Source organism: Acomys minous, assembly GCF_964271855.1.
Source record: "Acomys minous genome assembly, chromosome: 10".
NCBI lineage: Eukaryota > Metazoa > Chordata > Mammalia > Rodentia > Muridae > Acomys > Acomys minous.
The window spans coordinates 18,323,291-18,449,018 of NC_140491.1; the positions used below are offsets into that span (position 1 = coordinate 18,323,291).

The 125,728-nt window shown below is 40.1% G+C and overlaps 1 protein-coding gene across 1 annotated transcript; it reads left to right on the forward strand.

Annotated features, from left to right (window-relative positions):
- The first annotated feature begins 26,845 nt into the window (after window positions 1–26,845).
- Window positions 26,846–121,484, forward strand: PPARGC1A (PPARG coactivator 1 alpha). Its single transcript, XM_084797618.1, is given in 14 exon segments — window positions 26,846–26,924; window positions 26,927–27,075; window positions 31,271–31,450; window positions 80,724–80,918; window positions 83,590–83,712; window positions 84,575–84,782; window positions 88,776–88,821; window positions 88,932–89,005; window positions 102,351–103,269; window positions 103,788–103,892; window positions 104,077–104,197; window positions 112,147–112,268; window positions 112,613–112,764; window positions 117,410–121,484. Coding segments are annotated over 14 exon segments (2,562 nt in total). The 5' UTR covers window positions 26,846–26,860; the 3' UTR covers window positions 117,514–121,484.
- Window positions 121,485–125,728: the final 4,244 nt, after the last annotated feature.

Sequence of the window (125,728 nt, forward strand, 5' to 3'; positions counted from 1 at the left end):
AGGACAGAGAAGTAGGGTCAGCATGGGATAAATGGGACAGGAATAGCAGATATTAGACACTTCATCCACTCACCCCACAATTTCTTCTTGACAGCTTATTCTCCAAGTTCAGTATTTTTCTCGGAGTCAGTTTCTCACTGTCTATATCTCATACTCTTACACACACACACACACACACACACACACACACACACACACACACACACACGCTTTCTGTTAGCCATTATGAAATAAGCAAAGCATCCAGGAGACGATGAAATTATTTGCTACTAACCTCCGTAGTGGAATGATGGAGTCCTAGCTTAATATCAGGAGATAAAAGTAATAAACTATCTTTGATATTCATAAGTAATATTTGTCATGGTGACCCACTCTTAAGAAGCCTGAGATATTTATGGATAGTCTACTTTGCATTTCAATTATTTTTTTTGTCATGTTGGACTTCCCCAAATCCAGCACTTACTGCAGTGCCTGAGAGATATTGGTCATGCAGTAAATATTTGTTGAATGTGTGAAACTCACAGAGAAGTTAATTGTAGCCTTGAAAAGGTGAAAGGCCAGAGTTTTATATGCCGAATCCGTCCAGCTCATGCTGGGACATGAGCCAGGGAATAATATATCTGCAATAGATTTCCATGCATAAACTCCCTTCTTCTGTAAAATTGGTATCAGCAGGGTCTTCCGGTTCCTGCCATGCGTGTTTGCTGTAAGTTGTAGCATTAATTAATAGAGAAAATTTATTGTTAAAAATACTAGCCCATCTAACTGACTTATTTCCATGTGTTTCCATATCCCACTCAGCTCTCCTCTACCTCGAATAGTATGGCAGGATTTATTTACAGGGAAGAGATTGGTACTTTTTACTTCAGTTGTTAATCAACGACATTGTAAAATACACGTGATCTGGGGGTTGGGTCTTATATTTCAACTTCTTCTGCACAAAAGAATGTTTCTTAAGTGTCTTCGCTTCTGTAGAATTTTATTGAAGTGAACGAGGTGTCCTTCCCAGTCTCAAGGGTCCCTAGCTGTAGAGGGACTGTGGAACTGATCAATACAGTTACCAAGCCTGCCATTTACAGCATGCGTCTCTTCCCTAGGACTAACTCAGTGAGCCCTTGTCGGCAGCATCTTTGATTTTTTTTTTTTTAATATCTTCAATTTGGGGTCAGCAAAACCACATTTTATCTCTCATCCATTCCAGTTTTAAAATGGCTACTTGAAGTTCATTGTCAAAAATGAACTCTAAGGCCATAATAGATTCGATGGGAAAGGGCAGCAGTTGGTGAGCGATGACAGTCTGTGAGCAAAGGTTGGTGAGGTAGCCTGGGCAAAGCAAAAAAAATACCATCTTTGCATCAAGAAATAGCTCCTGGAAATCGTTCTCAGTACCTTCTTCTCATTCTGATTCAGAAGTTTATAGGTTTTTGAACTCAGATGCAGACCGCTATGTGTCATGTTTTTAAAATGATGCTGTGAATATACTGAGACGAGTGCATCTCATCCGGGGGCCATTACTGAAATAGTAGAAGAGGTCACGTCTTGAAAGGTCAAGACTTTAACAACATCATCTAGATGTTTACCCTAGAAGTGTGGGCAATGACAACTAACATTTGCATATGACTTTGTAGTTGAAAAAGCGCTTTCACAAACTGGAAGCAACCCAGCTGTGTATGAATGGCGTGCTGGCTAAGTAAATCAAGGCATTTCATACAACAGGAAACTAGCGGCCGTTCTGTAGAATGCTTGCCAGCCTTGACTTGTCAATAGAACCCTCACAGTAAGTTTGAAAGGAAACAGGTGGAATAGTACTGCATCATGTGTGTCCAACTATTCAGAGATGACATTCTTACAAAAGCACACATTCATATGTTTGTGGCATAGAAAGAATTCTGTAAGTTATAAAAAAAATAATATCCGTAGTTCATAACATCTCATCTTTGGAGTACAGAGGGGTTTTTATTTTCTTATGTCTGTATTTCTGAATTTTATAAAACCCCCTTGGCGAGTATATTCTATTTACATAAAAAGCAAACAAAATGATAAAGCCGACAATGGAAAACTTCAGTTTCTTTTATTTCCTTAAGGTCACCTCATACTTAACACTAACCTGTGGAGAGTGATACTTCATGTTTCACAGATGACGGACCAGGAGTTCAGATTAACTGGTAACCGTTTTCCTCACACACAGTCAGTGCTCTAGATGATTGGCACATGAAGTTCATTTAATTTTCACAGCATACTTTGACGGAGGTACTAACATTATCCACAGTCTCAGATGGAAGTTCAAAGCACAGAGAGAGGCTATGTCAAATTTCAGAGGGTCACAAAGCTTCTAAGTGGCAGAGGTAGGACTTTAAGGTGGCTCTCGCATAACGGACTCCAGCATTTGTAAGCTTCATCTCCATTATGGTGCTTGATGGAAGGAGGAAGTGGTAACTTTGGATTTTGGGGTTTCTATCTGTTACTCACTGTACAGCGCACCTCCCTTTTATTTTATGACCAGCATGGCTGTTGGGTGATAATCTCCTCACTCCAGTGTAACCTCACAGCCTACGGTAACTTTTTGAAATAAGACGCCATGATATATTTCTTATGGAATTCCAATTGGGAATTGAATCTTTCTCCCATCTCCTCCCCTGCCTACACTTTCACTCTTTTGCTTCCTCAACTCTTGCCTCCTCTTTCCTCTTTTCCTCCTCTTTCCTTCCCTCCCCCCTCTCCCTACTCTGGCTCCTTCTTTATTTCTCACTTAGTATTTTTTTAAAGCAACTATTCTAGGACCTTTTAATAAAGGAAGAAACAGAAGTATAGAACTGTGTCCCTTTTAACTTTGTGTTTCAGAGGAATAAAAAGGAAATGACCAAAAGATACACCTGTGGATGCTGCTAAGAAAATATGGAAGGAGCACAGAGAGATGCCAATGCCCAGGCACCAAGAATAGGGATGGTATGAATTTAGGAGCACAGGAAGTTTCTACTTCTTTCTGTTGTAGCCAACAGAAAGGTATTTACTTAACCCAACACATTTTAGTTTTCATTTAAATTTCTGTGAAACTCAAAACTATACACAGAAGTTGGTTATAAAGTTCCAATGCATTCTGGGTATGTACAACATTTAATATTTTGTCATTTTAAGCAGATTGATCTGTTTTTTGGTGTGTGTGTGTGTGTGTGCTTATTTTTTTGTTTCTCATATTTAAGTTTATATGAAACACCAACTTCCACTTTTATAGACAGTCACAATACATTATTTTCCTCTTTTGTGTGTGGTACAGGTCATGACATCCAAGGCCACATATATGCTAGGCAAGTGCTCTACCACTGAGCTATATCCCCGGGCCTATAATGTTGCTTATTTTGATGGTGCTGAGGATTGAACCTGAGGCCTTCCCATGCTGTACAAGTGTTCTACCACTGACTTCTTTCCATAGTACATAAGGGTACCATCTCTAGACAATCTAAAAACAAATGGAATTTATGTAAAGTAGAAAATAAAGAAGGCACCCTATTCTCCTTCAATCCCAAGGATTCTCATTTTTTTTCACTCACATTGTCTCTTCTCCCTTTTTACTGATGCTTTAGGACATGATTGACTTATCCACATCCGCAGGTTAACACACAAGTGCCCTTTCTTAATATTCACTCCCAGGAAGGCTTAGATTTGGCTTTGTAAAATTGAAATGCTTTTTTCCCCCTTCAAGATACTAACATATTGGGCTTTGGTGTGGTTGTTCAGTCAGTAATGTGTTTTCCATGCAAGTAGGAATATCTAAATTGCATCTCTAGCATCCTTGTAAAAATGTTCTATAATGCTAGTCATGAAGAGACAGATTCAGGAAGATATCTGGAGCTTACTGGTCAACCGGTCAACATCAATCTCCAGATCCCAGTGGAGACCCTTTCTCACAACCTATAGTAGACAGTGTCCTGAACAATAGTGCCCAAGGCTGACTTTTGGCTTCCACGATATGCACACATATCCCAGATACATGTAAAGAAGCACACATATTTATACATACCTGCAGCCAAAGATTTTTTTTTATGATAGTACATTTGTTCTTTAGTTACCTTGACCTTTTGAAGAACTGTGGAACTTTCTAGGACTTGCATGATACTTGGCAGGAGTCATGAATCTTAATAGATGTTGTAGTTTTCCAGAGTAATTAAAACTACAGTTATTTATAAGGCTTCATTTAGAAATTGCTGCAATATGTACTTGCTGCTAATTGATGGCAAATACGTACGATCTATCAATAATGTAGGATGTTTTTGCCCACATCTCCTGTTGTAGAGCTAAAATTGTTTTCTTTAGCAATGAGAAGTCTAGAAGCAGTGTCTCAGACTACAACAGTGGCTGGGGTATAAAGGAAGACAATGTTGGCTGACATTCTGGTAGCTCAGAATGGATTCAGCCAAACTGAGCAACAGTTAACATCATCATTTGAGTACACACAAAGGACAGATTCCAGATTTTAAAAATAATTCTGAAGGTATCTTCTATTTTAACAACGCCGATGCCTGGCTATTCGCCTTATACCAGGTTTAAAGAAGGCACTCCAAACTCAGTCCAGTTGGTTGTATTCGAAATTATATTCTCAAGATTTTGTGAAGTCTGGGACATGACTTATCTGTATACAGGGCCAGGCTTTTGTAAGATTATGAGGGTCAGACAGTCCAAAATTTTGAGTGGTTGTCAATCTGTTTGCCTCCCCCTCTAGATTTAAGGACAGGCATCAATTTCTGCTTCACCAGGTGCCAAACAGGTTGTTTTGTAGACAGTTGGACCTTGGTGAGTGTTTGAATGGTAAATACCCGAGTTTATATCTATATGGTGGTCTTAGAGGAAAAGGTATGAAAATGCCAACCCAATTCTTTAGTGAACAAGAAGAACCAGTAAACAAATATGCAGAGCTTAGGAAAATACCTGGCATAATAACAAAGCAATGCTCAGAGCTAACCAGTATTCGTAGTCCACAATGTATTTTATTTTTTGATTATTTCCAGAACAGAACATAGTAGTTGGCCAGTGTTGAGCTTTGTAATGACTTCCATTAAGAAATGAATGCTACATGAGTAAAGCTTTCTTTGCTAGAAGAAGTGAGGCATCTATTTCCTGGTCCTTACCAGAATTCGTTGCCTGGCTTAGCTCCAGTATATTCTACTGATATGATTGTGTATAGCCTTATTCACCTGCCCACATACTAACCTGCAAGTGCTCCAGAGGTGAGAATTTAATCCACACTCTCACAACAAGGAGGGCAGTTCAATCTGAGGAGGGTGTAGGGTGTAAGATGCCCATCAATGGAATGGACAGATGGACAGATGCACGTCTTTTCTGCATGCCTTATGTTACTACCTTAGGAGAGAAACACTGAGGTTTGGGAAATAGGCTCTAGGAAAGCCTGTCTCTCCTCTTTTCATAGCTAGAAAACTGTATTCCTTCCAACACTTGTTCACTTACCACTGCTTTTATGATATAAGAACCTAGCGGTGGCTAACTCAATGCTCTTGTCTTTATGGAGTGTGCACTCTAAACACCTTCATCAGGCTACATTTCATTCATGTTTCTGAAATCTTCTTTTGGAAAAAAAATTAAATTACATTAATAATTCGTTTCCTGAGGTTGTCGGCATTTCACCAGTTAATCTACTGAGGACAGGGTCTCCATGATGTTTGCCTCCTGTTCACACTCAGTATTGTGGGGTGTAGGTGGCGTAGGTTTGTTGGGGCTGGGAAGACTACAGTGTATGTATGTACAATAGCCAGGTTGGAAAAAAATCTGTTGGGGGTTTCACAGGCCAGCTCATGCTAGAAACTCAAAGGATGTCTGTCTCACAAGCCCCTTTCTCAGGGAAATGTCAGTTTTGCTCACAGGAGCCTCAGATGACTGGAGGCATTCTCACAACTGGTTGTAAATACTAATTCAATCTGTAGAATGCCTTCACAGCAGCATCTAAGCTAGTTTAATCAAACAAGGCACCATGGGCTTAGAGATACTGATGTATTAGATTAACTACCAGTGGTACCAGCTCTTGGTCTACATAGGAACTCTTCATAAAGCCCTAAGAAGTAGACACGATGACTCCTACTTCAGATGCAAGGAAACTGTCACGTAGAGAACCTATCCCATGTGGTGGCAACAGAGGTCAACATCAGAAGTCAGGGCTGGAGTTCTGCGCTATCAGGATGCACAGGCAGGATGCAGAAGCTCCTTTTGAAAATAAGGTCTTCTTACCTCAAACTCTTCTTTGCTTGATCTTTTCGTTTCATTTTGTTTTGTTTTGTTTTGGTTTTTTCAAGACAGGGTTTCTCTGTGTAGCCTTGGCTGTCCTGGACTCGCTTTGTATACCAGGCTGGCCTTGAACTCACAGTGATCCGCCTGCCTCTGCCTCCCGAGTGCTGGGATTAAAGGTGTGCGCCACGACACCTGGCGACTTGATCTTTTCTAATAGACTTTTTTAAATTTAAAATTTGGTTTATTGTGTCTAGAGAGATGGCTTAGTGGTTGAGAGAAAGTGCTGGTTTTTTGCAGAGGATGGGGTTCAGTTCCCAGCACCCATACAGCAGCTATCAACCATCTGCATCCCCACTTCTAGGTTTCAAACGCCCTCTTCTGGCCTCCATGAGTACTGCATGCAACTAGTGCAGGCAAAACACTTAGACACATAAAATAAAAATAGCCAATCTTTGTGAAAGTCTCTAATAATGAGTGTCTCTCTAAAAATTTTCCAAATTAATTTAGTGAATTTTTATGATTGAACATTTCTCTCCAATTTTTATAATTATTCAGTTTTTAACTGGCCATGTTTGCCTGTAACAGGCAAATCCAGAGTTGCTCTCAGGACCACACTTCCTTACAACAGGCACTATTCTTCTTTTCTCTAGACATGGTAGCCAAATCTGTGATCTCAGCCTGGCCTACAGAGTGTGGCTCTATTTCCTCCACACCAAATAATATGAATACCTACTTCTTAGTTTTAGCCATGAGAAGATGTTCTGTTAAATGTGTTGTATAACTTTGTGCCCATAGTTAAAGATTTGTATTGGACATATGATGAAGAATTAAGAACACAGATATCATATTAAAAGTTCTCACCACATTAGTGAAATTGGGTTCATATTTAAAGCCACAATGTAATACACTCTTAGATATGTATTTTTAGTGAAATTCACATGCATTGCTGTAAATATTCTAGCCCTCAATCAATGCAGTTTTCTTCATCTAATTGATATGTTATTAAGCAGTTTATAAATATGTGTGAATATTTTGATCATAATTTGATACATTTATTGTTTTTTATGTATGATGGTTCATTTTGATTCATCAATAATTAAAGCAGAGAGTCTTGGGACTTCTGGCTCGTTATGATCACCCGATAACCAGGAGAAGGTGGCATAATTTAATAATGTCATGGCTATGTTTGTATAGCATGTTCATCATCTTAGGATTCTGGGTCAAACTGAAGCTCGTTTCTAGATTTCTATCTCCATAATATCCTAAATGCCTCATGGGCTAGACTGCATTTTGTTTAGACTTATAAATAAGATTACTAGACGATATCAATATCTGGGTCATTCAAACATGCAAAGTAGTTGATTTCACCGAGTATGCTAATATTTAGAATCATTTCACAGTAGGAGAACGAGGAAGAATTTGTTCTGATAATAGCATCTCACCGTCCAGCTCCTCTAGGCAGCCTGGGTTTCTCAAATGTTTGCATTCCTCTCCCTGTAGCTTTCTGACTCCTCTGTGCTTCCAGAATCAAAGATTCTATTGTTCCTGTTAAGACTGTGGGTTCCCTGAGACTAGGAACTAGGTCTTGCTCAACTGTTAGCTTGAGTGCTTCCCAGAAGTTTGGGCAGTAAAAAATCCAGGCCTTCAACAGGTGGTAGAGGGAGGTAGTCATTGGAGGTTGAGTGCCTGGCAGAGACATACACTGTGCAATGAGGCCACCCAGGACTTTCAGCATCTGTCTCCACCCGACAAAAAGTGACAACAGCAGGTTTCCTCTCATTCAGCACTATCTACAAAGGCTTTAGAACAGCAGTGGAGCCATGATGGACATTATGAGTTAGGTTAGACACAGATATGCATTTCTGTTTCAAATGGCTCTCTGTTCCGTATCTCTGCTTGTCTGGTGATTTTCTTACATTTTCTGGGTTAAAGAGTGATTTCCACAGTGAGATCATATTAGTGCTTATAACCACCCCCTGGTTGAAAATCAAAACTTCTCTTCTCTCTCTCTCTCTCTCTCTCTCTCTCTCTCTCTCTCTCTCTCTCTCTCTCTCTCTCTCTCTCTCTCTCTCTCCCTTCCCTCCCTCCCTCCCCTTCCCCTCCCCTCCCCATTCCCTCTTCTATTTCTTTGTACTTCTCTTAACAGCAACCCCCAACCTTGTACAAGTCGTCATTTGTCATCAGGACACTTGATTTTTCAGCCCCCTTAGTATTGAGGAGAAGTAACATTTACTAAATATCTGCCCGGTGCCAATGCAGTGTCTGTTCCATTGCATACTCATGTGGACACTGGTGTCTTCTCCATTTAAGTGCCTCAAGCCATGCAGAGCTAGGGAGCATCACAGCCTAGTTCTGCCTGACATCAGAGGGAAAGCTGTCTTCTCTGCTGCCCTATTATCTGTCCTTCCTCTGTTGGGTCCTTCTGAGGGTCCCAGCATGCTCTGTTTCTATCAGCTCACTGATAGCCATGCCATTTTCTAGGCAACCATGCCTCTTACAACCCCCTTTTTCCCCTGGGTCTTTAGACCTTGTAGGAAAGGATGCATGAATGGATGGCTCAGGCTGTGGCAAGCCACTGCTGTTTTCCTTTACTTGTTTGTTGGTATCCACATGGGATTACTCAATAGCACACTAATCCAGTGATTGGGCATCAGCATTTTCGCTTTGAAATACTACTTGTTCTACTTGATCTTTTTAAGTAACCACTGATACAGCTGTTATCAGTGTATCAGGGAGATAACATCCCTGAACATCTGTACCTATGCACGGTTTAGGAATGAGGCTACTTTATATTTTGAATTACACATGGTTCAGGTATCTATAAATATCTTTGTGGTGCTGGATATCTTTATGAGATTAATTAAATCTATTTTCAAGCCTTTAGCTGATCCCCACCCTTGCTCCTGCATCACACTGACCATTGTTGTATTCACGTGTGGGCATTCTGGACGACTGAGTGTCCAGCTCTAAGACTATAAGAGCTTTCAAAAAGACACTCATAAAATCTTACACAAGCTTGGCACCTGGCATGGTGCTCGGCCATCTTTTGAAGCCTATCACCAAGTTAGCTTGGAATTGTGTCCTAAGCATTTGCAGGTAAGTACAGTGCCACATATGTGGCTACACAGAAGAAATTTGGTTTTTTTTGTTTTGTTTTGTTTTGTTTTGTTTTTTTGGTGTGTGTGTGTGTGTGTGTGTGTGTGTGTGTGTGTGTGTGTGTGTTTGCTATTGCAGTGGAGTCTTTTATTAAGAATGTTTGCCTTAATTGTAATTTTTTAGGGCCAATTTCATCTACCCTTACAGGTGAGGTAACCCAAAGAGTTCATATTTACAGGCTAAGAATTCCCATTCTCTAAGCCTGAAAAAAAAAAACAAACAGTTTTTTGAGTGTCAACATCACACCCATACATTAAAAAAACAAAACAAAACAAAACAAAAAAAACCACTTTACTTCTGACTTCTTGCCAAGCTACCCTCAAAACTCAAGTGTACCAAAACTATTCTATGAAGTTAGTTTCAAGGTTTGTAAGGTATTTTTGAACCACTATGGGTTTGATGCTTTGATGTGCGTCCCATTCTCAATATATCTATCTCACTCACTGTATAGATGCAAATATTCTAGAATATGAAAACAATGTTCTGAATGCCGGAATTCTTCTTGACTTCCAGCACTCCAGATAAGAGCGTTAGAACCTGTAGTAGGCAGAGGTCATGGGAGGGAGAAGGAAGTTCCTTCTGCCGCCTTTGACACGTCTAAAGTTACAGTCTGAGGCTATAAATAACGACAGCAGACATGGATTGAAGAGACAGATTCCTTGTGGCTGCTTTTCCAAGCAGGATGGTATTTACCTTTCTTTCCCCGACCCCCTTCCTAATGCTGGCCTGGAACTCACAGCAATCCATCTGCCTCTGCCTCCAGAGTGCTGAGATTAAAGGTATGCTCCACCACACCTGCAGTTCCCCATATTTTAAAGACTAACATGAAGGATTTTGGGTAGCCCTAAATTTTGTGAAATTCCCGAATTTGATTTCATTTCCAAACAGAGATGAAATATATATATATATATATTGGAAGTTGATTCTGTTATTGATGGTGACAGGCAGCAGCGATGTCTGATTGTTAAGGCCTTTTCTAGATTATGGAAGGGATTGAAGGCACTTCACTGAACAGGCTTGCAGGAGAGCGTATTCGTAGCATGAAAAACATCTTTGAGATGGTTTGCCATGTCGTTTAGATGTGTGTATTAGTCTGTCCAACATTTGGAGTCACCACCCATGAAAGGAGTCTCCATTTCATCAAAGGACATTATTCCAGTATCTTTCCTTTTGGGAGTACACTTCAATGGGCTGGATCAAACGCCCCTCAGTTCACAGAAGAGGTTGATCTGTAAAGAAAGGTGCATTCCTTTAAACGGTTTTCAAGATCAAACTTGTAGACACTTGCAGTAAGACTTCCTTTAATCAAAGCAGGGTGCCATGTCCAGGCTATGTTCTTTGAATTCTGCATTTACCCAATTTCCCTGGCATTTTGGGTTCGTGTGTGCGATGACTTTACTTCCTTCCTCGACCCAAAGCTGTGGATTCTTTTGGATTCGTGAGGCGTTTTTAGATACCTAACTTATACAACTGTTGGGCAGAAGCAAAAATGTTCTTTTTCTGCATAGCCTGCTCAAAAGAGCAAGGCAGAGCGAAGCAACGCTTGGCGAGAGAATCAGGCCTTCCCCATCCCATTTGTTTATTCTCAGGGAAATTTCTTACATTTATTAAAACTTCAGTGGGCTTATCCCCCGAGTCAGCAAAACAAGAGTGCTCACTTCTATTGCTAGTGCAAGGATCAAATAAAAAAAAATCCACCCAACTGCTCAGCATAGTATTTGGTACACACTTCCCCCAAAAAGCCAAACATTGTTTCTTTGTTACTATTAAATTTACTGTAGTGCAAAGATGGGAACCATGAACAAGGCAAAGAAACGAAGATGACTCGGTTGTTGGAGCGCCGTAGGATGCGTTCAGAGAAGCCGGGGGACCTTGCCTCATTTTCCATTCCTTAGACTTATTACAGCTGTAGGCTACCATGGAAACAGGTAGGATTAAGGTGGCATTATTGCATACAGCATTCAATGAGCACCTCTGGGAAGAAAAGCCAAGGCAGCTACATTCCACAAGTAGTTTTTAGATGAAACAGTTATTTGGGGGGCGGGGGGTGGGGGAGAAGAGTGGATCGTAACTTCTGAATTTCTTGTCTCCTGGATTTAGTTGACTTCACTGAAACTTAGGACCAGAAGTATTGTTTCTCTGTGATTGCTGCATTTGTGGGCCGTTCCTTAAGGTTGTCAATAGTTTATAGCCAGACTTTCCAAATGGGAAGCTACTCTTTACATGCCAGGGAGCGTGGCTTTCTGAAATAGATTCTGCAGCAGAAAAGAACTCCGAGTGGTTTCTGAGAAGGGCTGACCTCCTTTCCTGCCACTTACTGTGAATTAAAGCTGCAAGGGAGAACTAGTTTGGGCATGTGGCATAGCACTTAGCGCTGCCGCTGCCAGGCAGCAAGATTTGTGTTTCTAGGGAGATACAACAATAAGGAGAATGCTTTAAGAGGCAGCGCGCTGTCAGAGTGTAAAAGTATCTATGCTGAGAAAGGGAAATAAAAGCTGAATTAAGTAATTTTATACACACGTTACAGGGTACCCTTGTGTTAGTAATTCCTAAATTTAAAAGCAAATACTTGTGACCACAAAGGGCTTAGTACATCTCAGCTGATCTAAGCTTGCGGACTCAAACTGGCTGTGATTGGTACTGACCTGAGCCCTGCATGTGATTTTAAGATGCCCTGACTCCTGTCTGCTATTTTGTTGGCTTGTATTAATAACAGGGAACAAATGGTGACTTTGTCAAACAGAGGCTGGGGCGGCTACTTGACAAAGTATTCTGAATAAAGACAGGAGGAAAGTTCCGCGTCTAACAAGTAGGGTAGTTGAACAGAGCTCTCCCCAGCCTCTTTAAACACCCCAATCAACCTCTTTGCAAATGTTCCCTGTTTTTCTGGATGCCCTAGGATTGAACTGGATGAAGTCTCACCACAGGATAGGAGTCACAGGGAGAGCGCACCAAGGAAAAATTACAGTACTGCTATATTTACCTAGTGCCTCTGCACTAGGGTTTTATTTTCCACAGTTGGAAAGGGAACCACCTGTCTCAACTGCTGATGTCAGAGAGCTCCCTCGAGACTCGGTGCTGTTGGAAAGCACATGATACTGTACATATTTGCTCTTACGTCCATATCTGGCTGAGGTCGGGTTTCAATTTTTTTTTGTATCCTATTGTGGAATTCATTGAGTAGTGACTCCCAGGTGCCCTCCCACGTCACTGTGCTCGCGTGAGTTAAAAAGTAGCCGGTGCAAGGCTCTGCTCTGAGTCCTCTCTTCACTGGCCGTAGGAGTGTTTGCACTGCAGCAGAGTGAGTGACATGGATGGTGGGGTTGTCATCCATGGATTCGCTTTTGAAAGTGAGTAACAGGAGGCATTCTCTCCTCACCTTAAAGGCATTATGCTGTTTGTATGTAGGGATTTGCCCTATTTCTAATGATGAGGATGATTTTTAAAAGTGATACCAGATCAGAAGATTTTATGTGCATGTTATTATTGTTGCTGTTGCTATTTTGCAGCAAGAGGATACGATCCTAAAGCATCGTGCATGGTAGTCAAGTACTTTCCAGCAGGCTATAGCCCCAGCCCATGTGTGTTTATTACTGAGGATGCAAAGACAGATTAAAATGCAGTACAGTGTTCTTCGCATGAGTATGAAGAAATTGTTGCAGAGCAAATGAAATCTGTTAAGACAGAAAGACTGAATATTATCAATGTGGATTCAAGGCAATATAATGCATTTTTGTTTTGTTTGGCTTTAGGGTTTGTTTGTTTGTTTGTTTAGACATGTTTAACTCAGCACTTCAGCTATTTGTGGCTGGAAAGAATTAGATCTTTTAAATATCACTCCTTCAAGAGACGTGAAGGCCACTATATTGCATGACTCCGGGGGGTACCATTCATGTCAAGCCAGAGCATCACACTGAAGCTCTCCTGCCGACTGTATGTACAGTCTCAGGAAATAGGATGCCATCCTCATTACTCAAACATTGCATAAATAGAGAATTGCTACCCACAATTGCAGAAGGCCTGCCATTAGTGAAGTAGTTCATTACTTTAATAGCGCCATGAATCTGAATTTGAATATCTTTACCAACTTGCAAATTATACAGCTATTATACAAAAGAGGTAGGAAAAAGTCTGATGGTATGAATTCCATTCTTGGGCCACGTCGGATCAATGTCTTAGGGACCAGTCCCAGGCTTCTTAATTCCCAGACTTTCTATGATGTATAATTTCAATTAAATTTATGTCTGAAATGATGCTTGGCATCTTATGCTCAAGTCCTAAAAATAGAGTAAATAGGATAGACCACGACCCCTCTGTTCATCTCATCTTTCCTCTAGTGTAGAATTTTCCCCTGAACCATTAAAAGTGTTATAATACATGATTGATATTAATTAGTTTTCTGTAAAGTACTGCACTCCTTAACATGAACTCAACTAGAAATAAGTATAGTTCCATGAATTAAGGCTTTATTAGTTGAGAAGAATTGGGTGAAGGCATCTATGTGAAATCCTAAGTACAGACATCAAGTTGAGTTAATGCCAGCACTGCTCACAGATTAATTTGACTACTGAGTAAGAAAGAGTGGACCACAGCATAACTCTGTTTACTGAATCATGTTTGGCATCAAAAACTAAAGCTATATTATGGATGTAGCAACAGGTTTCTTTTCCTCTTGGAAGAAAAGGGCTAGGAGCATCTTACAAATAAAGAGAATGATAGACAGCCTGTGAAAACGCAAAAGCTGTCTTCTGGAGAGCATTGTATGTTGTGTATATCCTGCACTGTGTGTGCTTTGTGAGCTTTGGCCATGTTCTGCAACCAGTCAGAGTTTTATAATATTTCTACAGACCTAATTTCAGGATACTGGGTAAAACTTTCACATTTGCATCTCATTATTATGTATGTATTTTGAAAAAAAAGGTGTGGACCAGTGCTGAAAAGATTTATAGGCTTGCCCCAGGGATAGTGTTGAAGGGATTCCTAATGGTTTGGTGGAAGGATAGATTATGCAGCATTTGATACAGGCCTATTCCAGCACTGAGCAGTGTTAAACTCTCCCTAGCCTGATGGGTGTGGCGCCCCCTAGAGTTGTGCGGTGATGCTGTGGTCCTTGTCATCTGTTCCTTTTGATTCCTCAATTGCCTGTTCCCATAATTCACTGATTTTATTTTTCATCTTTGATATAACCAGAACACGAAAGAAAGGATTTGCATTCTTCAAGAGGACTATTATGTGCATCACACATGTAGTTTAGATGTTTCTAGTAACTGCCTTTCAGGGTAAATTTAATTTTAATAAGATCTTTTATTTAACACAGTACATACAAAATATTTTATCAAAATTTAATATGTAAATTATTGGTGAGATAGTTCACATTCCATTTTTCATAATGAGTTCAAAATCATAGGCACATTTTACAGAATATCTCAGTTTTGAAAACCTAAGCTCACAACCTGGAAAACAAAGTACAATAAGATACCTCTTGTGTCACTTTATCAATTTCAAAAGTAATTGGATGATTAACCAGAGATTTTCCACCTGTACGAATGCTGAGACAGTCAGGTTGATAATCTACTGGGGGTAAAATTGACTTTCCATTGCATTGTTTTACTGCCCTGGCTTTGGTTTCCTTCTTGCCTTCTGTATGTGTTTCACCTGCCATTGTTTAAACCATGCTTCAAGGTTCTTGAGGCTCCCAAACTGTCAGACTCATGGTGCCTTGTCAGTTTGTATGCAACATATGGTTCTTTCTTACTATAAAACTTCTTGAAAGACTTTGGACTCAAATAATTTTGTGGCCTGCTTGCTGATTGGAAACAAACGTTCTCTTCAGAGGCAAAGCCAGGTTAGGTTTCCAAATCAAATATTTTAGTGCTTCTACCTTTTGTTAAAAATAAAAAGTACTAGAGCTGTTTTTTTTTTTTTGATTGCTTGCTTTGTCTGCTTTGTTGTTGTTGTTGCTTTGCTTTGTTTTCTTTTTCTTTAGTTGAGCAAAGAACTCAATAGGCACTGGGCATGCCTATCAATTGTGGTGACTGAGCTATTCAGAGAAAGTCAGTTAAAGACAAGATATGAACAGCAGCTTGGGTTGGGTTGATCTGCAGCTTTGTGCATTCCTCCCTCCCTCCCTCCTTCCCTCCCTCCCTCCCTCCCTCCCTCAATCCGTTCTTTCTTTTTTTATTCTATATTTCATTTAGATGAGGAAATAAGGCACACATAAAACTACTTTTTCTTGATATTAAAATGATTTGTAGGTACTCGGTTGTAAATAGCAGGTATATTTATTGACTACATTCATATGCCAGTCACAGGACTAATAGATACCTCATTTAACCCTGGTGCCAACCATGTCAAGAAGGTATCTTCATTGACATTTTGAGGATGATGCTAGTAGTTCATTTGAGACTTCACAGATCTACACAGTATGACTCTCTGGGCCATTTCTCTGGAGAAGATCATAGTTTCAAACCAACTCAGATGTCACCCTTTAACAATAGATTATGAACCAAAAATAAACATACTAAAATATTTGATTTGAAAAATTCTTCTTTTTGTCAGTTAATAAGTAGGTCAAACAAACAACCCCAAGACATTAGTCTCTTTGGTTCCATTTTCTTGATTTCTCTCTTACTCATATTTTTCTGAGTGGTTTAATGACCTAAGATGGTAAGTTGAAATTTGAAATTTTTTATTAATAGAAAGTAAAGAAACTTTAAACATGATGGTATATAAATATTACTAGCTTCTCTCCTCCATGTATTTAAATCTTTTTGCTGAACTGTAATGTCACCAATGAAAGTCAACTCTTTATTTTATTTTATTTTTATTAATTTATTCAGATTGTTATCCCCTTGCTTGTCTCCTCCTGTTCCTCCCTTGCTCCCTCTTTCACCCTATTCCCCTTCCCTAGGTCTGTGACAGAAGGAGACCTCCTCCCCCACCATAAGGTCACAGCCTATCAAGTCTCATCTTGGTAGCCTGTCTATTCTTTCTCTGAGTGTCACCAGGCCTCCCCACCATGAGGAAGTGGTTAAATATGGGGCACCAGAGTTTATGTCACAGTCAGTCCTCACTCTCCACAAAACTGTAGAGAATGACTTGTCCATCGGCTAGATCTGAGTAAGGGTTCAATATTTACTGCATGTATTGTCCTTGGTTGGTGCAGTAGTTTGAGCAGACCCTCCTGGGTCCAGATCCATCTGTTATGATGATCTTCTCATAGGTTTCTAGGACTTTCTGGATCCATCTGTTTTCCCATTCTCCCATAGTTCTCTCACCTAGAGTCCCAATAGGAGGTCCCTGCATCTATCCCAATCTCCTGCTAAGTGAAGACTTTCATGGGACATCCTTTTTGGGCTAGTGTCCAATGATAAGTGAGTATATACCATGTGAGTCTTTCTGAGCTGGGTTAACTCACTCAAAAGTTAACTCTTATCAAAAAGGCTTGAGATAAATTCATTTCCCCTGATAAGCAACACCCATGTACCCATAAGTGATAGAAAAGAGACCATGTTGAGTTCCCCCAGTGCATTCTTGCTATGTGACCACCCCTTCTAGCTGCCACCAAGTGCGGCCAGTCCTTCCCTCCAGCTGCATGGATTAGTTGCCCATTTTGATGTCTTATTGAAATGGAATAATGGGGATTGTTGTGTTGTGTGTGTTTGGTGCCTTTGCTTCATATTATGTTCATGGAGAAGAAATATTTTCAGGCATGTAAAGTTTATTCATTTATAATGTTTTCAAAAATTTGAGCCTTAATAATCATAACATTCAATGTAGAAGGAAAATGTTTATTTACCATTAATTATTATTTTAAAAAGCATAGTGGGATTTATTAGGCTTAAAGGTAACATAATAGCTGAGGTGTGGTTCTTTTGTTTGTTTGTTTGTTTGAGACAGGGTTTCTCTGTGTAGCCTTGGCTGTCCTGTACTCACTTTGTAAACCAGGCTGGCCTCGAACTCACAGCGATCTGCCTGCCTCTGCTTCCCAAGTGCTCGGATTAAAGGCGTGTGCCACCACACCTGGCTTGAGGTGTGGTTCTTAAGAGGTTTCCATTCATGACACATCCCCAAAAACCCCTGGGAAAGCTCATGGATTTTACATGTGATGTGGCCGGGGGTGACAGGATAAAAGAAACAAAGGGCATACAGGCTGAAAACACACACAGTGGAGCCCCAGGCTGGACTTTCTGCTTGGTGCTTTGTGAGGCTGTGGGAAAGGTTAGGTGTGTCCTATTTTTAGGTGCTCTGCATGGAAACAAGTCTATGAATATGGAGGATAGAAAGCTCTGTCTGGGGAGTAGAGACTTTTCTTGTAAGAGGAGAGGTAAAGAAGCAACCCATCTGGCTAGCTACTCCCACAAAGCACGACCTGGAGACTTTACTAAAATGAGCCCCTTCTTCGGCTGATTCGCAGACACTGAACTTAAGCATCCCTAAGCTGCTTGTTTCACTCTTTTGTTTCGTTGGTTGCAGCCAAATATGGCATCAGATGTGCTATGCTAGGGCAAAGCTGGTGCCGTACCGAGGCCCTGTCCTAACTGAGGTTTGTCACTTGCCTGTTCCCTTTCCTGCCTCCTGTCACCAGCACGCCCACGCCACAGTTTTTGGTCTAGATTTCAAACTGTTTATAGCTAATCATTCAACCTGAAGGGAGCCTTTCAGATGGGTGATGACTGACGATACTGAAGTATAACTCATATACCCCTGGCTAGGAAGAACTGACTGTACAAGGAACATACCTAAACAAGAAAACCGTAGCCCCTAGGATCTCTCATCTATCCACCATGCTCTATGGCTCCAATGTAATACATAGTCTAATACATTTATCCTAATATACTGGCATATGTCCTTCTTTTCTTCCTTTGCACTGTACAACAGTCTCTCCTGATCCTCTCCCCAAAAATTCACATGGAAAATTTCTTTTATTCAGTTCAACAAGATCTTTATTGAAAAGCATGGCCATGATATTAACAGACAAGAGGGTTACTTAAAATTCTGATCAAACGCTATAGAACTCACTTATTTTTACAAAATCTTGACCTTAACGATTCAATCTTCTTTCAGTAACGCTGCTTACTTATCTTTTAAAAACCAAGTCACATGTTGGTAAGTTATGTCCTATCTCTATGCAGATGTAAGTAAACAGCCACTACCGTACCTGTTGTGTGGTTTTTAGACTTACTGTGCAAACACTGGCTCTGTTTTACGTGTGACTTGATGTCATGTGGTTTCCAGTGTGATAGGTATCGGTTCTCTTGAGTTCTTTTCCTAGAGCAGTTGGTAATTACATACTCATAAGAAGGAAAGTAATGAAGCTGTGCTTTCTTCCACACACTGGTAGGGAATTTGCCTATTATCACTGACCCCAGGGCTTGTGACTTAAGATATTTGGGTTCACCTTGTGCAAAGGTTTTCCTGATTTGCTTACATCTGTCAAGGTAGTCACACCATTAAGAAGCTATGGCTTCTTAGTTTTATAGCTCTCTATTTCTAAAACTGGCATGGTAGTGGCTGTTTACTTACATCTGCATAGAGATACGATATAACATACCAACATGTGACGTGGTTTTTAAAAGAGAAGAAAGCAGTGTTACTGAAAGAAGATTGAATCCTAAGGTCAAGATCTGACAGAGAATGGTCTTAGACATAATTGAATCTATCTCTTTTGAAAGATAAAGAGACTGAGGCCCAACATTAGTAAATGAACTACCCACACTCAGATTGCTGGCTAGTGACAAAACCAAGTGAGACCTGAGGCTCCTTTCTCCGTCCACTTTGGGCGGTGTCAAGAACCACAAAGTGGCCTTATTTAGCAGATTGACTTGAGCCCCTAGGAATCACCTGAACCCTCCCAGCCTTGGGTTTCATCTTGCTAGGCTTCTTCTCACGTTCCTTAGGGTCAAAATAATCACCAGCCACATGGAGGAAGAGGAATGTCCAGGAATATTAGCTTGAATTGATCCATAGAAGGTGAATGTGACACTTGTAAGTTCCATCTCCAAAATGGGGCCGTGTCACATGATCCTTTATGTAGGCAGCTCCCCATTTGGAGACTCGTTATTTCAGAAAGGTCGCTTTGCAAGTCACTGGTTTGAAATGGGAACTGGGTTTTCGCCATCAAGGCAATTCCAGGTGTCTTTGGTAGAAGCCCCTTCTGAAGCAAGTGTTGGTCAACTCTTCCTAAGTGTATCCCACCCGACTCCCTAATCAATAGACTCCTCCCCTGAGAAATGTTCTTAGTCTTTAAATCAGGTAAGGCTTGACACCCTATCCTCTCTTTTTCTCTCTTGATTTACACTCCTGAACTGTATGCCAAAAGGGAAGGAAAACCAGGAATAACAAACAGATGCCTTATGTAAGAGACTGAAATGTTAGCCCTCCTAAGGAGGGTTGTATTTGTCAAAGAGTGTGTGCCTAATATGATAAACTTTTCAGTAATAAAATAAAGGGAAGATGTGGCGATGTCTGAGGCAAACTTGATCTACCTCTGGCCTCTAAAATTCAAGTTTTAGAAGGTTTCTGAGAGGCCACAAAGCGACTCCTCTCAGCGTTTGGCCAGACTTCAGAACCTGTGGGAGGGAGGGTGGGGGCAGTTTGCTAGACCTTGTAACAGTGGCTTTCTCTTAAATAGATGAGGAATATTTGACGGTGGCACTGGATGGCAGGGGCTGTTTCTGCTGATTCTATCTCAAGAGTATTAAGAAGCCATGGCCCTAGTTTTATATCTCTCTATTTCTAAAAAACAAGAATAGTTAGTTCTCTTCTGAAAATATATGATACTTTAAAACATGGAAATTATAGATACACACTAATGAAAATTAATATATGTTTCTAGTGTCCTCCGCACTATAATCATCATGTCTATTCTCCACCATTCCTCTTTCTTCCTGCCATCATGCCTTTGTGTGTGTGTGTGTGTACATTTCTAACTAGAGTTTTTATGTTTATTATTACTTCAAATATAACCAGAAACTTCAATATATTCAAAACAAGTTCCAATTATGCCACTGACTGTATTTTATAGGATTATCACGGTAGCATTGATGGCATGTGTATAAACACTGCTTTATAATTTGTTAACTAGACCACCCAAGGTTGGGCATTTACATTGCATTCAAGTTTTCAACAATACTAATGATATAGCATCATTTATTTTCACATTGAAAATCTTTGTATGCAATCTTCTATTATTTCTTTGGATAATTGTAGAACTCAACTTTCTGGGACTATGGGGATATCCATTAAGAATATTTTTGAGCTATTTTACCTATTTGCTTCCTGGAAAAAAAATGTATCAATTTGTAGCCCTATCAATTGTATCTATGTCTTTAAATGTAAAAAGTGTAAAAAGGAAATTTTTAGTTGTAAAAAGTGAAGGTCTATTCCAGATCTGCCATTCTTTACTAAGGAGATTTCTTTAACATTTACTTGCTAATATCAAGTAAGATTTCATATGTTGTATGAAATTTAGCTCAGACCTTCAAGCCTATTAGTATGCTAGTTAGGATCAGAATTTGTTTATTTGCCTCCACATTTCAGAGATATATATTTCAGCTTGCTGGAGTAAAATATAAACATCAAGATACTGAAAAAATAAGAATATAGACAAAGACAAATGCCCCCTAAATCTTCTAGGTTCTCTGATGTGATCCAGAAAATAAAAAAAGTACTTTTTCTTCTTTCCTCTTCATATATATATTTTTTGGGGGGAGCTATTTGTAAAGTACAGTTTTCTCCCATACAGTCAAGAGGGGTTAAGTGAGAAGTGCAAGAGTCAACTCCAGAACTAAGAACAGGAACACAGCTTGATTTTTTTTTCTGTTAAACAATTTGTATACCAAAGTTTCTTCAGTCCTCGCCAAACACAGGTAGTAAGTTAAAATATCATTTTTTACTAAATTAAATATCATAATTTGGGGGCACAGTAACACTTTAAGTTTTAATACATTCCACATTTTAAACTATGTAATTGCCTTATTTTTTTTTTATTCCAGAGTATAATACTGCTAAATAAGCTGTTAAACATTTCTTATCTAAGTGATCATTTGAACACTATAGAATAATTCACCTGGAATAATTAAAATCACTGAAAATATCTGTAACTTCATAAATATATCTGATTTAACCATGGGATAATATCATATTTTAATCAGTGCTTTATTATCTCTTATTTGTGTTCCTAGTAAGGACAATTCCTGCTTAATGCTTAGATTAGTCCAATACTAAACTACCAGTCAGATGAGTTTTCATGTTATTTTTGATTGTTATATAAACAAAAATGCCAGAAGCACATTTTGAGGTCTAAGTTAAAGTTGAGTCTGACTGCGTTCCATAGGGCTCTGCAGAAGGTTCTATTGTTGACGAGATCTTTTTTTGCTCAACATGTTGATCAAATCTTGCTTATTGAAAAAAGAAAACAACCTTAAATGCTGCCAGGAATTTGAAGGTGTCCACCCACTCTTCTCCATTTGTTTTACAGAAGAATCTTTGCTCCCCTAAGACACCACTATCACAGTTGCGATAAGATCAGATTGAGTTCAAGAGCATTTACAAGTAGAGACCTCTGTTACTTCTGAGCCTGCTTGCAACCCTGGAGCCTTGGACAGACCGAGCTTCAAACTAGAGTCCCAAAGTATATGCTCAGAAAGTGATGTGGGGTTGTCAGGATCAAGGGCCCTCTAGGAATTAAAGGCAAACAATTGAATGCCTTTTAGCAATGATTAACTCTACAAATTTTAGTGATTCCTGAGAGGTCCCTGCTCAGTCTGGAAGAACGCTCCAGGCAGGTTGAAGTCCTGGGGAGCTTGCTTTTCCTTTGTACATGTCTTTCCAGGGGTGGCCTCAAGGGTCTTTGCAAGACCTTTGATTAGGGGATGGATACTGTAATTCTTCTGAGAAGGGATTTCCAAGATCTGCCTGTCCTTTCTGGCTGGTGTACCTTTCTCACCTGTAAATTGGACACATAGCTTCTTTTGAGAGGACATTCTGAGGACTACATTGAATGGCATGTCCAATAGGATATGCTGACCTTACTGCCTCACTCACAAGAGCTTGACTGCCCATAATTTCCCCCTCTCTACCTTTTCTCTTTAAAGAAGTTGGCCTCCACTTTACTTTCTTATATATTATTGCAAACTTTTAAGAGTAAGTGGACAAAGAAATTATGCTGCTGGTCTTCATTTCTGAGATTCTTTCTCTGTTCACAGTATAACACTAACATTGAAACTCCTGGTCTTGCTATTGTCTGTGGTGTTTGGGTTTGAATATTTTGGCTTGTGTGATTGTTGTTACTTTTTTTTTTTTTTTAAAGAAATAGGCTATTCTATAAAATAAAGAGAGTATGAAGAACACAAAGAGCCTATACATTGGGACATGAGTGGTGTAGGAAACACAACATGTCATTAAATATACTTGATAGAAAATTGAATTCTCTTTCCCCTTCTCCCAGGATCTGTATCTTCTCCTCTTTCCACCCCTTCATATTATCAACTTAAAGGCTAGGTTTTACTGCCTTCAGAAATGGTGGGATTTTGGAAAACAAATATAAACAGAACTGCTGAAATAAGGGATTCTTTGGATCTGGAATCTACGCTGTGTAGATACACAGCACTATGAGCAGCCACCAAGTGTTAATAAGTACCTCTGTCTATTGTTTAGAGAAAAGGTGGGATGATTTGGAGGTGACTTGTGATTGGCAGCCTAAGGACATGGACCCTGAACAGGGCATGTTTTACAGAATATAAAATAATTTTTAATAAAGTGAGGGTGATATATATATATATATATATATCTTCTTCCTTAAGACTTAGCCTCCTCCCCAGATTGTAAGCTCCTTTGTGTTACTCCTTCATGATATATGTCTTTTTTTTTTTTTGGAAGCCCTTGCAATGTGTGGGAGTACATACTGTATGGTTTCCATAGACGTTTTTGTTTATTGAGAGCAAACATTTGGAGATCTTGAATGCAAAGTTGGGGAAAGAGTGAGAGGCAGGCTACAGAGAGAGCAACAGTAGTCAAGGCAGAGAGAGAATTAAATATAGAAACTGCCTAGGGAGCCAGAAAAACCTAAGGTTGGTGAGCAACTAACAATTTAAATTCTCTTGAGGATAGAAAAAAAACTGGACAGAAGAGGACTTGTATTCAGAAGAGTTAATTAGCCAAATGATAAGACTTCTAAAATATCCTTCTCAATAGAGTTGTAATCTTGAGGCCCGAGGAACTAACAGAAGGTGTTCTGCTTGCTCTACAAATCAGCTTAAAATCGACTTATTAGCAGTAGAAATGCAAGAGCAAGAGTGTGGTGTGTTTGTGTTTTTCAGTCCTGTGATGTCTTTACCCTCACATAGTCTTGTTATGAAGGTAGAAAACAGAGTAGCTGTTTTCAAGAGACCTTGACCTTCATGGATATGATGATTTGATTATTTTTTTTAAAGGTAGAATTAGATGGCAAAAAAAAAAAGAAAGAAAGAAAGAAAGAAAAGAAAGAAAGGAAGAAGAAAAGCAAACAGCCACAACTCATTGTGGGCAAGTTAAAGTATCAGACCAACAACACAGAATGATCTAGTGCAGAAAACATGGCTAAAAAGTGTGAATGGGATTTTTAAAAAAAGTATGATGGATGCCTGACAAACGACAAAGAAAAACCAAAGTATCAGTTACCATCAGGATGCCGGTATGGTTTGATAATAATTAATAAACATCGACTCCATACAGCTAAGTGGCCAATATTATTTCACAGTTGACCACCGTGAAGAGGGTAGAGCCAACGACCTTTGTTCTGAATTTTAATAGTTTACCGAAGTTTTACATTAAGTAAAAATCTAATTGGTAAGAAAATTAGTGTTTCTTTGTGGGAGTACAGAGTAACGCTAGTAATTGCATGTAGAAAGTGTTCCCAAGGTTGTCTTTATTTTTTTCCTTTTTTTTTTTTGAATTAGAAAATGAAATCTACAATACTTTTCTGCTGTCTGGAAGAAGATAGTTGTAGTAGTGAAGTGCATTCACCTCATTTAGAATGTCAAAGCTGTTGGCCAACGTTTTCTGTTCACTGCTGACAAACTGTCTGTTTCATCTCATTATTTTTTAGCAGCTAGTTGTGGACATCAGAGCAAACAGACCCCCTTATATAGGGTAGGGTCTGAAGTAAGCAGCAGGCTGGAGGGCTTTTGTTTGTTCTGTACTTCTTTCTTTCACTTTCCTGTTTGAGCAACTGACTATATAAACTTATAGAAGTCAGCACTGTTTTTCTTCTAAGGAGATAGGAAATAAGGAACACATTAAATTAACCTCAGTGGAATAGGAACGTAAATGAACGGTGCTTTATAAATTATATTTAGATGCATGGGGGCTTTTTTTTCCCCTTCTAAATTGCTGTCAAGCAAAGGAAATGAGCTGATTTTGGGAAGTCTGGGGTTTGTGGTGTTATGAAAATGTATCTGTTTTCAGAGATACCCCCTTGTATTTCTCACTGTGTCAGGAAGGGTTAAGTCTGAATGCCCAAGTGCTATGGAAAGTGTTTTTCTTCTGTTTCTAGTGCTGGGACTTTGTTATGTATTCAGAATGGAATGTCATAGTAGAAACAGTCACACCTGCATTAGCCCTTGTTGTCTCAAGGTACGGTTAAAAAAAAATACTAGTAAGCAAAGCTTGAGAGCTGTGTATCTCTGCTGAGAGCATTTCAATGTTTTTCCTTCACTGCCTGGACATTCTTGATTTCAAAAACAAACTGTACAACCCAGGGCACTAGGGTTGGAATCCAATGTTTATTCAAAAAGGCACCCTGAGGCAGCAAAGAAGAAAATGCTACATGTAAGAAAAAAAAAAAAAAAAGGAGGGGGAGGGGGCCAGCTGAGTAGCTAAGCTGTTTTAGGCATGGCAGCAGGGACTGTATTTACTAACATTTGTTTTCTGGGAGCCTATGAGAACAGTGGAAAGAATCGCGAGGATATAACCTAAGAGGATAGGGTTTTGTGCCTTGCTCTCCTTATACGGAGCAAAGCAAAGCAAACTGCAGTAACAGTTTTGGAGCCTACATTCCCTACTGCCAAGGAGACAGCTGATTTGGGGTGGAGGAGTTTGTTTAGACCTAAACAAATGAGGCCGTTTTGTTGACCAAACAAGAAAAAAAAAGTGAGGGGGGGGAGGAAATTCGCTGCTTCTAAACCCTCCCCCAATAGGAAAGAAAGAAAGAAAGAAAAAAAAAAGAATCTCATAAAAACGTATAATGGGAGAAGCTTTTACTGTAGTTCCAGGCTGAGTCTGGGTCCCCTGGGCAACCACTCCTTAAAGACACTCGTTTTAGGCAAGAATGTAGTAGGAACTTTGCTACTTGCTTGTTTTGCATGAAAAAAAAAAGATTGCAGGAGATTTGAATTATTATATGACCAGGGCTCCGGTTTAGAGTTGGTGGCATTCAAAACTGGCGTTAGTCACAGTGTGATGCTTGAAGCCTCCCAAAGACCAAGTGTTTCCTTTCTTTCTTCAATTTTTTTTTCCTCCCTAAGCGTTACTTCACTGAGGCAGAGGGCTGCCTCAGAGTGACGTCAGGAGTTTGAGCAGCAAGCTGCACAGGAGAAGGGAGGCTGGGTGAGTGACAGCCCAGCCTACTTTTTAATAGCTTTGTCATGTGACTGGGGACTGTAGTAAGACAGGTGCCCTCAGTTCACTCTCAGTAAGGGGCTGGTTGCCTGCATGAGTGTGTGCTGTGTGTCAGAGTGGATTGGAGTTGAAAAAGCTTGACTGGCGTCATTCAGGAGCTGGATGGCTTGGGACATGTGCAGCCAAGACTCTGTATGGAGTGACATAGAGGTGAGCTGGGGCTGGGCATTGCAAGACCGGAGCTTCCCTCAGATGCAATGATTCCTGGAGGGGGATGGGCTAGGGTACAGGAGGGGGGACAGAAAGTAGCGCTGCGGGAGCTTTTGGAGGGGGAATCTCAATCTTATCTTAACTCCAATAAGTTTGCTATTTTAAGGCGGCTCGGAGATGCCTTGAGCAAATCAAAGCTTAGCTGCTGTCATCAGTAGCTGTAGCAGTTAGAAACTCTTTCCATGTGCCGTTGGCTCTGTTTCTACTCATATGCAATATTTATGCTCTAAGATATTGATATGAATCAGGAGCTGAAGTCTTTCCAGTGTTCAGTGGCCTGCTTGGAAAAATGCCATTTCTATTTATAAGAAAATGAAGATAAACATTAAAATGGATGTGTTCAAAGAGAGTCCGTTTTGACTCTGCTCGGGATTTTTATTTTCCGCCTTCCTCTCTCTGTTCATTAAACAGAGAACTTACTAGATCCTAAATAATCCTGCTGGGGCTGAGTTAGATTGCTTTTCCCACAGAACCCAAAACGACAGTGCTGTTTCCTTTAAAACACTTGTGTGTCTGAAAGGGTTGGCTAGCGAGTTAAAAAAAAAAATCCCAGCCTTAAGAGAGCAAGGCTTTCTGTTTGCTTCAGCGGGCGAGAAACCGAATGGTTAAATCTCTCTGTACCACGGAGAGCTGCCTGAAGCTGGCGGAGAATAGAGTTTATGCAGCCCGTGTGTGGAGCTGCTCACTGCTTGTGTAAAAATAGACCGCAATACATCAATTCCACAGTCTCTGCTGGCTACAATTCATACAGGGGAGGAAAAAACACAAGCAGTTTCCTCGTACTCTCTGGAGTCTAGCTGGGGACAGAGGACCTCGGTGTGTTTGCAGTCAGTACAATGGAATGTTCTCGGAAAGTTTGGGCAAGTTGGAAAACAAGTGAAACTTTTGTGGACTCTGGTGAGATGGACCCGAATTGAATTGCTCGGAGGATCGGAGCTGCTAACTAACAATGGTGCTTCCTCCCGGTAGCGGGGGCACGTAGGGTAAGGGGGAGGGTCAAGTGCCACACGTGATTTGATTAAATAAGATGTCCGTGTGGTGCAGCGATACACATCTAAAGTGAAAATGATTTGGCGAGGCCGCCTGCGAATGCATTTTTCCTATCTAGCCAGGCGTGCCCTGGATTCTTAACTCTTTGCTGGGTTTGCAGATGTTGGCTCCGTTTGCCTTCCCCAGGCTTTGGCAGATCGGATTTGCGAATTATAATTATTCTTATCTTCTTGTGATTTCTTGGCAAGGTGGAATAGATATGGGTAATTTATGTGTCCTGTGGCTATTGGAAGTCAGAGTTCTAAGTGGCTTCAAAGTCCTAATTGTTGGAGTAGCCAGAGTAACCCTTGGGTGGTTGTCTGGCTGCCACCGGAGGTCTCCTCGATCCACTTTCATTTTTGCGTTTGTAGCGTCCCTGATGCCGCTCACAGATCGAAGAGCTGATCTAAAGGAGATGGGGGAAGATTTGCCTTAATAGTCAAAATTCCTGCAGTTGTTTGCGAATAAGCTTCCCAGCCATTTACAACCACGGCTTTAAGTTTGTTTGCTGTTTGTTTTTCTTGAGGAGGAGGGAATTAGGGCTCCTTGTGCAGGCTTCTATTGAGTCTTGGGTCAGCTTTAACTGGCCAGGCACTGCTGCTTAGTAGTAGAGAGTCAGCTGCTTGAAACCCGTGCCTTCGAGGCCGTGGCTCTGGGAATCACCCCTGCCTGTCGAAATATTACAAGCAGCAGGTAGCGTGGGCAGCTTTCATTTTTTGAATCATTAATGTGTGCTGTCATCTTAAAACCTATTATGCCCTTTCTCACACAATGACGGGACGGTGCATTGGTTAATACAAGCCCCAAATCACTAGGGCTACCCAGAGTCCCTGGTGTTTCACAGCTTAATGGAGGTGATGTACAATCTGGTTACTAAGATTGATAGACCCTTCACATGACACACTTCACCCAGACTGTCATTCTTTACTGCCCCTCTCTCCAACCCTCCTCCCCTCTCAACTGTTTTTTTTATCAGAAGTTAAGATTCTTTATATTATTAATATAATTAATCCTGCCGAGTCCACTCACTCTGTCTTCTCTCTCTCTTTAAAATTTACTATCAGTGGCACCAAAAACCTCTGAAAGGTTAATGGAGAATTATACTTAATTATAATGAATCATTATCATCCATGCAGTTAAGCTAATTTATTGTCTGCTCCTTAACTAAGGGAAAAGCCTGTTGGGGTGAAATAACGTACAATAATTAGCCTTTTGTGTTTAGTGACTGCTTTAGCCTTTTAAATCTTATTGTAAAACTAAGACTATGCTTGTGAAATTGCTGTCAAAGTTGCAAAGTGGCAGGAGAATATCTGGGTAATTGTGGCAAGGCACACCTGTTACAGATGCATAGGGGAACCATCAATATCAGCATGTTAGGATAGTTTTTGGACTCGGCCTGCTAAGTCTGGCATTGTCTGAGTCCAAATAGGAATTAATAACAGAGGCGATTGCTTCTATGAATGAGTTTTAGATAAGTAGGATAACGCCACACTCAGAAGCATTGATTTGATCAGGATGTCAACACACAGACACTATTTTGAGTTGTAGTATAAGAGTAAGCATGGAGAGAGAGAGAGAGAGAGAGAGAGAGAGAGAGAGAGAGAGAGAGAGAGAGAAGAGAAAGAAACAGAGAGAGAGAGAAGGAGAGAAAGAAACAGAGAGAGAGGCAAAAGAGAGAGAAGAGAAAGAGAGAAGCAAAAGAGAAAGAGAGAGGAGAGAGAAGAGAGAGAGAGAGAGAGAGAGAGAGGCAAAAAGAGAACACTAAAGCAAATTGATCTTAATTGTTCAATAGTTGTCAAAAGTTATATTCAGATACATGTTTTTTTCTCTTGGAAGATAAAGATTCTTTAAACTAGTCTTGCTTAGAGAGGATGGGTATAGAGAGATGGCAAGATGCTGCCTCCCAGCCATTCACCATTTCCAAGCGTGACTTCTGAGCTCCAGAACAGGAGAAGCAGCCGTGGGTAGATCAGACTGTCTCCTGCCTTAGTTTTCAGTCAGGTGCTCTCTTTGGTGGTGGTGCTTTGTGTTTTTAAAGGAACCTTCTACCCAGGACACCTTGTGTGTTGTTTGACACTGTTGACAAAGTTCTCCCCTTGTCTCGGTGCTGGTGATGTTCAGGAAGAGTTAATAAAAAGGGGCTGTGCTCTGGGAATCCAGAGTGTGGGTAAGACAGGAGCACCCACAACAAAACACTAACTGACTGCATCCGGACAAGACCTACTGCTTGTACCCAGACTTCCACTTCCACACCTCACAAGGTCTTCTGACTGATAACTTCAGTTGGGGTGACTCAATCAATACAAAGGAAAGGCCAACAAGATGAGAAAGGAGGTGCTTTGGTAGAGACTGCAGCTCTTTCTTGGCTGGGCAGGTGCCTGCTTTTGAGGACCTCCTGGGGCCTGGTCTCCTTCTAGACAAACTGCAGTGATAAACAGACGCAATTGCCCCTCTCCTTACCCTGTACCCATTCCTCAGCATGTGGCTTCAGGTCACACTAATGCATATGACCTGTGTAGTACAGCCTGCCAGGGATGACAGGGGCGCCCCGGAAATAAAATCTGCATAAAACTCACTTTGTTCAGACTCTGCATGTCAAGGAAGTTTGTCAGCTTTATGCCCCACTGCTGCCTGAATGCGCAGAAAGGAAAGGCTTCTCTGCCAGCCTTGGGAAGTAAAGGAATGAGGGCTCTGTTCTCCGCGCGGGAGTGCCTTAATCCAGGCAGCTGGCTGGTTAAAGGAAGGAGTCCTGGTGACTCTACTGTCATCAAAGCCCCACAGTAAAGAAAGTCGGGGTTCTTAAGAGCATACAGATTTAGCTCAACAGCTAAGCAGCCAGTTGAATTGCAGGAGACCATCTTATTGATGCAGGGTTCTAATATCCTCAGAAGGCAACAGGTCAGGGGATAGAAAGACCATCTAAACCCTAGAAAGACATTTATACACACACACACACACACACACACACACACGGCTATATATATGTACGCATGTATAAATGTTTAAATATGTCTATACCTGAACACATATATGTTTATATGTGTGTTTATATATACAAACCTTTTTCTAGGATATACATATACATATATCCTTCCAGGTAAGTATTTACACATTTCAATATGTTTAAACCATTTTATACCTCTATACAATATAATCATTTTTAAATTCACCATAACTGTGGTTTGAAATACTTCAATAAAACACAATATAGTTTGGGGTTTTTTTTTCCCTTTTAGGTGACAGTTGATTCCAACGACAGCATGCACACACACCTCACAAAATATTCTTAGTGAAAGCTCTAAAGGTCACATAGAAAACTAATATGAATTTTGTTCTTTAACTCAAGGAACTTGCATTTGACCTGTTAAGGATGAAGTCATGGAACTCATAAAAAGTCAAGTGAGAGTAAACGATTTAAATAACAATTCATGAGAGCCATAGATGAGTCAGAGGACTTGCATCATTAGTTGCTAAATGAATGCTGTGGATTATAATACTTAAAGGGACTGGGGAGGCAGTTTTCCTAGTCTGATTCTTGAGTTTTCTTGTCTCAGTGAGCAGTTGCTCATAGAGATGTCCCTTACAGCTGATGGTGATCCCAAGGTACAAATCCACTTGCAAACTTCTCTTAGTCAGATCCTGAAACCACTCATGTGCATAGTTAGCTCTAAGAGGGTTAAAACTCACTGAGTGTTAACTACCCTGGAGGTAGGAATGAATCCTGTTGGGAGGCCTTCATGGAAACACTGTACTTAGCTTGGATCTGGGTTTAGAATTTGGATAGAAGAAATTAAACAAAATACTCCATTGGGAGCCAAGGGAAAGAAGAAGGGAAGGTGTTTCCCCCTGGTGATTAAAGCCCTAGAGGCCGGCTTTGGTGCTGTCATTGAATTAACCAGACTTAATTCCTATCACATGCCACTGCTGTTTTCAGGAATTCCTGCCGTTAATAACCGTGTGTTTTCCTTGCTGCCTCCCGCAGTGTGCTGCTCTGGTTGGTGAGGACCAGCCTCTTTGCCCAGATCTTCCTGAACTTGACCTTTCTGAACTTGATGTAAATGACTTGGACACAGACAGCTTTCTGGGTGGACTGAAGTGGTGCAGCGACCAATCAGAAATCATATCCAACCAGTACAACAATGAGCCTGCGAACATATTTGAGGTAAGCATCTCCTCTGGAGACTTTCACTTCTCCCTGACCTTGGGTTGGGCCACACCCATGTGGTGCTGGGCCCCAGCATACAAGGGCCATTACGTTGTTGCCAATAGGAAACTTGTCATCACAGCTAGAGAGCTTCTGTTATGGGGAAGAAAAAAAACCCCGACGTTTGGAAAACAGCTTTTTAGAATGAAAGAGCTAAGGACCACAGAGTATGCTAAACTGTGTTGAAATAGAAGGGGTTATGAAAGCTTTGGGGACAAGGAAGGAAAAAAATGTGTAAAGCTGTTTATTCCCTTATGTTCCCACAGAAAGGGACCTAGCAGCAAATGGTGCCTGATTTGAATTAATACAGAAGAAAGCATTTCTGTTCTCTAAGGGGTTAATGTCTGTCGCTGCTTGTTTTACCTTGTCGGTGAACAGTTTTGATTATTGCTATTATATTATTGCTTCATACCCCTAATTTTCTCACATGACGGAAAATTTCTAAACTCAAAAAAAATCTAGTATGTACTTATAAATTAGTCAAAATTCATTTACCTTTCAGTAGTGAGAATTACTTCCCAGGCTCTAGATGCCTATTATGAGTCTACCCTATAATAAAGAATGTTAATCTACTCCTATTAAAGTGTTACTCAGAGAAATGAGGTTCACTTTCACAAGATCGGGACTCATTTACTTGAAAATAAGTCATTTCTTATAGTGATAAGCATTCAGAGAGTACTGTGACAAGTGAATTGGGTGCAAATTGCCATATCAGCTCATTTTTGGCATCAAAATCAACATTAACACCACCATCATCTAACGGTTTCTGAGGCCCTCTGTGCCAGGCTACACACAAAACTTCTGTTAGCCACTAGTCAGCGCATTACTGAACTATCTTCCCACTTCCTTCATTAAAATCTCTGTGCTTCAAGAAAGAATTTCCAAAAATAGGAATTCAAAATTTCTACTACACAGTATATAGGTGGCACTGAATAAATAAGTGATTGTTTAATGAGTACATGATGAAAATGATAATGCTGATAAGAAATAATTAGTGAAAACAGTAGCTACCATTTTGGAACACTCTTGCTTTCTGAAGGTCATCACACACACCCATTTTGTTTTCATATATTATTTGATGTATATATATATATATATATATATATATATACATATGGAATATATATGTACACACACATATATGTGTATGTATGTGTATATGACTATTTTACACGTGCAGGCACTCAGTTTCAAAGAAAGTGAAGTGATTTCACCAAAATCATACAGTTGACAAATAAAGACCTAACATTGAATTTCTAAATTTATCTGACTTCAAAGTCTATATCATTGATAAAAATAGAGAGACAGTGATTCTTGGGTGACAGCCATCCTTTACAAAGATGTATCAAGCTGCTTCTTTGCTCAATATATTTAAAAATAGAACAGAATGTCTCCTTTCTGTGTTGGCCTGTGTGGAGGCACTGGGTAGTTGTGAGCTGAGTGTTTGTCAGTTCTCTGGATAGCTAAGGTTCTGTGGCATGCCTGGAACATTACACAGGCTTTAAGAGAAGGCTTCAGGTCTGGGAGTTAGGGCTAGGGAGTGAGCAAGGTAGAGGAGACAACAAAGGTTTGTGGTCGGTTCTACTTTCCCAGGCTTCTCTGCTGGGTCTGAGAAAGTTCACATGAGGACGTGGCTGGTTAGAACTGGTAAATTGAACATTCCTCATCCAGTACACTTGTCAGGTTACAGGCCCATTCTAAGTCACGCAGCATTAAATAAACAGTTCTTTTAAAACACATCCATCTCTATAGACCTCTTATCTAATGATCAGCTATGGCTACTCCATACTGGGTGAACGCCACACAGTTTGCAGATGTTGGTTCTGGGATTACTGAAAAGTGGGGGGTGGGGGGGGTGGGGAGGTCATGTGGTAATCATTACCTCCCAGGAAGGCTGGTTTCAGAACTTTCCCCATGACCTTATGTCCCCATATTTCACATTGTAGAATCATTGTGGGGGTACTTCTCAGTTATAGCTTCAGGAGTTTTGGCTCAGCAGCCAGTCAGTTATCTATATATAGATGCTTAATCTATGCTATGCCACTCTTTTTGTTTCCCTGTATAACTTTCTACACTGATAGAATTGTTTTCAGTGCTCTAAAACACATGGTTCATTTAATTTGATCACTCATTAGGCCATTTTAAACCAATGATTCTCAACCAGAGACAATTTTGCACCCCTGGGGGACACTTGACAGTGTCTGGAGGTATGTTTGAGTGGTAAGAGTAGGTAAGAAGGTGACACCGCTGGTATTTTGTAGGGAGAGACAAGGAATGAACATTACAATGTGTGGAGCAACCCATTGCAAAAAGGAGCTGTTTGATTAAAAATGAGTGGTTCTGAGCCTGAGAAGCCCTAGTTTTTATTTATTTATTCATTTATTATTATTATTGCTGTTGTTGTTACTGTTATTATTATTATTATTATTATTATTATTATTATTATTATTATTATTATTATTGCTGAAGTGGGATGTATGTAGTACAGGGTTGGATATGTGACGAATGAGACTGCATATACATTTATAGACATGCTTGGGCCTCAGGATTCCTGGGTCGGGTATTCTCTTGGCAACAGATGACAAGAGTGATTGTTTTGACAAAAGCTCATAGCAGTCCTCTCTGATGTCACAGGATCTGTTTTTCTTTGTTTAGGCAAAAGGTAAGGTCATATGTGGCAACAGTGTCACCACTGGTAACAACGTCATTAGCCCTTTCACAGTGTGTTGGCTCCCTCACTCTTTGCCCTCTAGTGTTAAACTCACACACATCTCTCCCAAGATAGGAAGCAAAAGTGAGCATCAGTGAAAGTCTAAAATCGAGTCATTCTATACTCAGGGACACAGTCTTTGCCTGGCCACAGGCTTGTGTGCCCTCTGCTAACATAGCTTCTCACAGGAGCTGTTTCCCAGGGCCACCCATTCCCATGGACTTTCCTCCCACACTCCCCTTTTCCTGATCCTCAAAGCCCTGCCTCATCACATTTGAGAAGGCCTTGGCCTTGAGCAAGCCAAACAGTCACGGCTTTGCCCGCGCTGATCTGTCAATTATAAGTATTCTTATGTACTTCTGCCTCCCAGGATAAAATAAGCTATTGAGGAGTTAATCATTTTTCCCTGACTCAAGTTGCACATTGATGACATTGCTGGAAACTGGCCATGGCGTTCTGAATCATAATCAGAACAGAGAGTGAGATTTAGGCTGGCATGAGGGTAAAGCAGAGCCATCATGTGATGCTGAGTGTTTGGGTACAGAGTATCTGCTTCCTCCAGTCTCTAGCACACATGTAAATCTTTATTTTTTATTTTTAATATATTTTATTAATTTATTCATATTACATCTCAATTCTTATCCCATCCCTTGTATCCTCCCATTCCCCCCTCCCTCCCATTTTCCCCTTACTCCCTTCTCCTATGACTGTGACTAAGGGGGACCTCTTCCCCCTGTATATGCTCATAGGGTATCAAGTCTTTTCTCAGTAGCCTGCTATCCTTCCTCTGAGTGCCACCAGGCCTCCCCATCCAGGAGACGTGGTCAAATAAGGGGCACCAGAGTTCGTGTGAAAGTCAGACCCCACCCTCCACTCAACTGTGAAGAATGACCTGTCCATTGAGTAGATCTGGGTAGGGGTTCAAAGTGTACTGCATGTATTGTCCTTGGCTGGTGCCACAGCTTGAGCGGGACCCCTGGGCCCAGATCTGCCCATCATAATGTTTTTCTTGTAGGTTTCTAGGACCCTCTGGATCCTTCTATTTCCCCATTCTCCCATGCTTCTTTCACCTAGAGTCCCAATAGGATGTCCTCCCCTCTGTCCCACTTTCCTGATAAGTGAAGACATTCATGGGGTAAATCTTAAGTTTAGTTTTTACTCAATGTCACAGACATAGAATAAGGAATGGTAACAAAAGACAGGAGTGGACAGGCTGGGGAGATGGCTTAGTAGATAAAGTGCTAGCTGCACAAATGTGAGAACACGAGTGTGGATCCTCAGCACCTTATCCGAAGGCAGGCATGCAGTACTTGCCTAGAGCAGTGCTTGGGAGGCAGAGAGACGAGGGTCCCTGTGGCCAGTCAATCTAGCCAACTGGTCAGCTCCAGGTTTGGTGAGAGATCTTGGGACAAAACTGAGATAGAAAGTGATTAAGGACAATGCCTTATATCACGACATCCTAGTGCCATATTGGCTTCCATATTAGTGTGCAAGGGCACTTGCACACACACACACACACACACACACACACACACACACACACACACTATACATAAATACCCTATAAAAACTTACAGTTTCTACACACAAAGTCATGCAATTCAATCTCACTATTTACAAAAGTAAAAATTCTAAGTGTGACAAAGCTGAGCCAGCGTACAGTAGGTTGAGTCATTCACTGGACACAATTTAACCTGTGCTTGTGATACCTATACTTTTATGTGTAAATGAAGGTGACTATAATTCGCAACCCACTGTGAGGAACAGGGTATGGAACCTACAAGGACAGCCTCCAGTGCCTGATCCATGTGTAAGGAAAACAGGATGCTGTCTCTGAACAAACTGGTAGCAAGATTTATGTTTTAGAATATTGCAACATGACTTCCTTTCCCAGTTGCCTTTGTGCATTGTTTGGTGAGGAATAAAGGAGTGCTTTTACACACAGGATTGTATAAAGATGGGTGGCACAGGGTTCATTTAAATAGCACCAGGCCTTTCTAGGTCACTGTGAGCCACCTTGTCTGTGCTTTTTTTTTTTTTTTTAATTTTAACACCTGCTTGAATGCCTTCATGATAAGAGTGAATGGACATCTTTCATTCATTCCTCTAGGACTTCTGAATGTAGCTACTTGGGATTCCTTAGAACGCTGGTATGTTGGAATGCAGTTAATTGTCTGGAGGTCATTTCTTACAAAGTGTATAGAGGATAGCCTATGCTAATGGAAGAGGACGAACCAGTTTTAGCAGGCGTGCATGTTTGGTGATGACTGCAACTCACAGTGAGGTTTGAGGTTCTGAACTTGTGTAGGTGAAGGGTGAGCAGCGGGTCCTTGTTGTCTGTGTGGGAGGTGTTCTCCTGGGTGTTGCCTAGGAAGTTGGTGATGGAAGCTCTCAAAACTCTTGATCATCCTTGTAGGAGTATAGGTGGCTTTATTTTTTTTTCCTGTGGCTTTATTTCTTCGGGTGTGTGGTTAGAATATTGAAAATTCTAGCATCATAATATATAATGGGTATATATAATAAACACTTTAAAGACAGTTAAAATAACCAATCTTGGCCAACTCTGCAGACCCATAACATTACGAAGGGATCTGCTGCTTGTCTTCCCTGAAGCTTCCCCAGCTTAGAACAAAGTTAAGTTAGCACCTACACAGCTCCAAATGAGATCAGTCTTCGTTTCCCAAGGAACTTTAAATCTAGTTTGGTATGCCAAATGTAGAATTGTAAAAACAGTCAGCTAACAAAGCAAGACTATATGTGCATTTATGTGTGCAAGTGTATGCATACTTTCATATAATAACAAATGGAAAATAATTCAGAACTGTACAGCCAAGTATATACATATGTCTACATAATAGGATTGTCTAGCACATATAGGCATATATATATATGTATATATATATAATATATGTGATATATACATTGCCAACTAGCAAACATTACATGATCATGTTTACAAATGCACGAGTATGTGTGTATTTCTAGCTAAGGAAACAAACAGTAGGGCAGATTCACCAAGTCTGGTGAGAGAATGAAAGAAAGGTTTTCAGAGAGGAGGCCTGGAGGTGAAGAATTTGGTTCACTCAATGGTAAATATAGACTCATGGGAAGATGTGGTGTGGGCTTAGATGTAAAGCAGTTACACTGCTATGGCAAGGCCACTTCGTATTGGGAAGCATTCGTGAGTTTGTGGGACAGACTCCCACAGGAGGCCAATGCGATGAGATGGTACCAAGAGAGGTCATGCTGAAAGATCTAAAGTAGAGGCAAATAGGAAGTAGGGAAAGCCAGAAAGTATGTCTGTAGTGCTAGGGCAGGTGAGGGAAGAGTGATCCAGGGAAAGACTCAAAGAACCTTGAAGGAAAATTCCATCAGCCCTGATAATACAAGTTATATAGAGAGGGAGGCGAGGAGTAAAGTTGACTCAAATACATTCCAAAGGGAATCAGGTCTTCATGGCTACTTTTCCTGGTCACATGACTGCTCAGTGTTGCAAACTGAAGTACTTCCTTCAGCTTGTAAACCATTTTACAAACAGTGTTTCATCTCTCTATGGCCTCAAGCATAATATATATGTATATATATATATATATATATATATATATATATATATATATATTGGAATCCACAAATTTACATGATGTCTGCTTTTCCTCTTTTGTCTTCTTGGAAGACATTTTGCAGCCTCCCATAGTAATGAGTTCCTGCCTCTGATGCTGCCAGTGGCTAGGAAGACTATTCTGTGAATGGCAGACCTTTTGGAATTTTAACAAAACAGGCAAGAAAATAAAGTGTGTTAAGAAAAAAAACCTACACTTATTTAATCATCAAAAGAATAAATTCTCCTTTGTTGTGCAGAGAAAGTGAATTCATTTTCAATAATCCCTTTTTAAAGATTTCTAGGATTCCCAATTTGCAATCAATAAATGTTTGCCATTTAAATTAAATTTACAGCCCACAACCAGATTTTTTGCCACACTTGGTAATGACACTTTCTGAGAGCATAGACTTCAAGTAAGAAAATAATAGCCATTTAAGTGGGTAGATAATTGGCTGTAACATAAGAACACTGAAGAATGTTGAAGCTCAGGGAGACTTATGGAGTATTTTAAAAATTTATGTTGTACTTATCTTTGCATTTGTAGTCTACCACAAAAATCCAAATTCTGAGCATAAATCAGTTAGATGTTCATCTTGGAGAACTCACAAATCAGAAACCAACAATGTGATCCAGTCTGTGTGCTGTTGCTGTTGCATTTGCAGCTACTATCATCAGCTTATCATGCAGAGAGACCAACTGGGGTTGTGCTTGTGTGTGCCTGCGTGTGTGTGTGTGCGTGTGTGTGTGTGTGTGTGTGTGTGTGTGTGTGTGTGTGTGTGTGTGCCAATTTATGCACCTTAGGTAAACACTATTTTAGACTTCTTGGCTTGATAACATCTGGCTTATCTTGGGAACATCTGGTTTATCACCCCATTTTCTCCTTACCATTATGCTGACCACTGGAAAAATATGGCTTAGGAGTTCTGCCCCACAGGGCTGTGTCTTTTGGCATCCACCCTTGCTAATAAATAGCAAGTCACAGGATGCAGTTGCGTGGCCAGGGGTCACTAGCACGTACTTCCTCAGTCGTGGGTCTTGTTAATGGAAGTGGTAGTTACCAGGGATGAGGCTGGCTTCTCTTCATCATGGGAGCTGATCCAGTGGCTACCCTTTGTACTGTGGAAATCGAGAATCTATATGTTTAATTAGGCACACTGATTTTTTTTAAATTTACTCATTGTCTTTGGCAGAGCTTGAGATTGAATGCAGGGTTTCCTGCACACAAGGCAGAGCATACACTCTGCCCACTGGGCTCCACTCCCCAGCGTTCACTTGAGAGTGCCGTGGTTATTTTGTGATTTGAGGAGGGGTTAGAAGACATTTCATGTCAGACACTCTATGTGCCTTAGAAAGTAGGTGAGGCATTTGTTTGTCTTAGTGGTTTCTGGTTTCCCAGAATCTCAAGTGAGCTATTAAAAAAGAAATGTACCTTTGCTTGGATGTGTTTAGAGATTTTTTAAAAAGAAAGAAAGAAAGAAAGAAAGAGAGAGAGAGAGAGAGAGAGAGAGAGAGAGAGAGAGAGAGAGAGAGAGAGAGACCCAGTTTCCCAGGAAGAAAATCCTAAGTTGAATCCGGAAAGGAACAACTAGCTGACTCTTTGGTTACTTCAAAGCTCTCCGTCTAGGATAAAGCAAACAGTATTCTGGGTTCTGCATTGGGCAAACAGTCCTTGTGTACAGCACCTGGGTGTCGTGCGGTAACCTCATACATAGGCTGTGTTTATTTGTCCATGGATGTCTAGCTACATGTGCTGTCATAGAAGTACAGCCCAGCAGATGGCTCACCTCAGAATGAGAGGAGCCCACAATGCTGATACAAAGATGAACATTATCACATTGTTAGACCCAAATTGTTCCTGCACAGTCCCTTGTCCCAGGCTTCACATTTTTTAAACAAGGTTAATTTGTCCCTATAATTACGTGCCTATTCTTTTAGCAATGAAAACTTTTATTGTGGGTTTAATAAAATGAATTGCCCGTGATATGAAACAATTCTGGAAGGCTCGGTATTTTATCTTCTTCCTTAACCTCCCAAGCCTCCTTTTTAAGATTGTGCCCTGTGAAGTTCAGAGGGAAGGCAAAACAGTAGCCCTCATTTTGCTGTCAAAGATGCTGACTTATAAGTAGCCAGGATAAACACAAGGGAAAAACTGAGCAAAAGCCACTATGAGATATACAGGGCTTACTCTAGGCAAGGGCACAGTTTTTCAAAGCATGAAACCTTATGTCCTGAAATGATGTTAGGCGCTCCTTCCATGCCTCTTCTTTTCCCAAATGTTAGAGGAATCACACAGTTTTGTGTCCTAAAGCTTAGCGTTGTGTGCACCTGCCCTTCTCCATTGCTACTGCAAATTATTCATTCAAGGTTCATGACCAGATGGATTAATGAGTTACCAGATCTTGGGGAAAATATCTTGGCCTGCCTTTCATACACAGCTTTCTCTTTTCCTCTCCCTTGAGTCTTGTGATTGGTGTTATCGCTTCCGCAACCTGAACTTCTGTAGAATTTCTCTCAGAGATCTCTTAAGTGCCTCCTCCACTTCCCTGTTGCTTCTCAGCTTCTGTTCAGGGGCAGCTGTTCAAAGAGGCATAGTAGAGACAAGTGGTTAAGGCAGGGATGGGGCAGGAGGTTCAGTGACCAAATCTTTGGTACCCAATGACCTTCCTGATGCCAAGTGTGCATACTTGGTTTCCTCTCCCCTGCTCCGCCTTGGGGATGAGTTCTGTTGGGTTCCTTGCTCAGTGTATATAGCTGGAACTCTGAACTTCGCAGGAAACCCTTCGAGCTATTTGAAAAGTGCTGGTGCTTGGTGAATACTAAATTACAAGTAGGAAATAGTCTACAATACCAGTTACACTTCATTTTTATTCTTGACACAGACACCTAAATCAGAGAACAGTAACATTTCAGAGATTATGCAAGCAGTTTGGGTATGTTCCAACACCATAATAGGATCAGAATTTTAAGGCCTTTTGTATTATTACCAATAGTCGCTTAGTTTCTACTGCAGTGTACTTTGTAGGGAATTACAGCTTTTACTAAAAAGATTAAAATGCTATTATGCAAATGATTGCAGTATGTTATTATGTTTACAAATTAACATCCATGGCTCAACACACAAATTAACTAACTATTCTATCTGTGTTATTAAGGATTTAATAAAGTAACTGTTAATAAAAATGGGTAGCCTGGAACACTTAACCAGAAACAATTGTGATTTAACACCACACACCACAACCGGAGCCTGGTGTTTAATGTTCTAGGTGATATGATAGTAAAATCAAGTTGAGCAAAGGCTTTAGAAAGAGCACCATTGTGTGCATGGTGGAAATGTTTGCTTGAGATGTTTATGAGCAAAACCAAAATAGCTTCAGGCGCCAATATACAGTGGGCAGCATATCAATACATCTTGGTAAAGCACACAAAACATCTTCTATTAAAATGTATCACATTGAAATGATAATTGCCCTCTGTTCCATGTCTGATATGTTCCACACTCCCAGAGAATACTTACATTATTCTAAAATGGAGCTCAGAGCCCATTTTGCTTTGGCGACTGGGACTTAGCTGCCGACTATCACCATCCCCGTGTGATAAAGGAGGAAAAGGCTAGCTTCGGACTAAGATGGCTTTACAAACAGGCTGCAAATTGCTATTCCTAGCTGTTCATGAGAGATCATAAAAGCCAGCAGATAAGAGCCGCCAAGGTCCCTGAGAAATGAATGTGTGTGATTATGTTATCTCTCACTTCGGATTTACTAGATGGACCGACAGCACCTTCACTTTAGCCCCACAGGAACTGTAGGGAGGAGTACAGATTTTGGAGAGTAAACTTTGTTGGGATGGGTTTAAATAACTAAAACAATATCAGTTGTTGTTTGTATGACATGTCCTTCTACAATTCAACACCAAATGCAATGGATTGTATGTAATGAAAATTTATATTAAAAAATGACTCTAAAATACCTTGTTTTGAAGAAACATGGCTCAAGAGACTCAGGACTCTAGTGTCAGGATCCCCTGGTAGGGCTCATAAAAAGAGAATGGGGAATCACAAGAGACAGAAGGAATTATTCAATTCACATTTTAACTATTTTGAATTTATTTCCTCACTCATTAAAGACGAGGGTGACGTCAGAGTCTACAAACAATTACCTGCTCGGGTTTAACTGCTGAGATTACTAACCCGACCTTCTGAGGTGCAAGAGCTAAGTGTACTTGGGGGATGTACAGGCAGGGAAGCCATCACAAAGTTGGCCACGGTTTGTGTAATTTATTTTGTTCCAAATAGCACCTCCGTTGTTGTTGTTGGGAAACTACTTATGCAAATTTTTGATATCTAGCTTTAGCAAGGTGCCTGGCTCCTTCATTTCCTTCCACATTTGGATAAATTGTGTTGTTCTTCACTATTCCAAATTTGTCCTTGTGGAAGTGAGCACTTGCAAATTGCTTGAAGCTTCCTAAGAGAAAGAAAGCAAGGAGAAGAAGAGAGGGAAAGAAAGAAAAAAAAAACCCCTGTCTTAAAACAGTTGACAGCTTATGATTTGATGGTGTGTGGCCTTGCCCTGTTCCCAGGCACCTGATCAAGAAAGAAAGTAGTACAATCCTGTTATGCAGGCATTCTGGAAATCTTGCCAACATTCACCTGACATGACCAGGGTTTAAAGTCCTTGAGGTAACTTTATGAAACAGGATGGGCTACTCTGCTTTTGGATATGGGTGCCTACAGACTCGCATTCTCTTATTTTATAAAGATGAGACTGGGCCAGGGGTGTCGGTGGGGGGTGGAGGGGTGTTGGGCTCCTTGCCACTGAAGGGTGGTAAAATAATTAGTCCAGGAGACAAATGTCTTAGACCATGTTTAAACAGAGCTTTAAGGACACAGTGTTCCCAACACTCACATATCTAAATACAAACGGTGTCAGCTGTTATACTGACTGAAGCATAACAGCCTGCTTCCACATAGGTCATCGTCAATCCATTTTGGTCACAGTCACACTGCACATCTGTTTCTGCGAGCTACAGCTTCTTAAGGTGGCATTTGGACTTCATAAGAGCACAAACAAGCGAGCTATAAATTGCCACTGCTGGAGTTATTTTGAATAAGTGTATACTGTTTCATATTTATAATGGTGAGGCTTCATAATAGTCGCACTGAATATATAACAGCCATCAGTCCAACAAGCATGAAATTGTATGTTGTCAACTTGTCACATAAATAGAGTCGTATTCTGGCTTTTGATAATGTTGAACTAACATTATTTCCCCCCAGAATTGTTGAGAGGGTCACAGTAAAAATTAAAATTAAAATTAAAAAAAAGAAAAGAAGCAAAAGCGGTGGTGCTTCCTTTGGGTAGCTATTGTAAGACTGAAATTCTTACTGCTACCTGCCTGGTTCTTCCTCTTTCCCTCCTAAGAAGCTATCTTTCCTTGAGGGAATGCTAATTGGTTAATTGGATGGGTTTTCTCTGTCAGCCAGTGAGCCTATTTCTGCCCAGGCCTTAGAGGGTCTTGCTGGGTTGCGCATATGTGAGTAGCCATTTCAGGTTGTGGTTCTCCTTTAAAAGAAGATTTTGAAAAATTCTATTCTTGGGTGAAAAATCAGTGCTAATTGTTACAAAAAAAATCCTCCAACTCTATGCTGTCAAGCTTCCTCCTTCCCTTTGCACCCCAGTTAACTCTTAATTCATTATCAGAGCGGTAGGAAATAGCCACAGGAAGACACTTTATTCAAACTCTTCTGAGTCAGAAAATATATAGAGAAAGGCAGAAAAGAAATGATTGTACCAAACTTGCAACTTGCAGAAAGGGAAAGAGAAAGATAGAGAGAGAGAGAGACAGACAGACAGACAGACAGACAGACAGACAGACAGACAGACAGAGACACAGAGAGAGACAGAGAGAGACACAGAGAGAGAGACAGAGAGAGACAGAGACAGAGACAGAGACACAGAGACAGAGACAGAGACACAGAGAGAAACAGAGAGAGACAGAGAGACAGAGAGGAATGAAATGTACTTGCTGGCAGCGAGGGAGCAACTCAGAGACCCGTTTCTACAGTGGTTAAAATTTCTGCACCAGAGGCCTGAGGAGAAAGCAGCGAGAGAGTCTTTTTCTGCTTCTGAGAAATTCTTAGATGTGTTCAATTCTCCCCCATCTTTCTTCAAATGGCCCGAAGACAAGAAAGCATTGCAGCCCATGTCTGCAATCATTTTGACTTAGCCGGTTAAGTTGCTAACTTGAAGACCTCAGGACACTGTCTTGCCTTAAATCAAACACTATGCAGATATTACCGAGGCTCACGGCTAACCCTGCTCTCTTCAGCCGGGGTCGCCTGTGAGATGGATGGTCGCATCTTCCAGTAGGAGAAACGATTTGCTGGTCAAAGCTCTTTGTCTCATTTTTGCATTTCTTTGTGCTTTTGGGTTTAAAAGTTCATCCATTCTTTTACTGATTTATATGTCCACTCGCCAGAAAAATAATTATTGTCGTAGAGTAGCATGTTTAGCTGCTTGTCAATTTCTAGGAACACAACAGCTTAGAGGAGACATGTTCCCTGACTCCAGGAAGCTCATGGTTGGTGATGAACACAGGCCTCTAATGCTGAGGGGGGCAAGCCCTGTGATAAAGGCAACCCAGCAGGGGTGTCCTTCACCTCATTACATTGTTCCAGTTATATTGTTTATATTAAATTTAATATATATTATATATAAATTCTGCTCCCCTCTTTCAAAAGTACCTCCACCTTGAAGAGTTTGTTGTTTTTCTGGGAACTGCTATCCCCAGCTACAGGACCTTTCTGTTTTCATCTAGGGGCCCAGAGATTAGAATCTAAAATTTGGAGACTTGAGATAGGCTACAGGAAACTCATTGAGTAAAATGAGAGCTCGCTCATTGGGCTTACTGAGGGAAACCCAAAAAAAGTCAGTCTAAAGGAAGACAGAGAGCTGTTACACCAGTGTGCACATCTGACATGACCCAAATGGTGTCTCTCTGGCAGTGCGTGTTGGGGCTTTCATGGACCAGAACCGTTTTGTACCATTTTAGGCTTGGTGACCTTTCTCTCTGAGAATGATATTTCAGTCCAATTGGAAAGGCTAACGTGCTTCTGGCTGGTAAGAAACACCCTGTATGTGTGGCATTGCTCTCTCTGAGCAAACTGTCTCTGATCCCCTGTCTCTAACTGGTATTCCATTGCCTCCTTTGGTAGTTCAACCCAGGGACTGTCCTGTCCCCTTTGGAGAGGCACTACAGAAAGAATGTCCTTCAGTCCCTCTGCTCTTCTCTCTGGAGGAAGAAAACATCATGTCTCTAACAACTTTATTCAATTAGATCCCATTCAGATTTCTATAATTCTCCGACCTCAATCTCTTCTCCCTGGTCCCCTTTGAGAAGGCTCCTTCTCCTGTTGAACAGCTCCTTCCTAGGTGGGGGAAACCCTCTATTATAGGAATGCCCTTGATTTTTCCATGGCCTCCTTGCCTAAGGATATTAGCGTCCCTGGGTGTCATCTCATCTGCTCAGATGTGAACTTGGAGCCTCTGTATTCCAGACATAGTTCTCCTCGGTGTCCAAGGAACCCAAGCCAGCTCAGATTCTCATGTCAGGATCCTCTTGTGTCTTGCCAGCCAATGCTTAGCAGGGACACCCTGCTCTCCTCTGAGCTGTATGTCTCCACCTAGCTCTCTCTCTCTCTCTCTCTCTCTCTCTCTCTCTCTCTCTCTCTCTCTCTCTCTCTCTCTCTCTCTCTGTGTGTGTGTGTGTGTGTGTCAGTGCTGTCTAATGGTAGGCTCACTTTTTAATTCCTATTGGAAGAGAACCTGGCAAATGCCTGGGACACAGAACACGGTGATTCTCCAGAAGATAAGTGGCTTCTTTTTCCTGCTGGTTCCCAATTCCAGGGCCCTGCCTGCCACAGATTTGAGAGTTCCATTAGGTCACAATGCTACTGTCTAGCCCCTTTAATTGTATCACCCTCAACCCCAGTTATGTGGCTGTGCCCATCCTAGAGGAATCTGTGTCAGTGTCTCCTAGGATACATCTACCCTGGACTGCTAGGCAATATTTGTTCAAACTGACAAATTTTGACAAAGACATCCTGTCCACACAGTGCTGAAGAATTTTCTGTGTTTAGATGTATTTGGAGGTGACTAAATGGTGCCTGGTCTTGGCAGATAACCAAGCCTGTGACTGCATATAGCATGTGCCCTGCCCTGTTTAATTTGTCTTTGAATGGCAAATGCGTTTCTTCTCTGACTCAGCACAAGTGATGATCCCTTCTACCAGGACTGTGTGACCTCCCAGCTGCTTTAGGGTGTAGAAGAACTAAATATTAGTCTTATGTTGTACCTCTAGTGCCTGGCTCATTGGGATTCCTGGCTGCATAGCCTATGGCAGAAAGAGAGGTTGTGTTTTATATAGAAGATGCATGTCTAACTCAATCACAGTGGCTATTTTTATCATTTGCACTAGAAGAGCTCATTTCTCTGCCCATTATTAACTTAATGTGATTAATTGTCTGAAACAGAACTGAGAAACACACACTATTTTGTAGAGTTGTCTTTGAGAAGCCAAACTAGATTCAGATAAATTTTCTCATATTTAACACATTTTTATTCCCCGATAAGCTTCTCCGGTCCTCACTCTACACTTGCTTTCTTCTGTTGAATGTGCAGTCCAAATGAGTCTTAATTCCTCTTTGTTCTGAGCACATGAGACACGGGGATAGCAACGGTGTTAAAAAAACCAGGAGGTGATGGAGACAAGGCTATCATAATGAGATTTTTTAAAAAGGCTGACCAAAAGATGAAACTAAACATTACAAAACTCAACACCGAGAACAAAATTATCTGGGGGCCACTTACTGTCCCGGAAATGATGGCAACCATCATTTTGTCATTTTGCAAGAGCAAATGGTGCTACAAAACTCAGTTCTCATAATGTTTAGCATGGATGGAATATGTAACTTATTTTTGAAAACCTCCAGACATGTGCAGGTGCATATGTATCCACTCCTTAGTAAGTAACTTAATGTGAAAAAAAAAAGTTTGTTGTTTATACACGTCAAGTTCTTTGATTCACCACACTAGGGCCTATTGTGTTAATTCTGGCTCATTCTTTGAAACTTTGCATGACTATTCTTCTTCTTCTTATTCATTTGTTGGGATACTCCTCAATTTAATAAACACATCTTCTTAGATTTTCAACAATAATGACCCCTCTGGTGATTTTATTTGTTAATTATAAAACTCTTTGGATACAGACAAGCTTGCCTTTGTTGAATGCAAATACAACTCAGCCTATTTACTGCTCTGATATTCCTCACATGAGAATGAAATAACCTCTTTCACTGCTTCGATCTTTATACAGACCCCAACAACCCACAGCCGCACTATGAGCACATGTCACCCACATAGTTCTGCCTAGAGCATATTCAGTTAAAATATCAGCACTGACAACAACCCCTCTCTTTTCATCCCCCCCTACCCCCCACCCCCGTTTTGCTTGGAGACTCCTGTAAGTAAATCACTGGACTTAGGGCTTGCAAGGCAATTATTAAAACTCTCTACTTGGCTTTGGGCAAAGGATTCCAGTTAATGTATAAGACAAAGTTCCTTAAGTCTAATTTGCACTTAGAGACCCAGGGACTCTCCTCCAGCTGCGTCTTCATCTAGATTTTTCAGATTAGTTCCCATACCCTGTACCTAAAAGTGAAAAGCCTGGGTTTCCCCTGTGTGGACCCTCGGCCTTGGTTAGGCCATGACCCCCTCATTAATATTCAGACTTTGGCAATATCAAAGAGTGCTGCCTTCGCTACCACTGTAAGTGGCCCTGCCCCTCACCCCCTATCCCCGGCCCCTTCTCGAGCTTATTCTTTATAGAGAGGCATTTGTGTCGTTCTTCATGTCCCTTTCAGGAGCCATTCTTCCCCTTGTCCAATTTTTCCCTTTCTCTTTATGGCTGTCATAATGGCCCCTAATGCCGTCAGGCAGCCACGACCCTGTCCATCACTCACCTGCAAGCTATTCTTAAGCTAGTAGATGGTCCCTGAGTGACCAGATTAATTGTGCCAATGCTAGCCCTTTCCACCCGACCTTTTTGTCTAGTGGCATAAAAGCTGATTCCAGGCTGTGTGGGAGGCAGGCTGCCCTGCCATCCCTGTGCTCTCCCGAGGAACCACTCAGTGGTGAGGGCAGCTTCAATGCAAATGAACTGTAGAAGCAGGGGTGGAGGAAGGTGTGCCTTTGCAGGCTGCCGGAAGTCATATCAGCTCTTCACCAAGGGGCCGCTGGAAGTAAGTCTTCGGGAGGGAGGATCTCAGAGTTTTCTGTGGCCACCATTGCCATAAACGGTTCTGCAACAATGTGCTATTTTAAAGATGAGCTGTTTGGTCTCTTTTTAGCTAGAGGCTTTACCGGGCACAGGACGAACTCTTCATCCCCCAAATTTAGGAAGGTATTTGTGGCCCTCTTTGGCATACAGTGAGTTGTCACGCAGGCAAAAACAATGTCTTTTTCTTTTTCTATAGTTTTTTGTTTGTTTGTTGTTTACGACACAGTCGTCCAGCTCTGTCCTTCCATGTCTCAATATATCGTGTGTCCCGTGAAAGAAAGCTGGCTCTCTGTTTGCTTCATCGCCTCCTCAGTACCCAGGACAATGTCATGCACATTAGGACAGTCTCCAGTGCTTCTTAACGGATGGCTTTACAGTGCTTCTGGTGAATTCAGAAAGGGAGAGGGAATAAAATGACCTTCCCAGGCATTCTGACCAATCAGGCTAAAAATAAGACATGTCAAAGATCTGAGAACATGCTCTCCAAGAGATGGTTTATACACAGAGCCAACAGTGACAGCGGCGTGCTGTATGCCTGCCAACATGGCTGGGAACTTGCCTTCTACCTCATTGAGCAGATTTGTTGTTCAGATTAAGATATGAGGGAGACTTTACTGCTGGTGAGGAGATAGGCAGCTGGGTTGGGCCACGTGTGTGTACACAATGCACGGCTAAGAGAACGTGGCATTCACTTTTCACCCTTATAGCCCAAGAGCAAGCTGGGGAGGATTTTCCACATTGAGTGAAGTGCTGAAGATCTGGTACTGTTCTAGGCTTGAAGATCACCTGGGTACCTCTGTCTGTGAGTAAGAAACTAGCTAACAATTGCCTGGGTTCATAAAAATAAAGGTCTGCGGTGGTATTCCGACACACCATTCCCAGCACTGTTTTCCTCTCTCCAGGTCTCTTTTGACTGTCTGAGCAGCTGCAAGCTTCAATATTGTGCAAACAGCTTTTCATTGTTCTTGCTTTGTTGTCAACGACCACAGTGAAAAAAAAAAAAGACTTTGCTTCTTGTGTATAAGTGATTACAAGACCACATAGTTCACCGTGCCATATGGACTCTGGGAATAATCAAGCCCAGGACTTAATAAGGAAACCTGGAGTGGAGGAGGATGGCTAGTTCTCAAGGGCTATGGGTTCCGGACAGATGGGAATGGTCCTGTCCTTGTTTTCCTTTGTGAGCTGTGATGGAGTCCAGGATGCAGAAGGGACAAAGGCAGATCCCTGGCTTTTCCTGGTTTCTCCTGTGAAGCTGCCTTGTGATCACCTTGGTTGTTTTTGTAAAGACCGTGATGAACCTTCTGTAGATGTTCTGTGTGCAAATTGAGGACATAGAGGTGACTTACGTGTTGTTGTGCAACCTGTCCCTATTTTGGATGTCCTAGTGCTGGCTTGAGCTCCATCGTTCGTCAATGGATAGAGTTATCAGCCATTTAAGGAGCATCTGGCGTGCAGGAGGCCCCCTGCTCATTCCACTGCAATGCACTGTGTACGAGAGACATAGGATACAGGGACTCCCCTCAGGCATTGCTTGTCTACTGAGCACAGTCCTGACTTGAAAGACAGAAGATGAATCCTGCAGCCAAAGGAGAAATGAGCACCAAGGAAACTTTAGCAAAGACTGCAAACGTCTGTTGAGAGGGAACGAGCAGAAAATTGGTTTCTGGTGTATCATACATTTACTCCTGAGATGTGAACCAATCAGAGGAAACGCACATTTTTACTTGCCTATAAATTACATTTCCAGAAAGTAGAGAAGGAAGTGGGTAAATGTTGCAGTTGTGATTTTTTTTTTTTGAGACAGGGTATCCTGTAGGCCAACCTGGCCTTGAATTCACTATGTAGCCTAGGATGGCCCTGCACTTAGGATTCTCTTGCCTCTAGCTCCCAAACACTGGGATTTCCAGGCAAATGTTACCCACAGTGCTGAGGATCAACTCTAAGGTTTTGTGCATGTTAAACAAGATCTCTATGGGCTGAACTACAGCCCCAGCCCCACACAGTAGGTTTTTAATGGCATATTTTAATGAATTTACCGTCTAACTAGCTCTGTCTACTCTGTGGCTGTGCTTGGCAACCCAACAGCTCATTAGATTGTAACAAAAGCAGTCTAGCTAAATAAGAAGGGTTCCTTCGTCAAACACCCTTGGGCGATATCTCTGAGAGCAAATGTGACAAATAGAATCAGAAATGAATTAAATAGTCAGCTACAGCAAGCCAAACTAAGAAGAAGGGGGAAAAAAGCCCTGAAATGACCAAAAATGGAAACATATTACAGTTATCTGCATACACCGTACAGAGCAAGTTTGGTCATATTTAAGATAATTCTCTAGTGCCTGCTATTTTTAGCCCGAGGGTAATCTCCCTTAAGAGCCTCTCCAAGCTGCATCTCTTTAACCTGGCCCAACAAACTAAGCCAATAAGCTGTCTGCTTTGCCTCGTCCATCCAGGAGGAAGAGCAATGGCTAAAACAAACCATTTACAGGGAGAACGCTTGGCCTATCTTGTATTAATGGCTTCCTTCATATAGATTTTTAAAATATCCCCCTATTGAGTGTTGCCTGTCAGGGACCAAAATGTCAAGCTTTGCTGTTTGGAAATTGTAGACTCACAGCTATGAAAAGAGGATTTTATAGGCCCAATCTAATGGAAATAAACATTACCCCATTACCTTCAGTAGAAGCAAATCTTTACAGTTCAAGCTATCATTATTAATGGCTATGAGGAGAAAGAAATGTTTCCAGGGATTTTTTATTTATTTATTTAATTTCTTTTTATATTTTAGGCAAAAGAAAGACTGGCGAGCTGTACCAAAGCAAATGAAAGTTTTCTTAAAGCTTTCTCCTCAGTGACTTTGCAGTATGTAATTTAAAGGCAGAGAGCAGTTTAAAACAATAGACTGGCTGTTCCTGGTATCTCTTTCTTACATATTCTAGAGCTTTTTGTGAGACTCTTGCTCTGCTAGCTCTTGTCTGTCTGTCTGTCTGTCTGTCTCTACATAGTGTATTCCAACAACGTCATCACCTCTTAGCATTCACTAATTTTATCACTGAGAGGGAAGGTGGTGCTTGTCCACATATGTGCATGGGTATAGATGCAGGTCATCTGGACAGAAGCCCGTCTGTGGGTCACAGCACTGCACAACATGTTAGCTTCTGCTCAGTTAATCAGAAACAGTGGTTCCGATTATTCAAGTTCCAGATTCATCCCAGGTTGCCTAGTCTACCCGAGTTGGAAGACTGCAGTAGCTACTTCAGCATGAAGCTGAGCTCAGCTACAGATGCTAAGCACGAGGCATCGGTTCCCAGATGCTTTCTGAGCTCATGCACTGTACAGCACCTTAGGTAGGTGTAGTGGGAAAGGCATATTTATAACCCAGGGCCTCAGTCTTCCAGGGGGTCATGTTTCACAGCTGCAAAACTGATGTGCCTTTGCCCATAGAACACTAGTCAAGGAGACTGAGGACACTTAGAGAAATGTCCCCGTGTCCGAGACACCATACCTGCGTTTTCCAAGGCTCTTCCAGAGTACAACACTACCTGAAATAACAGTCTTCTCATAAACGTGTTATGGGGACTTAGTAAGGGCCAGGCACTACCCTTGGTTATGCATACTTTCTGTCTTCCCACAGATTAGGAATTTAGAAGTTAGTATTTAACCAGGGCCCATTCCTGCTTCCCGCTGCTTTTCTACACTGGCAGTGAGGTGAGATTGCCATTTCTTTCTCGTAACATCTAGGAGCACTGGTTAGCCACATGGCTGTCTCCAAGGGGATGCTTGCCTTAGCAAGGTGATCTTTTGACTGTTAACTGATCAGCTGGGACCTGGGATCTTCTGACAGTCAGGGTCCTGCAGGGCAGGCTGACACGAGATGTTTGGTGGTGCTTTGCTGGCCCTGCCTGATCTTTAGTCCCCTCTGAGTCTGGCTGTTAATCTTTAGCACAGGGCTGACACTGCAGCACAGGGCAGACAAGGTTGCCTAACTTCTTGTTTGTGTGTTCCTAGGGATCAGAAGCCAGAGTGTTGTTTCCCCTAAATCTCAAGCCTTCGATCTCTATTGCTCTCTCACTCTCGCACTGTTGTCTTCCTACCTCCTTCATATTCTATTCAAAGTCCGCTGCTGAAGACTTTCTTTCTGCTCTCTGATGAATGTTCACAATCTTTATCTCTTTGAACCTTCTCTAGCTGGTAGTAAACTTATCATGCCTGTCCCTGCCCCTGCACCCCCACTGCTTACTCAGCCCTGTTCCCTGCTTCTCTTAAACAGATAATATCCTATGCATCTATTCCTTGACTACGAATCCAAAGGCTGTACTTTGCAGCTCCTGCTATGATCCTTGAACTTGGCCAAAAACTATAGTACATAAAAAAGAATGATCTGAGATTCAAGTATTTCTTTCCCTGGAACATGAGAAGTATGCCAGATTTACATATACGACACAACCAACAGCTATAGCTACACGGTAGATTATTGCTTGCTGGCGCTTTGTCCTAGGCCTCATATGGAATGTATAAATATATCAGCTAGCGCCTTCATTCAGGGCTTGTCAGAAGCTAATCATTGCATAAAGAAGCCCGGAGCCATTGGTAATGAATTAGCAGACTACTCTGATCCTTAGAGGTGGGAGGAGATCCTTTAAACTTGTGTGGAAAGAAAGGAAAGCAGCTATGCAGGGGACACATAGACCTTCTCTATTGGAAGGGTTTGCATTGGTAGAGTGAGTGGAAGGTAGGTATTTCAGGCATCAAGTTTCATTGCAGTATTCCTTTACTACAGATTTAGCACCTTCTGTGTGCAATGATATAAATTATGTGCTGGAATTAAATAGTGATAGGCAAATGGCAGGAAAGCTATGGTGAAGGAAGCTCTGAGACGAGCAGGAGATGGAACTAACCTAGTTAGGGGGAAGGGACGGTAGCTACAATGAAATGGAAATTTTGAATTGTTGAAAGTTGCTATCAGGTCATATTGAGTCTTGTATGTTTTTTTTTCAAGTGGGGAAACTGGGGTCCAAGAATGTTAAGTTGCTTGTAGCATGAAGTCATCATAGCTTCTCACAGACCATACAGAAGATAATTTGGGAGGCAAGTGGCTGAGAGGGGGTGAGCCGTATCCAGTTAGGAAGCTTGAGTCATATGGTTGGAATTAGGAGGGTGATGGGGACACGGAAAGGATGGATGTTGCAGATGTTGGGAAAAAAACCTCTTGATGGAGATGCTTATTACAGAAGGTGGGAGGTTTGATGTTGGAGCCCAACAGGAGTTAAATTGACAGGAGTTAAACAGGGTGAGTGATTTGAGGAACTACTGATTCATTAAGAAGAAGATGAGAATTATGTGCTGAAGGGAAGTGTATGGAAGTGCAAAGAAGAAGGATCCAGAACACAGCCTGAGTATATTATCAGGTGTATACTCTGGTGGCTGTTGGAAGTAACGCTCACAAAATGTGGGGCAGTCGTGGAAGGCTGCATGAAGAAGCTTGTCCTCAAGGAAATATCATTTGGTAGATATGGTGTCAAGAGATATAGGGGTTTTTCCTTTGTCCTGTGTACCGGAGATGTTGCACTTTTGCTTTGAGGTCCACAACTGATTGATCAGATTTCTTTTAACCAAAGTAGAAGTTTGATGTCTGTGCATGTGAGTGTGTGAGTGTGTGTGGGGGGGGGCAGGCACAGGGAAGAAGTGGGTATGTGTTTCTGCACATCAGGTGCTTAGGCTGTACAGAGTCAAACAATGTTCTAATGCAAAAAGAAAACTTTTGTTCTGTCAAATTGCTTGCTAAAAATACTACTCTTGGTTACTTCTCATAATCACCATGAATGTATAGGAAGTATTTGCTTATTTTACAGTTTGGAAATTGAGACTGAGTAAGAGACTTGTCCAGGGTCAAGTCTCAGAGCAGATACCAGACTAGATACGCATTTCTGAACTACAACTACAAAACTTAGATTTTCAACCGTTCCCCATGCCACTTCCTAATTAGCACTTCTACCTGCAGGTAATGGGTTTTTCTCATCCTCTTTACTCCCAACCTCTTTCAAGCTTTCCAAATACCTAAGATTATTTCTGCCTCCTTATTTTCAGTCCTAATTTTAAAAACACAGGAAACTCTGAAGTTCAGGAATTGCTCCCTGCTTAATTCTACCTCTCCCTGAAGAGCCGGTGTAGTCATGGCTCCTTCATATTAGTGTGTAACAGAAGGAGCTGTATGAGAGCCTATCCTTCTCCACCCCGCAGCAGATGAGCAGGCATGTCCTACAGCTCAAAGAGCCATGGCTGCTTCTATCTGCATAAGAACACATATCTTCTCTTCATGAGTTACCACCCCCATGAGCCTGGGAGGCTTAGTTCTTCATCCCTAATGTGGCATGTGTTAACTGACTGACTAAGATCCTTGTTGTTACATCTCATGAAAAGGAAGGCAATTATGAAGTACTAAGAATGTGTCCTAAACTTGGCTCTAAGTTCATTCAATGGACCCTTGGAAACATCTTTGTAAGGTATATTCAGGCAAATTGTCTGTAAGTTCTCCTGAAAGGTAAGAGGAGTGGGAACTACAATTCCCCCTCATACGATTCTCTTATTTTCATTAAGTGATGGTGGCCATCCAAAATACCCAAACACAAAGCCACAGCCAGTTTTTCTCTTGCCTCACTCCCATATCAAACGTTCCTACCTTTTAAATACAATTCAAAATACAAATGTTCCTCCAAGTAAACAATTTATTTTAAATTCACTTATATCTGTTCATTTTCCTTTCTTTAGTAAGCACCAAATCATTTTGTACTAGTGACTACATATTTTTTCTTAATATTTTGGCTTCTTTAAGGATGTGAAGGTGGGCAATTGTTTCTTTTCATCTTTATCTTACATGAAACGTTTGCAATTGATACATGCCATAATAGGTAGTGTCGTTTATCAACTAAATTATAAGCAGAGAGGAATTTTTTAAAAAAATTCTTTTAGTTCCTGTGTTCTCCTAGCTCTCTGGATTTCTGATTCAAAATTATGTAGATAAACAGAACTAAGTAGCTAGCTGGTGAATAAATGAATGAACAAATGACATTTAACTTATGATTTTCTAAACCATTCTGGAAGTGTTTTTAGGGAACTTGGAAAATTACTTGAGTAATTGGATCTGTTGAATAGCTGCCGGGCTGGGTCTGGTGACTGCATCAAAATCTGCAGATAGGTCAGTAATTCTGCTTCAACTTGTTCATTCTCTGTTTCAAATAGGGTAGGTTCCTTCCTAGGCCTTGCTGTGTAAGATAAGGTGGCACCCATTCTGCATTTCTGGTTGTGTTGACAAAACAGTGTCTTATTGCTGTCTAAACACTTGAGCACTCACAACTACTCCCATTGCTGCACCCAAGAAAGGGTTGTTGTGTGTCTTTGCACTTCTGGTTTGGACAGCAAATTATTGATCCAGGTGTTATGGTAACATATGTACTGCTAGTTGGATAAAGACAAATACCTGAGAATGCAACTGGTATTTCCTGACATGATTGTTTTTTCTTGGGAGCTCAGTCATCCTAAGAGGTTTTGTAGAAAAGTTCACTAGGTGCACATTGTAAACTGGGTTATAGAAGAGGAAAAACTAATGTTGTCTAATTCCTCACCCCTGTCTACATCCATCTTTTCACCTTTACTGTTTTATTGTTTTCTTGACTTGTTAGATTTTTTCCTTTGTTTCCCATTCTTTCCTTTTAAATGCTTTCTAAGGTGATTTTTGAAAGGTTATGAGCAAGCACTACAGTTGCCTACAATCCTTTTGCTCTTGGGTGTAATGGTCCTTCTTCTGATGTCCCCAAATGTCTTTTTGGACATTATTTCTGTTGCACATGTTTAAGCTGTACAACATGATATACTGGTAAGCATATTCATGATGAAATGATTTCTACCGTCCAGCAAGGTACCGTAACAATCACTTCACATACTTTTCCCTTTTGCTGTAAGAACCTCTAAATTCTGTTTTTAGGGAAATGTCAGAATACATCACAATGTTGTTAACTTCAGTTCTAGTGTAGGACATTACACCTTATTATCCTACACAATTGCAAGTTTGTAACCTTTGACATGCTTTTCCTTTCTTCCACCTCCTCTAGTCTTCCTAATACTCTCTTGGTTGTTTAACAAAAGTTATTTGTCAGGTCCCCATTTTTCTTGAATTTTCTGTGGTATTTGAATATTACTCACTGGCCATGTTGTAGTGAAAATCTGTCTTTTCTGGTATTTAATATAAATAATTGAGTTTTGTGACTGTTCTTTATAATCTAGCACTTTTTTTCTTGAATGAGCATCCTTTTTCTTTTTCTTTTTTTCTTTCTGCTAGACTATACTGAAGGTACCTTTCTTACACATTTAGTATTCAGGTGGACTAGGGCTAACTGGGCAAGCCAAAGACTATGTTTGAAATGGCTCCCTGGGGCCTCAGTGTCTGATTGTATTGGCACCACTGGCCTAAGAATCTTGTCTTGGCTTGACTTTACACTGGCATTGTAAACAATGACTTCTTTCCTTAATTAACAGAGACAATCCAAGGAAGAATGGTCTGTGAGATGATGCTCAAGTGGTCTTTTTTCTTTCTTCTCTTTTTATTAATTTATTCTTGTTACATCTCCATGGTTATCCCATCCCTTGTATCCTCCCGTTCAAGTGGTCTTTGACTATCATTCCTTAGGGAGTCTGTAAAGTTGATAATTCATCTTGACCAGTGTACTAGAGTGTCCTAATATAAAAAATAATTATAATTAGCACTTTAACTTATATTTATAAGTAAGTTCTCTTGCATGATATAAACTTCAATTTGTATGGTATCTTAATTTATGTTAGTATTTAATCTATCTTGTACAACACAAGCTATATAGTTGTATACCTTAATTTAGCTTTATAAATCATTTCATAGAGACAACCCATGCAAATTCCACATACTCTTTCTGTTTCTTTAATGAAACTAAACTACAAGGCAAATGTTTTGCTGTGGAACCAAGTCTCAGTTAAGAGCCCTGCCAGTCTATAAAGTAAGAATAACAAAGATGAGCATTGACCTTAAACTGACTTCCTGAACATTAAACAGATTCCAAGTTTCAAGAAATTAATACCGTGTTGCAGTATTTTATATGTGCCGAGACTTCTTTTACTGACACAGTATTTTATGTGCGCAAAAGCCACAGAGTGACCATGTCTCCATTTCCAAGGATTTACCCAGAATTCTCAAGACTTTTGAGGTCACCAGACATCTCTTTATTTTTTATACTCCTCAACTTTGAAGCACTATTGTACGATGGCAAGGGAAAGAAGAGATGTACAGTCAGAAAAACTGCTTTTCTTATCCTGGGTCTATCATTTGTTTCAAGTGAGACCATGAATTCATTTCTTCCTTTCAAACTGTAAGTAGGAAGAAATAAAGTTATTTATTCATTCAGTGAACATTTACAAACCAAGGTGTCACATGTGAGAGTCTAGGGACATTGTAGTAAATGAGTAGAATTTCCAGCCTTCCTTGAGCTTCTTGTCTAGTTGATTCGGCTAAGTTGAGTGAGAGGCTATATTAAGGGCACTTCTCCGGGCCTGAACCTAAGAACATACAATAAAATGCTATTGACAGAATGCATACAAGGTCCATGAACACTTGGAGGTAATGGCAATGACCACTCATACATGAATACATCAACAAGGAAAGCCAAATATTATTAACAAATTCTTTGGAAATTATTAATAATTAGTCACAATAAAGAGGGCTTATAATTTATAGCTCTTCAGTTGCAAACAAAATCACCACTACCACCACCACCACCACCACCATCATCATCATCATCATCATCATCATCATCACCACCAGCTCCAGCATCCTCACACAGAAGGGCATCTGTAGTGGACAGAATTGATGAGAAAGTGTTGAGTTGGGCTTGGCAACTTTATTATCTGGAACACATAGTTCTGATCAGATTCCTATTTCAGTAGGTTTGGCCTGGGTTTGGGACAGCCCCTGGGAAGAGAGTAGAAAGTAGAGTAAAGGACTTGACCATTGGCTCCCTGTGTGAGTCCAGGGCAATCTTATTACATAAAAGGAAATAGTAGCATACTTACATATGAATTAGTTGATTTTAGATGGCCATCTAAAATGGGTGGGAGATTGTAAAAGCAGGAAATGCTTGCCATTAGGGAAAGAACAGGGGTTCTTGTTCCCAGGGAAACAGCAGGAATTCTACCACCAAGTGGTTGTCCTCTGAAATTCCACAAATTAAATGTGTGCATGTTTAAGTTATTTTCTTTGCCTTTAAACGTGCTTCTTACTTACTTATTTATTGGCATATGCATGTGTGTACAGACATATGGACCTCAAACAGGTTTTGTATAACTTTATTTCTCATATTCCTTGTCACAGATAAGTGCTCCTTCCCTGTTTCTTGTGGTCTCTGAAGCTTCTCGGCATTCGATGCTTATAGCTTCTTTTATGGTCGTAACAGCTTTAAGAGTACAGCACGTATGTGGTGAGCACTGTTTTGAGCTCAGTATTGTGCTAACTTGGGAAGTAGGCAGGGATCTTTGGTATCATCTGCTGTTACTGAGAAATCAGCTGTGATTCTGCCTAGAAACTTTAGCCACGATTTTATTTGTTTGTTTTCTTAATTTGTTTGTGGGTAGCCATGGTGTATTTTGAGGTCACAGGACAACTTGAAGGAGTCAGTTCTCTCCTTTTCCTCTGTGGGTTTTGGAGGTTGAACTCCAGTCATCAGGGTTGGTGGTAAGAACCCCTACCTGCTGACCCAGCCCACTGGCCCTTTTGAAAATTTATTTAAGTTTTCTAATAATATATGTAGAAATAGCATTAGGAAAATGCCTAGTTTGATATTTGTTCTTAACATTTAGTCAATAAATGGCTATTAGCAAGAATATCCAATAGACTGGATTTCTTGGATAGCTCTATAAAACCAAAAATGTCCTTGGGAACAAAGTGCATGAAAATTCTGGGGACGATTCAATCAAGGGAGAAAGCATCCAACTACTTGTCCCTAGCCTCTGAAAGTGCCCTTTAATGAGAGTGGGGGCTTCTGCTTGCTGGCTCTCCAGTATGGGTCTATTGCATGCTTGTATCCAAGACAAATTCCAGTGCTCTGTCTTATATCATTCAATCTCACACACAGCACAGTTCCTAGAATATAGAAATGACTTAAAAATATTGTTTGGAGAAATAGCCTAACTGGGAAACTTTACACAGAAATGAGTAAGCTGTTTGCTTGAGTAACAAGGATCATTGTTTAAAAAAAAATCCTAGAATGGGTATAGTGTCTATTTAATCTTTGCCATAAAATGTCACCTTTGGAGGAATGAAAGACAATCAAATGTTACTCCTTGAGTGACTTGAAGCTCTGAGCTTCACTTTTATGTGGCCAACAAAGGTCAGCAAGCAAAGATATTTTGTACATAAAAGTACACTTCAGAGTCAGAGATGTTTGCAGTGACTAATGGGTCTTGGTAAGCAGAAACCAGGAAGCTGTGGTCTACATGACAGAAAATATCAACACAGAGAACTTTGCTGAGAATGTTGGCTACAGACATTTAACATTTGGCATTTTCAACAACTGCCGTTTGATTTGCTTTATGTTTGTGATGGCACATTCTGGAAACACAGCAAGCTCTGATGTTTCTAGTGCCAGCTCTGCGAGTTTGATATGGAGATATAAATGTTTTGTCTCATATTATAACTGTGGTAACACATTCCTATGTACCACATTTTATTTTGGTTCAGGGTAGGAGGGCCTGGTTTTCATAAATGTCAACTGGTTTCCATAATATAACATGAGTGTAATTATTCATTTATTTTATGTCTGGGAAGTGAATACTAAACCTGGTGACCAGATATTTTCTCCCTGTATAGCACACTGATTTATTCTGATGTAAGGCCTCTTTTACATTACTCTGATACACTGAATTTTATTATCAACCTGTATTCCCTTTCTATACTACTAGTATTCCCTGGTACCCTGAGGTAGCCAGTCTGCTGTGCCTGTGTGTCCTATAGCCTCTGCCCAAGATCTCTGTTCATAGTCTTTTCTTCCTATTTAACTGGGTAGGAGAATCTGTGCTGTGACATTCCTTCCACTCCCACATCCATTATTTAACTGACTATATTAACACAGTACATGCTTACTAGATCTATACTGAAAAATACAAAATAAGAAATTAAATAACCTGAAATTATTCGTGGAGTATGTTAGGCAAAGCATATAGCATTGAATGTTTCAGGAAGCCCCACACTGTCTACCTCCTTGGCTTGTGCTGAATGGAACTTCTTGTTAACTCCTCTGTCCTCGTTCATTGAAAACGTGGTTTTTGAACATCAGTCCTGTTTCTGGTTAATAAGGTTTTCAGAACTAAAGATTAGACTTTTAAAAATATAGCTAATATTTGACATATTTGCCATTAGTGATAAAATGTAGATTTGCAAGACAATCTGGGTTTAGAATGATCTGGATGGACAGGTGATTTACAGGGATGGATAAAATGTTGCAGCCTGGTTTCTGTTGAAAAAGACCTTTCTGTCCTCCCCTTCCCAGCTTTTCCTTCATATCTGCTCATCCATCCATCTGAGGGTCATTCATTCTTGGCTTGCACCATCTTATTAGATGCCTGGGATACAAAGATAAATGGCACATGCTCCCCAGGAAATGCACATTGATAAACATTTTTTTTAGAAGTTTAATCTATCTGCCTTTGAGTGAAACATTTCAGAACAATGTTTATCATCATGTAAAATTTCACCTTGCCAAGGCAAGGCCAGGCTCGTTTATAGACTTTGAATTTCTTTTTCTCAAGCTAGGTTCCTATGCTAAACCCGTAGAGCTGTTTGCTTATGAGGCCTCCTGGTCTGGCTAAACACAGCAGCACATCTGAAACGTGTACAGAGTCCACTGATCAACTAGATCCCTAATGAGACTTATTTGAAGTATAGTGTTGCTAACTGATGCTGCTTCCTTGCCCCCTCTTCAACCCCCACCCCCACCCCCGATCAGTGGAAAAAGCAGGATGGCCTCTTTTGTCCAGATGGGCGGAGAATTCTGTTCTGAACAAGTTGTTGAAAAGATTTCCATGACCAAAATAACATAACTATTCTAAAAGTCCTGTGACCTGATAAGAAATTCCTCGCCTGGATTCTTGGCAACATTATTTAAAACTCAAAATGATTCTCCTCAGAACACACACTCCATATCTGAGTGACTTATCTGCCACTTGTCATGTACACATGGCTTGGTGGAGTTAGTTATATTTTTTACTATTCCTGTCTCACTCGCTTGACTAGATTATAAGGCCTTTGAGGATAATAAAATGAACAGTGATGATGGTGAAAATTTATGGACGGCCTGTACATGTCTGCCAGCGTTCTGAGCATTTAACATGTTTTAATTCAGTCAGTCCTTGCATCAAGGCACGTGTTAGCTATTTAATCATTGTCTTAACTATGGGTGGGGGATAGAATACCAGAGGAGTCTAGTAGTTCCCAAAGGTGCCATCCCTTGGTGATAGAGCCTCGTGCCCAGCAATCTGACTGCCGTTCCCAAAGCCCTCGGCAATCAGTGCCTAACTCTGCTAGAGGTCTTACACAGTAACCCACAGGCTGAATTGTACCTGGAGGATGCTCCAAAAATACTAAACCGTTGATTTGTAAAGTCATTTTCTAAATGCTTTTGTAATTTTATCAAGTCTTTCACTGCCCTTCTGGGTAGGACATGGAAGGCAGTTGTCTGAGTATCTCAGTGAGAATGTAAATAATGAGGGAAGGCATTTCAGGCACAAAGAAGACGTTCATGTGGGATTCCTCCTTACCATAACCATCAACCATCAACCTTTTCCTGAGGCTAAGGGTTTCTTAGAAACACATATGCAAACCTGTTAAATCCTAAATGTGAGATTAATCGAATGTATTTTCTGTTCTATGAAATATGCCTCATTTATCTGAAGCAACATTATAAATATAACTGAATATTTCTTTCACCTGTTTAATAAATAATAATCCAAAGGCTTACTGTAGTGGTGTCTAATAGAGTATATGCAATACAATGACTATGATTTAAATACTTCATTTTTTTGCTTAATTATATTTACTTTTCATAATTGTGCACACACATATACATATACCCACACACACTCACCCCCACACAAATTTGATCATATTTTCCCCCATTGTCTTTTCTCAGCCTCTTCTTCCTTCCAAGTTCTCCATCTTCTTTATAAAGCCTTGAATAAAATTACAGTTTCTTGCTTGACCATAAATGGATGTTACTTACATTAACAGGGACAACTCGCCTGACGCTACATTCTGAAGAATATGGCTCTTCTTCCCCCCCAAAAGTATTAACAGCTTGACTCCCAATGGAGGATGAGGTCCCTGCTCTATATTGATAATTTATCAATGGGCCCATTCTTGTGCAGCTCCTATATGCACCCTTTTAAAACAGACCCCGATGCTAAACATGCTACAGACTTTTGTCGTAGGTCATAGAGTAATCCCAGGGGAGCTGTACTGGCAGCCCCTTCCTGTTGTGAGATCTTAGTGTATCAGCCATGCCATGTCTAGAAGACAGCACTTCACGGCTCTCCCTCTCAGCTTCTGCCTCCTGCGTTTTTTTTTCTTACTCCCACTTCTGTGATGGTTTTTGAGTTTTGGGTAAAAGTAGACATCACACAAGAAGTATAAAACCTGTCATGGTGTATCAAACCACTTTCCAGAATGAAGCTGGTAATCTTCACCAATATTTCATGAGACAGAAGAACTCAAGGAGGTAAACACATACAGCTTCTATGAGGAAAGAAAAATGGGCAAAAGTATTTGACACGAGATAGGCCAAAATAAAGAGATATGAAAGTGGGAAATAATTGGCAAAGAGAAATCAGAGTGGCTCCATACCGGGCATATAGGTGGGGTTTTGGATAATATTGTTGATGGATAAGTGGACACGAGGATGGCCACAGAAATCAGTGTCAGGCCTGTAAGGGTGGAGAGTGGCCACATAGAAGTATCTCCTTTCTGATGTGGTCCTCAACTCCCGTTTTCTGATCCATTTCTAAAATGTAAAACCTTCAGATGAAAATTTAAATCCAGCAAGTGTTATCAACTAATCAAGTAATGTTTAAAAAAGCCCATTGTGAACAAAACCCTTTTAGCTAAGTAGAAGCTGTGACTGGGCTTACTGTGAAGAGAAACCTTCATTTTGGAACATGAACTGGCATGAATTAAAAGGCGTAAACATCTACGTTTTCACTCAGACTGGGGTAGCATGCCTCCACAAGACAGGAGGGACAAGGGGCCTCGAGAGGGGATTCAGGTGTAATCCAACTCGTTTTTGTTTTCTGTTCTGTAAGATACGGGAAAGTAATAGAAGTATGTGCTGACTTGAGGAAAGAAAGTAGAGAACAATTGAAGAACATTATATACCTGAGTGAAAATCTCATAATGAGAGCCCAGAAAGATGGCTCGGTAGACTAAGATACTTGCTGACAAGCTGGATGAGCTGAATTCCATCTCAAACTCAAACTCATTTTAGAAGAAGGGAACTGACTCCCTCAAGTTGTTACCTGAGCTCCACAGGTATGCCATGCAAGCAAAAATATTGTACACACACACACACACACACACACACACACACACACATACACATATATACATACATACATACACACACACACACACACACACACACACACACACACACACACTCTGACTAACTAACGAACTAATAAACTAATGAAATGTAATTTAGAAAATTAAAATCTTATAGTAAAACCATTTTGGTACAAGTAATGTCTATAGTGACATGTTTTATTTTTTTAATTTTTAAAATATATTTTATTAATTTATTCATATTACATCTAAATTGTTAGCCCATCCCTTGTATCCTCCCATTCCTCCCTCCCTCCCATTTCCCCCTTACTCCCTTCCCCTATGATTGTGACTGAGGGGGACCTCCTCCCCCTGTATATGCTCATAGCGTATCAAATCTCTTCTTGGTAGCCTGCTATCCTTCCTCTGAGTGACACCAGGCCACCCCATCCAGGGGACGTGGTCAAATATGGGGTGCCAGAGTTCATGTGAAAGTCAGACTCCACTCTCTACTCAATTGGTGAGCAGCATGGACCGTGTTTAATAGCTACATGTTTTAAAGACTAGAACTTAACCACCAACAGAGAACGACCCTCGCTGCTCTGGTACTCTATCCTAATTGTATGACACATACACAGTAAGTAGCTAGTGGTGACCTGGAAGCTGTCACAGGCCCAGAATGTCTTCACTCCTCATAGCCTGTGTCCGAATCTGCATTTTCCTGTCTTTAGGTGTTTTGTGTAAACATCAATGCTTGAGAAGCACCAGTTTCAGTGTGCTTCATGTTTTCGTCTCCAGCAGCCTCAGTAGACAATGCTGATAGCAACAGTTAGGTTAGACAGTTTCCAAAGAGCCTTCAGCATCATCTGTCAAACCAAGGCACAGCAGCAACATAAAGGTTTACTCTCACTCAAGCTGAGCAGGGCAGTTAATATGGTAATGGTGACATATTTAGCAATGTATCCAGAGTGATAACTTCTGTACAAGAACCCAATGAGCTAAGTATGAGCAATGCACAGGCAAGACATTCATTTGGTAATGAGTAAATTGCCTTATATAGTCAGTAAATTGTTAAATCCTGGACAGCTGATAATATCATTTGCTTTCTCGTGGTTTTTTTTTTTTTCTCTCAATATTGTGCTGAGCTTCTAGTATAAATTGAATAGAGTGACCTTTTGGTACTCTGTGAAATTGACTGCATTCCCTAAGATTCTTTGGTTTCAATTACCATAAATTTTTTGATATTGGGTCCACAGCCATTGTGTGGGTTCCAGCATAGCGCTCTCATGTCACTGTTTCTGATGACACTGTCTGCAGCAGTACACCATGTTACTAATGGGTATATGACCATGGGCATTTCTGTTCCCAATCAGGGCTTCATGTCAAGTATAGGAACTATGTGTAAATTACCCAAAGCAAATCGAATCACGAAGTTGATTGCAGAATGTTGAGTGATTTGGGACCCAATGATGGAAACTGTGTTCTAGGTTGCTGGATCTTGAGCTTGTGAGATGGATAAGTCAATTAGTTGCTCCTCAGTTTATTAGCAACTTAATTGTCAGAATGTAATGAAACTTCTGAACTGCAACAACTCATTAGAAGCAATGAAACATGTGACTTTTCTTTTTCTAGAATATTCAGTGAGCTGTTTTTTTCCCCAAAGACATCTTGAAAATAAAATGAACAATTAAGTATATATATTTTTTTATCTTCGAAGCAGGCAGAGATTTAAATTCCTCCCCTGGAAGAATGATCTGAAAAGGTTAAGTTCATTCACGAAAATGAGGCTGGTTCCAATTCTCACTCTGTTGTGTGCTTGTTTTGTCACCTGTGTTGATGGCATAGTCTCTTCGAGCCTCTGTCCCATTAGGACAACAGCACAATTGTGATTATCAAAGTGATTATTGAGTAGATAGAGGGCAGTAACACTGTGTACTAGGTAACAGTCGACTAATCATATGTCACATGCTCTTTGTCTCTATCTTGAAATAACTTAGACTTTATTTTTGAAGATTAAGGTATTATTAATAAGCACGGTAGACCATGTATGATCTGTCATACTTATAAGGGGGGTTGTATCTTGATGGTATATATGGGCTGTTTCTGCAAGTCAGGAGTTTACCCTCAAGTTCCTTGTAAATGGTGATTGTTGCTACTTGACCTCCATGGCAGTTTACTCCGATGAACTGCACCAGAAGCTCAAAGCTGAATCTGGGTACTCCTTTTATACCTTATTATCACTATTGTTACCAAAGAAAAATCTTGATAACATTAAGAATAAAATGCATGCGGTTAAAATGTCCCGAGTGGTGATTAAAACTTTAATTGTATTTTAAAGGTGGGAATTATTTCCCCACATCCACAGCTCCAAAGAACAGCAGACTATGGGAAGAGTACTTCATTGCCAACTAAAAGGCAGAATAGTATTGGGTACCATTATATTCTCCTAGTTTCCCCTTCTAATTTTCATTTTTCTTTTCCACCATACTATCATTACTTAGCCTATTTCACCTTAATTAAACGAATAAATTCATTAGCTTGTGAATTAATGAGTAAGCTAGGTGGATACTGTTTGTTGTAAAGCTGGGGATTCTGCTTTCCAAGTCTACTTTTGCAGTACTACTTGCTTGAGATACCTGCTTTCCAAAGAGCATTTCCTCAGCCCAGTGCACAAAAGAGAAAAGAAAAGGATAAGGACAGATAAAGCACGGTATTTGCCTCAGGAGAGCTTTGATGCATACTGTGGCTCTTTTATTTGGACTGAGACATAATATCTACACATATTTAAGAGTTAAGTATGACAGTATGCTGTGCCTATACAATAGACCTTTTGTTAGAGAATTTAAATAACATATCTACCATATTTATTGAAGAATATTTCCCCTGGTCATATACTTAAATATGACAAATTAGTTTATATCATCCTCTATCATGCTCAAAAACAACTTTCCACATATATATTTTTTTTCTGTTAAATTTCCTATGAATCATTGGTTCCTGCTTTGTTTGAAAGATGATACTTTTACCTGAGGTGGGGTGTTCTGAACTGAAGGCAATGTCTGTGGGCTTTTTATGTGCTGCTTTCAGAAACACTGGTAAAGAGTAGGTAGTGGTTCATCTTGGGTAATAGATTAAGTCCTTATGCTACATAGCTTCCTGTGGTTTCTTTAGAATGTTTGTTCTTGGTTGATGATGTAACATTTTGAAAACTCTTCTGAGTAGGAACTATTTCTATGGGGGTCTGTGGCACGCTATGTGCACGGCATCGCATACTGTTACTAAGCGACTGTCTTCAGTTGACAGTGCCGAGCTCAGTGGCCCCAAATGACTTCCCAAATGGCACAGCCTCTACGTGATAAAATTAGAACTTAATCTCCTTCTTCTAAGGCAAAAATCCCATAAGATTCCCAATCCATGTCTTGTAATTATTCACAGTGGACGTAATATTGATGAGATGAGCAGTGAAACGAGAGGCTCTGGGTTAATGTTTGGAGAGTATTGAATGCTCTTTCAGGGACACATTGAGCAGCAATTGATGCTTTAGTGGCATCTAACTATTTTGCTATCAGTTGCTAAAGCCTGATGTTTTCACACAGTGCCTGGAGGTGAAAGGATCCACTCCAGGGCCAGCCAACTCTAGCTGATAGCATCAGATCTTTGAGCCCTGAGTGAACAGATTACAGCTGCTGGCTGGCACTATCCCAACGATATTGGGAAGTTTGTCTATCCCTATTGCCACCAGCTGGGCCACTGAGGAGTCAGAGCTGTTTAGACGCAGGCGCTGTGGGGATTCTGCTGCTACTGGGCCTTTGCTAGACTCTCATACACATTATATTACTGTTTTTATGCTGGCTGTTACTTTCCACTTGCTGTCGCAATGGTTTATGAGCAAGAAATAAATTCAATCGAACTGTAAGTATAATCCAAATTCAGTAAATATTTTGAGTGATTTAATCTGAAACACATTTGTAGTTGTAAAACAACTTCTCTTACAGAGTCCCACGGGTGTTCTTTTATCTTTATACACAGGCTTAAGTAGGCTGTCTGATCTCTGGGACCTGATTTTCTTTTTTAAACACACCATTTAATTTGACATTAGCTATAGGTCTTGGTTGATGGGTGTCCCTATCCTACACCAGGGATCCACTTAAGGGGGTTGCAAGTCTTGAAATAAGATTGGGACAGGTAACTGAGCTCTACTAATCCAGGCTCCAGGATCGGTTGTAGTATCTGTATTCATTGGACATGATTCTGGGCATACTGAAGCAGTACAGGTGGGCATCATCCATTGGCAAGCTTTGTTTGCTTGAGCTCGTGATGGAAACCCTCATTTTCCTCTTTCCTCAAAGGCTCTCCCACTTAGTCTTTTATAGGAGTGATTCTCAGTCCTGGCTTCCATTAGAATCCCACCTGGGAAGCTTGAAAAAAAATACTAACTCCCATTTGCAAAGGTACTGATTTAATTGCTCTGGAGTAAAGGCTAAAGCGTAAATATTTTTAAAGTGCATATGTGGTTCTATTGAATAGCCAGGATTGAGAATTACTGCTCTCCAGCTACCTTTCATTTCATATAAAAGATAGTAGCAAACTGTTCTGTGAGTCAAGTTCCTGTAGAACCAATTATATTTTCAACTTTAAGTGCTTCTAAGTTATCTCAGTGTGAAGTCTTTCTTAAGAAAACTATTCATGCTCTGCTTTTATAATTAAATCTGATTTTTAAATATGTTTGGCTTTTTTTTAACCACAAGTAGTGTTCATATTGCCATAGCCATTCTTTTATTCTTCACAGTTGTTTATCATGTTTATAGCAATTTATGTTGTCAGTCACCAGTCTCCTTTCTTGTTCAAAATAAGCTCTCTGAGGGAAAGGATTTTATGTATTTGGTTCATTGCTATGTTTCCAGTATCAAGAGTGCCTGGTATACAGTGAAGTCTCAATCAGTAATTATTAATGTTGTGCTCAGCCATTTTGATGTGCAAATCATAATACCGAATTCTAGCATGCATATTATCTATTGGTAAACACAGACTTAGATGAATAACTTGGAGATTATTGTCCACTATTTCTTTGGAAGCCAATATATTGCGATTCTCCAGCTATGATATTTTAAATAATGTTGAGTCTTAAGGAAGGAAAATAGCATTATGAGAAAGAGATACTTCTTTGGTGTTACTTTCTTTTATTTTTTATGGGAAGTAACAGGGTCCAGTGACAAAAGTAACGATCACACCAGCGTGTATCAGAACAAATGCAGACTTGGGCCAGTTGAGAGTCGATTTTGAGGATGTTTGTTTAACACTTTGAAAGTCTTTCTTCCCGCTTCCTAGGTAATACTAGTATTGGGCAACTTGGCTCAGCATACTCACTCTCTGTTGCTTGCATGTTGCTAATTCCTGGTATTATGGAATTGACTAACGGATAAATGGTTAAATGACACAGTTTCTCCTTTTGTTGCTTGGTAGCCTTTAAATTCGGATCCAGATCAGCCTGGTCCATTCTTGGTATTTCCCATGCTGCCACTGGGGAGTGTTCTTTCTAAGGCCCTGATATACAACTCACTTTTAAAAAGTGTCATGGATGTTATAGGCCACCTCGAATAAAGCATGCCTCATGCTACCTCACTATGTATGCTCCCTGCATATGCATATAAATCACCAATAGCCACCAAGGAGCCTGCATTTAGAACTAACTCAGTGAAAAGTGTTTAAAGATTCTTCATGAAAGGTGCACTCAGTGCGGCATTAAAAAGAAGCTCAATATCTAAATCCTCAGAGATTGCAAACTTATTCAGAAGCTTTGGAAAGCAAACCCCATGTAGAGTTGTTAGATGTGAAATCATTGAGAAAATGAAGCTCTCATATTGTATTTATTTGGCAACTATTTATCGACAGCCCACTCCTCTGTGCAGAGCACTTTAGAGGGATAGGAAAGTTGCTCAAGGAGTCTCAGAGCCAATCTCGGCTCTAATGGGTTCTGCTCTCTTGGGGAAGGGCCAGGGACAGCACAGAGGATTACCAGGAAGCACACTTTGATTTCCTTTACCCTAGATGGCCCCACAGAGGACAGGCTTGCCTCTGAATAGCTTGCAGCTACCCTGAGACAATTTTCACTCATTCTGTGCTATTGCTGGGATAGCACAGTAATCAGATCATTTGACACCGTCTGCTTCTTAGCGTGCCCAACCTGAAATGCCACATAGATCCAGGTGCCGGCGATGTGCAGCTGCATAATCTCACACATATCTCGTGGTGCTAAGTCTTTGTGAACAAGTAACATTGACCTTTTTGATGATGCTGTCTAAGCATTTCTTTTAGGCAGAAAATGTACCATCATATATAGAATAAAGATTGCTTACATCGTCACTCCAAAAAAGTACTGTCTCTGTCCTTGATTCATAGAGTCTGCTAATTTGCCACAATAAAGCGTTGTAAGTTATTTCCAGCCACTTCTTATCTGAAGATCTGGTGCTGATGTCCGGACTAATTAGGGCTCATGGGTGATGGTTGGTTACAGTTTTTGACTACTGAAATGCAAACTTTATAAACTTAATTTCTTATTCACTGAAGTTCTCATCTTAGGGTTTATAAATTTATCACTGCACTTTGCTTCTATTGTTCTCTCTCTCTCTCTTCTCTCCCTCCCTCCCTCCTTCTTTCTCTTTCTCTTACTCCCTGTCTCTTTCTCTTTTCTCACTCTTATGCAGCAGACTTAGATCAATTGGGAATTGATCTTGAAAAAGTTTTTTTTTCCCCAAACACTTCTCCAATTCAATAGCATTGCACGAGCTGACACTATAGTCTACTCTCTATTGCCTGTGTTGTTACATCTTGCTATGAAGGAAGCCATTAAGGGATGACTGGTTAAATTACTTGATTTCTCCTTTTGTTGTTCTGTTAATTATTGAATTCTTGTCCAGATTGGTTTTGCCCACTCATTATTTTCAATGCTGTCACCCTGCTGAAGTTGGGAAAACTTGATCTAGAGATTTGGATTTAGTCATCCGCACTAGGGTTCAGAACTCTATGCTTCTGTTCTCAAGGCCTCAGTTATTGAAACAAAGAAGCCAGTAGCTTTGAGAGGTCCGGAAAATCTAGGTTTGTGCACAACTACATTACAGAGGAGAGAATGTTCAATGTCAGGTTTAATATGGGCGTAGTAGGAACAAATGAAGGAAAGGGAAGGGACATTTCGGCAAAAGAACCACTCACATTTGCAAGGAGTAAAGCTGGATTATGGTGTAACATGAGCAAAGACAGTGAGAAGCAATTCTAAAAGTGATCCTCTCTTTCCACATGGAGGATTGCACTGTGTCCTGGGATCTATGTTGGATTTTATCTGTTGATAAGTCTAGGTATGCCACCTGACATGGAGATAGATTAGAATAGCCCAGATTACCCCCTTTTCCTATAAAAATTTCTCTCCTGTAAAATTTCAATAAAGAACACGAGAGCCATATTTCATCAAATACATTTAGCTTGATATCCAACTTTGCCTCCTAGTAGGCACATGATCTGAAACTAGCAACAATGTTAAATGGATAGTTTAAATGAAATAATGCACGTATGCTAGTTAACTTGGCATTAGACAGGTAGAGCGAATTCAGTAAAATCAGCTGCTATAGCTATAGTTGCCAGCACGAGGCCAACACTAGACCAAGCCAGCCAGCAATGATGAGTGGATGTGGAGGGGCTCACAGCGCTGAAGTAGCTGAGGACCCATAGGCAGCTGATCACTATAGTCGGGTTTCATTGGAGTGTGACACCTGGTAGGTTGCCCATACCCCATTGTATGGCTTTATATACAGAGAGCACTGACTGGACGAAGCGGGTTATTAAAATGTAAATAAGAAGAGGTCATGAAGTTGGGAAAAAGACTCTGGAGAGAGTTAGAGCAGTTATAGGAAAGAGGTTGAGCGTGGGTGCGATGAAGACATTTTGCATACAGAGGTGAAATTCTAAAATGATAAATAAAAATACTGTATTTAAAAATAAGCTGTGCATTCTTGATGTTTTAAATTAAAATAGTGTCTATCTAAGAGAATTACAACACTAAATGAACAGTAAAAAAGTTAGCTTCAAGACATTGATCTATATCTTATAATTACTTTTAGCAACAGATTAGTGTGTGTTTTGGTTTAACGGAAGAGGATTGCTAAATCTTACATGTTTATGTTTCCAGGTTCACACTACTCTCTTTCACTTTTCATGTTTCTGTTTTTGATCCTGTGAAAAACCCAACATGATTCAGTTGTACGGTTCCTGCCGTGGCAATGTCTCTTCTGTTCATTATAAATTAAGTAACTCACTGGAGTTGTTGCTTTATAAAACACATATTTGAATCCAGTGACATACATGCCAAACATACATCAAATTGACATACACTATTGATGCTTACAGTGACTGTAGTAACATCCACTCTTCCACAGATGACCAATTTACAATCCCTTGCTAAGATGAATCTATGGCTACTGTTTGTAGAAGACCTTGTCGTGCAGTGACATGGGTGATTCTGATCCTGATAGAATTTACCAGTTGTGTCTTCTCTTTTGGTCACCTAGGGTTCCGAAATGGGTAGATCATAAGCATATATTGCGTGACTTACATTTCATAAAACTATTAGGTTTCTTCTAAGATGCTTGCAAATTGGCTGCTTGGTGATGCGTTCCAAGTTCCACTCCCAAACAGAGTTAGCACAAAGTCATCGCTGTATTTAAGGGGGTCATCAGAAAATTTTTTTTTATCATCCATAGGTATTATACTTATTCCTATGGATTCAGAGTCCATGGGGGCAATTACAGAAGTAGGCCCTCTGTATTGCTAACGATTCATATTTCCTTCTTTCCCACCACTAATATATTGGCTGTTTGCCTGGGCTATCATCTGGTATGCGTGAGATGAATGCAAACTAATTTTAAATCATAGTCTAAGATAAACATTATTAAGAAGATAAATATGCTGGGGGTGGGTGGAGGTGGAAATTACAGAGAAAACCAAAAACAAAAGAAAAATGAAATGTCACAATATAGTCTGGGTGTTCTGAACAGTTCTGATTCATTTCAATTAGCCATAGCCAATGTGCCAAGTGTCTCTATTTCCTGTGCTAAACCCTGCAGCCTCCTACATGCTAGTCAAGCTTGCTACCACTCAGCGGCACTCCCAGATTTATATGCCAAGTATCAAATAGGCCTTTCAGAGATGTTGTTTCAGATAACATATGAACAAGGAAAATCACTAAGATACACAATGGCCTAGTGAAATAGGTGTCAAAGGAGTAATAGGCCAGGGAAGGTGTCGAAACAGTGTCTAGAATCATTGTGAAGGCTTCACTGAGAGGGTATATTTTAGTGAATGAAGGGAAAAAAGGGTGAAATATGAGGCCACCTGACAGTAGAGACAGACGTATGAGGATGGGAAACATCAAATGCAAAGCCCTCAGGAGCAAATGCCTGGTGCTTGGTGGACCAGTGGGCAAGAATTCAGGCAAGGAAATGGTGGCATTGATGGTGAGATAATGCTGACTTAGAAAGGGATAACCACGTTTCTCATTTAACCTGTGATAGTGTGGGCCAATCCTGTGTCACCTGGTTTGGATAATAAATCATCTGGTGGACACCTAGGTAGTATGTAATCCTCTGAGTTTTTTATTTTGTTTTTGGAGATATGAAGGGCCATGGATGAGGGCTGACAAGGAGAGGGGTGAGAGACTTGGCCAATTTTCATCAGAGTTACCCTTCGGTGTTAGCAATGGAGGACGGTCATTCTCGACCGTGCCGAGCAGCCAGGTTTGAATGTCTTCTTCACTGGGCTCTGTGTAGCTGCTAGCACTGAGCATGGAAGCATCTGTTCTCTTAGCCTGCTGTCTGCTGCCCTTGAACTTTCAGCAAGATGCTTCTCTTCATTCACATCCAAGGTCGAAAGAAGTGCCTTGCTGCCTCTTCTCTACTGAGCTTCCTGCTCGATGCTACCACTCAATGCCTTCTTCCTCCTGTGAGAAATAGATATGAAACATCCCTTTTTCTGTTTCTCCTCTGAATTGGAGCATTTTTGCCCATGCCAACCCTTCTATTGAACTTCTGTATTTACACTTTGGTTCCTACAACAGCCTCAGAATAATGGATTCCACATGTTCTGTACGTGCTTATTAACTCATGAATATTGTGATATAAGTTAATAAGTTAGAATGGAGTCTCAGTACAGATGTGAATATGAATTTTATGCCTGCTTAAATAGGGCCATATGTATTCATGGGAATTAAATGGATTCCTACAGATCTAAATATACCCATGCAGAAAAAAAAATTCTTCAGATTTGCCTGTATTTTATTTCCACTTGAATTTTATTTCATCTTTGTAAGAATTAACCTTAGTTCTTGATCATTGCTTTCCTTGGTTGAAATGAATAACTGAGACAAAGAATATAAAGTTTTGATTATATATTGTTATCTAGCCAACTACAATTAACTATGCAAGAAAAGGCTAGAGACTAATATATATATATATATATATATATATATAATATAAACATTTTATATTTTATTGCATATAAATAAATATAAATAGTATATAGTCATGTATTTATGTATATGTTAAAAATATAAGCACATGTATATAAATATATGTGCATGCAGTATATCATCTTATAATATATGACTAGATACTGTTTTTAAAATGTATATTTATCACATATGTTTATATCTAAGAGGGATATTATAAATGTGTAATAGTTCAAATGGTTGTATGTCCACGATGAAGTACCCAGATAATGAATTTAAAATTTGTATTCTCTGTCTTGGCCCCTAAACTTTAGCAATGTTAGCATTCAGAAGAAGTTGTTGGTTCTAAGGATAAATGGCAAAAAGCAAACCCTTGGGGTCTCTGTAAGAAATGAAAACATGGCTGGGGAGATGGCTCAGCAGTTAAGAGCCCAGACTACTCCTCCAGAGGACTTGGGTTCAATTCCAGCACTCACATGGCTGCTCACAACTGTCTGTAAGTCCAGTTCCTGGGGACATGACAAAAACATAAGTGTACATAAAATAAAAATTAATAAGTTTTAAAAAAGAGAGAAAAAGAGATGAAAACACACTCTAGTGTTTTATAATGTAGCTGTAAGCTAAGGCAGTCTATTGGATCACTGTCTGTTATTTACATAAGCTTGTGGGGTTTTGTGTCATGATTTTCTTTCTGCCTTCAAGCATCAGTGCCTTGTTCCAGGGCCTATATTTCACATGGTAAACAAATGTTAGTGGGATATTTTAGGGACTCTGCTTACAAGATAGGGAAAGGTCTTTGACTCCCTAAGTGGACTATGTGGACCTCTTACCTGTTTCTTGTTGACTGTGGGAGAGAGGAGGCACAGTAGTGACTGGTGTCCCTGCTTGGAGAAGCAAGAAGTACCACAGAGGATTGTGACAGTACAGGTGGAGAAAGAGAAAAGAGGGTGGGAAAGAGTTGTTTAAAGATATTCAACACACTTCACTCCCCTCTCCACAAAGTGGCCTCTCAGAGCTCACACAAGCAGTAAAAAAGAGAAGGGGCATCTGGCCTGAGTACAATCATCCAAAGACACGACTAAAATTAAAAAGCAAAAACCCACTCAGCTTGATTTCAGGGGCCTGGTCTAGATTGCTATCTTTTAATTTCATTTTTATAACAACAAGAACAAAATCTTTTTTCCCCTTTACTTTAAATGAAGCTTCTTTCAAATCCTGGAATTCTGTGCATCAAATCCAAAATTCCTATGTGCAGACATCGGTGTTATTGCTGTCAGACAATTCATACATGAACTCTGTTCATGGGGAGAGATCCAGATGAGGGTGCCAGTGATCGATCGGATTCCTCATTTGAGCTTTCAAATCCATCATAAAAGTCACTTCTCTATTTAGTTATTTGAACTCTTGGTAGGATGTAGTGGAATGAACAATCCAAAATAGTGGATAATCCAAAAATGTCATTTATATTTGGCTTTGGAATACACTACCAGATGTTACTCTAGCAGATTTCCCTTCCTAATTAGGCCTCACTTAAAGTAGAAGTTAATTTCGTCTTCATTAGCTGTTTCCAAATCAGCAGGATAGGGCAAGAAAGAGGCCCAGGGCATGCTGGGTACTTGGGGGAAGCTGGCCCAGAGTGGAAAGTCACTGGTAGATTGTGTACCTAGAAGGAAATTCAACTGTGGGTAATCAAGACGATGGGCATGTACCCTGGAAATGTTTCTGAAAACCATCTTGAAGTATTCTCAAGATGCATTGACACTTTTTATCCCGTTAATCATAAATTCAGCAGGAGAAAAAGGTTTTCTATAACAGGAACGAGGCAGAAAGCCTGAAAACTTTGCACAGAAGAACTAGAGACACTGTAAGGTTAAGTGACCTCTCACACAGATTGATCTCTGAGTCAACAGTTCCTAAGAAACTGAAATTGATTAATGAGTGATAAGAAGACCCCCCCCCTGTTTCCTTCTTATTGATGATTTGAATAATGAGGAAGCTAGAATTCTCGTGGCCTAATTCACATTAAGAGAGCTAAGATAATGAAGCTGTGATTAAATGGCTATTAAACTATTTTTATCAAACAGAGATCAAGCGAGTGTGAGAATCTGGGGATGCAGAGTGTAATTGCAATTCTACAAGATGCAGAAAAAATTACTATCATAAGCAGAGCATGGTCCTTCCATAATAGGCGGCATTTAGAAACCTTTGGGATGCCACATGCAGTTTTCCTCTGTGTTTCTCCCTCCAGGTGTCCATTAGCGACTGAATCCTTCATCCTCTCATTCATTGGGTGGATTTATTTGCTCTCTAGGGCATGTGGCTGGTTGAGCTGAATGCACCCTGTGCCCAGCCACATGTCTTCTTTATAAGTTGGAAGGTCCTTTTGCTCCCGTGCACAAAGCAAGACATCCCAGGTCAGGCCTGGAGTCTGAGATTTTAAATCTTCAGGTGACCAGGTGGACGCAGAGGACCATGGTCTGCCTTCTTCAGGGATGCCCTTTGGGATTATGTCAAACTCAGTGCAAAAGTCATTTCAGGACACTGAAGTCTCAAAGAGTGGCGATGAGCCTTTGGATCCTGTTGACTGTTCAAAACCATTATTTATTCATGATGAGGCATGGCATAGGAATTGCTGCAGATCTAGATTTTGGCTTGTCAGTATAAAAGCCAAGTGTATCATCTGTCCCTGGAAATTCCTTACACCTGGAGTGAGGTTTTGTTGCTGTGCCTCTTTCTTCCTGGAGAGCCCTTGGAGAGTAGAGTTTTACAGACACACAGTCCTTTACTTAGGTCAGAAGAATAGGAACAGAATTGTACCCGTGTAAGGAGAAGACAAGGTTGAAAGGCCCCCACAGGAAATGCCCTTGGTAGCTGCAGAGCAACTATAGCTGCCTGTTGACCTGGGCTTTCCTATCTCTTCTGCTGCAAGGAATCCAATGGAGCTAGTGTTCTCCACACAGCTGGTGGCCAGCTGCTCCTTCATTCGCTACGTTCCACTCTTTCAGATCAGTGCTTCCCAACCTCCATAATGCTGCAACCATTTAATACAGCTCCTTGTGTTGTGGTAAACACCCACCCCAGGCATAAAATTATTACCTTGCTACTACATAACTGTAATTTTGCTACTGTTTGGAATCATAATGCAAATATCTGATATGCAGCATATCTAAACGGGTCTTGCCTCACAGGTTGAAATCTGCTGTTTTAGATGGAGCCAAGAAGTACTCCATTTAAAAAAAAAAAGACATTGTAATTTCAAGGGACTGGAAAGCAGCACAGAGGCCAACACCTATAAAAGTGTCACACATGCAGTGTCACCTGGCTCACTCACACACTTCCATTCCCTGTCACTTGTGAACAGACGTGTGTTCATAGGGCACTGTGCTTCATCTGTGGCGACTTTGATTTAGTTGCTTGGTAAATTGGGACCAGAGCAATAATGGAAAGTGACATTAATTGTTTAACAGAGTCCTCTTTGTCACATCCATTGCCTTCTCTGGAACGATGACTATTGAAACTCACAAAAAACTAATTGAAATTGCCACAGTGAGGGACAGCATCCACTCAACTTTACATGTAGATGTATTTGTTGATCTTTGACACAGAGGAATAGCACTTATTCCTCCAAAATTCAGGATGAACATTCCCAAAATAAATGGTTTTGAAGGATACAGGCATAGTAAACATACCTAATACTCATTTTTGATTGACACAGTATAAAAATGGCTGCTCTAAGTGGTATGCACTGGTTGAATAGTAGCCCTCACACCCAAGCATCTCAGCCCTACATACGTATTTACTGTGACAACCTCCCTTTCACAAGCCCTCCCCTCCCATTGTGCTTTCAGGAAAGAGGAGAATGAAAATAGTTGGCTTAATCAGATCTTGTAAATTAATTACGGCATTATCAAGCTCCACTATTTCCGAGACTGTGTGGTATACATTCACTCATGCTTATTAAAGGAATTGGTGAAAACTAGTTAATTTAAGTGTTCTTTGTCATTTTGACTTGATTGGAGTTATCAGAGTTTGTTTACACAAGGGATAGAGCTGAGGCGATGTTGTATTCTGTGATTGAAAGCAAACAGCAGCTCCCAGTATCACTGAAAAGCCAAGCACAAAATTTAAATCAGGGCAAACAAAATCACTCATTTGTTGGTAAACACTCTTAACAAGTTTTCTTGAGTTCTTTTTTGACTTCTGTGAGCTGAACCCTTTTGAAAAGGGTTAGGTGTTCATGAAAAATGTTCAGTTTAATGAAAGTGCATCTGTAACTTGGTAAGAATATGTATTTGAGGTGTCATTTATTATTTTATTAGAAAATACAGTTAGTTACTTTTAGTAATGCAAATCTCATTATTTTGATACAATGTATGGTAGAATATTTTATTTAAATATAATTTTATTGAGAAAAGTTTTATGCCTTGCATTTTCTTTTGTTTCTTTGGTGTGTAGTGGTAGTTGGAATTGTGGGATACTAAAAATGAACTCATTAACATTTTTGGATACTAGATTATGATATAAAGCAGAAAAAGAAAAGTATTTCACTATTTTTAATATTGAGAGTAAATGGAGAGAAGCAGAAGAACTGGGGAAATCGAAGGTTTTAGTGGGGTTTTTTTTTCTTTGTTGTTGTACAGTTTAGATTTTGATGGATATTTAGTTGATGGCAGTAAATGTGCCATTTGAAAGGGACTGTGAACTTCTGGTTGGCTTTCTCGTCTTCATTAGAATTTGAGATTCAATCCATTTGTCACACTGCAATGTGCCCAAAGTACATGACTATAGTCTCAAATCAGGGGGCAGTAGGGAAATGCCACATGCAAATGTAAAACAGCTCTATTAACATCCACAAGAAGAAAATGGCTCTTCTTGGCCTCTTGGATTCAAAAGAAAACAAAGTCTGTAGTTTGACTCCCAGATAGAGAGCAATCAGTAATGAGGGAAAACATTTTTTTTCCATGTGAAAATAGAATGTCTACGTGATAAGGCCCTGCCTAATTTCTCTAGTAATACAATTTGATTTTCTGATTAGCTGTCTTTTTCTGTGATTCTTGTAATTTTGTCAGGTCAATTAACTGGAGTTCAGTGCTAGTGAGAAAGGAAGTGTGGGCATTGCCAGTTTCATTAGATGTCAGCAACTGAGGTGCGTTTTGTAATACAATTGTGTGGGGTAATTTAGCCTTATTGTTCATGTCATAGCTTACAGAACTTGACAAAAAATAGAGACAGGTCAAATTGGACAAACAATGGAGAATTCCAGAAGAAAGGAAAGAAGTGATGTACACAGTCTCTCTGGGTGCCAATAGATGCCGTCAGTGAATAATTCTAACCAAACAATAACCATCTATTCCATGTGCCAACCACTGGAGCTGATTGATTACATGCGTAGGCAAGATCACATTGTCATGTTAACATACAGACATTCCAGGTTTTGTACAGAAACCCCAAACTTGTGTCATCTGTTACATAATGCGTTCACAGACTGTTTTCATTTCCAGGAGAGGGAAGAATTCAGTCTCATTTTTCTATCTTTAGTCCTTACCCTGACATCCCCAAATATTGTCCTCAATAATGTCTGTGGATGGCACAATAGGAGATTAGCTTTGTGTTAGGGTGAGTGAGACTGAGCTCAGGCAGAAGGACAGCCCCTATTAAAAATCATATCATACTGGAGTTATACCTCTGGCACACGAGATGAGTCTGGCCAAGACACATTACTAAAGAAGGTTCCCTCTTAGCAAATGACTTCAAAATAAAGGGCCTGGGTATCCCAGAGCACAGATCTGAAGAGCTGATAGTCAAGCTAAACAAGTTAAGAGAAGGAGCAATTTTGCTATGAAAGATCCCAAGTTTGGGTTTTTGGAGTCAAGAGAGCCATTATATGGTAGAAGCATCCAGTAGGTGGAGATTTATGACTTAAGTTGGGAGAGATGTCAGGGAGAGAAATAGATGATTTGGGAGTGCGCAGCGATGAGGTTATAATTGAAATCACAAAAGTGTGCGGATTCCCTTAGTACAGTTCAAGTTTCTGATGGTGCTCAAGGGAACAGTTATCTAAATATTTGGGGTGGCATACTGTGTGGGAGGCCTCAGAATGAACTGTGTATGAAGATAAGACGATGCTTGAAATTCTCCCAAGGCCAGAGACTTCCTAAGTCGGAGGTAGAAGACATAAAGATGTGAAAATGACTATGGATGCAGCACTATTAAGGACCGACCTAGCAGGTTGCCAAAACAGACAGCTCTAAAATCAGTAGATGTGTTTGACAATCATATGACTCAGACTAAAAATGAGTTAGGAGTTTGAGGAAGACACAACCTTTGTTGTGGGCACTGAAGGTTTCTCATATGGTTTGCCCAGATATGTTTAGCCTATGTTCATTAACCATGATGCCAACTTCTTCACGTCAGCACACTTATGTCTTCTTCTTTTCCTTCTTCTTTTTTTTTTTTTTTTTTGGTTTTGTTTTGTTTTTTCTTCTTCTGCAGAAGATAGATGAAGAGAATGAAGCAAACCTGTTAGCGGTCCTCACTGAGACACTGGACAGTCTCCCTGTGGATGAAGACGGATTGCCCTCATTTGATGCACTGACAGATGGAGACGTGACCACAGACAACGAGGCCAGTCCTTCCTCCATGCCTGACGGCACCCCTCCACCTCAGGAGGCAGAAGAGCCGTCTCTAGTAAGAGCCCTTCCTACTGTTGAACAGTGGTCAGAGTTGCTTCTGGCTGCCTAAAGCATCACTATTGTATAGCAATGATCAGGTTTGGGTTTTAAATTCAGACCAAAGTGAAAAGGAATCCACAAGCCAGCCTTGAAGTGCCAATTCTGTACTTCTCTATTAAATGGGTTACTATTACGTTTCTTACATGGTATAATGAAAGTTATTTATAAAAACTATCTGTTTACTATTCTTACGTATGTGATTGTGTGTCAGAATTATTTATTACAGTTCATGGTAAAAGCTTAGACTAGAGCTCTAGAAAGAAAGGACCAAACATTCACTGCAGGCGTACATTTAGAATGTATTTTTATCTTGATTTCCTATATATCTTTCTCCTTCCTCCACCCCAATCCCTTCCAACACTACAACACCAGGTAGGAGAGAAAGAAGGTTAGTAGGGAGAAGGGTCCTAGTTTTCCTTAGCCACTTCCTGGTGTTGGGGATGTTTGGCTCCTTGGGGCCCATCCAATCCTCATTTTAGGATATCTCCAACTTCTTCTCATCAAACTGTATCAACAGTAATCAGGAACAGCAGGGGGAACATCAGGATTCTTCTTTCTTGGAGCCCCCAGTCTCTATGAGTCTGGCACTTATTCCCACTGAGAAAGACCACCCCGCCCCATTCACAGGGCAGTTCCTGCCTGACAATGATCACACACCCTCTCACCAGGCAGTTATCAGCTGCAGACAAACTGGAGCGGCCCTTATAGCCCATACCTGGGACTAAAACAAAAACATGTTTACATGTCATGAACCAAAATTTCCATGACAATTCACCTGTGATTTTTAAAAGCTTATCATATCAAAATGATTGAAATTTTCTGATTCAAGATTAAAGACAGGTATGCCATTGAAATTTTGATTTTTAAAAATCTATTTTTTTGTGCATTTTAAATTAAAATAGAATTTTATCTCTTCCCTCTTTTTCTGTTATTCCTCCAGGCTCTCTTAGGCACCTCCCTCTTAAGCTTTCCACGTTCACCACTCTCAAGTTAAAAGTCTATTTTTTCCATTATTATTGTTACATGCATATATATATAAATGTATGTGTAAATTTGTAACTACAATATGCCTACTCTGTTTTTGTTGTGTATATGGTTTCAGCATATGCAGAACTTTTGGTGGTTGCATAGTGGGGTTTTTTTGTTTGTTTGTTTTTTTGTTTGTTTTTTTGTTTTTTTGTTTCTTTTGGTATGGAGATGTCATGACTTAATAGGAAATCCAGTATCGTGAGATATTTAGGGTTTTTTTTCTTCCCATGTTTTTGCTGTTACAGATTGTATAATAATGTTTACCTGTCTTTGCATAGGATTCTATAAATAGAATTGCAAAGTCAGGCATTATACTATTGTTTAAGACTTTAGATCAGCATTTCTTATGAAGATGGAAAAATAATAGCTCTTCTGCAGCCCAAGTTACTGAAATTTGTGGTAGGCAATGGAGAGTAAATTCATTGGCCATGAGGACTGACTTTTCTTTTCAACAAAATGCTTGACCAGAATTTTATCAGTTCTGAGTGCAGTTTGCCTCCTCATCTATGATAGCCATTTGTCATTTGCCATAAATCTCATGGAAGAGCAATGCTGTGTAAATTATGGAATGCCATTGTTCTAACATTTATAAAATACTCTGGCATGCTATTTGGAGGTTGATTCTCTCAGATTGTTAAGGCTGAAGGAACTCTATATGAATACATGGAGATCTACTTGCTTCCTCCTTGTATTCTAAGATTCCTGCTCTTGAGGAGAATATTACACGTATAAATTATTTCTCATTCACCATGCTTTCCCTGTGTCACTGGCTCTGTGGTCTAGCATCATCCTAGTTCCTTAACAAGAATTTACATCTGTACAGTTTGTTCAGATGGGAAGTGTTATTGAGTCAAGGACATCAGGCATGTCAGAGCAGGAGGCTCTGGAGAGTCACCCATCCAAAGGAAGAAACTGGGGTGACAAAACAGTAAGTGCTGAAGTGGGACATTAGAGAGCACACCTATGATCCAGTTGCTTTGAAGGCCAAGGGAAGAGAATGGCCAGTTGGAGTCTTGTCAGGGCTGAGTGAGAAGGCAAAAGGCAAAGACACAAACAAAGAAAACCAATAAATACTCAGCTTGTGTTATAACCCACACCTAGGCCTTTGAACAACATTCTGTGTACAAATCTTTTCTTTCCTTTCTCCCTCCAATGATAACCACTGCTCTAATCCCCAAATTTTTTAATTCATCTGTTTATATATTTAGTCATGAAACATGGTTCAGAAAGTGTTTTCATTGATTATCATGTAAGTTGCATTGGAATAAAGAGGTATAACCTGTGCCCTCGACAGCTTTGGTGGGCAAGGCAGCCTTCCTTACCAAAGGTGGTAGTGCTTTGGAAATCTTTTTAGGAATCGTTGCATCATTATTCTACGTAAAAATCATTTTTAAAATTGTGCATAACAACGTCAAGATTCAAATAAAGGAAAAGGAAATATTTTCCTAGGTAGCACTGTGATGGTAAACTCTTTCCTTTTAAATAAAACCGTTTCCTTTGCCATACTTTTGTGCTAAAGTTAGGTATATTCAAAATTCAGTTACTAATTTGGATCGTAGATGTATAACTTTCTCCCCTTTCCCTTTCCTGGTGTCTAGCTTAAGAAGCTCTTGCTGGCACCAGCCAACACTCAGCTCAGCTACAATGAATGCAGCGGTCTTAGCACTCAGAACCATGCAAACCACAATCACAGGATCAGAACCAACCCTGCAGTTGTTAAGGTGTGCATGCATGCAAACATTTTGTTACGGGTAAGGGGGGGCGGGTAGGGGCAGGGCTGCGGGGAGGTGGTGGCGACATTGCGTGAATCTGTGCAACAGACATAAAGTTTGTATGTAGTAATTTAGCCTCTAGAGTGGAAACAGTGGGTCTCCAAACATTGTACTGAGGGTGGGGGTTGAAAAAACTAGGATGAATTCCCTTATGCACCGTTTTTCTGATGATCAGAACGTGTAATTCCTTTCCCACTCGGCTAATACATGCAGCGGTCTGCACTACACCACGATTTACTGGAAGGCTGGTAGCTGCAGTCCGTGGATGACTTTAAGATGCAGGGTGGCTGTTTTGTCAGCTGTTTAACCTGAGAAAGATTGTTTCGGATTCACTGTGAAAGATCCGTCTCTGCCATTAATTGGAGAAAATGCTGGCAATGACATAATTCAGTTAGCGGGCTGTATTAAACAATGTTTGTCTTGCCATTCGCTGTGAGCGAAAGCAGAGCGTTAAGGGGTACTTAAGAGAGTTGTGAATACTGGGCCTCAGCAATCAGCGGTAAATTAAGGTTTAAAGCAGCGATTTTTTTTCTTTACTCACAGTAAAGGCGCTGTAGGGTCTTGTTAGTTACATGTTGCTGAGTAGGAACATCAGGATGTAGGAGAAATGAAATAAAAAGCTGCATAAATGGCATTTAGGAATTTTAAATGTAATTTTCTTTCTTGTTCTGCAAACAATTATTCACAGCTCATAGATCCAGTACACTTAGACTGAGCACTTCACCGAAAATCTCATCTCTTCAGAAACCTATATCCATTCTGATAAGGTTCACTTCACTAATTTTAGCTCTCTCTATGCCTTGTTTTTAAGACCGAGAATTCATGGGGCAATAAAGCAAAGAGCATTTGTCAACAGCAAAAGCCACAAAGACGTCCCTGCTCAGAGCTTCTCAAGTATCTGACCACAAACGATGACCCTCCTCACACCAAACCCACAGAGAACAGGAACAGCAGCAGAGACAAATGCGCTTCCAAAAAGAAGTCCCATACACAGTCGCAGTCGCAGCAACATGCTCAAGGTAGGCCAGCCAGGCCAGGGACCGAGAGCAGCCAGCAGGGCGCTGAATGCGCCTATGAAGTGCGATGCCCTCTGCCCCATCTGTGTTTGTCCCGGGCAAGGGGGTGGGGGGTGAGGGTCTTCCACGGACACAGATCGAATGTATCCTATTCAACGGCTTGGCAGGCTGAGAAATAAGGCCCGGAAAGACACCTGCATGCTAGCTGGGTGGAGTGGGGCCTCGGGGGATTACAACACCTTTGAGGTTTATACACGGTTGGATTTTGAGATCTTTGACTGTTATGCGCAATCGCTCGGCAATTCTTTACGGGGGCTCTTTGATTTTTCCCTTTCCAGTCATGGAAACAAAAGAGACGCTGGAGATCGCCTCTCTACCTTGAGAAGCAGTAAATAGCATTTATGTAGTCTTTCTGATTAAGTGCATTGTTTTACTTTCTGAGACCACCTGCTACGCTCACCGATCTTACTTTGCACGGAGGAGTTTAGAAAGTCTCGATTTCCTCTGCCCTTTGTATTAAAAAAAAATCACCTAGATTAAACAAAACATCTGGGTTGATCTTTATTAGTCCCACATGTAACTAGGAGGCTGATGCTTCCGAGGCAGATTCGGTGATTTGGGGAAAATCTCTCTTGGCAGAGATACAGTTTTCTCTTTCACCACTTCCCTTTCCAAATGTTGAATTCAGGAAGCAGAAAGAGTTTGCGAGAGGCAATTGTTGCTTTTAAACATGCCAGCTTCTGCTCCCTACTTGGAAACCTGTCATAGAAGCAGGCGTGTTCTATAGTAACTAGAAACATCTTTGTGTTTTCTGGTTCTCCAAGTTACAGCTACAGGGTGGTAGTCCCTGGCTGGTTTGAACCGTGATCATTTCAAACAGGGTTGTTGTTGTTGTTGCTGCTGCTGCTGCTGATTTTAATAAGGATCTCTTTCTTCAGATTTGTAATTCCTCTGCCTTCCTACCTTACAGAACTTTTAGGAATATCCCTTTAGTATCTTAAGTTGGCTCTCTATTAGTTTTATTGTTGTTTCTTTGCTGGAGGTGTCACTTTAGGGGACTGAAGGTAACTAAATGGGCCAGATGCCCTTACAGCTGCCTCTGCCAGGACTGGCCCCTAACCTCAAGCTCTAGCATTGTTGTGTTGGTTTTGTTTTAGCAGAGGAATTGATGATGTTGGAGACCTAGGAGAAGGAGCCCACTGAACTTGTGATGTAGTGAGTGAAGAATTCACTGGGCTCAGAGGAAGGATAGCAAGCTACTAAGAAGAGACTCGATATTCTAAGAGCATATATAGGGGGAGGAGGTCTCCCTCAGTCACAGACATAGGGGAGGGGAGAAGGGGGGAGGTAGGAGGGAGGGAAGAATGGGAGGAAACAGGGGAAGGGCTAACAATCGAGATGTAATACGAATAAATTAATAATAATAAAAAAAAGAATCCACTGGGCTCCTCCTCACCAACTCCCAGTCAGACGTTCAGTTCCTGGAGCTCAGTCAAGAGTCTCAGGTTCTTTGAAATAGAGTGTTCAGAAACCTGGTCAATTAGCATGTAGATCAAAGCCTCTCTCTCTCTCTCTCTCTCTCTCTCTCTCTCTCTCTCTCTCTCTCTCTCTCTCTCCCTCTCTCTCCTCCCTCTCTCTCTGTCTCTGTCTTTCCTTTCTCTCTTGTATCTTTTTGGATTTTGAGATTTTCTTAAAGTTCACTTACCATTTAATATTCCTGTAAACGTTTACAAGCCATGGCATTGAATAATTAAACAGGTCCCTGGAAGATGGATTCCAGCTATATGTAGAATTTTAAAAGTATAGATCTGTGCTAAGGCCTAAAAGGCTCATGCCAGAACAAAGCCATCTGATTCAAAAGAAAAACAAATCTCATGGTTATTAGAAACTTGGCCTGCTCTGAAGAACCAATAGGTGCTTACCCTCCAAGATTAGTTAAGTTGTTCAAAATTGCTAAGTAGAAATCACACGAAGAGTCAAAGATCACTTTGCAGTGGACAGTAAGGTAACTTTCTTCCTGTGTTGGTGTGTTTCTGACTGGGCTTTTGGTCTTTTCTAGGTTACGTTGTGGTGTCATGCACTTTTTGGTTCCTAAGGATAATTGCCTAGTTTATAGTGTGTGCTGGGTCTCATTCTTTCATTCACTCACATAATACTTAGTCAAAAGTAGCATCCACCTGAAGAGTAATGTGAGGGTCTTAGCAGCCTGTGAGCAGGCAGTCCTTGGAATAGTGCCAGTGAAACTGACTGTAAATGAAGCCAGGGGTCCTCATGAGACACTGTGAGAGCCAACGTCTACTCAGGGTGGCTGGAGGTTGTCACCTTTTGTAGGCCTTTCCTTTCCTACTTGCCTCTGCTGACATTGAGCCTGGCTGAGGCCAGGTTTCTCCCGTTACTCTTCAGATTCCCTGTACCTCACTATTTGAATTTTGGAGACATTTATATGAGCATTAGCCATGACTTTTCTACCTCCTCATTTCTGATTTTCAATGTACACTTATTGTGTGATTTAGCTCACTGTTTCTTATCGGGTAGTATTTTCTATAGAACCCGTGTAAATTATCCTGGCTATTAGCGAAATACCATAAAAGTGAGTAAAATCTGTTCATAAATTCATTCTTTTTGAAAGGCTGATTAAATTAGGCATACTCAAAAATTAATGTACAATCAGCTCATCTCTCTGTATATATGTAAAAGCCAATTAATCAATGTACCTAATTTGTAGAAGACAGCATGAGCTTCATATTTCTGGATGCACATTGGATAGATGATATACTTACTATTCAATTGTTTAAAAACTAAGCCCTAATCTACAAATTAAATATGTAAATACTATTTTTCACGTAAAGTACCTTATTCCAGACTAATTTGGATATAAATAATATTTTTACATTTCAAAAGACCTTAATTACTAGGGTTGATTAACTTACTTCAAAGTGTATTAAATTCAATTCCTTTTAATAATAGGAGGAAGGAAACATCATAGTGTCCAACTATGGCAAGAATCAGTGTTATGGCCACGTAGGCATCATTTAATACCATTGTGCCTCAGAGTACTCAACCATAAAGTAAGAAACTAACCCAGAGATCCTTTTTGATTCAGGTATATGATCTTTATTACAAATGTAACTACGCTTTGACCTTCTGAAAGCAGTTAACCAAAAAAAAAAAAATGGACAAAAGCTTACATGCATACATCTCCATATATATACATAATAAATTTCTCATCATCTCTTTTCTTCCCACTCAGAGTACAAGATTGACACGGACAAGCAGTTAACATAGAGAGCAGGAAGACTCCTACTCCTACATTTCTTGTTGAGAAAAGACACCCAAGAAAGCAAGACTCTCACACTCAAGGAGGGAAAGGAGTAGTGAGCTTTAGAAAAATATCTATTCGTCTTTTAACTGGCAAATGTGATGTCTCTGATTGTCTATCATATTTGGCATGCAAAAACTCCATTTAAGCCTTCTGGGTCAATGTCCACACTTTATCATCATCGCTCAACTAATTTTCAGTGAATAGGATGGTTATTGCTGGAGCCTTAGTCATCTCACTGAAATTTCCTAATCTCAGGGCTAGAAATGAAACTATACATTTTAGGAGTAAAATCAACTGAATATTCATTACGATCTGTCACCTTGTAGTTACTCTGCTGTTTCCTTGTCGAAACAAACTGTGTAGTGTTTCCAAATTAAAAACAGAAAGCAATATTTCTCTTTGATGGTATGATGCAAATTTTGTGTCCTTAACGAGATGGTGCATTTGTTGGAAAATTCTGTATTTGTATGTGTTTTCTAATGCTATTTGTACTGATTCGAATGTTGTTTGGAGTTTGTTTTAGCATAATGGACTGTAGTCTGAATTTGAGCCAATGTTCAGGGGTTTCCTTAGTTTATTCTCCCATTTGTCTGGTTGTTTCTAACTGGAGTATAGCAGAAAGTCAATCTGAAAAAGACTCAGGATTTTAATTCATTTCTTCTTCTTTCCTTTAGCCAAACCAACAACTTTATCTCTTCCTCTGACCCCAGAGTCACCAAAGTAAGTATTAAGAAATGCAGGCAGTTTTCAGAAAGGGAAGGGGGTTCTAGCACATTTGGCTACAGCAACTCCATTTCAGTTTGTTTTTATAAATGTGCCATATCTTCCAGTGACCCCAAGGGTTCCCCATTTGAGAACAAGACTATTGAGCGAACCTTAAGTGTGGAACTCTCTGGAACTGCAGGTAAGCTTTTACTTCAGTTGGAACTTCTCTCTGTGAAATACGTGCTCGATGCTAGGCTATATTTTGGGTGAGATCACAGAAATAGAGGACACGTGGAATTGAATAAGAAGTTACCTGCAAAGTGTCTTCAATTGCCTATTAAACCAAAACAACCAAAACCAAAACCAAAACCAAAACCAAAACCAAACCAACACCGAAAGAATCCTTGAGTTGAAAACTGTTTTACAGAGGCAGCGTTTGCTCACAGTCTAGCCCAGTCCTTCTGATACGTGGTTTTGTTACGGCTTCTCAAAGAACGTTACGTTAGGTTAAGACACCCAAGCATTAGAAAGAGGAGAACTGAACTTTTTTTTTTTTACCAGATTCTTATATTTTAAATTAACAATATTTTAAGAAATTCTTTGAGAATTTATTCAATGTGTTTTGAACTCAACATCTTTAATATCCTAACCAATATGTGTGCTAGACATCCAAGTGGTTTCAGTCAAGTCTACACTGACATCATGAGGATAGGGATAATTTTTTCAATTTTGAGATGAGAAGAGAAGTTAGTGATATTAAATAATATGTAAAATGACATCAAGATAGAAAACAATCCAGGCGATTCTTGGATTCAGATTTATTAATTACCAGTACTTCATGTATAGTATTTTCTCACTCTTTGTCATACTTAGCAGTATAATGCTATCATATTACTTTCTATCTATCTATTTATCTATCTGTGTACCTATCATATGTATCTACATATTTGTATATATATACATATATACGTGTATATATATATATACATATATACGTGTATATATATATATATATATTGTTTTTATCTTTCCAGCAAAGAGAAAAATTTAAATATGCCCTTTCAGCAAGCCACGATGTTCTTGCATATTTTCCAACAAGAGTCCTTGCCTCCATCTTTTGAGACATTTTTTAGTCAGGTTAGGTAAAGATTTTAATTAACTAATTTATTTATTTATTGACTTTGTATCCCAATCTTGAATTATCTAGTCTTTGTATCACGGGGAGACAAAGTAGCTAATGACAAATTCTTGGACTAACTAAAGAGTTCCAAGCTAACTTCTGAGTATAAATGGTGCTTTAAGAGTGAGCCTTAGGGTGTCCAAATCAGAGAGTCCTTGGCTCTGGCCATTGCTGATAAGGATAAAGGAAGAGTAAGTTAGACAAGATGCTTTCAACCAGAACTGTGGTGCCTACACGCACCACGGTCATTGTTGCTAAGTTTAATTTCACACTTTGAGTTTACTAAATTACCTTCTTATCAAAGGTCTACTGCATGATTGCATGGTCTGGCCAAGCAGCAGAGTAGTTAATTTCATGGCCTATAAATAGTGTGTGTATGCAGATCGCACATACACACACACACATATACACACAGGTTTGTATATACACACATACATTCATGCATGCATTCACTTGTAAGCATGTGCATAACTTTGCTTCTTTTCATAACATTTTATTTTAGTTTTCCCGAATTATGTTTTCATGTGTGTGAGTGTGGATCTTTGCACACAAGGTGTGCAGAAGAGATCATTAGATCCATGTGGAGCTGGACTTACAGGTTGTGGTGAGCTGCCAGACTTGGGTGCTGGGAATGAATGTCAGGTGTTCTGGAGAAGATGTACATGTGTTCAACTGCTGAACCATCCCTCTAGCTAGCATCTTGATTTCTTAAATAAATTGTAACTTACGCAGATCAGTAGAAAGAACTTTTGCGTGCGCGTATCTCTCTGAGAGGCCTTCTTAGTTGACCAGCAAAGATAAATAATTGGTGAGTTTGTATGAAAAGTTGATACACAATTCTTTAGTTTACATTTGCTTCAAACCTGTAAACATCCATTCAAACATCACACTTTTGTTAGGAGACAGAGACAGCGGTGTTGAGTGAGCTTCAGTGTTCTCACTTGATCCGTTCATCTTTCCTTGCACAGATCACACTAGCGATAGCATAAAGTTCTCTGCTTCTTACTTCATGTCTTTTGAGGGATGATGATCTGAGTGCATTTTTTTCTGGATTTTTGTGATATTCTGCGTCCCTGAGCGCGCGTGCGTGTGCGCTGCTCGCGTGTGTGTGCGCGCACACACACACACACACATACACACACACACACACACACACACACACACACACACACACCTAATTCGACAGTATCTGTTCTAAAACTTTATGTTAACTTTCTTTTAATAGAAACAAATTTTTGTGTTCATAGTCCATTCACTTACATAAAACATTGTCATCATAGTTAATGCCAGCCACTGGGCCAACAGATATTAGCAGGCTTACAAAGATACATGACTGGACCCCTCAATAAACGTCCAGCTGAAAGCGATCTATTAGTTGGAGTGTCCAGACTTAGGGAATTAGTCTCTCTGTTTCTGCAAGGGGCAAGAGAGCTTCCCTAGTTATGCATAAAAGCCCGACTTTCCATTAAAGAAATATTTATTATGAGTATAAATAATGTCAGGTAACTAGAAATGACACAGATAGAAGCCAATTGAAAAATTCTCCATAGTTCTAAAATAAAAATATTCATAGCATTGTTTTCAATAATTATATGCATGTGATTGTGACCATCATGTGTGTCAGTGAATGCTTAAATCATTTTAAGCCTAAAGTTTCACCTAACAAAAGCTGGAGGTTTTTTTGTACCACCTCAAAGTTTATTATTAGGATATACCAGTAATATATAATGTTCATTTGAGTAGGTAAATATATTTTTTGTTCAAATGCTTACTTTTATATGTTGAGGTTGTTTCATACTGTTCTTACTTTGAAATAGCACTATGGGAGAAATCTTTGTGCATACATTTTAAAATTTTATTTTATCAAAATAGATTTGTAATAGCTGTTAATGCCAAAAATAAGCATTTAATTATCTTAGGACATTCTGACACCTACATTGCTACATTGATTTGCAAAATGATATTTCTATTTATAACTCTACTGGTGCCAAGGGGACATCCATGCCTCATTACTTCTAGGTTGATATTGGATGTCTTTATGCCAAGGTGTCTTCCCAATTTATAAATATGAACACATCACACAAAGTGTACTCATTCCATTAGAGATATATTATGAATGCTTATTTTTATTTTCATCTTTCATTTTTGTTTTAATTTGATAGTTTTTTTTACATTTTATTTATTTTTTATTTTTACTTGGTGAATGTTTTGCTTGCACGTATGTCTGTGGATTCGATGCATGCAGTGCCAGTAGAGGCCAGAAGAGAGTGTTGCATCCCTGGGACTGGAGTTATAAGCAATTGTGAGCTACCATGTGGGGTGCTAGGAATAGTGCCTGGGTCCTCCAGGAGAATCAGTGCCCTTAACTACCAAGTCATCTGTCCAATACCTATTTATTTATTTTTGAAATATTTGGAAGGAATGGAAGTACTTAGACTTATTAGGCTGTGGAACTATTAGTTTTAAATTACTTACAAATTCGAGGTTTCAATAGTTTACTCTATGGAAAGGCAGGTGAAAACTAGTTTATGGATGTTCGACATGCTCAACACTTTATATAGAACACTGGTTTCTGTCAGGAATTTAATATTCATATTATTACATAAAATCCTTCATTCTTTGTATCATTGAAAGATTTGGTACAATGAAAACCAATTTACCAGGATGTTTTTTCTCTCTGCTCATTGTTGGCAGTGTGTGAGGTCTTGATGAGAAGAGAATCAGTATGTGGCTTAGCCAAAGTTCCATTTCTAGTGCTGAGAAGAGGGCCTGGCCATGGGAGGTTCTCAAGTTTGAGGTATGGTCTAATAGCTTACTGAGAAAAGAATGTGCACTGATAAGTGGCACAAAGGGAAAACGTCTTATTACATGTAATGTTTTGGCACCTTTAAGGAAGATGAGCCTAAAGGGTGCTTTTAGTTTGCTAAGCATGATGTCAGTAACTAAGCAGGGAAGCTAAGTTGGAGCCAGATTGCATTATACAGTAGAGAGAACTGGGATGGAAAGACACGTGGAGGAGCTGAAAGGTGTAGAGGGTGAAGTTTTGGAGTTAGTATAAAGGAGGAGATTGGGTAGGCAGAAGGATCTCATGGTGACATCGACATCCAGTCTTCCGGATACGGACAGAATTCTGTGCAGTGAGTGATGCCCATAATATCCTCTCAGTGGCTGTCACTAGAGTACATTGCTTCATGGCAAACATTGTGCATCAGAGACTGCCAAGGAGAAAAGGAGTCATCAAAGAACCCCTGTGACACGCCCTCCCAGTTCCAGGAAGTGTTCACGCAGAAGATTTAGAACTTTGTAGACTGTTAAAGGCTGAAAGGTGTGTCAAAGCAGTGCCATCACACCACTGACAAGTACAGGTGATCCACAGAAGAAGGCAGAAGGAAGTTGGGCTTTCGGTAGACTCAGCCGACTTGGCAAGTCTCGAGGAAGAAAAATATTTACATTGGAGTTTGAAACAGGGTGGAAGGAGAGAAGCAAAAAAGGGAAAGGGTCAAAGATGGTCAGATGGCTGTGCAAGTTTATCACTGAGATGAAATCACAAGAGACCGCACGGAAGGGACCCACACTTCCTCCTCTTTTGATTGCTAAGAGTGTGCTGTGTCCCTGGTCATTCATTGGATTTAAGGCTATATTCAAAACTACCAAATGAGATACTTTTGTACTCAAAGCAACAGAATATAAGTAGAAATACAATATTTCCAGTGTTAACTTTTTTTTTTTGCCCTACAAAAAAAGGCAAGTGCATAGAATTCACCTTGAGTTTAAGCACTTTATAAGGAACAAAGATAAAAATAAAAGTATACTATTAGGATAGAAGAGGCAACCTGTGTTAGTGAAGTTACACAGAACCTGGCTTTAATGTTAGACAACCTCAAGTTCAACTCAGTGACTGTGTTCCTGCGAGTGTTCAATGAGACTGAACATGACGGTCAGCACATTGTGTAGGCATTCAATTTCTATTAGCATCCACTGAGGCCAATTCACCTTGCTTCTCAAGCTCTCAAGTCTCACCTGTCTCTGTCATTGCTGGTCTCTCTGCAACCTCCTCTTTAGCAAATCCACATGTCATGCTTTCTACTTTGTTTTGTGGCACACACTCCTACTCTGGCAAGCATTGAATAAGTGATGCTTTTGGTACAGATATAGGATCTATATATGGAGGTACAAGCAACAGAGCTCTCAGGTTCTGTCAACAAGCACTTCTCCTGCTGGTGATTCTTCACTGGCACTTTAAACATAATATCTTTTTGAATCTCTGCCCATTCCATTATCTAAGAAAAAGGCTATATGTTGACAGTAGTTTCCTGGTGAACTCTGGGTTCAAAGTAGCTCTGTTTGACTACAGTAGATTCTTCTTCTGAATTTTAAAGATAGGACTTGGCATCTGTTATGTTAAATAGTTTTCTTTCCCCTTGCCAAGTGCCATTGATTGGTATTGGCTGCCAGAAGCACTGTGTTGGGAGAGATTCTAAGGCCAAGTTTGTACTCAGTGGGAATGTCATGATCAATTAGTGATGTCTGCTGCAGGTACAGCAGGGGGTGAATGGAGTAGAAACAACACCCGTACAGTTGATTTGTTGAACTTTGATCTCCAAGCTTATTCTGTTTGGTTGAGACAGAGAAGGTATATGAAGTTGCTGTATGCACTCTCCTAGTGTCTTCTTTTACTTTACTCTAAAATTTTTTTTTTAGTGAATTTCCCCAAATGTTTAAGTGGAAATGTAAAGACTCAACAGAATTCTAAGACCTCCAGAATAATGTGTGTGCCCCATCTGCAGCATCTTTGGGAGGCAGGAGGGATGAGATAGGGAGTTTGTTTTATTAGGTATTGCCAGCTGCTCTGACTTCCTTGTGATTGTCCTAAGCTAGCTCGTTGTGGCTGATAAGAAAAACTCTTCTCTTTTACAGGTGTAAAAACTAATTTGATTTCAAAATAGCTGTTGTTAGTAAAGCAAGCTGAGAGAAAAGAGAATGCTCTTGTGGCAGAAGGCATTTAAATCTATTGCATATGGAGATTTTTTTCAGACACTACCAACACGTTTTTTTTGTGTCTGGAATGGAAATGGCAAAGCAATGTCAGCTTAACAAGGTGATGGTTTGAAACACAAGACATGAAGGAATGTGGTTAGGGACCAACGTGGCTGGCCCCCCAACTTTTATGTATATGTATACATGTTTTGGTTATCGCTATAAACGTTGTGAAAACAACAGAGCTGTTTTATAACTGATAAAAAAAATGAGCAGAACAAAATAATCAGCTATCTTTTCACTCTGGCACCCCTGGGTTGTCCCCATTTCCCTCGGTTCACAATCTTTGGCTACGTTGTTTTAAATGGAGTGAACATGTAGCTAATTTGATTTGTTATTATTTTATTTGTTTGAGGATTTCATATTTGCATCATTTCTACCCCCAAATCCTCCCCTAAGAGCCCTCTCAAATTCATGTCCTTTCCTTCTATAATTATTTTTGTCATATATTACACACACGCATGGATACACATACACACACACACACACACACACACACACACACACATACACATACACACGGTACAATTAGTGTTGCCCTTATTTAGGGCTAACCACTTAGGATTAAGGTCTCGATTCTGAAAAATAAAGAAGAAGAAAAGCAAAAACCACTGCATCTACTTTCCCAGCAGCCATTCAGTGCCTCTAGCTCTCTTTTTATTGGTGGCACCTGTGAAACTCCTCTGCTCCTGTTGGCACGTTGACGGTGTGGCCTATTCACATCTTGTGTAGGCAGCCATATTGTTTTTGAGTTCATGGGTTCATATATGCAATATCCAGAAGATACTGTTCTGGAATAGTCATCCTAGTCTTCAGGCTCTTACAGTCTTTGTGCCCCTTCTGGGATGATCCCTAATTTTAGCTGTAGCTGTTCTGTTATAGATATCCTATTTGGGGCTGGGCCCTCCATCTGCATTTTGTGTTGTCATTTATTTTTAACTGAGTATTTTCCCTTCATTTCAATAACCAATCACTCAGAGTACATTTTAGTGAACACGTGACTAAAACAAACATACATTCACCAATTAATTTCTAATTTTTTTCTATTTTGAATTTCTCATTTAAGAGAAGATCTTCATTTTTCTAAAGGAAGTATTGACAGTCTACATGCACCAAGTCATTTTGGTATCTATTTCTTCTGTACTTGATATGCAAACATTAAAAAGTAGCCAGTAGTTTTACATGAAAAAAAAACAGCTATAGAAAATTGGGACGTGGGCCAGTGAGATGGTTCACTGGCTAATGCACTTATTGCTAAGCTTGACAATCAGAATTTGATTGCTCGGATTTCCATTTTGCAGGGAGAAAACCAAATGTTGTGGATTTTTCTCTGACTTGCATTATTCTAAAGCACTCATACACATACATGTGTATGTAATGTACACATGCCCTCAAATGCACACACCTACATGCTACCACACACATGCACTAAAAATAAATAAATGTAATTTTTAAAAAGGAAAGTGCAAACTGACTTTGATAGGTTATTTAATCCACTCCTATTTAGGAAAATCCATGAAAGGCAGACCCAGCGAACATTGGCCACGCTGACTGTCCTGAATATTCTCCTTTTTCTTCTATTTTCAGCCTCATTCATCTTCGCTCCATGTCTGTAATGTTCACTCTTTCTTCTCTGTTTACTTTTTTGGAAATGATAGCATCCCATTGGCTATTTCAGCCAAGGATAACAAAGTAATTTTCAACCTCACATCAGCTTTGGGATTTGGTGGTAGGTAACTCCATTTCCAAGTTCCCTGCCCCAGATCAGTGGGAGAGTACCTAAGGGACAATAAATAATAACTTCTACTTTGAAGTTGGGTATTAAGTACTTTTTGTAGGAATGTTTTGAAGCATTTCTGCAAAGTCAGTTTCATCCCCAATGATTAGTTATGATATGCAAAATAATTCATGATGACAGGTAAGGAATTCCTTTTCAGTGTGGACAGATGCTAGCCAGAGAGACCCAGGGCAATGCATGGGAGGCCTTACTGTGCCAAGTGTTAACACTTTAGTGCTTGGGTTTTGTGGCGCATCAGTGACTCTTGGAATTGTGCAAGGGATGGAGGACACCAGAGGAGCCAGGATCAGCCAATGACTTCAGCACCTGTTGTAGCAATAGCTACTGTTCCACTGTTTTGGCCATCTCTCCACTCTAGTGACATGCCCTCCACATAATGAAGCTCTAGGATATACAAGAAAGACAAGATATACTTGTCTTTGCCTTACCTTCTTAACTTGGTTAACTTCTTTTTTATTTTTTACTTTTTTTTTTATTAATTTATTCTTGTTACAGCTCAATGGTTATCCCATCTCTTGTATCCTCCCCTTCTTCCCTCCCTCCCATTTTCCCCTTATTCCCCTCCCCTATGACTGTTCCTGAGGTTATGCTAACTTAACCCTTTATTATCTTTCCTTCAAACCTTAAATTGTCACACCATCCAAGCAAAATCTTGCTAAGTTAACTCAGAAGAAAACTGCAGAGTTAGCAGGACATTCTGAGACAGGTTATAAACTGTGCACATGTAGACACACACACACACACACACACACACGCACACACACACACACACACACACACACACACAAAGGTAAGAAAAAAAAGTCCTGCACAATTTCGGTAGACACTGGGGCTCAAGAAACAGGGCAGAGGTGTCACCATTTTTTAGATTCATTCAATTAAACAAGCAAAGTCCGAAGAGAGCTCCTCAAAGAAAATCACTTCATGGAACACAATGAGAAACAAAACAAAACTAAACTAAACCAAACTTGTCTTTGACTTTTTTTTCTTTAAATAAAAGGGTTGTTTAAAACGATGACTTGTCGAGTGTGTGCCACTTCTCCCAGATCGGCTGTGCAGAAGTGCAGAAGTGTGAGTGATGTAGAGGTACTTGTTTATTATAGAGCACATTTCAATGCAGTAATCATAAATATTGCTAAGGTTGTGCTCTGTTGAAATATGACCTACATACTCTTGATTGTTTGTGTTACGTGATTTGTCTGACACCCATTACATTCTGGGTAATAGCAGCCATTTGTTGCTCTGCACAGCAGGCTCTTTTGACAAAAGAAAATAGGCAGCAATAAAAAAGCTATAGTCTGAATTACATTCTGCACGGAGCTGCACTGCTGAGAGTTTGTGCAAGTGTCTTAACAATGCTCTGAACTGCCTCTTGTCAGCCTTCAGCCTGTAATGGCCATCTGTCCTCACATAAATCTGTCAAAACCTGCTAAGTTCAAGAGAGAGCATGGAATATACCTTGTACTGTCAACACCAAAATGTACACATTCCCCAGAAAAATCAACACACAGGAAAGGAGCCAGAGGTTATGGGAGGCATTAGCGCTGTTGATTTAGGCTTGTGGCATGAAATTGAGAGTCCAGCCATTAGTGGAAAGATGAGCAAAGGAATTGAGCATTAAGGAATTGAGTGTTGACCTCCCCTGAGCCACAGGGGAAGAAGCTGTGGGCAGAGCAAGTCAGGTTAGAGAAATATAGCTGATCCAAGGGCCACAAGGGGTAACCTGTCCCATCAGCAATGCTTAAAAGTTTGCCACAACACTAAAAGAAAAAAAGTTCCTTGTGCTTGATTTTGTTTTCCCTTATTTTGCCTTAGGTCTCCACTATATCTAGAAATAGATTTTCAATTAAGCATTGGGTGATACAAAGTCTGTCATCCATGAAATTTCTCAGTCTTGTGTAGAGATATTCTCTGATTATGGAGGTTTGGTTAAAAAAACCTAAAGAAAATAGTGAATTACTTCCAATCTTTCTCCTACCCTCCTAGTGAACTGTTTCCCATCTAATGCCAAGTAGGATTTGAGGCAGCAGTTGATGGGTGCAGAAATTCACAGCCCTGAGGCTTTCACTCACTGGTCACATTTGGTTTCCCCCAAAGCATTTCCATCCATTTAAAGCATACCCACAACAAAAACATAATGATTTCAAAATTGGAAGAAGTGCCTCTTTATTAAAAGGAACTGTGATGTCCCTGAGGGTGGGGTCTTTAAAGTACTAGCCAGCCGCGTAGCATCTGGCACACAGTAGGTGTGCTGTGGGTGTCTATTCAGTGCAAAGAAGCTCTCCTATTGGAAGGGCATGAACAGCTCTGTCTTTATTTTAAATGAAGTACGATCATCGAGGAATCAGTACAGCCAAGAACAACTGGGAAACCATTTATTTAAACAATAATAAGCTTAGATACCAGGACAAGGGTTTCAGATTTTCAAGAGTAAAATATTTCTATATTTAAAATCCCTAGATAGTCAAGGTATTTTTAGAGCTAGTCTCTCTTTTATAGTGGCCTAATTTGGCATTTCTGAAGTTCAGGGTTTCTTTTTATACATCTGGACTGTCAGTCAAAACACAGATATCTGGAGTAAAGGCCGTGTGCTACACAGATGTTCAAAGATCTCACTTCTCAGCATGTGGCCTGGGAACCATCTCATTAGAAATGTGTAACCAGCTTCCTAAGTGACTCTTAGGCCACTGACATGTAAGACCAACTACTCAGAGAGAAAGTACAAAATAAATAAGTAAATAAATAAAATTAGCAAAATAAATTGTAGACACTTAAGTCCAGGCAGCTTCCTTCAATGCACTCATGATCCCTGTGGCCAAACGTGATGAGAGTCTTGTTACCAACAACAACAGCAGCAGCAGCAAAAGACAGAGATTCAGGGAAGGTGCAACACACACAGCATGAGCCACCCCAGCATGAGTCATTAGAAAAGTAAAACTTACTTTAAATGGGATGAGCATAAGGAGATTTACGCAGGTAGATTCTGCGTGTTGAATGGCATTCTCTCTAGGACAATGGTCACTTTTTCTTTCTCTTTATTTGGCTTCACTTGTTAGTACTCGCTCAGCTTACTCATCATTAATTTGTGTGTGTGTGTGTGTGTGTGTGTGTGTGTGTGTGTGTGTGTAATAGATATGTGTTGGAGTTGGCATGTGCATGTGTGGAAGCCAGGGGTCAGAATCATACTGCTTCTCTTAATCACTCTTCACCATTATTTATTGTTTTTGAGGCGAAGTCTCTCACTGACCCTGAAGCTCATGGGTTTGGCTAGACTTTCCAGCCAATGAGCTTCAAGGCTTCACTGGATTCCGTCTCCCATCACTTAGAGTGACTGGTACCTTCTGCCACACCAGGCTTTTCACATGGGCGCTGGTGATTTCAACACAGGTCCTCATGTTTGTGTATTAGGCACCTCACTGACTGAGTCCTCTCCCCAGTCCCTCATCATCAGTTTATGAGTATCTTTGACCTTGATGGGGACCACTCAAGAACCTGACATCTCATTTTTTTTTTTTTGAGCATGAGTACCTTAAAATGTATTATGTTGGTCACCGAGGATAACCTGTAGTAGAAACCTCGACATAAGAGCAGAGAGCAGTTCAAAGCATAAACAAAACAAGAAAAAAATGGCATAGGAGCCTCTCAGTATGAGAACAAGTCATCTTGTGCTCCTCTCTAACAGAGAGAACAAAAGGAACACGTGCCTTGATGGCACAGAAGTTTCATGCAGGAAAATGTTACCTGCTTTGCTGCTGCAGCAAAGAGTGGGCACATGGACAAAGTCCACTCCCGTACAACTCTGGTCTGCCCAAAGGAAGTGTGCCATGCCTGTATTTGTCTTTCTGCAGTTCCCCCCTCCCGTTCTTCACCAAGATAATTAGCTCAGCATACTGAAAATTGCCTAAGATTGGTACAAAATCTTTTTTTTTTAAAAGAAAATAGTAATTTCTTCCACATCTTTATCATTGAGTAGGAGAGCAAGACTGCACCATCCTGTTTATATCAAAATTGCAAAGCACCTCTCTGTGACCTACTTGATTCTTGACATATTTACATTTTTTTCCCAAGCAAGGTAGGAATTTTCCTCCTTGAAATACACAGTGCCTTGAGTCTCACCCCAGGCTTGTTAACTGATATGAAGCCTTTTTTCCCCCTCTGAATGGCATTCACCCATCCTTCTACGTAGAAAGTCTATTGTAAGCTAAAATGTTCCCATGTAAGCATAAAGCCATTTGAACTGCTTGAAGCCTGCCCTCCTCCACAGTTCCCTGGGGGAGGTGGGGGGGGGGATGTGCAGCTTCACAGTGCTTCTTCCTGGGCAGGATAGGGCAGGGTGGGTGCAGCTTCACAGTGCTTCTTCCTGGGCAGGATGGGGCAGGGTGGGTGCAGCTTCACAGTGCTTCTTCCTGGGCAGGATGGGACAGGGTGGGTGCAGCTTCACAGTGCTTCTTCCTGGGCAGGATGGAATCAACAGACTTTACACATCGGTGAGACTTAGCAGTAACTACTAGACCTCAGACTCCGGTACCCTGGCTTTTGAAGTCTTTGTAGGAAGGCAGATGAAGCACTGACCCATAGGCATCCATCTTCCTTCATTTGTTCCTCATGAAATTAGCTGCTGAAGCTTGGATTTGTTTCATTCCTTCTGTCCCATCGCCCTTAGTGACAATGGGCTCTAAATAAAACAGTCGCCTGGCACAGCGATGGTTAGAGTCACTTTGCAGTTAGCTTTCTGTTGCAGAATCGTATTTTAGACAGAATGTATTAGTTATGCTTACAAGAATGTATTTTACCTACATTAGCCATGGTTTACTAAGTTAATGAACTGTGGAGACGGGGCTCACTGCTGTCAAGCCGTGGAGGGGATCTGGCACCTTGTGTTCAGCAGGGCCATCCTATTTTGATGAAGCTATTTCAAACATGCCCATGAACCTAATTCCCACCCTGGACAAAATTTGCTATCATGCTACTTTTTTTTTTTTTTTTTAAATATTGCCCTGTGGGCAGACTCTTGATTGTTTTAAGAGCCTTGAGCCACTTTTTATTCCCTGCAGCGTTCCTTGCAGAAAAACAAAACAAAAACAAAAACAAAAACAAAAACAAAAAAAACGCCACCAAGGCTGTCCCATGATTCTCAGATCCCAACACATTGATTCCTTTTAAGTGACTCTAGCAACACCCTTGAAGATGCCAGTGTTGATGACACCTGCTTCTGAAGCAACTGGCGGTGACACATTCCTGTTTTCTAGGCAGCAGGATTTGTTAGCATAGATGTCTGAAATACAAAATATCACAGCCTTCCCTGCTGCCTGGCACTGTCCATCATCAGTCTTTGCTGGGTGACAGTGGCCTAGAAGAGTGTATTTTTCAGACCTTGTCGTGAATTTAGTTCCCTTCTTCCTCACTCCGTTTCAACCTTGGTTTGAAGTCTAAGAAAATTTGGGAACAGTGTTTACCCTTGAAGACCATTATCTCCGTCTTTCTCTCTCTATCCCCCCACATTTCTTTTGTGTTTCTCTTTTGTCCTAGGCCTAACTCCACCCACGACTCCTCCTCATAAGGCCAATCAAGATAATCCTTTCAAGGCTTCTCCAAAGCTGAAGCCCTCTTGCAAGACCGTGGTGGTGCCACCGCCAACAAAGAGGGCCCGGTACAGCGATTGTTCCGGTACCGAAGGCAGCCACTCCACCAAGAAAGGGCCAGAGCAATCGGAGTTGTACGCCCAACTCAGCAAGTCCACCGTGCTCAGCCGGGGACACGACGAAAGGAAGACCAAACGGCCCAGCCTGCGGCTGTTCGGTGACCATGACTATTGTCAGTCAGTCAATTCCAAAACGGATATACTCATTAACATATCACAGGAGCTCCAAGACTCTAGACAACTAGACTACAAAGATGCCTCCTGTGACTGGCAGGGGCACTTTTGTTCTTCCGTAGATTCAGGCCAGTGCTACCTGAGAGAGACCTTGGAGGCCAGCAAGCAGGTCTCTCCTTGCAGCACCAGAAAACAGCTCCAAGACCAGGAAATCCGAGCTGAGCTCAACAAGCACTTCGGCCATCCCAGTCAAGCTGTTTTTGATGTCGAAGCAGACAAGACCAGTGAACTAAAGGATGGCGACTTCAGTAACGAACAATTCTCCAAACTACCTGTGTTTATAAATTCAGGACTAGCCATGGATGGCCTATTTGATGACAGTGAAGATGAAAGTGATAAACTGAGCTACCCTTGGGATGGCACGCAGTCCTATTCATTGTTCGATGTGTCGCCTTCCTGCTCTTCTTTTAACTCTCCTTGTCGGGATTCAGTGTCACCACCCAAATCCTTATTTTCTCAAAGACCCCAAAGGATGCGCTCTCGTTCAAGATCCTTTTCCCGACACAGGTCGTGTTCTCGATCACCATATTCCAGGTCAAGATCAAGGTCCCCAGGCAGTAGATCCTCTTCAAGGTACGGCATGTCAAAACCCACCCAGTGCTAAAGTGTTTCCCCGGAAGTCGTAGAAAATATCCAACCTCAAGGTTGCCCTTCCGGAGCCAATCAGCTAACGAACCGAGAGTTGTACATCACCTCCTCCCCCCCCCCCGCACCCCCTTTCTTCATGTTCTCTCACATGCCCAGCTCTGAGCACTCTGCCTTGGCCAATCAGGACAGAGAAAGCCATTTGTAAGGACCTTGCTTGCGTAACTTTTTCCATTACCCGAAAAGCAGCTCTGTGCCGGGAGAGTTGAGATCCATGTAAGATAAACCTGACAGCGTAGCCTTCCCTTGAGCCATAGCAACATCAGTCAGAGACGCGGAGAAGGAATCTATCACGCCTTGGTCTCCAGGCTGACTAGCTGATGGCAAGCTGTCACTGGACGATCTTGCTAGGAAAGAAAAGGCAGCCCAGAGGTGTTCAGTGGTCCCAGTAAACTTGTGCTAAGAGGCAGTTGAAAACGTCCTTTTGGTTTTCTCCTCTCTCCCAGATCCTGCTTCTACTATGACTCAAGCCACTACAGGCACCGCACACACCGAAATTCTCCCTTGTATGTGAGATCACGTTCAAGGTCACCTTACAGCCGTCGGCCCAGGTAATGAGGCCTGTTCTTCCTTCAGCTCCCCCAACCCCTCCTTTAGGCGGCAAGACTAATCATGCCAAACTCTTCTCCACCCCTCCCCAACTGTTGCTGGTTGGTGGTTTTGTTTTTTGTTTTTTGTTTTTTTTCCCCACGCACCTGGACGTGGTCGACTTAATAACGAGGCTATGTTTCTCAGGTATGACAGCTACGAAGCATATCAGCATGAAAGGCTGAAGAGGGACGAGCACCGTAAAGAGTATGAGAAGCGGGAATCTGAGAGGGCCAAGCAGAGAGAGAGGCAGAAGCAGAAAGCAATTGTAAGCCCCCCCCCCCCCAGCCAATTTGTTTTCTTTTCTTTTCCTCTGTGACTCCTCACCCCACCCCCCCACCCCCCGATTAAACAACAATCAAAAGTTAATGTTTTGTTAACATGGAGACTATTCAACTTTTTGGCTTTAAAGTATCAGAGTTTTGAGACCCTCTTATTTGGGAAAACAAAACGGTGTCAAGTATATTTCTCATACTCAGCTTTCTGAAGATTTGTTTCGAAAAATGGAGAAAAGGGAGGTTTCTTTGGTTTGATAGGAATCGGAGACCATGTGTTTTACAGTCATCTTCGCCTTGCTTCTTTCTCTGAGTGGAGCGTGAGGAGAGTCCACATTCCATTTAAAGTCACAGGGGAAGTGTGCCTAAGGAAGTCATCATTCCTTCCTCTGATGGGCCAGCATCTGACGGTGCTGGGGATTGATGCCTTCAACTTTCATATGGGCAAAGCCGATGCTCATGCGTACAGATGCATAGGTTATGCTGAACCTTGCTTGCTCTCTGAAATCCAATACTGTCCTTAACTAGCTGCTAACACATACTCTAGACCCAGCTCTCTCCTGCTATTACTAACCATCATAGACCTTGGTTGGCAAGGAAAAAAAAAGTGGCACTCAGGTGGTCAAAATCCAGTACACACCCATGGCAGACATTCTTAATCAATCACGGAGCTCTGTCCCTCTGAGGTCCCACAGAGCCTTGGGGTCTTTCCCAACATAGTGCTCCTGGGCACTGTGGCTAATCAATGAGCTATGGCACTGTTTTGGTTCATTGCACCTGCTGCCTGTCTGTGCTAGCCGCTCCAAGTCACTGCAGTGCCAGGCAGCACTTGACATAGCTTGCATATAAGCTAACTAAGCCTTAAAGAAATAGACTCTAACTATTAAAGCTGGTTTCCTGTGGTACCTCCAAGAAAACACAGAAATAATAGCAAAAGTTGATAAAGCAAACACACACACACACACACACACACCCCAAAAACCAAAACAAACAACCCCCCCGAAAAACTCACTGCATAAAACACCACACTGATGGGGTGAAATCATCTTAATTGATAGTCACTGACTAGAGTAGAAAGGTTAAATGAGAGATCTGTTGATCATAGACAGTTAAAGAAACAGAAATGAGACATAATTGAATAGTTATATTGAAGTTCTGGGTATTCACTGCCATTTAACTCTGGGTCTGCTAAGGACGGAGTCATAGGCATTCTGCAAATTATAACACTTTACCCCATTTTTTCCCCTCAACTTTCAAATAAGCTGTGATGTTAAGATTTGCCAGAATGTCATCAGTTCACACTCTGGAAGACTAATGAAAATGAAAATTTCAACTTTTCTAATATTGCTGTATTTAATTAGTGGCCTACTCAATAATCATCATAACTAACATTATTAGTGTTGTATAGTTTACAAAGCCTTTTCGCAGCACACAAAGCAGTTACTCATTACAAAGGAGAATTACATTGAGAGAACATGCATTGACATAGTGTTTGCTGACTCATTGCATCTACTATTTGTAAATTCATACCTTATAAAGTTCTTGATTTTTTTTCTTAAATATGGGGTATTATTTGCTCACTTGGGCAAAATACATTGCAGTTCTAATCAAAGCAAGATGAACATTTTAATCAAAAATATGTAGATAAATGATATGTATTTATTTTATGCCTACCAGATAGTTTAGGTCTTAATTAGAATAAAGATGGGGAGGGTGACATGCTTTTTGCTGGTTTAACTTAGCTCTAAAAATATCTAGTAGTTTGCCATTACTGCTGATGAGAGAAAAGCACTCCTAACCTCTCCCTCTCTTCCATTCGTCTCTCAAATGTTGACATAATTCTTTGACCAAGACAGTCTCTATCAGTACTCTTTGGATGAAGACTTGGAGTAATCCAAATGTCAACTTGGATATACGAAAGCAGTATGCATTAAGTAGACACCAGTGAGATGTTTGGCATTTGTATTTATTTAGATTTAGAAAAACATCTGAAAAAGCAAAACAAAACAGGTAACAGAAACTGTTCACCAAGACAGTGATATATGGGTAGCAAGTACTTCATACGTGTTTGAGGCTTTCTGTTTAATAAATTCACACTTTGAAAGTTATATGCTATTTCTGTTTGGCACACATGAAGTCTTAGAATCCTATGACAAGTAATGGTCGGGTGCTTAAGATTGAAATTTAGGTGAGACCTGGTACCTGACTCCAAAGAGATTTGAAATAGGCTTGCAACTAAAGATGTATAAGCTGGAAATACAATGTGATTAGTGCCATGATAGAAGGTTCGTCTAAGATACATGGCTAAAAGTGGTCACCCAGACTTGTGGATGAGTGAGAACAAACATGGGCATGTTAAAAGTGATCAACAATTTAAGGAGGGCAAAGGTTTTTTTTTTAAACAAATAATATGTCCAATATGACAAGATGAACTATATGAATAGATTTTGAAGACTTAGTATAAAGAATAGTGGGAAATTTCTAAATGTTTGTTTTTTTTATCTATCATGAGTCATATGATATTTTGTGATAAATAGTACATATCATTAGCATATTTTGTTTTTTTCTATATTAATGCAGCTCTTAGAAAATCTTAGATAACTTATATTGTGCTATGCTTTTATTGAGCATTGCTATTGAAGGTTGACGCTCTCTCTGCCTAGGAATCATCTCTGGAAAGTAGCTCATTGTACTGGGAACCTTTAGTGATTTTAGTATAACACTGGGGTAAGATGGATTGGACATCTGCCAGGAGGTCTCAGCAGCAGGCAGAGTTTGGACTCTTGTAACTCATGCTAACGATTTTGAACTCTGTTTTGGAAACACAGTGGCACTACATAATGGCTTAACCCACTGGAAGATTTTTGTAATTGATTCCCTTCTTCGCATCATAAAGGTTTTCTTTTAGGTGGCATCATGCATTTGAAAGAAAAAAAAAACCAACTACTTTTACGGACTTGAGCACAGCATGCCGACAGTGACTTTTACTCATTTGCTTTAAATTCCATTCAGGAGGCAGCTATGAAAGCCAAGATAGGTTAGCTAGATTGGTGACTCCCATCCAGAATTTGAGGTGCTCTTAAAGTGATGGAATGCATGGCCACTTCAATTTGTCATGTCTTGGATGCAACGCCGCATTAACTACTATGCAGAGCAATCGTGTGTCTAGGGGACCAGCAACTCAGAGGTTCCAAAAGAAAAATGTAAGCAGCCTTAAAATGTGGTCATTGATATTTTACAGAATAAGACTTCAGTTTTGTCTTGTGGGCTGCATTGCATTTATGTTTAATTTTCAGGGAAAGTGGTCTAGGAGGTCTATAAATTTGTCAAGATTCTACAAGTCTTAGTAGAACCCAATTTGAGCAAACCCTCATGAAGCTAAGAGAACGCTAACAATGAGAAACGACAAATACAGAAGTCTCCTCCATGACTGGACCTTGCCATGACATCAGGGTGTGCTTTCATGTAACTTCCAGCCAAATCCGATCTCAAAAATCCAAGTGACTCTCTGCCTTTCTCTGTCCCTAAGTTTAAAATAATTGAGACCACACTGGTGCTATGAACACTGGAGTTCAGGACTTAGTGTCTGAGCTGTCACTGTTTTAAGTTTTGGTTGAAATTCAACTCCAACTCCATTTGCAGTCTGTACAGATTCTGCCAGAAAACATGATAATAGGGTGTTAATTTAAAGAGCAAATCTAGGTGTTATGATATGGCTCAGTGCTTAGAACCAAACCCAGATGCTGAGAAATGGCTAGGCTCTCACAGATTTCTCCTCTGTTGGTATCTATACAGCTGAGGAGCCACAAACAATACATTAGTGATGCTGATTATAAATGTCTCTCTCTCCAAATGTAGAAATGTCAGTTCTTCTTCTTAGAGAAAAGGATTCAGTTTCCTATATCAGCATTTTTTAAAATTTTCCTTCGAGTATTTAGCTGTTTCAAGGAATATTCATTAGAGGGAAATATATGTTATATTTGGAAATTTTCAGTTTTGTAAGAGAAAGAAATGCTAGATGACTATTTGCATCTCATATGAGTACACACAGCGATGGGGTGTGGGGAAAGACCACAGCAACACAAGGAAAGCAATGCTTTTATTATAGTCAAGGTTTGGCAAGTGCAAGTATATGCCCAAAGTCATCCAAATATTTACAATGAATGGTGCAACCTTTATATTCTCATGATATTCAAGTAAAAAATTTAAAGGCATTATTACTGGTCTATAGAGATGGGTACATCTCACCTTTGCCTTGATTGCCAGCTCCTGGACTGACACAGGCTAGCCTGTGTTTTAAACCTGGGAGATTCTTTTTAATATTTTCCCAGAGCTAATTCTGAAAATTTGAATGCTGTCCCCCAAATACCCTTCACTAGGCAACATAGTAAATGTCTTCTCCACTACATAAGGGTATTCAATATTAAGAGAAAGAACAACAGATTTTTTTCAATAATTTTTTAGGTGATCTTTCTTTCTATATATTTAGCTGGCTGTCAACTGTTGCCTTATTTTTTTTTAGAAATAAAATTATTTTACTAGAATGTTCAGTTATGCATAATATTCACCAGACCCATGTGACGTGCGGGGGTGCTGAGTCTGAAGCACTGGGCATTGCATGCTGACCTACCCCTGAGCTATTTCTCCAGAAGTACCTTGAGAGAATTTGTGCTGAAGTCACTTTGCAACTGCTTTGGAATTGAAAACAACATTCTTGTGTTCTGGTGGTTAAAATGGAATACCCTTTCCAGAGAAAGAAGTGTTAGCAATTTTTATGCTGCCCTGAGTTAAAACTGCAGGATAAAAGTACTGGGAACCAAATTGAAATTATACTAAACACACAGGTGTCTAGGAACACAGGACAATTTACTGAGCTGATCCATTCAAAAGGATTTAACCCTTCATTTGGCCTATATAGTTCTCAGAAAACATCAACTCACACTGCTTCCTATCTCTCCTTAGTCAAACCCCACTTACTGAGAGTCACATTATTTCATTTTTTTCTGTTACATTTTCTTTAATTTTTCTTTTCATTGCTTTTTCTTTTTTTATGTACCTTTTTATATTATTACACATATATACAATAAACTATATACAGCAAGAAGAACCACAAAATAATCAGGAATTATATAAATGTTACATTCATAGTGTTTTGGCTATTTGTATTTGGCAACTTTGAAGAAAACATATTTTCTATTTTGGTGAGTCTAAAATTCTGATTGTAAATCAATATCTATCATATCTCATTTCTATGAACTTACAACATGTATCTAGACCTAAAAAATCTTAATCCCTAAACAACTAAGATTAATTGTAAAACTAAGCTATCTGGATTTCAACCCCATCAGAGACTTGAGAAGGAATAAAATTAATTATCTGAGTAAACCAGAAGTACAGGCTAACGTCTTCCAAAATGAAAACAATGACAGTTTGCTGCCTGAACAGTCACCCGAAACTCAACATTTCTTCATGAGAAGCTGCCATCGTTTGCTTTTCCCAGCTAACCAGCATGCTCTACGCTCTTCCTGATAAAGATTTTAGTACTAGAAAGTCAGTTAATTCCATCATACTTTTTTCTTTATTTATCTCCTGTATTTTAGTGTAATGAGAATTTACTGCAGCGGTTAATGCAACATAAATCTCCAGTTTTATTACCCACCCCATCAGCAAACTAGCCTTTGTGAAAATTGAAGCTAAAAGTTATTTGATAAATGTCCCGTCCTCCTCAATAGTGAAAACTGCTCTGAAAATAATTTTTTAACCAGCTTTTTCCAAAGGTTCTGAGTTCCTTCCAGCCCTAAAGAAGTTGGAAATGTTATTAAGCATTTTGATTTCTTCTCCTTTCATCTCCTGTTTAGAAATTAATGTCTTGAAAAATTGGATGCAAATGTTATTTTTTTTTAACATATGAACTGTATTCACCCTTCTAATTCAACTTCAATGTGTTAAAAGGCTGATTCTTTGCTAGAAATCTTGTGGACAAGACTTGAAGGTGTCTTTCTTCTGTTTTCGTGTTTAGCTTGTGGAAAACAAGGGACTTGAACATTGTTTAGAACCTTTCAGCTCATCTTCAATCTTCTGGTCTTTGTAAGGAAGCAGGGCATTGGCCCGTCCTTGCATTTCATAAAAAAGAGCTGCTAGATTAAAACGTAATTTGAGTGATGGAGGAACAACTCATTCGAGCTGTGTCGTCTTTCACTGCAGACTCTCTCAGTCCTAGAAAAGGTCCTCCGGGTTATGTCTTTTTGTGAAGATCGTTGCTGCATACAGCTTTGTATAAAGCTGCAATTCAGAAAGTGTCCCAATATGTCTGCACATATGGTCGATTTTAGCTGTAACCTCACATTTCCTTGAATACATGGGCTGGGCGTATTCCCATAATGGTAGCTGAGCAATTTCTGTGCTATGGCTCAATTTCTTCCTTTCTCTTCCGCAGTTCCATCTCCTTCCTTTACACAGTAGTAACTTTCCTAAAAGGCTCATTAAAAAAAAAAAATCCATAACACCATGCAAGCAGGCGCCAGGAAGTTTAAGTTTAGATAACAGCCCCATCACATTTGGCTGTTGGGCTAAAACTGGGTGCATAAACAGAATGGAATGTCGTGTTATGATTCCCTTGATAATGTGTGTGAAGCCTCGCCGAGGCCCCAGCCTCACCAGCCACGTCTCTCTACTGACTGTCCAGCTGTGTCGTGTGCCCTGGAAATACGGTGTCAGCCTTCAGCTGCGACATACAATCTACATAGAAGCGAATCATGTGTCTGCTTGCTTTACTTCGTCGGGCCAGTTAGTAGGCGTGAGAGCGGTGGTCAGAGGAACTGTGTGTACCGAGTGCTTGAGAGGAATCTGCCCTCTGATTTCCAGAGTGACTTCTTGCCTTTCAACCTGGAACTTCCTCTTGTAAGGCACTCAGCTGAGCTGCCTTAGCAGGGCTTTAGGGGACCGCACTCATAGAATACCGACATCATGTTGGAGTGTCTAGGAGGACAAAGACCACTCAGGCGTGAGTTAGTGTTAGAAAGTATTAATTGACGCCTGGAGAGAACAGTTAGGATTAAGTACGTTTTGCTCTTGAGGAGGATACAGGATTGCTTTGCGACAACTGTACGGTAGCCTACAACCCCTAGAACTCCAGTTCCAGGGAATCCAATGTCCTCTTCTGAACTCCATGAGTATCAGGCACACATGTGGCACACCAACATATATGCAGGCAAAAGAGTCATGCACATAAAAATAAAATAAAAATGTTATTCTATTGTAATATTCATTGAGAGTCTCTTTTATACTTACCATAAAGTGGGACAAAGGAAAGATACGGCATCCAATTTCATGAATCCTTCCTTGTGCTAGGGAGAGAGGCAGTGAGCAATGAATAAGCGGTAATGATTTAATTGTACTTAAACAGAGGGCTACAGAGGAAACACAGATTTCATAAGGCCAGCTAATAGCACTTCACCTAATGTCTCCAATGAGACAGCTGTGGAGCTTAATTTAATTCTAGAGAGTATATGTGAGGGGCTTGGAGTGCAGCTTAGAGACTATATTCCACATTACGGGGAAATACCACGTGCAAAGGCTTTGGGATGGAAAAGAACGCAGTGTAGCTAGGGCTCTGTGGAAGGGCAGCATAAAAACTTGAGTAGAGGAAAAGATGAGTTGTAGGAAAAAATCCATCCAGACAAGTCCATGACAAGAGTCGGGCAGTAGAAGCAGAAAAGAGATCTGTGGAGAAGAAAGTGTGAACCAAGTTCCTAAACTTAAGGCATGGGAAGTCTAACTTGCTTCCTAGGTAGCTTTTCCTTAGATGTGTCGTCTGTTTAGTACTAATGAGATTGCTGTGTGAGTTCCTGTACACAATTGTGTGTCCATGGACGCACCTAGTGCCACGTCTTCATTTTATCTCCAGAGCTAGAAAAAGTCTGTCCTTGCTTTTTGCCTTTAGGAAGAACACCGTGTGATTTACGTCGGTAAAATCAGACCTGACACAACGCGGACAGAACTGAGAGACCGCTTTGAAGTTTTTGGTGAAATTGAGGAATGCACAGTAAATCTGCGGGATGATGGGTGAGAATCTTCAAAATTATTTCTTGTTTAGAAGCTGACGTATGTAAAAAAATATGACCCTAAGATTACTGGGATGGGAGTTGCCAATGTAAGTGCTTTGACAGATGACAAGTTGAGTTCAGAACCTTATTTATTTTCTTTCATCCCTATTTATTAATCTTTCTAGTTGAGATTTCCTGTCTCAGAATAAGTATTTAGCTGCCTGACAGGACAATCCCACTGATAAATGGACGTGTTGGCAGAGACAATGGCACCACTGATGTCTCCCAAAGTAGAAGGGGTGGCAGTCCTCTGTGCTGACGCTGCCTAACTGGCTCTCGATGTCTCTTCCCTGCCCATTGCAGAGACAGCTATGGTTTCATCACCTACCGTTACACCTGTGACGCTTTTGCGGCTCTTGAGAATGGATATACCTTACGCAGGTCAAATGAAACTGACTTTGAGCTGTACTTTTGTGGACGGAAGCAATTTTTCAAGTCTAACTATGCAGACCTAGGTATGGTATAGAACTATTATACATGGAAGGATGGATCCACAGCATAAAGGTCAAAATTCAAGTGAGCATGCTCCGTGAACTCCTTAGGTTAGGCTTTACTTGCCTCTCCTGAAGGGAATATTTGAATGCAGCTTTTTGTTGTTGTTGTTGTTTCTGTAGACTATTTCAGAAGGTAGGAGCTTAAGTCTGAGCTATAAAGGACAGATGTTCTTGACTCTAGAATAGATGCTAAACTGTCACCATTTGTGGTGTGTGTGTGTGTTACTGTCTTACTTAAGTATGAATGTGTTTTATACATCTGTATCTACATTTATTCAAGTTTTGCACACGTCTGTGGTTGTAGATTGTGTTTGCACCCCATGCCCCCACTCAATCCTTTCCTGTAAACTTAAGCACTGTCATTGTTTTGTTAAATAAGGTATGCCAAGGACCTGCTCTTCCTTCCTTGTTATGTCACAAGCACTTGGAAATACTCTCATCAATTAATTATTCCAGAGAAGAGAAAACTGAAGTTCATTAGCTACATGACTATGTATTTTCTTTCTTGAGAATAAAATATAACAAAAACCACATTTGTGGAGCATTTGTAGGTCCTACATGTTGCATAGGAATCTCTTCAAATACATATCATTTGAGAGCAAACTCACAATAGGAGGTATAGGTTGTCACCGTGCCCATTGTACATGTGGTTAAAATAAAATCAATATAAGTATTTACTCTTTCCTGGTCAAAAGAGGCACTTTAGATGAAAAGTAAAATTCCAATCAGGTGACACCATTGCCAAGTAACTTAAGAACTTTGTCTTAGAGTGTTCCCTTTTCTGTAGGTGAGATTATTTTATGTATGTGCATGTGTGTGCTTATACCTGTACGTATAGTTAAAGTCCTACCTATTTTTTTAAGCAATAATACATACATTAGTTCCCTAATGTGATTCACAGGACTAAAAATAACTCATGTACACATTTTAATGATTGCCTGCTATTTTGCTGAGCAGGTAGTATCATTATACTGGATTATTCATTGTAACTCTATTTCCATTCAATTTTTATTTTTTGATATTATAAATAATGCTACAATGGACATCTTAATTTTCTTTCTAATTTTAGTTTTGTTGCTTTGCATGCCATTTCCTATCGAACATGTGCATTATATGCCTTTTAATTCTTTGAGGAAGGAATGAAGAAAAGGGGCAAATGTGCATATCATGATTATTTTAAATTAATTCATAATACGGATAAAATTAGCATACGCATCTATTCCTCAGCATTATTAGCTATCCATTCACAATTGCTCTGATGCAGTATAAAGACAAAAGTGATTACCAACTACTGGGATTTCTTTTTTCCTTCCTGCACAGTTGTGTCTTCTTGGAGTAATTGATATAGGTGCTATGCATTGTTCAGGGGTAATATGCTATAATTCACTTCACTAGCTAAATAGATAGAGGGAAACAGGGGAGCGGCAGCTGACTGCTAGAGAGATAGAGGCCTAGGGATGGGAATACAAAACCCAGCAAGTCATTTGTTCAAATGTTGGCTGATAAAAACAGTCAAGACAGATTGAAGCCTTGAGTTGATTTGACTTATTTTCTTTAGTGATGAAGGCTTGGGTGTTTCCACTCTCTCACAACATCTAGATCTTAAAACAAGCTACCTAGAGGGGTCTTTAGATCACCATTCATCATGGCAGAGGGAGCCACTAGATGGTATTTCCAAATTGAACTGGCACCTCCCTGTAATATTTCTAAGAAGAATGCTCCTTCTCAGCTCGTTATCTCCCTGCCTAGCCAGCAGCCATGGAAACATTGCCATTGCTAGGCTCACTCACTATATATATTTTTTTGAAAATCATGCTTGATGCACATTGCAATACCATGAGTATTCAAGCTCCCTAAAGCATATCAGGGCTATCAAGGTATGGTTGTTCTGAATATATTCTTGAGGTAGCCAAAAGATCCCCAGTATCAGAATCTTGTCACCCTGTGCTGGAGACCTGGATCATTGCTGATCTTGGATAAGTGTTTCAGCTCCATTAAGTTCTGATCATTTCTATATAAAATAACTCATATGATGTGTGTGGGGGCATATTAAATGTCTGTGGGGGAGCTGACATCCCAATGCCTGGTATAATATAAGTAGGTTATAATTAAAAATGTGAGCAATAAGAAATGAGAAAATTTAGATTGTTTTTAAGTGGAAGAATTAATGTTAGAGACTAGCTTTGGAACTCAATGAAAATTTCAAATGTCTTATCTTCGTTTCTGCTAAGAATTTAGATTAAATGTTTCAAGCTATATGTGATCCCTAAATAAAAGGAATGTAATAGTGCACTGTTTATGTAAAGGGATTGGAAGCTCATGTTAAACTTAAACAAAACCAACACCATACATATTACTTTTACTGAGGTTGGAAAGTGTGCTATCATTTTAGACAGATTCTACCATTTTCCCCTCTTTTATTTGCTTTGCCAAATGAAGTTATCCCACCACACATCCTATTTGTCTACCACAGAAACTGGTTATTGATGACTACAACACCATCAGAGGAAAATATAGTGATTCCAACTACTATTTATTAGCCAGTTTTATAAATAAGAGTGAAAATTTAATATGACTTGATTAGGGCTGTAGGGATGAAGCCAAGATTTGATGTCTCCTACCTAGGACTTTCACTCTGTTGGTTCTATTTACTGTCATACAATCAAAGGACTCTTACTAACAAAATAACTTCAGTAAAACATGTTTAACAGGGCTCGAGATACACACCAGCAGTTCCTAATACTTATTGCTCTTTCAAAGGGCCTGGGTCTGACTGCCTACACTCACATGGTGGCTCACAACTCTCTATGACTCCAGTTTAAGATGATCTAACACCCTCTTCTGGCCTCTGTGGATGAGGCATACACATAGTGCACTTCCATAACTGCAGGAGAAACGCTCATGCATATAAAATAAAGTCAAAAATTCTAAGTTTTTTTAATGTTAAACATGAAATATGAGATTAGAACAGGGTGAATTTGTATTAAGAATGCAGTAGCTTTGATTAAATATTAGTTATACACAGAAATCATCTTCAGGCATATAAAAAATGAAATACTACATTCATCATCACTTCTTTAATTACTAAAACAGTATATTACAATATCAGATGTTGAATATCTGCTTCCTTGCCATTTATTGGTAAATAATTTCCAGACTGCCATATGAATATTTGTTTTGAGCTATTGTTTTTATAGAATGTGCCTTCCTGAGATTAATGCATCTACTGAACAACATTAATTTGAGTACCTACCCGCTGCCAACAGGTTTTCAGGTGCTAAAAAAACAAATGTGTTCTTTTTTAAAAAAATTCTATTAATATCGGATCATTATTTATAACAATTTCTTTTCTAAGCAGTGAGAGTGGCTTTTAGTTTATTTCCATTTTTTTCCATCACATCTTACTGTGCTCCAACACAGAGTGTGGAGGGCATGGTGGAGTTCCTGCTGTTGTCTCCCACATAGCCTGACTCATCCAACAGACAGGCCTCTTTTGGATGCCTGTTAAGAGGCACAATGTGTGTATTTAACTGAAGTCCATCCCAGTAAAGAAACTCTTAATAAATATTGTCTGACATTATTCTGAATAGTCATCAATAGAAATATAGAGCATTAGATTCTGGATTACCCTTGGGATAGTCCAACAGTAGGCAACTGAATTCTCTAAAGTCCCTCTCTACAAAAGGGCAAAATGCCCTTCCTGGTCCCCTAATGCCTTATGTCCTACAGAGTTGCCAAGAGCTACACTCCCAACCTCAGCCAAGTGTGTCTTCATGTTGAGATTTATGTTTCCACATTCTCTAGTCTTGTATTCCTGTTTCTGTACTGTAGCTTAGCTTAGGAAAATGTAAAATTCTTCTAGGCTTAGTAGAATTGTTAAGGGTGTTTCTGAAAGGAACACATTTTATTTCCTTTCAGAAAAATACTTTCCAAGAAAATAATTCATTCAAAGGAGGCTTTTGTTATATTTTCAAGCAATTCTTTCTCACTTATAAGAGCAGCATGAACTATCTACCCTTTTTTTGTAGATATAAATAGAGGATAGTTATATGTGCTTAACAGAATTTTACTTTACGCACGTTACTAAACACAACTATTTAAAAAGAGTTATTTGAAGTAACATGCAGAATTTTCCATAAAATCTGATTTGAGCTAGTTGAAAAATTTAAGACTTTCTAGAATGATCTTTGTCCGTCCTATTCAGCTAAATTTTATGCTCAATAAAGTTAAATTTATTGAATGGGAAAATTACTTCCAGCTTCAACTGTACATTTGCATCTAAGTTATTGGGGAACTGTTGGCAAATCACTTAAATGCCAATAAGAGAAACGTAGTCACTAATAAGATATTAAACATTAAAGAAATATTGGTCTACTCTTTCTGTGTACTCTGAGTTTTTAGGTATATGATGAATCTATAGGTTTTTGTTTTGAAAGTTAGCTAGCTATTCCTTTCTGTGTTTACATGTACACATTGAATAGAATTCAGGCATTGTTTTTAAGTACACTGACTAGCTGCACTGCAGTTGAGCCAGGGATCTTGAACTGTATTAACTTTCAGCTGCAAAGGATGATGCATCTAACCTTTGGGTTTGGGTTTCTTTCAGATTCAAACTCAGATGACTTTGATCCTGCTTCCACCAAGAGCAAGTATGACTCTCTGGATTTTGATAGTTTACTGAAGGAAGCTCAGAGAAGCTTGCGCAGGTAACAAGTTCCCTGACTGAGGATGACAGAGAGATTGGTCAATACCTCACGGGACGGCGCGTCCTTTCCCAAGACTCTTGCAAGTCATACTTAGGAATCTCTCCTACTTTACACTCTCTGTACAAAAATAAAGCAAAACAACAACAACAACAACAATAACAACAACCATACCAGAACAAGAACAGCAACAACAACGGTTTACATGAACACAGCTGCTGAAGAGGCGAGAGATGAAGTGATAGTCCAGTAAGCATATGTTTATTCACGGGTGTCAGCTTTGCTTTCCCTGGAGGCTCTTGGTGACAGTGTGTTTGTGTGTGTGTGTGTGTGTGTGTGTGTGTGTGTGTGTGTGTGTGTGTGTGTGTACTTGTTTGGGAAGTACACATGTGCACATGTGAGGACTTGGGGGCATCTGACCAGAAGGAGCAAGGGCAAACCCCTTCAAATGGCAGCATTTCCATGAAGACACACTTAAAACCTACACCTTCAAAATGTTCATAATCTATACAAAAGAAAAATAAATATATATATATAAATTCAAAGGAAAGAAAACTCACTAACCGCCCTAAAATGAAACTGCTGATGTCTGCCATCAGCCTCCGGTACCGTCTTTTCAGAAAGTGCACAGCCAACTTGAAGCAAGCTCTCTCTCTCTCTCTCTCTCTCTCTCTCTCTCTCTCTCTCTCTCTCTCTCTCTCTCCCTCTCCCTCTCTCTCTCTCTCCCTCTCTCCCTCTCTCTCTCTGTCTCAATGTAATGATTACATGACAATCCCGAAGACACTACAGGTTCCATAGAACTAATGTCCTCTCCTCTCCTCTCCTCTCTCTCTCTCTCTCTCTCTCTCTCTCTCTCTCTCTCTCTCTCTCCCCTCTCTTTATCCCTCTCTCCTTTTGCCATGGGATCTGGGTGGGAGAGGATACTTCAATCACCAGATGCTAAACTTTCCTAACATTTTGAAGTTTCTGTAGTTCGTCCTTTGTCCTGACACCTATGTATATGTCCAAAATGTTGATCTTCCACTGCAAAATTTGAAAAGCCTTGTCATTGGTCAAGCGGGGAGTGTGTTCAGCGGTTCCTTCAGAGGAGCAGAGGTGGTGTTCCATGACTTCTGAGGGTTGAGTACAACTCTCTGGATGTGTTCAGATAGTGTAATTGCTACATTCTCTGATGTAGTTAAGTATTTACAGATGTTAAATGGAGTATTTTTATTTTATGTACATACTCTACAACTCTGTTCTTTTTTGTTACAGCTATGCACTGTAAATGCAGCCTTCTTTTCAAAACTGCTAAATTTTTCTTAATCAAGACTATTCAAATGTAATTATGAGGTGAAACAATTATTGTACACTAACATATTTAGAAGCTAAACTTACTGCTTATATATATTTGATTGTAAAAAAAAAACAACAAAACAAAACAAAACAAAAGACAGTGTGTGTGTGTGTGTGTGTCCGTTGAGTGCAACTACAACAAAAATGACGCTTCACGCACATTCATCCCTTCTTACGTGAGCTTTGATCGAAGCATCTTGTCAACAACAACAGAAATCCTAAATCCTAGGCCCCTCAAGGTATTAACCACTTCTGCGATATTTTTCCACATTTTCTTGTTGCTTGTTTTTCTTTGAAGTTTTATACACTGGATTTGTTAGGGGAATGAAATTTTCTCATCTAAAAATTTTTCTAGACGATATCATGATTTTATGTAAAGTCTCTCAATGGGGAACCATTAAGAAATGTTTTTATTTTCTCTATCAACAGTAGTTTTGAAACTAGAGGTCAAAAAAAATCTTTTTAAAATGCTGTTTTGTTTTAATTTTTGTGATTTTAATTTGATACAAAATGCTGAGGTAATAATTACAGTATGATTTTTACAATAATTAATGTGTGTCTGAAGACTATCTTTGAAGCCAGTATCTCTTTCCCTTGGCAGAGTATGATGATGGTATTTAATCTGTATTTTTTACAGTTATACATCCTGTATAAATACTGATATTTCATTCCTTTGTTTACTAAAGAGACATATTTATCAGTTGCAGATAGCCTATTTATTATAAATTATGAGATGATGAAAATAATAAGGCCAGTGGAGACTTGCTACCCAGGGTGCATGGCGATTGTCAGGTTGGAGTCTAAGTTCTTTCTGTGGGAAACTCAGCTTGTGCAGAAGCAGTGTTCCTTCTCTCGCTAGCATGGCCTCTGATATGACCATGATGTTGTTCTTGGTGACATTGCTTCTGCTAAGTTTAATAATAATAATAAATGTGAGAAAAAAAACCCTCCATTTTGAGCATCAGGATTTCATCTGAGTGTGGAGTCTTGGAAGTCACTAATGTTTCAAGTGTGTATTTGATTTCCAAATTGAGATGCATTTACGGTTTGGCTGACATGACTTTTCTGGAAGATGTGATACTACTTAATTGTTCTTTTCCTTTCTCTCACCCAACACGATCTTACAAATGGGTTTCACCCCCAGGCCAATGCAGCTAATTTTGACAGCTGCATTCATTTATCACCAGCATATTGTGTTCCGAGTGAATCCACTGTCTGTCCTGTTGGATGCTTGCTCAAGTGTTTGGCTTATTATTTCTAAGTAGATAGAAAGCAATAAATAACTATGAAATAAAAGAAATGTGTTCACAGGTTCTGCGTTACAACAGTAACCACATCTTTAATCCGCCTAATTCTTGTTCTGTAGGTTAAATGCAGGTATTTTAACTCTTTGTGAACGCCAAACTAAAGTTTACAGTCTTTCTTTCTGAATTTTGAGTATCTTCTGTTGTAGAATAATAATAAAAAGACTATTAAGAGCAATAAATTATTTTTAAGAAATCAATATTTAGTAAATCCTGTTATGTGTTTAAGGACCAGATGCGTTCTCTATTTTGCCTTTAAATTTTTGTGATCCAACTTTAAATACGTTCTCTCGTTTGCCCTGGATCATGGACATGACTGAAACACGTGGTTTCTTTTCTTATGTATCAAAAGACAACACTACAGATTTCATGTTGAGGATTCATTTATCTCCCTCACCTTCTGGCCTGACAAATCTTGTTACCATGAAGATAGGTCTCCTCCATGGACTTCAAATTGCATCTAAAATTAGTGATGCTTTTGTATCTTATGCAGACACTGTGGGTAGCCCATCAAAATAGAAGCTATAAGCTGTGTTCTTTTATTTTTATTTTTATTTTTTTACTTCTTTTGGGAGAGAATATTTCCAACAAACATGTGCACCCCACCATCATGGGAGACAAATATCAGCATAGATCTATAAGACTTTCAGATGACCATGGGCCACTGCCTTTATGCTGTGGTAAGTACTACATCTACAATTTTGGTACCCGAACTGGTGCTTTAGAAATGTGGGGTTTTTATTAAAAAAAAAAAAAGAAATGTAGCAGAATAACTCTTTTAGTGCAACAAAATCAGTTTTTGTAAAGGACTCTGAGAACAATGGTTGGGCTGTCAACACTCAAAACAGCAAGAGAGGGAACTTGGCACTATTGGGGTAAAGTGTTTGGGTCAGTTGAAAAAAGGAAACCTTTTCATGCCTTTAGATGTGAACTGACAGTAGGTAATGATCATGTGTCCTTTTTTGATGGCTGTACCGAGAACTTCAATCACTGTAGTCTAAGATCTGACCTATAGATGACCTAGAATAGCCATGTAATATAATGTGATGATTCTAAATTTGTACCTATGTGACAGACATTTTCAATAATGTGAAAACTGCTGATTTGATGGAGCTACTTTAAGATTTGTAGGTGAAAGTGTAATACTGTTGGTTGAACTATGCTGAAGAGGGAAAGTGAGCGATTAGCTTGAGCCCTTGCTGGCTCTTTTCCACCTGCCAATTCTACATGTATTGTTGTGGTTTATTCATTGTATGGAAATTCCTGTGATTTTTTTTTTAATGTGCAGTACACATCAGCCTCACTGAGCTAATAAAGGGAAACGAATGTTTCAAATCTACTTCTGCTTTTCTTATTTATCGGAACCAAATTGTTGGCATGTTTCTCAGATCGGTACACATCGCTGCTTACTATTCGATTCCCTCTCAGCTCTCTCCTGTTACCCTGGCTTTTCTGTATTAATGAATGCTCTTTAGCTCCGAGGACATGTGCACTTCTCAGGTTTCAACTAGTCTTTTTAAAGTGTTAAAGGGAGGTGTGGTGATTTCTATAATGAAGGTTGAAAGGTGAAAAGAGGCACGGGACTTTATCAAATGGCTTGACTCTATTTGTGCATTGGAGCCCTGGAACATATGTACTCTTAAGGATAAGCAGTTGCCTAGAAGGTTATCAGGTAGATATTCAGAATGGAAAGTGATTCTATTAGAGACGGGTCAGATACTTTTAAATGGTTTGCATCAGGAGAAATGATTTTTTGTCCCATGCGTGTTACCAGATTGTGTATGGAATAGGCTGGTAGCTGCAGAGGTGGCTTGCTGTCAGGCTGTCATCTGTCCTGTCTGGTTGCTGGTGGTGGTCTTAATGTCAGAAGCCTCACTAGGCTTTCTGTGTTTCTCTGCATCCATGCATTTGCTTTTCCAAACCAGTATAAATCCAGCACTGCGAGACTTACCACCAACTACACCCTCTCTCTCCCACCCCGCCAGATCGCCTAGAGAAAAGAATGCTTGTGACTATTGAAAGGTGACGGAAGTATCAGTAGGGTGCATGAAAATCTGCCAAACAATACGTGAAGCACTATGGTACTACTTCCATTCTATATTAATAATAAAACTCCTTATTTACTTTGTCACCTTGTGAGATTTTAAAAAGTCTGTTCTGTGAAGTTGTGCAAACACTACATACACTTACAAGTGTAGATCTTATGTTTTTTCTGAGACCCAGCCCAGTATCACCTTCTATTCTCACTTATGTTGTATCTGTCTGGATAGGTGCAGCCAGGATATTAAAATAGTACAAAAGCTTCTGAAGGGGTTAACTACTTATCCCAGTAGGCCTTTTAAGGAGGATGAGCAGACTGTTAGCATGTTACTGGAACATCGTGGTGAGGGATAAAGGACTTGGTTCACACCTTTATAATATTAAATCACATCCATCTTTGATGATGCTATTGGCAAAAATCATTGTCAAAACTGAAAGTAAGTGAATACTTGATAGGAACAATTTATTTAAAAGAGTTTGTCTCACTTAGAAAGTCTTCCAAATTAAAACTGTCTAAACTATATACAATGTGACATTGAATTGAAAGTCTCCTCTAACATCATTACTTTTCTCTTATTTGCGGGGTTATTTAGTGAATCATCGTATGCAATTTGTAGCCTTAGTAACACTATTATATTCATTTGACACAGGTGTTATGGGATACACAGCTTGAACTCAGAATTAATTATGGAATTTTTTAAACAAAGCCTACTTTTTGAAGTATTTACTTTATATTAACCTCACATTGTGCAATTTCTTCTTGGCTCCCTTTCAGTACACTGTACACTATTACAAACCAATCTTTGTGCTTCATCAAACAACAGAGAGTAATAAAGAAGGTCACAACTTAGAGAGAAGTTCCGTGGAGGTTTGCAACATCATGATTTAAATCTCAGAAAGATTTAATCAAAAGCTGAATTAATCCCCGAGGAAAAGATGTTGTATAGATTCCATTGATGGGAACAGAACAACCTATTTTTCCCTACTGGTCTCTAGTAACATGCTGAGGGGAGAAACAGCTTTTCTGTGAAGAAGGACACAGATTCCTTGGTAGGAGAAGCTAACATTCAGTCCCCTTCAGGTCAGCCGCCATCTCTTCCATGGTTGTTGTTTCATCCTGCTTATGGGGACACCATCAGTGTTTCTACTCCATAAAATGGAATGTCCTCCCTTCTCTTGTTCTCAGCTCTCCCATGTGACTCTGTAACTTCACAGCGTCCCCAAAGCTGCACTCCAGTGAAGCGTGTGGAATGTGTGGCTCACATGGGCTGATTTCCAGGTCTCTTCCATGTAATCAGGTGATTACCCCAGGGCAAATTCTCAGCCTTCAAGGACACCAAGAACTTTCAGGAAGAAATGAACATTAAAGTAGAATATTTCCAAGACTAGGCTCTACTGAAAAGCCTAACAGGGCACCCTGACTAAGGGCAAGAGGCTGCCACCTTCCCAGTGCCTTCTCTATGTCCACAGTTCCATAGTAACACAACAAACGTCCCTGTTAGCTTGACATTCCTTGAGTATAACTGGGAGACTTATGGATGAGTCAAAGTGGAATTAATTAGTTGAAAAGAAGCAACAAAACTTTCAGAGGAGAAAAATCAAATGATCCTATAATATTTTCATGATGATTAAATTAAATGAACATAATTATACATGCACATATGCACAGCAAGGCATTATTATAATCAGGAATCTTAAAATATTGTATTGTTTCAAATTTATGCATATAGCACTTACTGAAGGCAACTAGCTCGTGTGATACTTGAATTTGCATACTGACCATTTTCATATATTTTCATACATTAACTTACAGTAGGAAGAAACTGAATTATTAGTGAAAATCTTAGGGTGCTTGAGAAAAGCTATTGTGCTTTGGCTGGGCATTGAGCATCAAGGCACTTAGGAACATTATCCCTCACACTCACACACATAGTTCGGGTAGCTTTTAACAAGATGACATCCGAGTGAAAGCTGAAATTAAATGGGAAGGAAAGAATATTAAGTGGTAAAATCCTAAATAGTTTATTAGACTACTTAATTGGGAGAGATTTATTTTTGTGGCTGTTAGGCACTCTGTACTCAACTTTCTTTGTAATGATGCTAATTGATGAGAGAAGTATGAGCAATAGTTATGTGGGTACCATAGAGTACCCTCCAGCAAGTCATTTAAGGAAATTTGCAGGTTTTTCACCTTGATTGACTTTGGGGTTCCTGATGGCTTGGTCCTGTCTTCATCCATATTACCACTTTCTCAGTTCGTTTCCCATGAGGTAGCCTGCTTATTTTTACAGTGGTATCACAGAACACTTGAAAGTCTTTCTTAATACTTAGAAAGTAAAACCATTCTTCCTCCTCACTTAACCACTTAGCAGGTTTTCCTTTGATAAGGGTACCTTCTCATTAAATGTTCCATACTGCTTACAGATAGCCACCTTTTGGAACCCTGTCCCTATTCATGGGCAGGACTGTGTGCCCACTATCACAGAATGATGATTAGTTGCTCTACAACACAGAGAGGGGAAGTGAGTAATCTGCACATATATCATGTGAAATGGCTGCCTTTCTTTGATGTAATTCCATGATCAAAGGCAACAAATGGTCAAATTTTCTTCCATGTACTAAGGTGGTAAAAGCACCTTGGTATTAATTCAGTGCATGACTATTCCCAGGGTCAATGATCTGTAATACAATGTAGACTTCCAATTGGAAAATCATTGGAAGGAAAGCATCAAATTCACTCCTCCTTATTTGCCTTCAGAGTCTGCAGTTTTGGAGATGCCTACTCTGTGCTGGTCTTTCCCACTTCAAATGACAGGTGCATTGTAGCACATAAAGGGAGACACAAGTGCATGCACCCAATGAATGAAGTAATTCATAGACACCTTACAAGAGTTTCTTTGTCGCATTGTACCAGTGTATCACACCATTGCATAGACTACGTGGAAAAGTCATCTGAATGAAAGAGAAGGAGTAAATAGAAGGTTAATCAAACACCTTTGAACATTATGTACAAGGCAAGGTAGACAAATATATCCCACGAATCTGATTTGCCTTTTTTGTCTACTCATTCCTTGAGAGTACATCAACAAAAGAAGAGATAATACAGGTAGGTAGCTGATCTATGAAGGAGAGAAGGAACATTGTAAGGTTGTTTCCTGTATGGGCTTGACTGCGTCTTTAGAGCGTCTGACTGAAGTCCTGTTTATTGCCTTGTAGTTAGATTGATGGGAACATAGGTAGGATTTTAGATACAACATTTAAGCATTGATTTTGTGCAGTTATAAAATATAAGGTCCACCCCACATATAACACAAAGGGTGGTCCATATTTCATTTATGCTTCAGGAGGATTCCTTTTTTTCTCCAGAATGATTTATTTTTTTGCCATCTCCGAGGAGCTGTTTGCAACAAGGGATGCTGGCAGGGTTTCAGCATTTAGAGGCTAACAGTAACCTCTTCTAAAAGGCATATCTGTTACCATGGGTATGTGCAAATTTGTGGCATTGGGGATATTGAAAGGCATTTTGTCCTCTTTGCTCTGTAA